We start from the raw sequence: 144,179 nt of genomic DNA, 5'->3' as shown, positions 1-144,179 counted from the left end.
TATTAATGCAACCAAATACTTAGGGTTCGTGTTATCGTGGTTACGGAACTATCGAATCGTCACTGTATTTCGATTTCCTTTTATTGTATATACTACGTAAGGGGTGCCGGAAGGGGGTGTCTGTGTAAGAACTGATTCCAATGGAATGTACATGTACTTTTATCCCTTGCCCTCCCTACAAAGGTTAGGTCAACCCGTTTTAGCAGTGTCAAATGGAGCTCGGGCTTCGAGAGTATCTTAGACCGGTTAGACTCGATGTTTTATACAGTCAGTTTTTCGGTTCAATTTCATACACCTCAGAAATTAAGAAGACAGCAATACAGACTTTCTCTCACAACTTGACTGATACACTCATGGGCAGTCTAATAATATCCATTTTTAAATAATAGAAAATGAAATCTGTCACTAAATACACAGTCTTTGCAATCCTTACATACATTTGAGTGAATTCTTTTCAAAAATTTCATGCTCTCAATGACGCAATCATTCCACATCCCTTTCTCCAGCAAGAAATACATTTCCTGAAATATGAGAAGAAACAATGATAAATGAACAGTCGAACATTTCTTAAAATCGTTTCCCATTTTCTCATTAATATGAATAATGAAACCATCGCCGCTAGTCCTGAGCCGTTGCTGTCAAAGCTAGTTAATGACGTCATATCAGTCGCTATTCGCTCACTACATACGTTCGATTTGGCGTCCCCTATTAATTACATGGTACTCTGCAACACAGCAAGGAGTCGCTACTTTCGCTATGTAGCGTTAAGTCCAAGAGTTATTTTTAAGTCAGTTATAAATGCCTTGTTTTCGAATTCTATTTCAAGCACTATCAAGAAATAGTTGAAATTATCAAATCGTTTCATCACATAATTTCTAGCTGCAAGAAGACAGTAATTCTGTGATAGGTGCCCTAATAGTACCTAGATATTATCATGGACCTATTACAAATAATAATGATAATTGTAATACGTCCATGGATATTATGAATCATTACCGAAATAATAAAAAATGCGCTTATTTCATTGATAATTACATTGTACTTTGAAATTTCGTACTGAATTATTAAAAATTCGAATATATTTAACCGCCTTTGGGTCCAATCACTTTATAGAGCTGATTTAAAGTCAAACATTTCCACATGAATCGGTGGTGTATATTAGGATCTATTCACAAAAGTGGTATTTTTAAAGGTTTCTCATATGAACAATTCCTTTTAGAAAAAGTTGAACGTATTTAACCAGGGCTATACCAGCAGAGATCTAAATGGTATAACAAGGACCATTGGTCATGATAAGGGACGACAACCCTTATAGGAAACATAACCTATTATTGATCAGCGCCTGAAGAAATCCGGGTCCGTAAGACAAGAAAAATCATTCTGATTCCGTGTATGCAATGATAATTATATAATCCTATTCCTGATTCTGTCTAAATCCGTGGATGTATTGTCTCAGTTCTCCGTATAACATCCATCATCGTAAAGTGGGTGTCATCATTTCTTCTATTTCGTACATCTTTCAAATCATCTACTCGGATTACGGTCTGTCTGGTACTCCATTTCGAAACCACATTTTCTCCAAGAAGTCTCTTTCTACCCGGATATACATGACCCCATACTACCACCTGCTGTGGGCCATGATGCGCAGACAACCAAAATATGAAATAGGGGATATAATACAAAGTCATATCAAGTTCAGGGGAGGAAAGACGAAGTTATTACGTTCACTTGTGAGTCGTACTCTCTTAGTTGGGAAGATTCAAAATTGAAATGAATAATTTAAATCGGCAAATAATAGTGGGTTTTTATTTTTTAATTGAATGGTACCTTCTTGATGAATGGGGCTTGGAAATTATTATTATCTTGGAGATAAAAGTTCAATACATGCCTATGACGAAGGAACTGAACCCCTTAACTTGCTTAATAGGCAAGTGAAAGGGGATAACTTTTTATCTGTCTCTCAAGAGTTAGAAAATTCCCCAAAGTTTTGCCGAAGTTTTGGTCACAATTCCATTTTATTACGAGTACATAATAAATGTGAATTAAATTGAAACTGTTATGATGTGGATGCCTGGATGGGAACTAAAACGTGTTTTAATATTGTTGTATCTTGCGATTTTACGCAAATTATTAAAAATGTTTATTGGTACAGAAAATCGTTTATCAAGCATGGAATAAATGAAAATTCAGGATGGAATCGTTGTTAGTACAAATTTCAGAAATCCAATCACTAAATTTGTAAGATCAAGTGTACGTGTTTCAAGGGCTCTTTTATGGAAAAATGAAAATCATTATAAGCAACCTCAAATGTAAAATTCAGATTTTCATAAAAATCAACGGATGAAAATATTTTGCGACTAGTACAACCACACTTAGGATTGTTGAATCAGGGAAGTGGGAATGGTACCCAAATATAATGAACACTTACCAAAACTGTAGTTCGGACAGGGAGTATTAAACGTGCACCCCATTTTACCCGAATACGTACATTGGTTGTACACGGAAATACTATTCAGGCACAGGTTTCCAACACGAATTCTTCACAAACATAGTACAATGTGGTATACTCGTACAGCTTTAAAAACAGGGAAACATTTACAATCCTATAACACTTACCATGCAAGAATATTCAATGTACACTTAATTATTTTGTCAGAGGCGGAAGCGAGAACGAGACAATGGCGTCATTTTCTGTTGGGTATGCGAGGGAAAAAATATTCCCGGAACTAAACTCCAATATCAATAGAGATACTCTTTCCTGTTGTATACGTTGCATTGGATGGCCCAACTCATGAAACACACGGTATTATTTATTAGGCCTTTGGAACTGTATTCGTTTCTTGAGTTTTATAATTATGCGTTTAAGTAGATAGATGATTATGTTTAGAGCTGTACTTCAACATGAACTTTGGAACGGATAAAACCAAATGCAAACGAACAGGATATAGTACATGTATCATACAATAATATTCACGAACTCTTGAGTATAGGCATGTTTGCAAATTATGATATCTAACAGATTCGAACAATCACTATAGGCTATATAGCTACCAACTGACAGGCCTATATGAATTGGGGTTTGTAAACCTTAGAAAAAGAGAAATTGTTTTTTTAGTATAGCGGTCTAATTTAGTTAGCCTACAATAGATGTATGTATATACACTCAGAAAAACAAAAACATTAAGTTGGTTAATATAACGAACCTACAGTTGGTTTATTTTAGAGAATATTGGATGTCACTCAAATTACATGTAACGGTGATTGTTCTTAACCAAAAGCAGGTATTTTCACTTCGCCTTAATGTTCAACATATCTTAATTGATACTGCCATTGCTTTTTTGATGCCCCAACCAAAATAAGTTGGTTAAACGATTCTGAAAGTATAATGGTGTTAGTGTGCGATTGCTCCTTATAATTTACAGTTGCAGTAACCAAATTAGGCCTATATAAGGTTGGTAAAAAAATAAGTTAATAATAATCATGAACGATTGAACCTATAGTGTTTATCAAATATTGGTTTAACAAGACATGACAAGTGCATATATGCGATACTGTTTCAATAGTTGGAAATTCTTTATTGAAACAAGTTAACCAACTTAATTTTACAGAGGCTCATTAATATTCATCATAATGATAAAGTCACTGTGTTGTAACTGAAACTGATCCAAATTTCATCCTAAAGTGTAGGACTATACTAGAGTTTAAGTTTTGTAAATACAGCGAATGAGATGCAGCCATAGCTCTCTCCAGTTCATGTACACCGAAACGAAAGTCCTATCCGACATCCATAAACTCAGTAGAGACTGAACAAAAGAATGAATAGCGACTGTGTATAATAGACCCACTTCGAGTTAAGTATTATACTCCAAACAATCTTTTTTACCCCAAACGGAGAGCAGGTAAAAAAGATAATGTCAATACAAACGGCGCACATTCCACAGGTTCCCATGCAGCGAGCCCCCCCCCCCCCCATGGAGTGACTCAGCGCGGTGGTAACACGTATTTTAACTGGTATGCTTGCTTTCTTGTCAAATACGATCTTCACAATACAGTATTCTGCGGATTTCTGCCACAATATAATTGATGAACAAGCTAATAAACCAATATGATAATCAAATTGCATGTTGATATACACTCGAACATGACACATGGATGGCTATGGGGCTTGGGCAAAAGGTAAAATTTATCAAATCAATTTATCATTAACAAGACTGGATCCAGTGATCAAGCAATTAAATCAGACATCAAAATTGAATTGAATTTTGAACTGAAAACATGTTCCTTACAGCTCATCATATCAATCCCAGTACATTAGCAACACGATCGAACGTCGAGATTTAGAACACGAAACGAATTCGTCATCGCGGACATCACAGTTCCCGCCTTCATATTTCTAGGCTGATGTCTTGAAAATGAACGACTGCATGAAATTTTATTTTTTAGGACATACATATAAAACACGTATGAGGCAATCATTATCGTCGTCATCACCATAATCATAATAATGATTGCAGTAATGATAACAATGATGACAATGAAAATAACAAATGAGAATAATAGCAACAATAATGATTTTATTTTTCTCTCGTCTCGAGAAGAATAAGTGGAAGAAAGGAAGTTCGAAAGGAAGTTCGAAGAAAAAGGAGGAGGGGGAGGAAGTTGAAGATTTAATCTGTTTAAATTTTCAATAGAGAATTGATAATCATGGATAAAAAAAAAATCATGAAATACGCTACAGCAAATATACATTTAAAGGAATCCTACACTAAATGTTAACATTCATGACCCCTTCCCCCCTTAGACTCTCCATCTGGAGAAAATGGAAATGTAGCTTCCCAAGGCAAGAGTGTGTCATTAATACCTGTTAACTTTGAAATATGTTGTCGCAAGCCAGACTTTCACAAATGTGATACTGGCAAGCAAAAACATAACTATTTCGATAATTGTTCAGTCCACTACTCAAGTCTCAATAACTTTTATCATACCATGGTAATACCATCCACCACTAAACGATCACCGACCACCACCACTTCATCAATTTTATTTTATCAAGATCGGCTTCCGCATTTGCGATACCAACAAAACATTCAGGCAGGAGCTCCTGAAGGATGTATGCGTATGCGTATGATTTTAATCACCTAAAAACTCACCTTCTATGAACTGTACACGAAGGTGGATGTATGTAGTAATTAAGATGATTCCTGTCCAATAATTTTTAATCTTTTCCAAATGCTAGGTTTGATCGTCTGATATAAATGTTCATGATAGTAATGTTTCCACGTCTTATCTCGCAGCTGGTTTGTGAGTGACTGAATGAATGAGTAAGCCCGCAAAAACGCAGTCACTACTACTATTAGCCAGTGGTAAACCAGACCGAGTGTGCATGAGTGTGTTCTATCGCGGATACGCAGTGACGCGGTGTGTTTCTTGCTGCACGTCTTTCGAATTGTGTGAAATGAAACCGGTCGAACGTACACGAAAGCGCACATCATAATCTTTCGCTATCATATCTGATCCAAAATTTTCATTCGCATCAATTTTTTTATAATTTTATAAAAATTGCTTTCTTTTTTAAGCAAAAGTTTTACAAAAACATATTTCACCAATGCTTTGTCTGGATTTTTATTGGACTTTCCTAAATGCGAATCACATTTCGAATATGAAACGTGCTTGAACACAGTAGACTAGCTCTGTTTTAAGAGAAACCGGAAGTACGTTCGGGGAAACACCCTATAAATAGAATGGCGTTCGTGCGTAGGTGATGACGTCAGCGTGGCATGAATATCATTATCCATGTACAAAATGCAGCGGCTATTTCGACTATCTCTTTTATCTACGAAAATTATACAAAGTGTGAGCTTTATTTTTGTATCAATACTGGATCCGCCACGACTCCACATGTGCTACAATAAACTTATACTATTAATAGGTCCAATGATATGTAGACCTCAGTGAAATAGCCAGTCATATCCAGGGAAGGTTCAAGAGTATTTTTAATTTCGTCGCCACTTAATTTTTGAATGATAACAAAGTCACATTATCATCAATTGGTAATCTAAGTCGTAGGTCGTATCTTTTATAGGCCTAATTGAGTTGTAATTATAATTATTGGGATAATCATAAAGTAGTATAGTAGTAGTATAATAGTAGTAGCAGCCAGTATTAGTAGTAGTAGTAGTAGTACCCGGGGGCACTTACATTGACGAGTGGATACCATGCGCGACCAAAAAAAACACGTAAAAAGGATGTCTTTTTCAAGATAGGGTACGTTACGTACGTAACGGGATAAGGGTGTCAAAAACACAAAAATAATGAAAAAAGGGTATCTATTTCATCAGGAAGGCTACGTGTTTAGGGTCAAATTTGCGGGGATGATATAAAACAAAATAAAAATAGTTTATAAAGGATGTCCTTTTTGCCCCAAACATTACGTGTTAAGAGACCGATTTGCGCGAGGTGTGGGGCCGTACCAAAGCAAATGATGTGTAAAAGTAAAACCGACGACGGACGGGCCCGTGACATAACAATAAATAGGCTGATCGCTGTACTTTTTTAGGGGTTCATTTTAGGGACTACTTGCCAAGAGTATCGTTTTGTTTCTAATACTTGTTAAAGGTCAAGTTCACCTCAGAAAAATGTTGATTTGAATCAATAGAGAAAAATCAGACGAGCACAATGCTGAAAATTTCATCAAAACTGGATGTAAAATAAGAAAGTTATGACATTTCAAAGTTTCGCTTATTTTTAACAAAATGATATGAACAAGCCAGTTACATCCAAATGAGAGAGTCGATGATGTCATTCACTCACTATTTCTTTTGTTTTTTATTGTTTGAATTATACAATAATTCAATTTTTACGAATTTGACGATTAGGACCTCCTTGCTTGAAGCACAAAATGTTAAAATAATGGAATTCCACGTGTTTATATAGGGAGGAAAACAAAAATATTTCATATTTCATATAATAAAATACAAAAGACATAGTGAGTGAGTGATGTCATCAGTTCCTCATTTTGAATACCGACCGAGATGTGCATATAACTGTTTTGTGAAATGAAGTGAAATTTTAAAATGCCATAACTTTCTTATTTTATATCCGATTTTGATGAAATTTTCAGTGTTATGCTTGTTGAATTTTTCTCTTTTTATTCAAATCCAATTTTGTTGGGGTGGACTTGTCCTTTAAGGGTAGGGTTTCACGCGCCAATACTTGTTAAGGGGTGCATTTTCAGAATATGGAAACGTGTTTATAAATAGGGTGCTTTTCGAGACCCCGTGGTCGCGCATGGTATACTCGTCAAAGGAAGTGCGCCCCCCCCCCCCTGGGTAGTAGTAGAAGTAGTAACAATAAAATAAGATAGCAGAAGTAGTGCTTCTTAATTCTTTTGATATAATTATTATAATAATAATAATAATAATAATAATAATAATAAAGGTATATTTACCCAGGGTAGCCACTTCAGTTCCGAAAACTGTTCTCCCAGCGGGCCCTGCTATTATTACCCGCTAAGCTAGGCTACCTTCTCGGTGCACACAGCTTTTTGAGGAATTACTTCCTGCCGGTACCCATTTACCTCACCTGGGTCGAGTGCAGCATTATCATTATCATCATCATTAATATCATTGTTTGTTTATTTATTTATTCATTTATTTTCATTATTATTATTATCATTGTTATTGTTGTTGTTGTTATAATTAAAGAGAGAGAGAGCGAGTTAGCTCAGTCGGTACTGCCTGTCGAACCAAAAGTCGTGGGTTCGAGCCCACTCCGTGTGAATGACTGACGGCTCTGGATGTGTGTCATGCAGGCTATACTGTATGTTGAAGTGGAAAACACTCCGTCCCTCGTAGTAGGTCCATGCTCGGACTATCGGTAATGACGTTAAAGGCCTGGTCACACCGTCCGAGCATTGTTGGAGCGGAGAGAAAAAAAAATCATCACCGCTCGCTACCGTTCACCATTTTCGATTTCGATTGTTGTTGTTTTTTTTTCGATTTTGTTTTCGATTTTTTTCCCCAATTTTGTGAGCGAAATTCGACCCTCTCTTCCTACCGCTCCAACGACGCTCGGGCGGTGTGACCAGGCCTTTATAGGCTCCGTGTAGAAAAGAGTCACCATCTTTGCAAGTTAAGAAAATGTTGTATCAAAATGTATAGATTAACATGAAAAACCATAACGTGAATGGATACAAGCTGACGGTGGCGGGTCCGAGATTCGCCACATGGGGCACATTGAAAATTAAATTATCGACAAGCAAGGAACAAAACATTTCACAAGAAACAGCTAAAACAACAAAAATAAGTCCAAAAGATGAGGGCCCGCTCGACTCTCTCTGAATTCACGGCAATGGAGCAGTAGGGAATAACAATTACTAGGCTGGGGCTTTCCAACATCTAAAGCATCCACGGTATTTCTTTCCATATCCCAAGGAACGTTTGATAAAGCTGCTCGTTATTGCTCACTGTTGTCGTGCGATCAATTACGATTGGCCGTTCAAAACATTTCAAGAATCGAATCGACAGCCACGACGGACTGATTACTCCAAGATTTAGACCAGTTTTTCAATCGTGGACCGGATCGTGCCAGTGTGATCTAGTGTGACATGAGATACCCCTACTTTCATTCTAGTTTTAACATAGTGACAGTGAGTTGATTTAACACTAATCTAATTTGAACAAATAATGAGGTTACTTGCTCTTCCTACGCAGTAAAACGTTAAAGGGGAAGTTCACCCTGACAAAAAGTTTATTGTAAAAATAGCAGAAAAAATAATAAAAAATATTGCCGAAGGTTTGAGAAAAATTCATCAAACAATTAAAAAGTTATTAGAATTTCAATTATTTGATTTATGACGTCATATGCGAGCAGCATTCCTACATAGCGAATGGTAAAAAATCAATGAAATGTCATTTTCTCAGAAAATTGAAAATGGTTTTCACTGTAACTTTTGCTTATCAATAGACAAATCATTTCACACCCGATCATGAAAAGAAAACGAAATTAAGTCATCAGGAACCATACCAAAATTTGAAATTCATACATTTTATATTACATAACACATGGGGCAGCTGCTCGTTTATGACGTCACAAATCCCAAATTTTGAACTCTAATAACTTTCTTACTCTTTAACAGATTTTCCTCAAACCTTCACCAATATTTTTTACTATTTTTTCTGCTATTTTTACAACAAAGTTTTCTTCAGGGTGAACTTCCCCTTTAATGTTGTACAACGGTGTTTATGAATCAACTATAGCTGTTTAACAGTTTAAACAACCGTAACGACTCGTCGGGGCTTAAAAATTAAACTTTGTTGTTAAAGATTTCCTACACTTGTTTAAACTGCTTAAACAACTACTGTAAGTTTCACGTAATAATTAATAGTGTTGTGTAAACAAATCTAAACATGGTTTTTTTACGGTGTGAATATACTAATAGGCATTTATATAGCGCCATCTATCTAGAAATATTCTATTCCGAGACGCACAAGAAAAGAAAGAATGAGAAAGTTTGGATGAGTGTCAAAGTGCCAATACTGTTAAAAAAGGTAAGACTTCAGGTTAGATTTGAAGATCTCCAGTGATGGTATAATTCTTAAATTCAACGGCAAATTATTCCAGAGAGAATGTGCTGAGGCAGAGAAAGCTCGCGCACCATAATTATGATATACGTGTCTTGGGAGTCTTAAGAAGTTGCTGGTGTGATGAAGAACACGCAACATTAATCAATCGTCCAAATTTCAATACAAAATATATGCATGTATATTGCATTAATTGCTTGGCTAGATAGGGCCTATAGGCATCGTGGGATTATTTCTCCCTACATTGTCCCGATTTCAGGTCTTAATATCAATAATTTTCAGCTCGCGCTTCGCGCTCGCACTAATTGTTTAGATTTTATGCATCATGTTGATTATTACAAAGAGTGTTTAGAATATTCAGTCATAAGGTCTTAATATTAAAAAAAACACTCGCGCTTCGCTCTCGTATTATAGGTCGACCTATTTAATGAGATACCTATCGTCGCTATCAATTCCTATAAATAGTATTTTCAAATGTTCCTTTTTAAGGTCGGAATATCAATAATTTTCAGCTCGCGCTTCGCGCTCGCACTTATTGTTTAGATTTTATGCATCATGTTGATTATTACAAAGAGTGTTTAGAATATTCAGTCATAAGGTCTTAATATTACACAAAAACACTCGCGCTTCGCCCTCGTATTAAGTCGACCTATTTAATGAGATGTACCTATCGTCGCTATCAATTCCTATAAATAGTATTTTCAAATGTTCCTTTTTAGGGTCGGAATATCATTTATTTTCAGCGCACGCACTCACTGTTTAGTTAGATAACAAAAATATAAAAAAAACATAAAATATTCTTTCTTATCGTTATAATGTTGAAAAAAATACTCACACTCGCATTAATATTATGTTTTATTTTGACTGGCCATGCGTTTAATAAGTGTAGTATGAAAGTGTCTTGATTTAGCAATTGCCCCGAATGCCGTTTATCCTAGATAGGCCACGCAATGATTTGTTTCTATATGTAATTCATGTACTAGAAAATCACTTTATCGTCCTTTTTGTTCATGAGTATCTTTCTAGTATAAGATCAGCAAGAGAATCGACCAATATTATATTTCAATCAATATTTTGGTCAGTTTTGCATAGATGGACTGAGCAACGGCGATGGAAAACGTGTTAAGAACGTTTTAACCCCGTTTCAGCTTGGTCTTTTGAACATTTAAGATAATAAAGGGGCACTTTGCATACTATATAGTTGGTCATGACCATGTATTCTCTTCAAAGTATTCGATTTTCGAACTCAATCTAGAATGTATTTGTCAGCTCCCAAGACAAAACAAAGTAAAAATCCAACACCATCAATGCTACGTTATTCACGTATAGGCAAGCCACATGGGGACAATATTTAAGAGGTATAGTATTACGAGGTGATTCTTTTATACAATTAGGTTTCGGGTACAAACGTGACATCGGTATAATTTGGCCGAATATGCATAGCTTAAAAAAGAATTATCGATTGTAGTAAAATGGCTAGCAGTAAAAGCATCAGATCTAGATTAAAATTAGAAGGATGTGATATCTGTTCTGTGGATCCATGAATTTAGATTTACTTGTCATGCCACATGATTTTGAACGATCTGCATGCATGAAAAACAGCGCAACCATTCCCCATCCCTTCCATTTGAGTGTGAAAACAAAGGAAAATATAACATAATAAACAAAATGTCAAGATTATACAGCTTCCCTTGGCCCTGTGATATAATAATGCTCATTGTTTCCATTTGGGAAGAAACATTATGTCAGAATGATAGAATGAGGGAGAAATACAAACTTAAGTACTTGGATTGAGGCTACAACTATGTTTAACTTTAAAAAAAAAATGAATATGCGTGCTAAAAATGAGGTGAGTGGAAGCCCGGAAACCTCGACCAGGTAACGCCTTGCCGGGCGGAAGAACAATGCCTCGGACATGTGGCAATGAAATATCCGAAACAAAAAGCACCAGGCCTATTTATTTTCTTTAAACAAAAAACCAAACATGATTGACACCTCTTATTTTCTCCCAAACCTTCCCACCCCCATTCACTCCCCTTCCACTCTCTCTCTTTATCTCTCTCTTCATTGGCGTACAGATCTCTTGCCCTCCCCCCCCCAAAAAAAAAAAGAGAAAAGGAAAGAGAGAAGGGTGAAATACAATATGTCGAAATCACAAAATTCGACTTAAGAACCAAAGTGTTGAAAGTTATGCTCGCTTGCTCCGCTCACTCTCAACTTGTTTTATTAATTTATCGCGATATCCCATCTAGACCACTTAATTTTTTTAAAGCTCATTTCGCCACTCTCTTTCTTCCTGTGTCCGATCCAAACTTATATGATGACCTCTACCATGTCTAACTCTCTCTTTCTATTGATCGAGGTCTCTAACTTGCCATGTTCATATTAAAGCAACGTACCCTTGATTTCTGAATGTGAAGGAATTATTTGTGACTTGAGTATCGTAATTATCATTTCGAAGAACGTTATAATATAAATATATAAATCTTTTATCGAAATATACATTTCAAAATCAAATGTAAGTTAATGGAAAAATTATTTTTAAAAATAGATATGCATCGCGCGTGATTCATGTAAATTGTTAATTTTGATGTAAATGAATAATCTAGTCTCCGTTCAAGCTATAGGAAACCCCCTCAAAATATAAATAAATAGAATAAAGAATAGAAATGAAATGATTACACCATGGCAAAGTCATTGCCAAATGTTCTTTCTAAATTTGTATATTTAATATTAATGGGCCACTGAACTCAATAATGAACACATTTCAAAGACCATTCATTCTTTCATGATTGAAACCTGACCCTTCTCTTTTTTTCTTTGCCCCCCCCCCTTTCTCTCCCTATATCTCACTCCCTGCCATGAGTGGGTGTGTTTTCTTTAATACACATTTACTCTTTTATTCCTTTATTCCCTTTTAATCACAGACTCACCTCCTCACCTGTCATTGAAATAAAACAGTGCAAAGAAATCGGATACAGACCCGACTGAAGATCTCTCTACTCTACCTTTACAATCATCAACGGCGGTTCCCCCTGGTCCAGTTTAGGTTTCCTGTACTGGCGTGGGAAATTCATGGAGAGTATTGTAAAATGCCAATTCAGGAATAATCTTGTGTATCAATGCGACAATATCGTCGATATTTAAATATGTTGTTGAAGAAATGGCGATAGAGATAAAAGGCGTAGCTTTAATCAAACTTCTCCAGACCTTTTGTGATATATTTTTTGTGAGGCCGAAAATTGTGGCTGGAATCGAACCCTGTGCCCTAGACCACAGAAATTGGTTAGTCAGTTAGTGGGAAGAACGAATCCGAACCGTCAGACCCTCAGAAAAACAATATGTATAATATATACCATAGTTATCATGTTTTCGATGTAATATTCCCTTCACGGATGTGCAGATACCCATTTTCTCCAGAATATACATGTATATTCTTTTCCGCATATCTCAATTCCGGTGGCTTGGTGGCAAAAACACGAATAATATTTTATTTGGTTCCTTATATACAGTAGATCTATCCCGGCGACTGGAATTTTATCATTAAATCAAATGCTAGACTAAGATGCAGATCGTTCAAACCTGAGATATTTTAAGTTAGTTTAACTATAACCAGACTTCATTGCGAGACGGACGCGACAAGAATTATTTCAAAATCTGAATTTCCGGACGGACGAGGGAGGAGCTTGATCCTTGGACTCATTGGTGGACAGTTGACAGGAAGCCCTGATCCTATCATCTTCCCCTCTCTCCCCCCCTCTCTCTCTCCCTCTCTCTCTCTCTCCCTCTATCTCTATCTGTCCATCTGTCTGTCTGTTTCTTCAAAAAAGACGAAAGGAAGAAAAGGGCAAAACGGATTAAAATAAAATTAAAAAAAGGAATACAAAAATAAAATGAAGGGTTAAAAAGAAGATAGAGAGAGAGCGCGAGTGAAGGTTACGAGATTTTGATGTAACCTGTGGATGTGTTGGTAGATGCAGATTGAAAACAAAATGAATTGTCGTCCGTCGGAAAAAAAAAGAGAACTAGGGGCGCCGAATTGATGTTCGACACAGAGGAGGGGGCAAGTTGATGTCTGGCCGGGGGGGGGCGGAATCGATGTTTTACTTAGGGGCGCCGAATCGATGTTCGACATATAGGGGGTGCTGAATTGATGTTCAACCTAGGGGAGGGGCGCCGAAATGATGTCCGACACAGAGGAGGGGCGAATTGATGTCTGACCTGGGGGGGGGGCGCCGAATCGATGTTTTACTTAGGGGCACCGAATCGATGTTCGACATATAGGGGGTGCTGAATTGATGTTCAACCTAGGGGAGGGGCGCCGAAATGATGTCCGACCTATAGGGGCGCCATATTGATGTTCGAAATAGCGGGACGCCGAATTAAAATTCGATATAGGGGACGCCGAATTTATGTTCAACCTCGTGGGTTGCCAATTGATGTTGGACATAGGAGTGCCCAATGTTCGAGATAGGGGGCTCTGATTGATGTTCAACCGAATTTATGTTTTACTTAGGGGCGCCCAATTGATGTTCCACATATGGGCGCCAATTTGATGTTTGTCCTGGGCGCAAAATTCATGTACAACCTAGGGAGGGGACGCCAAATTCATATTCGACCTCTGGGGCTCCAATTTGATGTTTGACCGGGAGTGCCAAATTCATGTTTCAGTTGGGGGCAACAAACTCATGTTTGCTCGCACCAATTGCTTAGTTAGATGCTCATCCTGTTCATTATTACAAAAACTGCATAGAAAGTCGAAATTTCAGGTCAGAATATCAAAAATTTACATCTCGCTCTTCGCGCTCGAATTTATTGTTTAGTAAGGTGACGATCCTGTTCATGGTTAGATATCTAAGCGCTTAGAATGTCCAACTTTGGATCGAAAGATTAACAAAAAATCAGCTGCCGCTTCGCGCTCGCATAAAATGTTTTGTTAGATACTCATCCTGTACATGATTACCAAAAATGTTTACTTGAATGTCCACATTTTAAATCAGAATATTAAAAAATTCAGCTCGCGCTTCGTGCGCTGAATTTTTTGTTTAGATAAATGCTAATTCTGTTCATGGTCACAAAATGTACGTTAGAATGACAGGGGTTGGGTCGGAATATCAAAACTTTTCAGTTCGCGCTTGGTGCTCACATCGTTTAATTAGAAGCCCATCTTGTTCATGATGACCAAGTGTTTAGAATGTCCAAATTTTAGGTCAAAATGTGTTTGTTTTTTTCAGCTCGCGCTTTGCACTAGCACAATTAATAGATACCCACCCAGTTCATGGGTACAAAAAGTGCTGAGACTGTCCAGTTTTCGGTTGGAAATTCAAAAATTGTCAGCTCGCGCTTCGCACTCGCATCCAATATTGAGTTAGAAAAGGTAACGATCCTGTTCATGGTTAGATAAAGTGCTTAGAATGCCTAACTTTAGGTCGGGATATAAAAAAATTTCAGCTCGCGCTTCGCGCTCGCATCAGTATTGTTTAGCTTTAGATAAATACTCATTTTGTTCATAGTCACAAAATTTGCTTAGAATGACAAGTTTTTTTGTAGGAATATCAAACATTTTTAGTTTGCGCTTTGTGCTCGCATCGATTGATTACATGCCCATCCTATTCATGATTACAGAAAGTGCTTAAGATGTCCAAATTTTAAGGCAGGATATCAAAATATTTCAGTTCGCGCTTCGCGCTCGCATCAATTGCCAAGCTAGATGACCATTCTGTTCATGATTATCAAAAGTGCCTATAATGTCAAAATTTAAGTCAGAATATGATTTTTTCATGGTTACAAAATGTGCTTATAATACTCAGTTTTGGGTCGGAATATCAAAAGATTTAAGCTCGCACTTCGCGCTCACATAAAATGATTTGTTAGATACCAATCTTGTTCATGATTACCAATAGTACTTAGAATGTCCACATTTTAGGTCATAATACCCAAATTTTTCAGCTCGCGCTTTGCGCTCGCATCGATTATTTCGATATACGTATACTCATCATGTTCACGGGTGCACAAAGTGCTTAGAATTTCCGTTCAGGAAACATAGAGATGAAAACATCCCCCCCCCCCTTGTGAAAGATGGATCCGCCCCTGGTAAAGAAATTACAGCTTCCGCACACATTGGATAGGGCCTACCACTCTGATGAAAAGTTAAACTAAATAGATACCCCAAAGTGCTTAAAATTCTTTGCTTTCTGGTCGCATTTGTTCTTTTTTTAAAAAAATTGGCATTACAACATCTATATATTTTTATTCATAAAGACATTAAAAAGTGTTCTCCGATTGCCCTTTTTCACGTGATTATGAAAAAAAAGACGATTTCAGGCACCTATGTCTATGACTGCCTGGCGGGAGAGGGCGTCATTTTCCGAAAAATTCACAAGGGCGCTAAAATTAGGTAGAGCCCACTGATCTATCTAGTGGAGAGATCAGTGGTAGAGCCCCCCGGGTGCAAAATTTTGATACACGCCTGTTCCCCCCCCCCCCCGACGAGGTAACCCAGGTATACGCCTCTCCTACGTAGGCCTGTTATCATTAGGTCAAGATTCTGTGAAACCTTACAATCATGGTGGATAAAACCAACTAACCATAACATATCAAGATCGTGCATTATTCCTGTTTTTCATGAACTATGAGTATGATGTATAAAAAGTCCACTGGATCTACCGCTCAACTGCTGGATACATGGGAAAAAAATCTTGAATTGACGTGGGTTCCCGTTGTTTGTATGGTCCTTAACGGGATTCCTAACCAGGCACGTACATTGTAATGTGCATGTTTATCTAAAGGCATGGGTATAAATAACATAGAAGGTATTCGAAACAACAGCCTTAAACGAAACTAAAATGATATATTGATTAACATATAGTTTGTGGGGAAATTTCGTGCACCTCCCTCCGACTGGCACCCGAAGATATTTGCCCCCTGTACTTGTTCTTCTCTGTAGATACGTCACAGTTATTTGTATTTTTTTTTATCAAACTGGATTGGATTCAAAACGGATGCCTTCATTCTGCAATACTTGAAGTAAACGATTTGCTTTTTCTTAACATGAATATTTTTTTTGTTACGCGCGTGACGCTGCGTGAACAGGCTTACGTCGTAAGAAATACTTGTCATATGCCATTTTCATTTTGAGGAAATATTTTGCATGAAGCAGGTCCCCTTACACAGAGACTTCCCAATGAAGTATGCCTGCCGTTTTGTTTTCTTATGAAAGAAAAACATATTTAACTGACCAATCATTACAAAGAGGGTCCCATGCTTATGCTACCCTTAAAACTTCACTTCATATTATCCATAACCTCAGCACTGATATCGCTGTATCAACCGCGGTCATGCTAAAGGTTACACGGGACTAAGTACAACTGGCAGGCAAAAGATATTCATTCGAGCAAACCCATTCTCATTTTTTTAATTAGATATTGCTGATTGACAAAAATGAATGAATATGACTGACAATCTAACACTGATTCTATAGGGAGGGTACCCACTGAACTTCCTTTTTTCACATTGGAAAGATATATCACTACTATTAAACTATTTTTTACTGGCGGAAGAATTAGGGCGGTTTTACTCTCTCAAGTGACGACTTTGATCCCGTCAAGTGTAGTCTCAATAAATGCCAATTTGTTTTAAAAATGAGCCGGTCGAGGTACCCTTTTCTGGTCAAATATGGAATGTCAGAATTATATTCTATCCACTGGTAGTAAACATTCAACTCTCGAATTTCCTCCTTGTTTTTCATGATTGTTAAAGTTCCACTTTAACACACGAGTCTATGGGAAATGAATTAGGCCTATGAAACCTAGAATTATTCCGATTCATGCCCCTTTAGCGTCCTATGTCGGTGATTTTATATCACTTATCCTGGATATGATAGTTATGCGGAGATGGTTTCCTGTATTTCAATCCCATTTGAGAAGTGAAACGGGAATGAAGGGGGGGGGGGGTGGTTGGAGGCCCAACTTTCTGAACGTTGAAACTTTAATTCTAAATTTGCTTCATAGGATTATGAATATTAGATTTCTATCGCATTTGTGATTTCTTATGTACTTTTTCATTTTATCTACAAAGTCTTTACATTTACCAAAGGTACATACAAATCTGCCTACGAAAGTTTCAAATTACATGAAACAAATGTAAAGGTTTTATTTAAGCAAAATGATTTGTCCTGATATAACTCTTTTCATAGGATCTGTACCGATCTTGTAGAGCTTGAGATATAAGCAGGACCCTATCCCCGACCACCCACAAACACACCCACCCACACAACCTAACCCACACACTCACACACAAACGCATACACACTTTTTATCCCTCTCGATTAACCTATTAAAAAAACTCGTGTTTTTATCTTACAAACATAATCCCAAAAGACGTTTTGCAGTTACCAGTGCGTCATCTTTACGTCAGTCAATACTTACGCCCGAGATTTTAATGTCGAGCAATATAGCCAGGAGAATTTTTCAAGATAACAAGGAGAAATTGTTTTTTCTTAAAGGTCAAGTCCACCTCAGAAAAATGTTGATTTGAATCAATAGAGAAAAATCAGACAAGCACAATGCTGAAAATTTCATCAAAATCGGATGTAAAATAAGAAAGTTTTGACATTTAAAAGTTTCGCTTATTTTTAACAAAATAGTTATATGAACGAGCCAGTTACATCCAAACATGCCAAATGAGAGAGTTGATGATGTCACTCACTCACTATTTCTTTTGTTTTTTATTGTTTGAATTATACAATATTTCAATTTTTACGAATTTGACGATTAGGACATCCTTGCCTGAAGCACAAAATGTTAAATAATGGAATTCCACGTGTTCAGGTAGGAATGAAACTTCATTTCACTTGACAATGACGAGAAAATAAAAATATTTCATATTTCAAACAATAAAAAACAAAAGAAATAGTGAGTGAATGACATCATCGACTGTCTCATTTTGATGTGGCTGGCTCGTTCATATAACTGTTTTTGTAAAATGAAGCGAAATTTTGAAATGTCATAACTTTCTTATTTTACATCCGATTTTGATGAAATTTTCAGTGTTATGCTTGTTGAATTTTTCTCTTTTGATTCAAATCAACATTTTTCTGGGGTGGACTTGACCTTTAACAACCCGACATAAATTTTTGTTCATACCTCATTTATCGTCAGTGATTTTGCAAAAGTCTGGAGAAATTGATTTTTTGGTCAAATTTCCAAAATAAAGTTTTTTGCATATTCTGAAAGCCTGTTATTAACTCTATGGAGTTACCAGAATTCCTATTGTTTAAAGGATTAGAAAATATCTAAATTTTGCACAGACCCCCTCCTTTGATTTTACAAAGCAGCCTAAACCATTCTGTCTGTACTATAAAGTCACCGGAATGGCACACAGAGTCCAATAACCTACCCTTTATGTAGATGTTGCGCATATGCAACCATTTTGTAAAACAAATTTGCGAACCCATTATAAGAAATTCATTATCCCTTCAATTTGTTACAAAATGATTACATATTTAGACTATTTAGACTCAAGCTATTTGCAATATAAATTTATTTATGTTTCATCGATTGACAGGTACCTCATGATTATCATATTCATGATGATACAGATGAAAATACTGGTGATAATGAATTTGTATCAAGCTCTTCTGGACTATGTATGAGCTTGTCTGCAAAATGACTCACTGTATTCTGAAAACTTAGGCGATGATTGTATAATGATGATGGTTATGATAAAAATAATAATGATGATAAGTAGCATGATGATAATTATGATAATGACGATGAACAAAGTAAAATAAAACTTGCCTTTGCAATATTATGCCTGTATTTCGCGCAATATTTTTGTTTATCTATTTATTATATTTATTTATTTGTAGCTTTATTTACATACAGGGTATAGCAATGTGATTTTTAGAACTGCTTCTCACAACGGCCCTGTCCGCATAACGTACAAGTTTTCATATTTGATATCATTGAATCAGTAATATTTACATAATCAATAACACATTTGCATAATCACATCTATAAAAATATGGAACAAAAAGAATGGAAAAAACAACAACTAAAGAACAAACAAAAAATATCCATTAAAATCTTAACAGTGAATCAATTGGTATCAAACGGAACCCCCCAAACAAGCGCCAAAAACGATTTTGAATAAAAAAGTATTAAAAAAATATCATATGAAGTTCTTCCTAATCCAATAATTGAAATAGAATTAATTTAAAATTATTACACATTTTTGTCAAACCAGGCTTTAAAATGACCATTTTCCTTCATGTATTTTTATTGTTTGATACGACACGAGGAAAATTTCCTTTAATTTTGATTGATTCCTGATTTAAAAGCATTTAACGACCGACCGTTTCTTTGATTTATATTGAGGTTGTTCCACCCAGCATATCCCATAAATTCATTTTTCAATTTTGCATACTCGTATATGCATCCTGTTCACGATTCATAAAAGAGCTTAAAATGTCAAATTTCGACTAAAATGATTGCTAGCGCTTCGCAATAGCACGATTTGTTTAGTAGGATCCGAATCATCGGGCCAAGTGATATCTCCATTACGCTCGCATTATTTTATTTACACTATTTGACGAGGGTTCTCTATTTGTTTTGTATTCATACAGTGTATATTTACTTTCCTGGTATAATGACAGCAAAAAGTCGTCTAAAATCATCATAAAATAATTTTAAAAAATCTTCATTAATTATGTTTATCATTAATTTGTGTTACATCGTAAGTCATATAGAGTCAGAAACATTGGTGTATAAGGTTAGAAAACGGATATTCAACCTCTTGATATCATATACGAAAACAAGATCTCCCTTCCCCCGTCTCTCCCCTCTCACACACACACACACACACACACACGCACATCCCTTTCTCCTCCACAGTCGCTCCCCAGCTCTCTCCACCCTCTATAAATAATCATATATGTCCTTTTCGGTCTCTCTCTCACCCCCTCTCTTTCTTTCAATCTCACTATCTCTTATACTTCAAACTTTTACTTATCTATTTTTTTTCTCTTCCTCATCCTCTTTTTGTTTTTGACCATTCTTAAGCCTACTCGCCCTTCACCAATGGTTCTCACATTACCATCCTATTATAAACATTTCCCTTCTCTGATTTTCCTTTGCTCCATTTTAAAGATATTTTCCTATTGATATCCATTCATTTATATCATAATGTGTCACGTTTTCGTTGTCATAAACTCTCTCCTCGTTATTTTATTACTGAACAGTTTGCACATTTACCCTTAAAATAGAACCCCATGCCCATTTTTATGCACTTATATAGCATTGTTATAAAATGAATCGTCATTAAGAGCGATATCAGATGACGTCTTTTGTGACAAAAATAAATCGCCGCCGAGCCATCAAAACATTTCCAAATAAGAGAGATCGCCCATTGAGAAATAATCTACATTGATCTTGTTTTGATGATCATACACTACTACCTCCGACCTACATTAGAACCTGTTTCACACACTGTTCTGAAAATTTTGGTTCGATCTATGTATTTAATATACTTGTACTAATACTTATCTCAATGGCGACAGCCTAAAATGACTTTTCTTTTTAAGCAGAGAGGTGGAAAAAGAGAGAAAATGATAAAGAAAAGTATAAAAAAGAGGTATATGCCGTGTGACTCAATATTCCCCTTGCGTATTCAAAAAACAACATTATTTTAGCCCCCCCCCCCTTCCCCTCTGGCTTATCTTGCAGGCTTCAAAATATAAAGAGAAAACATGAAATGCTGGTTTTAGTTGCGGAAGTATGTGATCGTTTGTGACGTTATGATTTACAAAATGTGTGAGACTTGATTGATGTAGACACTATACAAGCCTTAATAACGGCGATTTATTATACTGTTTCGCGTAAAATGAAAGACAAGCGTGTTCAATCTATACACTTTTAATAATTTCAGCGTTGACTTGACAACCGGCTAATCAGAGGGTATATCTCAATGATGTCATTATTGCAACTCTGACGCGATTCCTTTTAATAACGGGGATGGAATTATCTGTTTACACAGTTTCGACAAATGGCCTCCATTCATAGGGGAACAAAGGTATCCAGTACATTCTTGATAGACAAATTAATGTTTTAATTTTCAAAACTTTTCTAGGATAATGGATTTACCTCTGCCGCTCAGCTCAGTGTATAATTTCCCGTTATTGTAATTTTGTAAAGCATTGATTGCATTTATTTTGATACCCATCCAACAAAAACCACACAAACCCGACTCTAAAACTGAAATATGAAATCACATCTTTAAGTGGCCTGAGAAGTAACCACAGTTTAACAATATTTGAATTATACTTTTGAATATGCTTGATTCAACAAACTTGTTATTGTTGTATCTAGGGCTACAACTTTTGAATCTTTTAGTCCCCCCCCCGGGCAGGGGCCTGGGAGCGATTTTCAAAGAGGGAGGTGCTGGTTTCTTAATAGCAACATCAAAAAAAAAAGTTTTCACTCCGAAACGGAGGTGAGTTTTGTTTGGCTGGCAACCAGTCAAGAAATTACTTTTTTTGCCACAATGCCACTGCTTTTTGGATCATTTTTTTCTCTTTGAAAAGATGGATAGATAGTTTTCCTTCTTTTTTTCTGGTCTATATAATTATAATCTTTCTTTTTTTTTCTTTTCCCCCTCTTTTTTTTATTTTTGTTTTTGTTGTTTTCTTTCCTTTTTCTTTACGGTTTTCTCTTCTTTTCTTTTCTTTCTTTTTTTTTCTTTACGTGCATCTTTATTTTTCTTTTTCTTTTCCTTTCTTTTCTTTTTTGTTCTTTTCTCCCTTTCTTTCCTTTTTTTCCTTTTCCGTTTCTCTTCTTTTCTTTTCTATTATTTTCTTCTCTTTCATATTCGGTCTTACCGTTGGTATCTAAATTACTGGAAAGAGCCGTCCACAATCAGTTGTATAATTTTTGCAAAATTCAAATTCCTGTGCCCCCAGCCAGTGGCGTACCGTGGGTCACCGCATTGGGGGGGGCACAAGCAAAAATTTTGAGTCACTTAGTGAGCGCGCGAAGCGCGCCCAATTGCCAGGGATACTGACCTAATAGAGACATTTTAAGGAGGGTGCCATTAAACGGATATGTATCTCAAATAATGCGACCGCAAAACGCGAGCTTAAAATTTTTGATATTCAGACCTAGAAAGGAACACTATAATCAATCTGTTGTAATCATATTACGTACCTGTCTCGCTAAATAATGCGAGCGCGAAGCGCGAGCTGAAATTTTAGTAAATATTGACCCCCAAACAGGAAGATTTTAATTCATTAAGAGTATACACATCTAATGCAGGTGCCAATAAGCGCTTGCTGATTTTGTTAGAATTACATCTATGCACATAAAGCACTTGTAATCATGATTAACATACCCATCTCACCAATCAAATCTTGCGAGCTGAAAATGTAGGAAATTCAGACATGAAGAGGGGCATTTTAAGGCTTGTTTGTAAGAATTCACGAAGACCATAAGTTCACTAACCAAATGATGCGAGCGCGAAGTGCGAGCTGAAAATTTTTGATATTCACATCAGAAAAAGGAACATTTTAATGACTGAATCTAGAAATTCATGGAGAGCAGACACATTTCACCAATCCACTTCTGCGAACGTAAGTGCGGACAGGAAATGTTTTATATTAAGACCTTAAAATGGGGCAATCACTTTAAGTGGTCATAAAAAAGCATACTTTTGTACATAAAACAATAATAACTCGAAGTGCGAGGAAATATATTTGGCAATATTGTGTATATTGACTTGAAAACGGGAGGTTTTAGGATGACAGGATTATTTATCTCGTTAAACAGACAATGCGACCACCAGGAATAATGAAGACATAGGCCCTGAGCAAATTATGTTTGTGTAAAGATATGAAAACTGAAAAAAAAGTTTCTTATGTAATATAACATAACATAATTATGATATAATATAACATTATAATGAACAATAATGTCTTCTTTCCCACTCCGTTTCTCTTCCTTTCTCCCTCTTTTTCTCCTTTTCCCCGTTTTTTTTGTCAGCCGATGGGGGGGGCACGTGCCCCCATGCCCCCTGTAGTTACGCCACTGCCCCCAGCAGTCAGGTTTCAGGCCAAGGCACTCCACTCAATCCACCGTACTTGATGTCACTGATTTTGTATTAAGTAATATGAATGGTCTTATAGCTTAGTACAGTATTTATCGATCTCAAGAATACGTTCGACATTGTAGACCATGTGATTTGTTCCGGGGATTTGTTGAATATTAATTTTTACACAATGCGGGCGTGAGAAATGCTGAATATGAATGGTTTAATCAGCGCTTCTCAAACGGTGGGCCGCGAAGCTCTCCCTGTACGACAGCCCGAATATGTTGTTTCATCGGTCTACGTGGACATGGTGAAGCAAAGCTAAAGTATGCTTTTTGCATGTTGCAATATGCATACACATTTTATGATGGTTTCGATCTAACTTTGATGTGAACCAAGGCGCGGATCCATGGGGGGCGAGGGGGCCTTGCCCCCCCCCCCCCTTCGGCGAAAAAAAAAGAGAGGGAAAGAAAGAGAAAAAGAGGGGAAGAGGGAAAAAAGAAGAAAAAGAGGAAAGGAAGAAAAAAAGAGAGGAAAAGGGGGAAAGAAAAAAGAAAAAGAGAGAGAGGAGAGGGGAAAAGAAGAGGGGGGAGAGAGAGGAAGAGGGGGAAGGAAGAAGAGGGGAAAAAGAGAGAGGAAAGGGGGAAAGAAAAGAAGAAAAAGGGAAGAGGGGGAAGGAAGGGAAGGAAAAGAGAGAGGAAAAGGGGAAAGAAAGAGAAGGAAAAAGAGAGGGAAAGGAAAAGGAGAAAAAAAAGAGAGGGGAAGAGGGGAAAGGAAGAGAAGAAAAGGAGAGAGAGGAAAAAGAGGAAAGAAAAGGAGGAAGAGAAGAAAAGAAAGGGGGAGGGAGAGGGAGGAAAGAAGAGAAGAAAAAAAAGAGGGGAAAGAAAAGAAGAAGGGAAAGAAAAAAAAGAGAAAAAGAGGGGAAAGAAAGAGAAAAAAGAGGAAGAGGGGGAAGGAAGAGAAGAAAAAGGGAGGGGGAGGGAGAAGAAAAAAAAGAGGAAGAGGGGGAAGAGAGAGGAAAAAGAAAAAAGGAAAGAGAGGAAGAGGGAAGAAAGAAGAGGAAAAAAGAGAGAGAAGGGGGAAGAAAAGGGGAAAGGAAGAGAAGAAAAGGGAGGGGGAGAGGGGAAAAAGAGGAAGAGGGGAAGAGGGAGGAAAGAAAAAAAGAGAGGGGAAAGAAAAGAAGAAAAAGAAGAGGGGAAAGAAAGAGAAAAAAGAGGAAGAGGGGGAAGGAAGAGAAGAAAAGGGAGGGGAGGGGGAAAAAAAAGAGGAAGAGGGTGAAAAGAGAGAGGAAAAGGTGAAAAGGAGAAAGAGGAAGAGGGAAGAAAGGAGAGAAGAAAAAATAAAGAGAGAAAGGGGGAAAAAAGAGAAGAAAAGGGGAGACGAAGAGGGAAAGGACGAGAAGAAAAAAAAGAGGAAGAGGAGGAAAGAAAATGATGTTCGAACCAAAAGGGCGCTGAAATGATGTTCGAAGGAATGTCAAAATGCTGTTCGAACTGGGGGCAGAATTGATGTTTGAACGGGGGGGGGGCGAAATGGTATTCGAACTAGGGGCGCCAAATTGATGTTGGACCTACATGTAGGGGCGCCGAATCGATATTCGAACTAGGAGGGCGCCGAAATGATGTTCGAAGGGATGCCAAAATGATGTTCGAACTAGGGGCCGAAGTTATGTTCGAACGGGGGGGGGGGGGGCGAATTGATGACCGACCTACATATAGGGGCGCCAAATTGATGTTGGACCTACATGTAGGGGCGCCGAATTGATATTCGAACTAGGAGGGCGCCGAAATGATGTTCGAAGTGGGGGCGCCAAATTGATACTCGAACTAGGGAGGGGGGCCGAATCGATGTTCGAGGTAGGGGGCGCCAAATTGATACTCAAACTAGGGGGGCGAAATGATATTCGAACTAGGGAAGGCAAATTGAGTTCGAAGGAATGCCAAAATGATGTTCGAACTGGGGGCCGAATTGATGTTCGAACGGGGGGGGGGGGGCAAATTGATGATCGACCTACATGTAGGGGCGCCGAACTGATATTCGAACTAGGAGGGCGCCGAAATGATGTTCGAAGTGGGGGCGCCAAATTGATACTTGAACTAGGGAGGGGGCCGAATCGATGTTCGAGGTAGGGGGCGCCAAATTGATACTCAAACTAGGGGGCGCCGAATTGATGTTCTAACTAGGGGGGCGCAAAATTAATACTCGAGCTAGGGGGGCGAAATGATATTCGAAGGGGGGGGCCAAATTAATGATCGAACTAGGGGGGCGCAAAATTGATACTCGAGCTAGGGGGGATGATATTCGAACTAGGGAAGGCAAATTGAGTTCGAAGGGATGCCAAAATTATGTTCGAAGGGGGGGCCATTGATGATCGACCTACATGTAGGGGCGCCGAACTGATATTCGAACTGCCGCCTTGTTGTTGGCTCATTGTTCCATATATTGAAAGTTTGAAATGCTTTGGCCCTGAGGTTTTTAGGCATGGCCTTGGGATTGATGCCTTGGTCTTGGGTATTAAAGCCTTGGCCTTGGAGGTTTGCGCCTTGACTACAACACTGATAGACATATTGATAGATACTATTTACAGAAATTTTGAAGTTTACTTGCAAGCACTAAGAAATAAATGTTCAGAATTGAACCCCGAAGGGTTGATGCAAAATCAGCACCCTATGGGTTAAAAAATGGAATCCCTGATTTGGGGTTCAAAAATTGAACCCTGCGGTTGGGGTTCATTTTTGCACCCTGCGGGTTCAAAATTGGACCCCTAGGGGTTCAATTTGAAATTTAGGGGTGCAGTTTTGAACCCGCAGGGTGCAAAAATGAACCCCAACCGCAGGGTTCAATTTTTAAACCCCAAATCAGGGGTTCAATTTTTGAACCCATTGGGTGCTGATTTTGCAAGAACCTTTCGGGGTTCAATTTTGAACCTTTATTTTTTAGTGTGCAATATGTAAAAGAATAAATGATACTTTCATTGTAATGGTGAAAGTTTCGGATGCGTTTTTTATTTTTTGACGAATCGTCAAATACTCAAATAACTGAAATAACTCTATGGTTTATATCGTTCCTATATTTTTTGTTTCATGTAGTAATGCGTAAAAGACAGCTATATACAGTTGATGATACGACACCTTTTCTTTTCTAACCTACAGTGGGAAATCACGTTTTATTTTTTTAAACGAATTCCACTGAAAATATTACGTGGATTTACTCAGGCCTAAACTGCATTGCTATCATTTACATTTATTGTTACATCTTGAAATAGTTGATGTATACAAGATACATGGGACCTTGGAATTCATGTTTCACTAGTATTGTATGAAAGAGAGAGATAAGAACTTATCGTCCAAAATGATGAGAACTTAAGAGCATTGTTTTCATATTTTTAAAGACACTGACAATAGTATATTTTTACAGTAATTTATCTTTAGTATCTTATATTCTTTTTATATACACCGTTTACACGCATTTTGTTTCTTTTGAAAATCTATTTGGAGTATATAAAATTTGAGCAAGATTATAAGATGCATAACCTTTTGATACTTTATATGATTGTTACAAGAGCGGAAGAGCCAATGTTTGCTGATTAGGATTGACAAGACAACTCACTGTTTTGAATGGAATTCAAGCGAATAACAAAAGATTATATAATATATCCAAACACTTACAGATCAAAGTAGGCAGTGCACTCCCAATTAGTAAATGCTGAGTGCTGACTACTGAATCTACCTCACCTTTATAATAAAAAACATGTAAATTTATATCTTTTTCAAGAATATCTTACCCAAAATAAAATATTAATTTTCTTTCATGCAGAATATACAATTTAGTTATTGCACAACCAGTTTTCATACGCGGCGATACAGGGGCGTCATCCCCGTAAGATTTTTCAACCCCTGAAGCAAAAAGTAGAAAAGAAAAAAATAATGGGAGTACCCACAAGAACGAAGAATGCCTACAATGCAAGAGAGGTTTCTGTGAGAAGTAACTGAACTAGACATTACCCATTCGGCAATGGGAGTCAATATTTCGGAACGATTATTACTTGACTTGAAATTAGGGCCCCCTAAGAAATCCTGGATCCGCGCCTGGATCCCGCTCACATAATTCTAGCAGGGCCTATACTCTGATGAGAAGTTAAACGAATTGAAAGCATCAAATGGTTAAAATAGAAATCGCTCGAGTTTCCCGCTCGCATCGATTATTTGTTAAAGTGATATTACATTTATTCATGAACACATCATTATAAAACCATTATTCAATTGCATCTTCTTCATGCATAGGCGGATCCAGGTGGGGACCCGAGGGGCCCGGACCCCCTATTGGTAGAGCAAAAAAGGGGGGGAAGAAAGAAAAAGGAAGGAAAAGAAAAAAGAAAAGGAGGAAGACGAATGAATAAAATAAGATGAGAGGAAGACTTGGAAAAAATATTTTATGTCACTATATAAAATTTTCGCTCGCGCTTCGCGCTCGCATTGCCTGTTAAGTGATCAAAATATCTTGTTCAACACGGAGCTTGAATATCAAGTTTGGAAGTCAGTATACAAAACATATTTCTCCTTGGAAATCGAACTTTCATTAATTTTTGTGATTTACATATTGATTTTTAAAAAGTGCTCTGTAAAAATGTTAGTTTTATGGTCTGAATATTAACATTTTCCAATTGCGCTGCGCGTTCGCGAATTTGATTTATCAGGTACCTATTATTTTCATGTATTCCATAAAGTTTTCAAAATATCCCTTTTCAGGTCCGATTGTCAAAACGCATCAGCCAGCGCTGCTATGCTTGCATTTTTGATTGGCAGGTTATGTATGTCTCAATATTGATTGTATAACAAACTACTTAAAATCCCCTTTTCATAACAGTTTATCAAAAATTTCTGCTTGCGATTTGCGCTCGCATTAATGGTTAAAAATATATCAACTAATTAATGATGCATCCTATTCATGAATAAAAAGGTGCTTGAAATGTTTAGTGTTAAGGCTATAATATCATCAGATTTCGCGCCCTCATTATGCATTAATACTAAGATATCAATTTAATAATTAAATTGTCACTTTTGTTTTATCTCGTGCTTAGCAAGATGAATAGGAAGATATATAGTCATCATATTCATATGATAACATGTCTTAAGGATGTCAAGGTCCTATGTCTCAAAATTAATGTAATAATGAAACATATCAGCTCTTTATTAAGTGCGATTTATATCCACCTTACAAGTTTCCTACAAAGTGTTTGAAATATCAGATCGGAATATCAAATATTTTAAGCTCGCGCTTCGCGCTCGCTTTTATTTTCATGATAAAAGATTGTTTAGAATGCCTAGATTCTAGGTGTAAATCTGAAACACGCGCGCGCATTTTCATTCAGTTATCCAGTTTCAGATCACAATATCGAAAAATTCTGCTCGCCCTTTGTGCTCGTATTAGGAAGATCCCCTTTCTCATCCCTTTCATGATTTACAAAACACGAATAGAGTTTCCCGTTCAAGGTCGAAATCTCGATTTTTTTACGCTCGCACTTCGCGCTCGCATAATTTGATTGTGAAATATGTAATGTCTTCATGGCTAAATAAATGCAAGCAGTCCTTAAAAGGCACTTTTCGATCAGTTCAAAACGCACTTCGCGCTCGCATCAATTTTTTAGTTACATAGCTATCTTGTTCATGATTACAAAAACTGATTAAAGTTTTCCATTCTTTATGTAGAAATGTCAAAAATTTTGAGCTCGCACTTCGCGCACGTATTTATTTGATTGTGAAATATGTAATGTCTTTCATGGCAAAATGCAAGCAGTCCTTAAAAGGCACTTTTCGATCAGTTCAAAACGTGTACAAGCATTTTCTGCTTGCGCTTTGCGCTCGCATTATTAATGTAGGAAGATCCCCTCTTACTCATCTTTTTCATGATTTAGGAAACATGAATAGAGTGTCCCGTTCTAGGTCTAAATCTAGAATTTTTCCGCTCGCACTTCGCGCTCGCATCAATTGATTTGATTTGATTTATTGTTTTCTTCTGCATCCATAACATTCGTATAATACATTTTTCACAACATAAAAAACATAATATGTTAGCACTTTTGGCATGAATCATAAATAATGAGTACTACAAAAATAATTCCAGGCAAAAATGATTAACTATATGATATTCACAATTTGCAGGAGGATTGTCATCATAAGCAGATTGCTTGAAAAAATGACAATCCCAAACTTATACTAATTGAATTAATACATTAATAAAGCAGAATTGGCATATATTTTCAAATACGAAACATGAATTCATATGAAGATGAAGATGATAAAGCTAAGGGTGACGGTGATATGATGATGATGTTGATGATGATTATGATGATGATGATGATGATGGCCATGGAGATGAGGGTGGTCATGATGAAGATATTGGTAATTACTAAATCGAAGGAGGAATAAATTCACGATAAAAAGGATATGACACAAAAATTTTACTTCAAATATTCTGATAATAACATAGTTTTAACGTTTGCCATAAATGAGTGAAGAGACGAAGACTGTTTTACAGACTCTGCTGGTAGAGAGTTACACAAATCTGGACCATAGTGTCTTATGGATTTCTGCGCAATAAGCAGTTTGGGGTTGATTAAATGGAAATTTGAAGTTACGATTAGGGTATGAATGAATAGATGTATTCAGAGAATAAAAATTGTGGAATGAAGGTAGGTGGGAGCATGTTATTTAAACATAAGTAGTAAACTTTGAAGTGTATTTATGTCAAATACTACATTAGAGTCTTTAGTTTATGGAATAATGGATTTGTGTGTGATAAATATTGGGAATCAGTACAGATTCGAATTGCTTTTTCTGTAATTAAGTAAATTGTATTAAAGTTTTCCATTCTTTATGTAAAAATGTCAAAAATTTTCAGCTCGCGCTTCGCGCTCGCATTATTTGATTAATGAAATATGTAATGTCTTCATGTCTAAATGCAAGCAGTCCTTAAAAGGCACTTTTCGATCAGTTCAAAACGTATACAAACATTTTCTGCTCGCGCTTTGCACTCGCATTACTCATCTTTTTCATGATTTAGGAAACATGAATAGAGTGTCCCGTTCTAGGTCTAAAACTAGAATTTTTCCGCTCGCACTTCGCGCTCGCATCAGTTGTTTAGTTATACTGTATAGCTATCCTGTTCATGATTACAAAAACTGATTATTAATTTTTCCATTCTTTATGTAGAAATGTCAAAAATTTTCAGCTCGCGCTTCGCGCTCGCATTATTTGATTAATGAAATATGTAATGTCTTCATGTCTAAATGCAAGCAGTCCTTAAAAGGCACTTTTCGATCAGTTCAAAACGTAAACAAACATTTTCTGCTCGCGCTTTGCACTGGCATTACTCATCTTTTTCATGATTTAGGAAACATGAATAGAGTGCCCCGTTCTAGGTCTAAATATAGAATTTTTCCGCTCGCATCAATTGTTTAGTTATACTGTATAGCTATCCTGTTCATGATTACAAAAACTGATTAAAGTTTTCCATTCTTGATGTAGAAATGTCAAAAAATTTCAGCTTGCGCTTCGCGCTCGCATTATGTGATTAATGAAATATGTAATGTCTTCATGTCTAAATGCAAGCAGTCCTTAAAAGGCACTTTTCGATCAGTTCAAAACGTATACAAACATTTTCTGCTCGCGCTTTGCACTCGCATTACTCATCTTTTTCATGATTTAGGAAACATGAATAGAGTGTCCCGTTCTAGGTCTAAAACTACAATTTTTCCGCTCGCACTTCGCGCTCGCATCAATTGTTTAGTTATACTGTATAGCTATCCTGTTCATGATTACAAAAACTGATTATTAATTTTTCCATTCTTTATGTAGAAATGTCAAAAATTTTCAGCTCGCGCTTCGCGCTCGCATTATTTGATTGTTGAAATCTTTAACGTCTTCATGGCTAACTGTATGCAGTCTTTAACAGGACTGGTAGGCCTACCTTTCCAATCAGTTCAAAACGTTTATCAAAAAATTATACTCGCGCTTCGCGTTCGCAGTATTGCAGGCACATCTTTTTTCAGAATGTTCAAATTTTAGGAAAAAATACATACAATTTCCAAAAAAAAAATGCTCGCGCTTCGCACAGTCATTATAAAATGAGGATTATGATATTATACATTTATGTTGATTTAGAGAATAAAGCTAAGAGATGACTTATAGGACTACCCCTTCAAAGAAACAAACGAAAAAAAAAACATCTTCGAGCGGCCGATCGGGGAAAATGTGGCTCCTTTATTGGCGAAGGCTGAATCCGCCCTGATTCATGTGCTTATGAAATAAGATAATTCAACATGCATTTAAGGCACTTATGATTGCCTGGGGGGAGGGAGGGGCCGCCATTGGCGGCGGAAGCCAAAAAATGTAGGGGGTGTGCACTTGAATTTTTGGGATGGACACAGGTACAAAATTGGACAAGCGCCCCCCAAAAAGGTTATCAACCTAAATTTTAGGAGTTGCTAAACCAAAAAATTTTGACAAGCAAAAAAAAAAAAAAGCCATCAACCTAGGGGGGGGGGGACAACACACGTTTCAGGGGGAGTCCACGTGAATTTAGGGGGGAACCAGGAAAACAAATTGCCCAGCCAAAAAAAAAAAAAAAGTTTATCATAAACAAATTTAGGGGGGACCGTCCCCCGTCTAAAATTTAGGAGGGGACACGTCCCCCCCCCGCTTCCGCCGCCTATGGGGGCCGCCATTTTTCCGAAAAGTACACAGGGGCGCCAAAATCAGGTCGAATTTGGGCCCCCCCCCCTTCGAAATCCTGGATCCGCGCCTATGTGAACCTCATCATGTATGCATATTGTGTAGAATTAAGTTAATTGTCGCCCATTTACCGGACCTTTGCGAATGCAGTCATAGTTCTTGAACTGGTCGTTTCGAATGTGCTTCAAGGCTTTGTGTTCAAATTTCAAAATTCATGAATTATTTTCATCAAAATGGACCTTTCTAAAACGATTTAAAAATTACGAGGGAGGAAACAAATTGAAGAGTCTCTGAATGTAACTGTAAGAAAATATGACCCTGAATACATGAAATTTGGATTGACCATGCCTGGCAGTGATGCAAAGCCATATTTAAGCAATGTGTGTCGAATGTTGCAGGTATTCAGCATTCTTGTTATGTTGTAATGGTTGTATATTTTTAGAGGAGGGGCTCAAAGGCCGGGCTACTGAAATTCATACACACTTATATGCTCATTATAATCATTGTCTATCTTTGAGTCGAGACAAGTATAGTCATATCGCTTTCTTAAAATTTTGGTAGGTGGGCCTCGAAAAAAATCTGAGAGTCAAAGTGGTCCTCGAGTAAAAAAAGGTTGAGAAGCGCTAGTTTAAATCATATCTCACTAACAGGAAACAAAGGTTAATTTAGTGGATGATGAATTCGATATGGAGTCCCACAAGGCTCAATTTTAGGGCCACTGCTGTTTATAATTTACATAAATACTCTCTCTAAATCATTATCAGGTATCGAATGTAAAATCAACATGATTTGACACAGTCTTACTTTTCAAGGCCCGGTCACCTAATGAACTAGAATCAAATATGAAAGCCGGATTAGATGAAGTATGTAATTGGTTAATAACTCATAAGTTAACACTAAATACTAGTGAAATAAAATACATGATACTCGGTTCCAAAAAGCGACTCCATAATTTAAAAAATGTTAAGATTTCTATTGGAAATTGAGAGAGAATCCGATTTTAAGTATCTAGGTGTCATACTCGATGAAAATTTGTCATACGAAAGGCACATATATCACATTGCTAAAAAGATGTCAAGAAAATTTGGATGTTTACGTCGATCCGCAATGCCTTATATCCCGGATGACATTTTCAAACCACTCTGTAATGCTTTGATCATGCCCCAATTTGATTATTGTGACGTGGTTTGGTCTAATTCTCTCGGTCTCCCGTTGTTAGACTTACAAATTGCACAAAAGAACGGCAAGGGTATAATCTTAGGGGCCCATCCGCGAACTCACATTTATGATTTATTTTCCGTTCTAAAATGAAAAAGTCTCTTTTCCTGAGGGTTTTCCACCGAATGTGTGAAGTATTTAAATGTGTAAATTGTATTTCTCCCACATATTTAAGTGAACTGTTTATCAAACCCAGGGGCGTCGATACATTTTTCTGATGGAGGGGGGGGGGATAATGAATCAATATTCTAAAGGCACTCGACATGTTTGTGAACCTGAACAAGATGCGCGAATATAACTAAGTAACTTAACAGCGAGCGCGAAGCGCGAGCAGAAAAAAATTGTCACCCGACCTAAGAACTCGACATACTGGTCACTTTTGTAATCATGAACAGGATAGGTATAATTATAACTGAACAATAAATGCGAGCGCAAAGCGCGAGTAGGAAAATGTGATTTAGACCTAAAATAGGACACTTATTCATATTTTTATATCATGAATAGGATGGGTAATTGGGTATTTTCCTGCATTAATAATGAGAGCACGAAAGTGGATAATTCAAGCGAGTTTTAAATAAAGAACAAGCGCGTATAAATAAACATGCGTGCGTGCATCATAGATTTAGACCTAGAATCTGGGCATCTACATACATTAATTTAATTTTGAAAATCAAATTTGTTGACATTAAGACCTGAAAACTGGACACTTCGAGCACTTTTTCAATTATGAACAGGATGCATGGGTACTTTATTTTTAACAGAGCGGGCGCAAATCGCGAGCCGGAATTTATGATAAAACTGTCATGAAAAGGGAAAGTTTTTTATCAACTTAGAGGTATATATGAGTAAGTCACTTGGATCCGTCTATAAAAAAGTGTTTGCCATTTTCTTGTTTATTCATTGGCAAAAAAGAATGCCTATATATTGAAATTCCTGCATAAATGTACTTTAACAAAACGGTTACAATGATAGATGGAATCATTTTCCGCGCGGAGCGCGCGGAAAATCATGATTTTTTTTAAATTGTACTATGGATGTAAAACCAAATTTTATACTGTATTTGGTTAATTTGCCGATTTCTGTGTAACTTGATGGTTTTGTTTTCTTTTTGCACTTACAGAATTATTGGGGGGCCAAAACACTGTGATTGCCCCCCTGTCCCCAGTATCGATGCCTCCCTCTGAGTTTAAACCTAATTATATTATAAGATCTAAATTTAGATCAATGTCCACTGACTCCCTTCAGCTCAGGTAAACAGAGCTCCTCTAATAGTGGACAAAGGACTATTCAGTACATCGGGACCACAGAATACAATCTTAGGAAAGATCCTTGAAATACAAGAGGAGTAACATTGAGTTATTGATTTATATTCTAATTTAGCAAACATTATAATCTATACTTACTATCATTGAACACATGCAGTTACTCTGTTACCGATCATCCATCCTTTTCCCCGTTAGATCGTATTTAGCAGTTTTCAATTTTCCTTTCTTTTCTTTTCTTTCTTCTTTTATCTTTTGTTTCATTTCAATTCTTCTTCCCCCTATTTTGTCTTTTTCTTTTCTGTCCTTTTTTTCCCTTTCTTTTCTGGTCTCTGCCCCCCCCCCCGAGAGTAAACGGTTCTGACATTCTCCCCCCCCCCCAAAAAAAAAATGCGGATTCGAAATGAAATTTCCTATCCACAATCTTGAAAATTATTGTAGCTTACCAGTACTGTTGCTCGCTAGCTTGCTGCTCATGCTGTGGCTGTGGGTACCACTCATATTAGATTTTGTGAAGGCCAATCGGGAAAAATGGCGCAGTCCCTGTCGGACGATGAGTTCCAACGAATGCAGGTAATATGTCAATTTTCTATATTATTTACTGCAAATCATGTACACTGATATCTTTATTCGTATTTACAAATCTCGAATTTTCATTCTCAAAATACAATATGAAGCCAAAAATTGCATTTGAGTAAATCGAGTTTAATTATGTAACTGTTTATGTTAGACTCTTACTTATATATGATCGATGTGTAAGGCCATTACCAATACCGACGCATGCCATATTTCTGCACACACATCCAATGGGGGTAATCACGATCATGTGATACAGATATTCGAATTGAACAGGAGCTAAATCCCCGGGTATAGTTTATTACTTGTCCTTGATACAGTTTGAGCTGTGGTTGGCTTGCTTTGCTGTGCAGTCACTGTGGCTGGACAGGAATAGAGTAAAATGCCCAAATATATCGGATTCTGAATTCTGTCTTGCTCTTTAAAGTCTTCGGACACAAGCATAAATCATAATTAGCACATGATTAGACCAGAACAAAAATACAAGACATTTACAAATGTTGAATATTTAATGTTTAATGTCATAAAAATAGAATTGTAAAAAATATGGTAAACAGAAATTATTTACCTACTAGGAGGTAGTACTACCTCCTACCAGAAGCTTGTTTTTTGCTAGACCAAAAGCTTCAGTCTCTGTATTTTGGTTGTTCCGCTGAACTGCGTTGGCTCCACTCACCATACATAGACTGAAAAGCTGCGGGGTCCGTGGCTACAGACAACGTATAGTGAACTAGCGTTTTATAGATCGCGATTTAAAACTGTTTTTTGAGTGAAAATTATGACATACATTATCAGGGAAATACAAACAATTTAAGTAATTGCATACCTTGGACCGGAGATATAAAAAAAATCCACTGGATGATTGAGAAATCTGTCATCTAAGCCATTTTCTCCTGACCTGACGGTTTCTCTTACAAGTTGCCATCTTGAATGACGTCATTATCGCTAATGTCTCGATATATCGCGATTATAACTATTATCGTTTGTCTTGGTGAGTGTATCGTATGGTATTATTGCCTTGCTGGTGGAATGCAATATCGATATCACATTCGTACATTGTTGACGCCCTCTCCGTTCGTTTGTAAATATTTCATAGTTTGGCTGCCATTTCGACCTGTTTTCCTGGGTCGTACTCAACTAAACATCGGTAAAGTATCATTTTCATGCATTTTCATCTATATCGTTTAAATAATCTGAAAATAGAAGAATCAAATATTTTGCATATTTAGTTTTCACATCCTTAGATTGTAACTTCGATGTGAAATATTACACCAAAGTTTGGACTCTGGTCGGACAAAGGTGCTGGTGTTATAACGAATGGGAGCCCACACGGACACTTTACCGTCGGTAAATGGGGATTACAGTAAAATGTCAGAAATTGTTGAATAAATCCCCAGAAACGACGGTTATTCCTGTCTAGTTTTTTGCAAAATATCGGAAGCAGTTTTCAAATATCAGTAGAGGCGCACGGCCAATATTGGAGACTGTCTCCCATGAGAGAGATAATCTCCAATATCGGAGACTTTCATAAAGAATTTTGGTATCCAATTTCAGAGACAGTCTCCAGTTTTGGAGACCAATTTTCTTTGTTTACATTTGCTTAAAAAGGATTACCTTGGTGGCAAATAAAATGTGATAAGCAGATTCCTCATGAAATATCACCCCTTTTCACCGTCTACTTTAAAAATTCACCGTCTACTTTTGTTTTTATAAGGATTTTTGTTGTCATCCACACACAAAACAAATGGGCTTCTGACCTCGGTGGGACAAAAGTTTGGGTGGAAAAAATCATACTTTTGTTGGTGTTGTTTCTTTTGTTCTTTTGCAAAGCAAGTCTCCAATATGGGAGATTGTCTCCCTTATTGGAGAGAGTCTCCCATATTGGCCGTGCTCCTCTACTGAATATCAGGCACGTAAAGTTGTGCGCCGCGATCAGTATCACTTGATATTGCTTGATTGCTTGATAACTTGTATCAGCTGCGCCAATTCCTGATTTTAATTATCGCTATCAATAATTTTGATATAGAAATTGGTAAATAATAATTATGTACTCACCAAACTGACCTCTTTTGGCTCTAAATGCTGGATGTCTTCGCTTAGCTGTGGGTGACTTCGTTCTGTAAACGAGCGCGGGCGTGTCAAAAGCACGCATTTCCAATTTAATTGGCCAATATGTCTGATGTTTGGGAGAGTGCTATATTTGGAAGGGTTTGAATTTGCAGATTTTCTTGCAATAAATTGAACTTGTGCGATCTTGTCAGCAATATTTCTGGCGGAAATTACTCTCCACTTCAGATTTTTTTGGGGGGTCATCGATCTTTTGGAGTCTCTAATTAGCAAGGGTCATAAGAATCTTTGGAAATCAAAATCATGGATTTTACCCCTGGATTATTTAACCCTTGGAATATTTTTTTGAGCAGCAAGTCGCAGGTATGTTCATGTATCCCATGCATGCAAGTCCCCCACCAGTGCAGGTCCCTTTTGTTGTGGGGAGGGAGTTGAAGTCATTTTCATCTTATATGTTGAACCGTCCGATGTTTTGGGGTTTTACTCATACCATGTTTACCAGCGTCCAGGCCCATGGATCATTAATTAAAATAATTATGTCATTAATCTAGTTTAAGTACATGTATAATCAACCAAAAGTATTATGATCCCATGTCTGCGCACTTAATGTTTGTTGAATGAAGATTAGGGTAAAGTTTTAAACATGGATTGCAGTATCTTACATGTATTTCGCCATCTGCATTTCTTCTGCTGTGCCACCCACCTGTCACTGGCACTGCCTGAACCAGAATGGTTTTATAGTCATTTGTAATGTTGAAAGATGTCTTGTAGCATCTGATATCAGTCCTTAGAGTAATTCCCTGAAATGTTGCAATGTTTGGTTAAAAGATCCAGCAAAATAAAAGGAGTTTACCTCAGTCCTTTCAAAGTTTGAGTCGCACACTCTTACGATACAAATTTAATCACCATTTTTCTTGGGCGACAGTTGAGATGCCCCCACAAAGCAATCCATGTTGCTCAAGCTTTCCGCTTAAGTTGCTATATTTGGTATCAAAATAGAGATTTTAAAATTGATCACGATCATTCCATTTTGAAAGTGAGGGTGATAATTTTTATCAAAATAAAAGGGGTTGTGCGTTGATATTAGATCTTGTTTATTTGCCTGAGGGAAGCAGTAGCAGGCAAAATGGAAGATGATTTGAGAGGATTCGTGGATACTTTCCTCTCACAAAACAATATGAGTAAGATTTTTTTTGGGGGGTGACAAAATTGAAGGTTGGAGAGTGCTGATTATTGCAGATGGTGAACTAACAGGTTTGCACATTAATTTGATCTAACGCACACTAAGTTTGACATGTGCAGAGATTCTGGATTTGACCGCCAAAGTAAACTCACTTTCACAAGCCAGAATCCCAAACAAAACAAACCAAATCATTAATACACACAAACAAAAGCTCTAACACTCACCTAAGGAAAGTCGCAATCAACACTAGAATTCTGTTTAATAGTCAAATTTTGCCCTTAAACTGTGGAATCTGCACTATATTTCCAGAGTACAGTGCAGATTCAGATTCAAGAAGCAGGGTTGCCAAAAGATGTGCTAAAAAGAAAAAAAAATCTGTGGTTTTGTTCTGAGTTTATTTATGTTCTCACAAATTTAGGATTGTATCTTCAAAATGATTTAGAAAAAAAACAAAAAACAAGAAAAAGTCAACTGCATTGAAATTGTGCAGAAATAAAATCAACAGCTTGTTAGAAATGTTTCTCTTCCATATGAATATGCTGTATGTACAAGTGCAGGAGAATTAAGAATATCTTAATTTTCCAGGCACTATTTGTACATGTTTGAGTTCTGATTAAGTTTCCTCAGTTCATAATTTTGGTTGTTTAATAGTATATAGAGGTGCTAGAAAGTTAGTTAACCCTACAGCATTGCTAGAGAGTTAGTTAACCCTACAGCAAAATATGCTCAGACTTCATGCTAAGTGTTGAATGTAGACAACTACACTACAATGTCTGGCAAGCCCAGAGAAACTTTATTGAATGTAATATTTTATCTGACTTCTCAATAAAATTGGCAGAATTTGAACACTTTAAACTATGTTCATTTTCTGGTGGGGTTCACTAACTTTTAAGCACCACTTTATATATGTGTCCCAATATTGTACCAGCAAAGTTTTGTTGAATTCTAAATTTGTTTCTATGTTTTCTTTCAATTAGAATCAGTTACTGGAACTCAGAACTGCTAACTATCAGCTTAAAGATCAGTCAAGAAAGTTAGAAAATGGTAAGCACTAGCTGTAAAACAAAATCTTTTTTGGAGAAGCATTCGAAAATTGTGGCTGAATATAAATTCTAATGTTTTGTTATGCTTGAAATTTTTAATTCAAAAGATGATGATTTTGATAGAGCTGACTCAGGACGTTTAACCATCCATTGTATTTGATTTAGTTGTTAACTGATCAATGAATAATGAATATTCCTTTCTTTCTTGAGTCTGAAAAATCAATTTCAGTTGATATTACACTTCTAAGATCAATGTGTAAGTGTTGGACTTGAATGCCATATTCTTGTGAGGCAACCAAAATCTGTCCTGCTTTTTTCAACTAGAAAAGCATGTCTGAATTAGCTTAAATCAAGATGGAGTCATTAGGCAAGTCAGTGCACTTTTGCTTTTACCCACTTTTTTCTCTAGTTTATAAAATGAGTTTAACAGCGTAAGTTCAAAATCAGTGGTGTTATAACTTCTGGGATTTTTTTCCATCAACATGAAATATATTTTATATGTCTATAAAAATGTGACATTTTTGTTGACTTTACAAGTATATGGCATACATTTCCTTCATATATTAACATTGATTGTCAGTGGTCTAACCTCAACTGAAAGTAAATCTTTTAGAGTGAAGAAAGATGGAAATATTTCTCGTTTTCTGGTAGTATCCAGTTGATTCAACATTATTTTGCGGAAATAAGGGCAAAAAATGGCATTTAATGGATTTAAAGATTTGAAGTTTCAGCAACTTTTTTTTCAGCCCCGTCGACTAACCTCAATTGCCCATCTGTAAATAAATGTTCAACCTTTTTTTTTTCAAAATAAATGTAATAAACTTACTTTGATTTACTATTCTATAAAGATTTTACATTAGTGTTCAGGACTCTTATTCTAGTAAAATGTGTGTTGAGTATCATTTTTAAATGATCATTGATATTTTCATTTCTTTTAAGTTATTGTCTTCATTCATTTAAATATTTTATTAAAACTTGAAGTTAATGAGTAAATAATTCTTTTTTCAGAGTTGAGCCAATTGAAGCAAACTTCTGCTGCAAATGAGAAAGAGCTTGAAAAGGCAAACAAGGTATATATTTTTTAAAAAATCTTATAAAGTGACTTGTAGACTATTTATTTCTTTATATTTGGGGGGGGGGTTGATTTGTACATTTTTTTGTGCTTCACGTATGTTTTTATTTTTACTACATTTACTAATTTTATTCTACTCTCTCTGAATTAATAATGTTGAATATAGAGCTGAAAGGTACAGTGATCACTCTCAGGTCTGTTGAATTCTGATCATACCTGAATGAGCTGGAATGCATATTACAGGAGGACAGGGGGGGGGGCTATTCCTGTTTATAAAATGGATTTAAGGATGTACCCAATGCAAATACATTGATGCTTGAGTTCTATGCAACCCTCCAACCTTACATAATTATATAATTATGACCTTATTATGTGAACTGAATTAAAAGATAATAAATATCATTGCTATTTAATTTTGATGGGGCCTTTTGTAATGAGTGAACAATTACATGTACAGTAATAATCTTATTTTTCCAGGTTATTTCCAAGAGCAAAAAGGCAAGGGTAAGTTGAAAAAGAATGATTGATATCTTATAAACAACTTAACTGAGCATAATTTAGTCAATGATCAAGAACATACTTTTGGGGTGAAATTGATATTAATTATACATGCATATGATATACATGTAGGGGATGGAATTTTAATGATGATAGACATGCCTTGACTTTAATAGCCCTTTTTTGTCTCACCCACCAGAGGTGAAGGTGAGACTCACTTAGGGATCCAAATGTCGTCTGTCATCCGTCACAAACCTTATGACACATAACTCCACAACCGTAAGTCACTTTTCAACCAAACTTGGATGGTAGATGGACTCGGGGTTCCTGCATGTTATGCTGCAGTCGGAGGTCACATGGTAAGGTCAAAGGTCATTTTAAGGTCAAGGCTAAAGTTTACATGCAAGACTCTTATGACACCACTCCGCAAGCGTAAGTCACTTTTCAACCAAACTTGGATGTTAGATGTACTTGGGGGACCTGCATGTTTTGCTGCAGTCAAAGGTCACATGGTAAGGTCAGAGGTCATTTTCTGGTCAACATTAAAGTTTACATGCAAGTCTCTTATGACAAGTGTTATTCAATCTCAGTCATTTCACAATGAAGTTTCGATACAATTCTGTTGCATGCCCTCACAAATCACGATATTTCTGGTTATTTTCATAAGTGGGCGAGACACAAAATCGCTTTTGCCTTTTTTTTTCCTTTGTTGTTACGTTGTGGCCAATTATAGATGTATTCTAAATTTCTCAGGCTCAATGATACATGATCCATGTCATTCACAAACTTGTTTATGATGTAGTTCTCAAAAGAAACCCTACACCTTGCATGAACCTTGTTTTCTTGTGATAGGATGTTGAAGCCTTGTTTGTGGAGAATGATGGCCTTCAGCTTAAGCTCCAGAGCCAGGAAGAGGACTTTCGCCTCCAGAACTCCACTCTTATGGAAGAGCTCTCAAAGGTTAGGATGACATACAATTCCTATATCATCTTCCCTAACAATCGATTCCATTTTCCTTGATTTTCTTATCAATGGCAAGTTACTAACTGTTATAAACTCTTGAAATAATGTGTTCTTATTGGTCATGAGCATATTTGTTATTGAATGAACCTTAAAACCAGTAGTGATAGATGAAAGAATGACATGAATTGATTGAAATGAATTATGACTAGGCTTTTACACTTGGTCAAGGGGATTGGAAATGTTTCGCTCTGTAATTTTTTCCCTTTAGATCTTGGAGTAAGTTGTTGCAAAGTATAAATTCAGGAATGGCTCAACAAACTGCATTAAACATATTTTCCTCCTTGGTCATGTTACATGAGTACTTTGTAATATTAATACACAAAAATACAAGTACTCCTTAGACCATGTAACTTTGTGAGCTGACCGTGAAAGTTTTGAATTGTTTCAGCTTTGTACAGCAAATGAAGAGTTAGAGAAGGAGGTCAGTACATTAAAGAAGAGTCAAAGTGCCAATGACGTGGTCGATGGAAGCCCCTCTGCTTGCTCACAGAATGATATCAGAAGACTTCAAGCTGAAAATGCAGCTCTACAGAAAAACCTTGCCAGTAAGTGAAGAAGGGCCAAACATTGTTCATAGCATGGTTCTATTAAAGCTAACAGAAGATATGTTGGAACTTCACAATGTTAAGGACTCACTGCTCCATTTCATAAGTTTGCTTCTATTTTATGTAGGGGACTTTGTGAACAAAGAAATGTTAAAAACAATTTTCTAAATTAATTTTGCTGTTTTGTTGGTTATAATGCTGTTCAATAGATATTTGAAAAGGGGTTGCATTCTTGCTGTGTTGCAATCATGCATTATATATTTTTAATATGATTTAGTTTTTATATTTTTCATAACTTTATTATAGGTACTCAACAAAGATATAATGATGAACTTAATGGAATGAGACAAAATGTAAAGTGAGTAATGATTACACTTCTCAAATTTATTGCTTTGTTTTATCTTTTAAAACAATGTAGGAATTTTTAAAAATAATATTTCATGTGTATATGTATTCATTGAGTTTTTGTTTCACTTGCATAGCAGTGTGAGACTACATGTATAGGCGCCGCTTTTCCGAAGGCGGCATCAACATCAAATCTTAAACTAAGGTTAAGTTTTTGAAATGACAGCATAACTTAGAAAGTATATGGATCTAGTTCATGAAAGTAAGGTTGATCAAGTATTACTGAACATCCTGCCTTAGTTTCAGGTCACAGGACCAAGGTCAAAGGTCATTTAGGGTCAATGAACTTAGACCGTGTTGGGGGAATCAATATCAAAATCTTAACTGAAGTTTTGAAATTTCATCATAACTTCGAATGTATATGGATCTTATTCATATAACTTGTACTTAAGGGTAATCAAGTATCACTGAACATCCTGTGTGAGTTTCAGTTCACATGACCAAGGTCAAAGGTCATCTAAGGTCAATGAACTTTAGTCAAGTTGGGGGTATTTGTTGAATTCCATCATAACTTCGAAAAGTTAGGGGTCTGATTCATAAAACTTGGACATAAGAGTAATCAAGTATCTCTGAACATCTTGTGCAAGTTTCAAGTCACATGACCAAGGTCAAAGATCATTTAAGGTTGATGAACTTTGGCCAAGTTGGTATATTTGTTTAATTACTATCATAACTTTGAAAGTTTATGGATATAGTTAATGAAATGTGGATATAGGGGTAATCCAGTATAATTGCTCATCTTGCACAAGTCGTGGGTCACTTGCTCAAGGTCAAGTGTCATTGATGGTCAATGAACGTTATAGAATATTGTTATATGAATGGTGTTTTTTGTGAATAATTATTTAGAGCTGTTTTCAAAGTCAGCACTGCTGCTATATTGTATACAAATGATGCATGGGTTGAGTGGGTCAGTAGGAACTGTGTGCACAAGGTAACTTTGGTGTGATTTAATTGGTTTAGACCATAACGCCAAAGTTAGCACGTGCACACAGTTCCACTGACCCACGAAAGAAACCCATGCATCATCTGTTTTATGGAATGGAAAAATTCATTGAATAAACCACAAAAATTAATGATTTACCGGATGCATGATAATTTCATGCGTCCGGTAAATTGAATATACCGGACGCATGATTTTTTTTTACCAAACTCTTGATTTATTACCGGATGCATGAAAATTCCAAAATGTAATGTAGACCCTTTAATAACCCTGGACAATATAACGAGTATGCCTAACTTGATAATATGTTGGCACAAAGGCATTATTATACCCAAAATGCCAGATACAGCTTTGCATTGACTAGATCTATGAGGCAGGCTCAGACCTCCAATAGCTGTGTTTATATGCCCTGGGCCGTGCAGGGGGCCAGTGCCTACGGCTGCCTGGGCCTGCAATGGAGATTTGGCTGCGCACAGCCAGCTCAGGGCCAGGGCAGTAGATCTAACAAAGTTAACGTTATGTCGTATGTCTGGACTTCTCGTCTAAGGAGTATGCAGGCAATATTAATCCCTATGACAATTACGGTACCGTATTTGTACTTACAGATCATTTTGCATCCTTTATTTGATTCATTCTGCCTTGATCGAAAATTCAAAATTTTGACGTAAACAAGCGTAACAGTACATGCGCAATGACTTCCCAATGACCTTTTCGGGCGATAGCTTGTTTACAGTGGATATCGTTTTGATTATCGGGATATCGTTCATGCAGCCCAGCAAAAATTTTTGTATAGCTCTCAACCAATCGGCTTGCAGGGATTTCCTCATCCATTCTATAAAATCGCATAATGCAGGCGAGACTGCCAGAGGCACTCCACTTTTTTTAAAGTTATGACTTAGGTTTGTTTTGAAGGTGTCTATGGCGTTATAATTATCAAATTTCAATGGTAAATTATACCAAAGAAAGGTGCTGTGACTGAGAAAGTCATCATAGGCTACTGGTTTTTGAGAGTATACAAATAATGCTGATGTAATGATCATAGGCAATGAGTTTCTGAATAAGGAATGACAAATTACTTGGTGCCAATCAAATTGTGTACCTTATACCTGGTCCCCACTGTCATTGCGATCCGTTACAAATGCCACGATTGGCTTTTCATAGCTGATCGTGAACAAATTTGAACCATTCCAAATTTCTCTACAATCAACTCAATTGCCACAACCGATCTGATACAATCACTTTGGTTATTTCACGATTATGACCAGTTTCAATCGTGACGCAAATTGTGACAGTGGAAACAGGCTTTTATGTGTGGAAAAAAAAATCACTTAATGATCTGAAGCCATACAACTAAATTCTGCAGCATGAAGATTTTTACAGATTTTAATTAGGCTTGAATAATGTCAAACTTGTTCTTTCTTCATTCTGACGGTGTCTTATTAGTGTGAATTTGGTATTCTGCTTGATATATGATGTGAAGAAGTCCACCCCAACAAGAAGTTGATTTGAATAAAAATAGAAAAATACAAGCAAGCACAAAATCAGAAGTAAAATATAACATTTTAAAGTTTCGCTTAATTTCACACAACAGTTATATGCACAGGCATCCTGGTCTGTATGCAAATGAAGAGACTGATTATGCCATTCACCCACTATTTCTTTTTATTGTCTGAAACATGAAACATAATTTTTTCCTCAATGTCGTTTAAAACAAATTTTTATTCCTGTGGTTGGTACTTTTTGTGAAATCTGTAAAAAAATTGGAATATTGTATAAATGAAACAAAAGAAATAGTGAGGAACATCATAGTCCCTTCTCTTGTGCATGTCACTGAATTGCGCATAGGACCTTTCTTGAAAAAAAAGCAAACTTTAAGATGTTATAAATTTCTTATTTTCCATCAGATTTTAATGAAATTTTCAGCATTATGCTTGTTTGATTTTTCTCTTTTGATTCAAATAAACATTTTCCTGTCGTGGAGTTGACCTTTAATTTTCATGATCCCAAGATCTGAAATTCTTCACTAATATTTTAAAAATGAAACAAAATTATTTTCCAAACCATGTTTAATTAAATCTGAAGTAGGATTACTAAGCGTGACGTACATTACCTTTTCAGTTGACTGTCCAGAATTACTGATATCTACAATGTCTCCCACAAACGAAGCTACAATATCATGCATTATTTGTCATCGCAAAGTGCTCTTTACAGTAAAGACAAGACAAGAAAATGAAGAAAAAAATATACAGCATGATAATTTGACATCCATAGGTTAAAATAATACTGTGAGAAATGTAAAATAAAAGAAATACTGAGCATTTTACTCTCACAATAACTTTATTAGCATGAAATTTGCTGCCTGTCGTTTATCTTGTTTGAACACCAAAAAAACATTTCCGGAATATGATATCATCAAAATGTTTGTGGTGTTCCAGCAAGACATGACTCTGTCTTAATCTTACAAATTTCTTCACACCCATGTTACCTCCAGCATGTTGACCCAAGCATGTGCTGATGCTGAAGAGCGCTATACCAGGTTATTAGGGGAGCGTCCCACTCCAACAGGAGCATCAGGAGACCAGCAGGAAGGAGAACAGATGGAAGAGATACCAATATCAACACCTGATGGGACTGTATCAGATCAACAGTCTCCTGTTGAAGCAGGTGAGATGCATATTGTTTGCTTCATTGTAATATTCATTTCTCATTATATATCCTGTTCATGGTACAAATAGTAACTGTGGTTGCGGTCCTTCTGAAATGGCTTTCAATATTGAGTTAGCGCTGAATGTGTCTGATAGTTATTACAAATATTTGTTATATTTAAAACTTTATTGAAACATGTAATTGAGACTCTCTTGTTTTGCCAGTTGTTGTGATGGTTTAGTTTGTTTATTTGAAAATTGCACGAAAAGTGGTTTTGAAAAAAAGCATTTATTCTACTCATTCTATTCCCATATGTATATATGTTTCCTTTTCTTTATTTCATTTCAAAGCAGTACGTTATTTGTAAAGTTTGGTATCAAAGGCAAATGCTTTCTTTAAATGTATTAGTGTTTTGAAAGGAAAACATTGAATTCATTCAGGTGATACATTACTCTTTTCTTCAATTTCAAAGATATGTTTGATATGTGAATATTCGCAGGCAATTACTTTCTTTGTGAGCATGAAATGTACATGTCAATAGTCGTTTACATTGATATGCATGTGCTCTATTTCAGTTTGATATTTGTGTTGTGTATACAGAGTTAAACCACTTATTGAATGATGAATTTGAAGCCTTTATTGAAGACCTGAAGCTTACTGCTGTTACAAGTGACTTTGATGATGATATAGAACCAAAAGGTTTGTATGATTCTGTTCCAGCTATATTCAAGCCCATAATGCATGTTGTGCATGATAGTTTACTGAAAGTTGATAGTGGATAGTTTGCTGACAGTTGATATTGAGTTTTTATTGAGTGGTTAGTTTGCATCGTCACCTGAAATTGAGAGATTATTGTTTTTTATTCCAAATCTGAAACGGTAAATAAAAAAACCCAATATCTTTACTTCTCTTTAAGAAATTCTTTGCAAGATAGAATTATGATTTGACAATCAAGATATCTTTTAATAAACAGAGCGCTGGCAGCTGACGCACATCAAGCCAATCATAAAACAAGCTGTCACTGATGGACAGCAGAGATCTATTGTGTGCTGCTCCTACACATTATGATGTTATTCGTTTACTTTCTATAGCAGTACACACAGCAGCATACGTTCGCGCTATAAAAATCATCACGGAAACAAGAAAACGGGTGTGCATAAACATATTTTTCAATAAACATATTTTTTTTTCTAACAACCTCTCACAAAATGCATCGACATCATTGTGCAGGTCAAAATATCTACAGCAAAAAAGCAGTAAAAATTTGACCGAAAAATGCATCTTGTTAGGACAATATTGATGTCGAAATTTGCGCTTACCTCGATCAGAAGTTCATTTGCATTTGGGTGCAAAATTCCAGATTGGCGAAATTTAATTGGATTTTTTTCTGATGATCAGACGACAATTGCACAATATTGACAGCTTGAAATAATGTTTTGAAAACCGGAAATAAATTGCACATTGTATTATAGGTAATGAAGGGATTTTCCCTTATTGTAGCGATCGAACTTACATGACCGTATCTGGTCGAAAGAGGGACAGAGATTGCTCGGTGACCATCATAGGCCGAGAAGGGATTGAATAAACAATCGCCGCGGGCGCTCCTCGTAAAAACAGCATAAAGAGAAAGTTAACTAAGTGGTTGCAAATTTGACAGCTGGAAACTGGTGGTGGCCATAAAATGCTCTCGTTGAATGTCCATTTGTAGTAGGTCCATGGTTAAATTTATATTATAAGATCATACGAGTGCGGTGGTAAATCACATTCTTTTACTGTTCGATCTAGTAATATATGGAAATAGCATTAAATATCCAAAATACAATATTATGAATAAGTTCAAAAATTAATAGATGCATACACGTGGTACCAATCAGTAAGATAGAGAGAGAGGAAGATAGATTGGAATAATACATTATAATACTGTTAAATACAATAATATACAACAATGTCGTGAAATGGTCAAAATATAATAGATCCAACCAGTGGTACTGAGCAGTGGGATAGAGAGGGATATATAGAGATAGAGAAAAATAGAAGAAAAAAGAGAAGAGAGAAAGAGAGATACGAAAAAAGAAAAAAGGGAGATAGAGAGGAAGAAGGGTTATTCAACATTCACCTGAGTGCTTGTTATACTAGGATCTAGATTTTGCTCTGAGATCACTGCATATGATCTAAAAAATTGAGTGGAAATGCCCTTATTTTGCACGTACTCCAACTATTAACAATGCATTATGACATTATTACCTATGGTATGATGTCATCAGCATAACAGTGAATTTTCATCGTTACAAGTGATGATCAATGCTGAAACTACCCTTTATCATGTAACTGGCTTTTGACTTTAGCAATATTCTTAGCATACATAATTTAATCGCCTGTTTTAAATTGTCTCTATACACACATTCAACTAGTTACACTTCATTGAATAGGAGCATTCATTACATGTTTGTACCAACTTTCCTATGTTCAGACTGAGGAATATTGGTGAGGCTTACCAAATTCTTACTATTTATAAACACAGGTTATAAAGTGTTTTTATAAATTCAATTTCATATTTTAAGATAGGAGTTAAATGCTTAGCCATTGTAAGCACCAATTTTCTTCCTTTAGAACTAATGTGAATATCAAGTCAGCATTATATTGTGTGACTTACTATACTTTGACAAATCTATTTCTGTTTCTGTCCTTATCTTCCATTGTACAATATCAAAGTAATGTTTTTTTTTAGTTATAAAATGAAATGAAAGATCATGGATGTGTCCATGTACTGACAAGTTTGTGTATGAGAGTAATATGATTGGAATACTTGCATTTCTTGTTGCAGATCCTATGACAGTACTACAAGGACATGCTAAGCAACTGAAAAAGAGAGTTAGTGGTGCACTTGTTAGAAACATGGAGAGCTTTGTCAAGATGGTATCCAAAGGTAGGTACCTCTCTTTCATGGTTCAGTCAAGAGTTTGTGTGAGAATAGGAGAAACTTATAAAAAGCTAATTTTGAATATTCAAGTATTGATGGCTACGGTTGGAGTGAAGATTATTTACCCTGAAATAAGTTGCGATGTTGTATCTGTTTATGTTTTATAATTTTAATTCTAGTTCTCTTCTATAATGCTGATGGATTTATGTACTTTCTTTTATGAGGAGAAGACCTTTTTTTTAACTTTCTTGATTTGGCAAGTTGCTGTTAGGTAAACATGTCAAAACTTGCAGAGATAATGCTCTTTCAGTTACAAAAAAATAAATAAATAGACCAGAGGGTTTCTTTTTTATTATTATTCTTAAGGTTGTGAATAATTAACTTATAATGGCTGCAACAGCATTTTTATTAGCAATGATATCCTACTTTATTGTTTTATTGCATGATGCAGAAATAAGGCCTGTCATCATTAGTCAGTTTTGTGTTGCAATCTTGTAATACTTTTCTCTTTTGTTGTCTTTTATTGGTTTTATAGAAGAAGGAAGAATAAGCAGAGGAAGTTCTTTTGCAGAACCAAATGAACCAGTAAGAGCATTTTGTTTTTCTTTATTTCTTTAGCAGATACTTTGGCTTGTAAAAAGCTAAAGTAATTCAGTAGTTAAATTGAAATTAATGAAACTGGTAAATTGCTGATTGGTCTATCCCTGTTTCCCTTCTTTCTGTTTATTATTATTATTATTATCATTTATTCGACATTTCAAAAGACATGAATTATACAATACAAATTACATAAACAATAGGATACACGTGACATACTACAAAGGGCCTGGAATAGAGATGAAGGGGCTGCCGGGGTTTGGAAAAGGATAAGTAATTTTACCATTACTCACAGGTCTTCCTTCCCACACCCCTTTACCTCCATCCAGGTCAGTATAAGAATATAAAAAGAAACATCTTATCATAGATGTTCCTTTCCTAGTCCATCTACAACTAGTTTTTCTACTATGAATTTGGTCTAATTTCTATGAATCCTATTTACCATGTTGGTTAATTTCCAGTTTAATAGGCTATACCCGTTTCATCTAATATCCCATTAGTCTAACACCACTTAGTAAATATAGTTAGATGAACTTAAAAGATAATTAGTAAATGAAGTAGTAATTAGACCTACTTGGCAATAGACTGAATGATATTAGACTGAGTATGTATTAGACCAAGTGTAGCGTAGACCAACCAGCAACTAGACCAAATTGATAGGAGACCAAAAGGGTTTTAGCCCTTGTGGCATTCATGCATGACTTTTTTTGTGGATTCGCTGATTTCCACATATTTTTATATCCTTTTAAGAAGATTTTTCTGCAACTTCAATTTTGTTTGTTGGAGCAGCATGGCTACCTTCACATAGATTTTGAGAGCCTGACTCGGACCTAGTAAATTTAGAAAAATATTTGAAATTGTACCATTGTTCCGGTATATTTGACCATTTCAGTGGCACTCGCACTAGCGATCTACCATCTGTGATGGGGATGGTATAAAAATGTCAGAAAATTCTCATTAAATCCTAAGAATAGGTGATTATTCCTGTCTAAAATGTTAATCTAAAATGCATTAAACACAAAGTTTCAATACCTCCCTCAAAGTCTTGCTATAAATGATTTAATTTCTCTGTGTCTCTCTCTATCTCTCTTGCTCTTTTCAAACAGTGTGATCTGAATATGTCCAGAATAGATGATCAAACGAAAGAAATAAATGGTAGGTATTGTAAAGATTTTCATGTGTGCAGTGAATGAAAGTATTTTTAATTTGTAACCGAAGGGTTTTTGAAATTCTGTAAAAGTGTCCACTTTATTTTATTTGTTTTTGAGTGTTGCATAATTTTGAAAGATTGGGTTCCAGTTGCATAAACTCTGTCTTTGAATTAAGTATCATGGAATCATTTGATTTAGTGCTGCTTGGTCCTGGTTATCATGGTAATTGCTATTTGATAATAAAGTACCATAATGTAAGTTTTTATTCAACAAGACTCAGAAATAACTTTTCTTTTTCATGTAGCCATATTAATGTCTTCTAATTACGTGAGCATTTTTGCAGCAATAGATGTAATTTTCTAAAGTTATCACATGTATGAAACCATCCATTATGGGATACTTGCCTGGTGCAGCACCCATCAAACCATTTTAGATATACTGTTATTACTGCAAAAAAGTCCCTTCGTATTATTCATGATTCAGCTTTTCGTTCACACACTGACCCACTATTTTTTTTAGCAAATTGCTGAAGATAAATGACCTATACTTATTTCATTTAGGATAATTTATGTTTAAATTTGACAAAAATACAATTCCATGTGTATTTGATTCTATGTTTTCTCTTAATCGGTCTTTTCATAATTACCCTACTAGGCAATCCAACGAATTTCATTTACCTTGTTTTAGAACTTTATTGGCAGAGTACATTTATGTTCGATGGCCGTAGATTTTGGAACTCCCTCGACAATAACATACAAAACAGCCCTTCCATACATTCTTTTAAAAGAAAACGGAAAAACTTCTTACTTAAATCTTACCGAGGTCTTCATTACTAATTCCGCTCATTATCATCTCCTCTCAGACATCAAGTTATTTTTATCAGTCTTTATTATTTTGTTTATTCTCTATTTTCGGTTGCAATGCTTCCTGTTTCCTTTATGTTTATTTTTACTTTTGTCGTCCTGTTTTTGTTTTATTCGTTTTATTTTACTCTTTTTTTTGGTCTTTTTTTGTGGATTATCTTGTTCTTTTTAATCTATTCAGTAAATCTCCGTAGGCAAATAGCAACCATTGCATCTCTCTCTTTCTCCCTCTTTTCTCTTCCTTTAGGGAGGTTCACATTATACAAGCTATGCTTGTATAATGCCATTTCCACAGATACCTTTTTTAATCTAAATTATATATTATAATTTGTCTACAACATGCACCATATTTGCATATATCTTTCTATGTTAATTATTGATGTTTTTAATACAATTGTAATGACACTGATTGTATCATAAATATTTGTTACAATGTATGTAAATGATTTGTATCAATATTTATGTCATTTCTGTTGGAAATAAATCCGAAATCTGAATCCTTATTTACATGTGTTTTTTTTTTTTATTAGACTTACAGTTGAGAGTAGATACAGAGCAAGAAGAAAACAAAATATTGAAACAGCAACTTCAAGACAGTGAGGTATGTGTACATTTGTTATGTTTCTGTTATAGCCTGAAGCATAAATATTTTTTTGTGAAAACAATGAGATAGAAGAAGAAAGTAATGGCTTGTATTTTATTCTTAATTTTTCTTAGTCATTAGATTGTTTTTTGTTTTAAAATCTACATCGGAGTGTGCTTATTTGCTAAAGCATGTTTTGTGCAGGTAGGTAAAGGTTCAAATTAGCAATGAAACTCATTTATACAAATATGTTCTTGTGAAAAACTTAAGAACTTTTTTTTCTTTAATAAAATTCACCTATAATTTCATAATTGAGGCAAGCTGTGTTAAAAAACTGGATAACTAATTAAACATTTTTTTGTTTACAATGTTATTAAACTTGTATTTCACAGATATATTTTCTTTTATGTCTTTTTTAATCTTGGTTTACAGCTTTAATGAGAGTTTAGACCAATGAAACCATTTGATAGATGGCAAAACAATGTGTGGTCAATGCAATGAATTGTTACATAATTATATTACTTTCATCTCACTCTTTCATTTATTGTATATATTGGTATACAGTTCATATATATATATATATATAACATGTTTTTATAAATCTAATGATACTAAAGTTTTGAAATTGTGTACACATTACTTTAAAACATAAACAAAAATAAGTTCAGTAATTTTCCAGATACTTTATTTTGTACAGCAATCTTACAAGGCAGAAATTTTAACCCTGCAAGAGGAGATACAAAAATTGTCAGAAAAGACCAAAAAGAAACAAGAAAGGTAAGTTTCTTGTCATGCTATCACCTATGCTTCATGAGAAAGGCAGATATGACATACATCTGTGGGCCCAATTTATTGTTATGCAACTTGGATCATGTCTATGCTAGATATCTATGTCAAGTTTGCTCTTGGTCAGTCAATTGCAGGATTTCAGAAGCTTATAACTTTCCATAGATTACAACTCTATGAAACGTGATCCTATACCACAAGGTAAAATAAAGCAACTTTGATGATTATTGTTGTCAAAATATTTTGCCAATGAAAGAAAACATTCTTTCATTTTAACAAGTATATTGAAATATTTCAACAATTACTGGGAAAAAAAATCATTGAATCAAATCAGTTACTTGATGGTTAATGATATCTTGACTTCATATAATGTTTATACTGGATGACGATCATAGTCACATTGAAGATAATTGATTTTACTTTCCTGTAATTACATGTATAGTGCATGCATCCACCATGTTAGGTGCTCAAGGCATATGTCTTACTTCAAAATATGCTGATAACAAAAAATTCAAATGATTCTTAGGCTCTACTGCTATTATAATTTTCCAAATGATCCCCATGCTATAACTATTTAGAAAATGTCCAAGCTATTTATTATTATTTTTTTTCTATTTCATTTTAGCTTAGTGCAATTACAGAATGAAAAAGAAGAACTATATGCAAAAAACAGGTGACTTGTTACTCTTATAATAAATCTAACTTGTCTCATTTGAATCCTTTTCAATTGTAGTCCTCAAGGCCTTGGTCATGTTGTGTAAAGTTTTGTGGTTGAAATTACTAATGTTTATAGCAGATTCTTATTTGATTCTATATTTTCTGAAAATTTAGATGTATTATTTGTAATTATGATCCATAGTTTATTGATACTGATATTGTACATTGTGACCAGATTTGATTGCATCCATTGGGTTCACCTTAATAATCTGTCTCTTTTCATACATTGGATGTCATGCCTGATGCACCCATTATCTAAAATACTTAACATGTATATGTACTGCAAATTATATCGTCATGTTATAGAAGAAAAAAAACCCACATAAAATGATAGTAATAATAATAATAAAATTGCCTTAAGTACCTTTTAGAAAGGAACTCCTTTTCCTAAAATCACGCATGCAATATACCATGTGCACCAGAACAGATCTTCAGGTTTTTGTGGAGGTCTGTTCAGACCAATACAGCCATATTCCTGACTTCACAATGGTGCTAGAGTAAAGTTATAATGTATAGATGGTGATGTTTAAGTAGGGGTCATAAAGCACACCTGACCTCCTGTTATTACCCTGTCTTACATAATCTCTCTATTGAACGGTAATTTAATTGTGTTTTAATTGTCTGCTCTTTTTATAAGAATGGCGGATGTGGTTTATGGTACACCATTTATCAAGTCCAGGAGGGACTGAGATGAAAGTGGATAGAATTAGAGGTGAAATGGAAAGGCGAGAAAGTGGAAGTTGGGAAGTAGATTATTCTTTTTGACATGAGTGTAATCCTTAAAAGACTGTAAACCAGAAGGAGTAGAAAGCTGAATAGTATGCAGGGTGAGATGTTTGAGTAGGTGAGAGAAGGCTGGCTTGAGTCAGCAAATGAAGTATTAACAGTAGCAGGAGAGTAGACTTGGCGTTTCAGGCAGGTTGACTCTCTGTCTTCGGACATTCACCATTTAAACAGTGTTTTTACACTTTTTTTCTATTACAAAATCAAGTTGAAATCTAAGGGATGCAGGCCTCAAAAACATCAATTTCATTAATTTGTAACACATATTCCCTGAAATACTCAGAAATGTAATTTTTTCTGAGTGACCTCATGTGTGTATTTGTAAATTTGTTAGGTTTTGAAAACTGACTGTACTTTCTTTAAAACTTGTGAATTTATTAATTTTCTTTTTAAAATTGTACTTTTAAGAACTAAACGTGAATGTTTAAAATAATATTGAATTCGTCTAACATATTTATGAAACGTGTAGGAAAAGATTATTTTATGTCATATGGATCAATGAGACAAAGTAATGTTTTGAAAGTGTGAAAACTTGTAACTTTAGATTCACATTAGCCTTTTTTGACATGTAATATGTCTTTTTTTCAGGAAAAATGTTGAAGAGTTGCATGGATCTGTAGACAAGGAACTTGAGGTAACTATATCACTAAAGATTAGTTATTGTACAACGCCTACTTAGCTTGTTGTACGCGATCAAATGGGAGGCTGAATGTCACACATTCGTACCATTGCACACAAGACGTACCATCCAAAATGTACCATTGCACGGCCTTAGGAGGTGACGTCACAATGCGATTTCATTGAATAAGGTGACAATGCGCGTACAGCCCGCTGGCTAAATGCGCAACGCTGTCCAAGATCATGTGCGCTTGTGGGCCCGGCTTGTGGGATTTTGCTTTTCGCTTTCAATATTTTTGCTCCCTTTTCATAGATTACTGGAGGGAAAATATTTTCAATATTTTCATTTTCATATTTTCCCTAGATTCCGAGGCATACAACACAAATGGCGAATATTCTTATTTATGCAATGGTGCGAGATTTCGCATTCGGTTAACGCCTCATTGAATAGAGCATCTTTCTTTCACCTCATGCGAAATCTTGCACCATCGCACTCATGCCTATTCGCTATTTGTATAATAAATGAATGGATTAATGAATAAATGGATGGAATGAATGAATGAATGGATAATTGGATTCATAGTAAATGAACAGATAGAATGAATGAATGATTGGATTTTATTTTTAACATTTATCATCTGGAATTTTTTGTATTCTGATTTTACTCTTTAGATTTCTATTTTTGTTGATTGATGTAGCTGATGGCTTTAAATAAATTTTTAAAATTTATTTAGATTTGACACATGTGTTTGAAATATGTATGTTTTGATTTGTTCTGTATGTGTGTTTAACTTTCTTTCTCTTTTCAGTCATTGAGGAAAGAAAATAGTGACTTGAAAGCAGCTTTAAACAGGAATAAGCAGGTATGAACATATTAACAAATAGAGATTTTCAGTCAAAATTCCCTTGTTTCAAAGTTTTCTTTCTGGTTTCTCTGTGGTTTTTTTCCACTTTTCAAGGCACCTTATAAAATGTGTATAACATGTCTCACAGAATCTTCTACAATAGCTCTCCTGGTGGGTGTTTCATAAAGCTGTTTGTAAGTTAAGAGCAACTTTAAGAATGACTGGTGAACATGCTAACTATTCACCAATGAACATTTATTAGTGAATATCATTAACCACAAGATAACATCACCAGTTGTTCTTAAAGTCACTCTTAACTTATGAACAGCTATATGAAATGGCCCCCAGCTTTCTTCATTGCTTTTGAATGCTGAACTGAGAAAATATAAAATGTAAAGACACTGAATGGAATTTCCTCTGACTTGTTTGAAAACAACATGTACATGTTAATCCTCAATAGACTAGGCTATTGTCAAATGATCTCGGCCGTTGATCATGCAATCGCGACGAAAATTGGCATGTCCCTTACTCATGGCATTTTCTACAAAACTATAACATCGAATTCTGTGCAAAATCTCATTGTTAATTAATTATGCTATTAATGAATTTATGTTTAAAATCAAAAGTTTGCTCTGATTAATTAAATAATGTTCTTAAAATGCTAATTTTGGGTTCACAGAATCTTTATAGGAATCTGATCAAATGTACTTATAAAGAATTTCAACATTTCATTTATTTTCTTATGTATTACATTGTTCTCTAAATTTCTTATGTATTTCTCTGTTGTTTTTTTTACTTTTTGTTTTTCATTGTTTTTTCAATGGAAATTATCAGGTACTATATTTTGACTATAAACAAGAACATATTACTTTTAATCAGTAAAAGGAAAAATAATGATACACTTATGAATTGCGGCTAAAAGCACTATTTGCATTAGATTTGTATACAAACTCCTGCTTTTGAGCAATTTTCAGTCTGCATGCACTTGCGACACATGGCATAATTTTAAACCAGCGTACTCGGGGGTTACAATTTTGGTCTCAAAAGTTGTGCAAGACTTGAAAGTAAAAACTCAGCGAGCGATGTGGTCAAACGATTTTGCGCAGCAGATTTATTGTGAAAAATCTTGAGGTTGGGGCTGATTCAGCCCCCAGTTAATCCTTGTCATTAACAAAGTAAATTTCTGACTTAATTTTTGCATTCCATAGAATCGAATGGAGGCTCAAGAAACTTCAAAGCAGCAAATAAGACAGCTAGAGAATACCATAGAAGAATTAAAACAACAGGTAAGTTTATCCATTATTAGTATTAATGTGTACCATTGTTACAAAAATTGAAAATTATCATTCTTTAATACTCACTTGTGAACTCTTTTTTTACATTTTTGCAATTTGTATTCAAGCTTTACATCTGCCTCATAAATCAGTGAATGATTAAAGCCTTGCGAATTGAACCAATTACCGGTACTAGTAGACCGGCCAAACCTCAAAAAGTGCTCTAGATAAGGATTCGACGGCAAAATTTGTTAATGCTTGGCATCCCAGCTAATAGTCTTGCAAAAATACCCAGGAATAGCGTACGGCCGGATGCCAAGCGCAATTTTGCGTGAAAGTGTCATTTTTAGCGTAAAATCTGAAAGACTGTCGAAAATCACGCATTTTGATATTTTTTGACGGATTATCATCATATTTTTGATTATCTTTGATATGAAATTATTTTTATTCAGAATTTCAAATTATAAGTCTACTAAATATGCATTTCAAATTTGAATATTACACACACACATATGGCACAGGGAAACATAAAACAGCGATTTCCTCGAAAAAAAAGTTTGTGAAAACTATCAATAGTTTGAAGTTTTGTTACGCAACATAAATTCTTCGATTTAAATGCGTTTATCCATCGAATGTATAGTAAACGTCCTAGTGCCACAAATATTAAAAGAATTTTCAAGAAAGATGGTAGATATCTCATTTTATGTTATCCGAAAGGATACAATGTGCATTTTACCATGTGCGCATTTTGAAAAAAAAATGAAAATACCGTACATTATGTACATAATTACATGTATAAGTACATACTAAGGCGAGTTTTTATTTACATGTAAAAGTCCATAATAAAGCGAGTTTTTAATTAGATAGCACAATTTGTCAATTCCTTGCATCCCAGCTAAAAGTCTTGCGGATATACTGAGGAATAGCGTAAGGGCGGATGCCAAGTGCACTTTTGCGTGAAAGTGTCATTTTTAGCGTAAAATCTGAAAGACTGTCGAAAATCACGCATTTTACTATTTTGACTGATTATCATCATATTTTTGATTATCTTTGATATGGAATTGTTTTTATTCAGAGTTTCAAATTATTAGTCTACTAAATATGCATTTCAATTTGGAATATTACACACACATATATGGCAATATGACACAAAAAATCGTGATTTACTCGAAATAAAAGTTTGTGAACACTATCAATAGCTCTTAGTTTTTTTACAACTCAAATTCTTCGATTTAAATTGGTTCATCTATTGAATATCGTTCGTTTCTAATGTCACAAATATCAAAATAATTTTTTTAAGTAAGGTGGAAGAGATATTTTCCGAAACGGGACATGCAAAATTTATCGGGGAGGGGGGGGGGGCATTTTGAGTGTAAAATTGAAGATACTGTAAATTATAAACATAATTACATGAATAAGTACTTTAAAGGACAAGTCCACCCCAACAAAAACTTGATTTGAATAAATTCCACAATCATAAAACTGAAAAAATCATCAAAATCGGATGTAAAATAAGAAAGTTATGACATTTTAAAGTTTCGCTTTATTTCACAAAACAGTTATATGCACATCTCGGTCATTATGCAAAAGAGGGAACTGATGACATCACTCACTCATATTTCTTTTGTTTTTTATTTTATGAAATATTTTCATTTTCTCGTCATTGTCATGTGAAATGAAGTTTCATTCTTCCCTGAACCTGTGGAATTCCATTATCTTAACATTTTGTGGTTCAGGCAAGGAGGTCATAATCGTCAAAGTCGTAAAAATTGAAATATTGTATAATGTAAACAATAGAAAACAAAAGAAATAGTGAATGAGTGACATCATCAACTCTCTCATTTGGATGTATCTGGCTCGTTCATATAACTATTTTCTTAAAAATACGCGAAACTTTGAAATGTCATAACTTTCTTATTTTACATCCGATTTTGATGAAATTTTCAGCATTGTGCTTGTCTGATTTTTCTCTATTGATTCAAATCAACAATTTTTTGAGGTGGACTTGACCTTTAAAGTGTCATTAATTTTTTTTCTATACGTTCAAAGTTATAATGAAATTTTGAAAAATGTAACTTTGGTTAAGATTTCAAGGTTGATATGACGCTGTTAAATCAAAACTACCGTCACCTCCACCGGAGAAGTGGCTCCTTTAGTCCTGCTCTGCTATGCCAGCGAGACAAAAAATAGGTACTGCCGTGCAACGGCCATTTTTTTTAATATACTTTGATAATCAAATAACTGAAGTAAAATGTAGATTGACAGAGTGGTTTAAAAATGCTAATTCAATCGCTTTATTCATACATGTATGTTTTCTATGATTTTGGATATAGATATTCCTGTAAAATTAATGCTGCCATGGTAACGGCAAATTAAATATCAGACCTATTTCTGAATATCGCCACAGGTAGATTTAAGTTCAGCACCAATTCATTCGTGGAAATAGCAAGAAGATCGAGCCCTATACAAAAGCAAACATAATCCTACATAATATCATGACGAGTATCGCACTGATATAAGATATGTGCAATATCGATGTAATATTGTGCGCTGTTTATTTTTTTATCAGAAATGCGCATCTGATAAAATAATGTGCATCGTTATATTTCGCATATATAACATAAAATGATATATATCTTGCATCTTATTTCAGTATTTGTTTTCACTATATGTGACATGACAACAATCATGACAATTATTAAGTATTTATTCGGTTAGCACTAAATCTTGACGAAATTGAGATGCGGAACACAAACATTATACCATTAATAATTCTTACAAACCTCTATTTTGAGTAAATCGCGGTTTTATGTTTCCCTATGCTATATGTGTGTGTGTAATATTCAAATTTGAAATGCATATTTAGTAGACTTATAATTTGAAATTCTGAATAAAAATAATTTCATATCAAAGATAATAAGAAATATGATGATAATCCGTCAAAATATTAAAATGCGTGATTTTCGACAGTCTTTCAGATTTTACGCTAAAAATGACACTTTCACGCAAAAGTGCACTTGGCATCCGCCCGTACGCTATTCCTCAGTATTTCCGCAAGACTTTTAGCTGGGATGCAAGGAATTGACAAATTGTGCTATCTAATTAAAAACTTGCTTTATTATGGACTTTTACATGTAAATAAAAACTCGCTTTAGTATGTACTTATACATGTAATTATGTACATAATGTACGGTATTTTCCATTTTTCTTTCAAAATGCGCACATGGTAAAATGCACATTGTATCCTTTCGGATAACATAAAATGAGATATCTACCATCTTTCTTGAAAATTCTTTTAATATTTGTGGCACTAGGACATTTACTATACATTCGATGGATAAACGCATTTAAATCGAAAAATTTATGTTGCGTAAAAAAACTTCAAACTATTGATAGTTTTCACAAACTTTTTTTTCGAGGAAATCGCTGTTTTATGTTTCCCTGTGCTATATGTGTGTGTGTAATATTCAAATTTGAAATGCATATTTAGTAGACTTATAATTTGAAATTCTGAATAAAAATAATTTCATATCAAAGATAATCAAAAATATGATGATAATCCGTCAAAATATCAAAATGCGTGATTTTCGACAGTCTTTCAGATTTTACGCTAAAAATGACACTTTCACGCAAAATTGCGCTTGGCATCCGGCCGTACGCTATTCCTGGGCATTTTTGCAAAACTTTTAGCTGGGATGCCAAGCATTAGCAAGCATTAACAAATTTTGCCGTCCAAAGTATAAAAATCGTTTTGGCCGGTCTACTATACTATGTTAAGGGATGATTTACTTTGTTTCTGTTGTATCTTGTACAGTAATATATGATATTTGTCTCATTTATAGGCTGCAAACAGTGAGGAGGTTGCCAGATTAGAAGAAGATAAATCAATATTAACCAAAGAACTTGCCAATATTAGACAGGTAATATTCAAAACGTTGCAATGTAATGTTTCTGAATTTCATTTTTTCTGGGTTTTTTTTATACAAATGTATTGTTTCGTGTATTTTCTTATTTTTTTAAGAACCAACAAAAACCTATTTTCTCATGATAGTTCAGGTAGTGATTTTTAGTTTTGTTTTAATTGTGTGTATAATTGACATACGCTTGTCATATGGCTTTGAATATTCATTTAGTCTTTTTTAGTTATTCTAAGTGGAGTTGATTATCACATTTTTGTTGTGTGTGCTCCCTACTCATTGTTTGCTCATTACCATATTCCTGTATGTTTGTGAGCAGGGGGGGGGGGCTCACTTATGAATATATTATGTTTAGTATTATTGCAATCTTTATACGATATTAACTACATTATAATCTATTAAACCTTACAGGAAATATGAAGTAGATTTGAAAATTAATATGATTTCATCTTTAATATTTTACAAGGCTTATACTTCTACATCAGAAGAGGCTAATAGATTACAGGTATGTAGTACAAATATGTAATACTATGTTATAAACCGGCATGCATATATGCAATTAAAAATGTGTTGATTTTGATGATTGTGGTAAGATATGATAGGCAGTATTTGGATTGGGTTTTGGCCAAAAAAAATGAAAAGTCAATTCAGACCATCTCTGATTAGTAGAATACTTTTTGAAGGGTCACCATCAGAGAAAATACTAATTGTACCCACATTATTCAGCTTACAGGACTATTCATATTGTGTCATCCCTTTTTGTCTCATCAAATATAATCTAACAGGATACTTGCACTTCATCCTATTAGAATGTGGTCTAATTTACCACTTCAACCATTTCCTGTAATTGACAGTTATGCTTTGCCTAATTTATCTAATTACCACCAGGTCTATTTAATTAGACCTACTTGTAAGAGAACATTAACTATGAATATGACAATTAAGATTTAAGCTGAACACTAAAAAAATCTGAAATTACTTTACAAATAGTTTAATACCAAAGAATTAAATTTTCTGCACAGATAATCTTCCTTTGTATCATATTTCTAAATTATTTTTGAACACTTCACCAAAAGATTGAAAATAACCTGTACTTAAGTTAACAAAATGCACTCTATCAGAATATATACTAAGTTCACCAAGAATAAGTGAAACAGCGGTGGAAGAAAACACCATCTATTAGCACCAAAATTGTCATAGTTTAATACCCTTGTCAGTGTCACATAAAGAAGAATCTCATAAATCTTTTATAAGATTCTTGTACATGCTTTGGTTAAGTTCACCTAGTGTCATTAAACCCACAATTTAATAAAATACCATCTATTATATCTGAATTGTCTTTAGTGTAATGTTGATAAGAACCTCATGAAGCTTTTAGGACTCAAAAGTTCTCATGACATCATGCCCCTAAGTCACCCACCTTTTTAAACAAAGATTACACTAGGTGATCGTGCCTTTGTTAGTGCTGCACCCGAATTCTGGAATAGTCTCCCTTCCTCAATAAGAAATGCATTATTATCTATTACTGTCAAAACTAAACTAAAAACCTTCCTTTTTCAAGATAATAATATAATTTGTTATATAATTTGTAGAGATAGTAGGTTTCCCTTTTCTAGTAATTAGAACTTAATCATACTTTTGTGTATTTATCTTGTTAACTATTATATACAAATAAAAATTGTGTAATGTAAATGTACAATTTTTATCATTATTATTATATTTAGAATGTGTCAACCAGTGCTAAGAACCAGCTTGAATCTACCCAGCATGAGTTGGAAGAGCTTCAGCTAGCACAGAGTAAATTAAGCAGTGAAAGAGATGAACTACAGGCTCAGTTCACTGAATGCCTAGCAGCCAATGCTACGTTAGGAGACCAACTCAGTACAGCAGGGAAAGAAAGGGATACTCTTAGTAAAGAATTACAGGTAAAGAACAATCCTGTGTACACCTGATTCCAAAGTCCATGCTGTTTTATACATTAAAAGCTATGTACTTTATTAACTTGATGTTTTAAAGATTAAAGACCGTGACAAAAATCCATTACCTACATTAAAAATAAATACCTGTTGTGGTAACAATCTCAAAATTAGTTCGAGCAGAACCCAATAAAATAACCACACAAGTGTTTGTATGTATAAGTAAAAGACATGTGCCAATTGACTCTGGAAAATAATGTGTAATTGCTGAGAAATGTGCAAAGTATAAGCAAGGAATTCCTTAAAATGTTGGGTACTTTTCCAAGCAATGTTAATACACTGTCCCACATATGTCTTTTTGTATTATTGGATTTTTTTTCGTTTTTCAGCTAACATTTCATGATTTCACAAAGATGAGTTGATTTCAATGTACCCAATCTAGATCTATGATATTATGATGTTTATTAAACTTGATTTTAAAGGCTTTCTCATCAAATAATTGTTAGCTGCAGTGACTTTCTTTTACTTTAAAAAGGTATCATATGACCTTTTGAAACTAAGGGCTGAATGTTTGTAACATCTGAAAAACTTTAAATATGATTGTTAGTTATAGCAAGCTGCATTCTGAACACACAGTACCATCAAATTTGTCTCTATTGTCTTTGACTTCAAACTCTTCAAATTTCAAGATTTATTGTAACTTATTTGACATTTAAAGTATCTACCTTTTTCTCTTTTGTATTATGAATTTGAATTATGATCTGGGTTTCTTCTTTTCAAATATATGATACTATTGTTATTGTGTTTATAGGAAACTAATAAGATAGCTGATAAGAGGAAAAACATGTTAGATGAGATGGCAATTCAAACACAAACCATCAGAGAGCAACATAAGGAAGAAGTATCTAGTATGACAACTAGTCATCAGGTAGGCTCGGATATTAGTTTTGATTAACATTCAAAAGAATGGGTCAGTTGCCTATAAAGTAATTATGAAATTGACTGGAAATTTATAAATAGAGCATTAAATGACGTTACACATGTATATTGATATGTACATACAAGTCTCCTGTCTGGCATAAGAAATCAATTTTCTTTTTGCAACCAAAGCTAAACTGCCCAATTCTTCCTAAAACTTTAATACTATTTTTAGAATTATTTTCTGTCATATTTTTATCATGTTTTGTAAAATTACACATTTGTTTTTGTTGGATTTCTTTATCATTTGTAGAAAGCTCTTGATGATCTCAAACATGAACTTCAAGATGAAAAGGTAATCACTTCATCTTTCTAAGTAATATTGTTCAAAAAGTAATGATGTTATATACAATGTGAATGTACATGTATGTATGAATATTTCATTGATTTTTTTATTTGTGATACAATTGAATGTAGGAAATTTCTGTCATATGAAAAAATAAAAGTTAGATTAATTGGATGTTGACTGATATATTCTTTAGAGGGATAGTGTTTACACTATTGACAGGTAGATATACTTTTAAGAAATATATTTTTATGACAAAGTGAGATTGTTTTTAAGGTTTTTAATGTCATTGTCTTACCATTGAATTTCAGCAAAAGAGAAAAGAACTAGAGCCTTTGAAAGAGCAGATCACGCAGCGAGATGTACAAATTGAATCACTAGAAAATGCAAAGGGATGGTTTGAAAGGAGAATGAAAGAATTAGAGGTAACAAAAAAAGTACTGCCCAAATGTAAAATATCTGAACCCCCTTTCTGTCTTTATCTCTTTCTCTTCTCTCTCGCCCTCTCTCTGTCTATCTCTCTATCTTTCTCTATATCTATTCTCCCCATCTTTTTTTCTTTTTGCCTTTTTTTTTCTTCCTCTCTCACACAATTGTATATCACAACATTTTTTGCCTTCTATCTTATCAGTAAAAAAAAAACATTGCTCTTGTATCCTCTTATTTACATATTTTGACTGGTGGTTATTATATCCTTCACCCTTTTTTCAGGGGGGGGGGGAGTCATATTAAAATGCATTTCCCTTTTTTTCTCAGAGTGAATAACTTGACATTAAATTTGACCCAATATTCAGGCATACCAAAGTTATACACTGATACTAATAATCTGTGATTTCGATCATTTGTGTAGGAGGAACTAGAAGGAACAAAAGAAAAGCATATAGAAGACATCAAAGATTTAGAAGCCAAGCATCAAGAAGAAATATCAGTAAGTAGACCTTCCTTTCTGAATCTTGTTATATCTTCTTAGATTTTAATAACAAATTTTAACAAATTTTAATACCCAAGGATTCTATTTAACCCATGATTTAGAATAACATGAGTTAACCCATGGGTTAAAGTTGATCTACCTTAATGATTTTAGGCAACTATGTCAACAATCAATACCACATATGATATTGCATATGAATATGCGATATTGCTTATGATTCAATGTTTCACCTGATTGTTGTATCATAAACAAGCAATATCCACTCTCATTAATTGTGAGAAAAAGCATCTGGGGAGTGTTTTATAAAACCAATAGTTAATGATTTTTGCTGACTATTATAAGCTACTGCAATCACTTCAATCTGATTGGTTGAGAGCAAATTAGTTGATGAAAATCACTGACTATGTTTCATGAAATGCTCCCCTGTCTATTCTGTTTGTCCAATCCATATGCCATATGATTATCGTGTGAATAAACAATACACTATGGACATTGCATGAACAAGGAATACCCTATATGATTATTCTCAGAATCTGCAAGGGGAGCTATCTGAGAAGGATAAAGCTATAGAGAGTGCCAAAATTGAGATAGAGGGACATCAAGCCACCATAGGGAAATTGGAACAGGATGCCAGGGACTCTGTAGTAGATCATAAACTTGGTGAGAAGAAGAGATCTGGCATGGTGAGTACAAGATCTAGGGTTATAATCAGTGATTTACATGTTAGTCTCTTACCCAGATTGTCTAACATGAATGTGACTAATTCAATAAACCTATTTTATTGATTCCAGCTTATTGTCAGTTTAACTGGTAAAATGCTCGATTCTATTCTGTTTCGCCCCTTTGCATAATGTTCATCTGGGACTGTTTCATAAAGAGTTACAACTGTTGTAACTTTGCCATTATAGCAACATGGCTCAGCAGCCAATCAAAATCAAGGATACCATGGTAGTTGCCATAATGGCAAAGTTACAACAGTTGTAACTCTTTATGAAACAGACCCCTGGTCTCTGTCTTATCAGAGGTTATATTAGAGAAAGTTGCCATTAGATGAAATTGGCATGGCTAGACTGTTGAATGAATAAAATGATAAAGTTTGCTGGGTGTCATTTGGACTAAGTTTTATTAGTATATAAACTAGTTGTAGACAAAATTTGATTTGGTCATGTGACATTAGACAAGGTGTGAATAGACCAGGGAGAAATAAGACTAAGTGGCAGCTCATCCATTCCATCTTATTGTATAAAGACTTTTCTATTATGAAAGAAAATACTATTGGCATTCTCTATTTGAAATGGTCTTCTTACAAACCAAAATGAATCACCATTGTCTGCTTCATATGCCTCAAATCATTCTAATCGTAATAAATGACACCCTTTTAGTGATGCAATTACTAATTTTACCCACTTTAGAGAAAAGGGCCAACTTTTTTCTTTTGCTCCCTTCTTGAATTAAAGGTTGATAATGTTGTGCATTGCCAATGTCAATTTAGAACTTTTAGATGAGTATTAGCATTCAATTAAGCCTTTTCATTGATTTTGACTGAAAAATGTGCACTCAACTATTCAGGGCTCCGTAACACAAAGGTTTGCAATGAATTGCAAGTATGAAAGAACCACACTGATTGGTTCCCAGTCAGTATTTTAAATAGAGTGCGCGTGCAACGACGATCTTGATTGGTCATTGGTATTTAGCGATTGATTGTAAACCTTTGTGTTACGGAGCACGGAGCCCTGGGCTCCGTAACACAAAGGTTTGCGATGAATTGCAAATATGAGAGAAGCGCACTGATTGGTTCCTGGTCAGAATTTCAAACCAAATGCTCGTGTAACGGTTATATTGATAGGTCAGTTCATTTAGCGATTGATCGCTAATCTTACGGAGCCCAGATGTCACAATTTCAGTAGTCATTGAAAGTCACTGACGAAATAATTCATTACAGGAGGCCAAACAATTTATAATCTACAGTTAAGGTAGAGTTTGAGAAAGAAGATTCTCTTATGCACCAGAACTTGATGAACCTTGCCCATTGAAGTATGTGAGGGAATATTCTCCCCCCCAAAAAAAAAAAATTAATAAATAAATAAATGTTTGTTACCCATCTTTCGCAATATCTATCAGAAGTAATAGGATATATTATACAAAGTAAATCCATTAAATTTAATAATTTATTGATAAAAGTCTTAAAGAGAAATGCCAGTAGTTGCAGTAAACACTGATTTCATGAGAACGTCTGTAAAACCAGGCTTAATGGTCAGTATATCATCGAGGATCTAGATCTGGTACAGTCACATAAACTGAACTTTGTGAAATCTTGAAATCTATGCTGAAAAATAGTCACACTAAAGATAACAACCAACACAGATAAGCGCATGTGGGACAGTGTATTATTATTGCTTTGATTGTCGTGCCTGACGCTTGACCCAAATCCTGTGCTTATTTGCCAATTTCTCAGCAATTACACAATTTCTTCCAGAATCCTTTGGCACATGTTCTTTATTTATAGAAACAGACACTTTGGTAGTCATTTCATTGGATTCTGTACGAACTCATTTTGATATCGTTACCAAAACTGGCATTTACCTTTAAATGGAATAGTACATGATGTACATCAGCCATGAATAAACAGGTAATTTCTTTAGGGGAGCTTCTTACAAGTTTTGCGATAACCATGAATTGAAAAGAAGGAAACAACATAATGCTTACATCATTATATAACATGGTTGGGTTCAAAGAAAAATAGAGGAAAGAGAAGGATAGTTACAAGAGAGATCATATCTCAATCCAAAAATAAGTATTAAATAGTGGTAAAAATCAGAGTAACATTGTTGATTGTATCTTGTTTTGAATGATTTCATCCACAGCTGAAGGATCTTCAAAGGCAACTGAGACAGGAGAAGAAGAGATCAGTTAAATTACAGGAGAGATTACAAGAAGTCTTAACACAGAACAGTCAAGCACCACAAGGTTTAGATGCACTCTTCTCACATCATACCTATGATGATAGGTCTTCTAGACACGACACCAGGTATTCATATATTTTTGTAGCATACACATTAGACTTCTTCCAGAACTTTATCCATACTGTCAATGAAGCATTTTGTTTCTCACTATATTCCAATTTTTTTGTTGCATTTTACTGAAAAATTTGTTGGATAAAATTATACTCCAATTGAGAAATATTTTTTTTACTATCATATTCTAAAAGAAAATCAGCCTTTTAACATCTTCTGAAAAGTAATCTGACAGGCTATATTTGAAGAGGGGTAAGCAATTGATCTATATTTTTTAGTTTTTAGGAAGTATGTCTATCATTCAGTTAATTGAGATCATGGCCTAGAGTGGCCATGATGATTTACACAGGAAATACCAAAATTGTACATGTATGTATATTACAGGACATGCCAAGATAGAAATATACATCATCCAGGTGGTGTCATACCCTGATGTTGATTTCATTAGTTAGAAACTTACATGATATTTACTATGAAATATTCAATGAAGGTTTGTAAACAAGAAGGAATGTGAAATGTACAGTGTGTAATCTACAGCCAGTAGAGTGAGATGAAAAGGACCTCTTTTTAGTTTATGCTGATTTCTATCTCTTTTTGAGATTTTGTTATTTAATTCTCTATGCAAAATGCTAACATTGATATCTTTTTCTTTTTAATCTTTTAGTAGCATCTCATCTTTAAGCAATAGTGGGACTGGCAGAGACTACAGTGACTTTGCTCCTGTAAGTTTGATCTTTTCATTGATTATATTTCTATTATTTGGAATTATAAAATTGTTACTAATGTTAAAAATAAGGATGAAAATCAAATGAAAGTATTTATTGCGAAGTGATGAGTATGAATTGCATATACATTAGTTGTATTAAAAGGATTAAATGTGAGTTGCTAGGAACAGTACAGGGTAAAGTAAATTCAATGTAGTGTCTGCACTCTGAAGGTGTGCCAAGGATGTACACCAAAATGATTTTGTGACTTGTAAGGATTTCTGTAGAACATTTAGCCAAAGAGTTTTATTTTTATCTGTTTTATGACAGTCTCCCAATGATTCCATGTCTGCTGCCCTCAGTGAAGAGACAACAGAACTCATCTCCAAATTAACACAAATCCAACAAGAAAACTGGCAGCTAGAAGAAAAGGTAATGCTGATTACTGTATTCATTTAAAAAATGAAATGTTATACCCCAGTCATTCAGTGCATTGCATCCATCTTTGTCCCAAAGCATCCATTTTCCTTTGAGTTCCCATTGATCCTTCCCATCACTGAAAAATATATTCGGTAATAGACACTGATGATACAGATTGAAACAACCAGATACCTATACTTGCGGACAGTGGTACAAGTTGATACATTTGTTCCTGTGACTTGCATAATCTTCTGGATACTTATGAACAAGTGAGGGGATTAGCGGATATTTATGACAATTCAATGCAATATAGTAACATTATGTAATTAAAAGCCATGGAATAGAGAAAACAAAACTGTTAAGAATGCTGCCCCCTCCAATTGCAAACTATATAAAAAATGAAATGTATTCATAAAGTTTAAATGGCTCAGAGTATGCACTCTACTCCACTACTCTTTTCACAATTTTATACAGGTTTCTGTTTTCTCATCACATACTCTTGCAAAAAAAAAATGAATCGAATACAGTCAACTCACCATCTTAACCAAATGGTGATCCTGTTCTTTCAAAATATAGATATTTGAAGATAGAATGAAAAAAATATAAGTTCAGCAGTCAGAGTCATCTGTTGTCATTTATATGTGGATGCCACTTAAAATGTTAATTTTTAAGGGAAAATTCATACCTCAATCATGTGATTCTGCCACTTTACCATCCTGACTGTCTTATAGTATTCACATGTGCTGCAGCTTAGCAACATGGGTAATATGATTGTCTACAAGTCTTTGTTAAACTTTGTTTAAATTTTAATTGACGTTTTCACTTCACTATAATCCCAATCAATGTTATTGATTAAACAATTGACTAATCTGATTTCTAAGTTGATTGATCCATGAATGGTCGTGTGCAGTTTCAAATTATAAAATGAAATTATAGAAAGTCAGTAACCCAATAGTTTGTCAGAATAGGTACAATCCAGCATAATGTTCTTGATGATGATATGCCTCCCTGTATATGTCATTGAGTTGACCAATCAGCATACTCTTTTTTTTTTATTTACCAAGGGTCAATGTATTACCTTCTAAGTAATAAATTGTAGTATCATTTTGCTTTCCATAGTTGAGATCCTCCCTGATGATTATATTTCATGTGTTGCTAATTAGGTGCGTCACCTTGAAGAAAGCAATGCATGCATGGCAGAAGATCTCCTGAGAAAAAGTGCAATCATTGAAGCTCACGTCATGGAACGGAAAATAATTGGTGAGTTGGAAAGGGATGTTGAAATCATTCGTTTATGATGAGAAATTTTTAAAAAGAAATTGTAACTTTACCTTAATTTACAAAGGAAGTTTGATAATGCATCTGCAATCAAAAGGTATATCATCCTTTATGTATATAATTAAGAGCTTGATCATTATGAGGACTTGGTACTTTTGCAGTTGAGGCCAAACGTTTACATACACCCAGGGAATTCAGTGAAATTTGTTCACTTGCGTAACAAAATTTACTATATCTTCAGAAGTATAAATACGACCATGAAGAATTTGTTATCAAATGAAAGAGCATATTAAGCTCTGTCACATGATTGGGATGCCATTGGGATCATAGTATATTTCAGGTGGAATTTTCTTTGAAGAAAAAAGGGTATATTCATGCCAAATGTATTCTATTGTTTGTAATTATATTTTCAAACATCGTTTCATACAAATATATAAATGTCAAACTATGATTTACATTACATTTTCTACCATGATATGTCACCACTGAATAAAAAAAGTCTAATCTAAAATGTTTGTGTTGAGAAGTAATTAGCACAAATATGAAATATTTTTATAAATTTTTTGTTTTTAATTTGTCTAAAATCTGAAAATGTTTTGGGAAAATTGACACCTAAATGTTTTTCAGGTCTTGATGACAAAGCAATGTGATGAAGGGGCATGACATACTCTTGCACTTGATATCAAATTCGTCATGATAGCACAAATATTTTATAAGATACAGTACATTTTATGATGTTTGGCAAGTGTAAACTTTTCTTTGAATTTCCTGGGTGTATGTAAACTTCTGGACTCAACTGTACATGTATATATGAGTACTAAGAAGTGATGTGTGAAATATCCAGGATAATGGGGAAAAGCAAACATATGTTTTTAGAGCATTCAATTTGAATATCCAAATTCCTTATGAAATGCATAAATGTGTTGTATTTATTTTGATAAAAATAACCCTAACTTTTTAGTCTCATTTAAGATTATGAAAGACACTTTGATTTTTCTTTTAGTTATTTTTAAGAGGGGTTTTTTGGTGAAATTGTCAATCATTACTTAAGATGAGAAATAGTGAGATCTTCCAGTGATCCATAAAATCTGAACATGGATGCTACAGACTATTTTGAAATCAACTTGTGATTCAACTCATCGAAGGAGCAATCCACAGCATAAAGTTTTTTTAAAGAAAGTCAACTGAGTCGTATTTAGCTCATTCACTAAAATAATAATAAACACAGCATTTATCATGCGCCATCTATCTAGTAAACTATTCCGAGGCGCAGAAGATGTTTACAGAATATCAAAAAAAAAAAATTACTGTTCATTCTGTCCAAAGCTTTTTATTTATATTGAACTATTGTTTATTTGTTTGACAACCAGTTTTTAATCTTTATTTTAATCGCATAGATCATGAATTGATTGATCTGGGCTTCTTTTCCTTGGTCTTTGGTGTGTTTTGTATATGAAATAAAGGATTGTTCAGCAGCATTTACATATTAATCCTAAAAGGCCTGTGGGGGGGGGCATTTTCCGCCCTCTCCACATTTTTTTAGATAAATCGCTGCACGAAATTTTTCAACCACGTCGCTCGCTGACTTTTTACTTTCAAATCTCACACAACTTTTTTATACCAAACTTGCGATGCCTGGGTACGCGGACATAAAATTACGCAACATTATGTAAGCGCTTGTCGGACCCAAAACTGCTCAAAAAACTTGAATTCATGTACAAATCCAATGCAAATTTTTATAAATGTATCATTATTTTTACTTTTACTGATGAAACAAAATTAATTTTGTCTTGTTTGATATCAGAATTAAGTCTGCAGCAATTTCCATTGTAAAAACAATTTTAAATAAAAGTAAAAAACAAGAAATACATAAGAAATATAAAAACAAAATACATCAGAAAAATTTTGCGATACCAAAAGTACATTTGATCAGGATTCTACAAAGAGTCTGTGAATGAAAAATTAGCAGTTTGGGGACCGTATGATAGTTGATTAGAGCAAATTATTTATTTCATGCATGAAATAGCATAATTAATTCATTGAATGAAAAATCTTATTATCTAAAAAAAATTAACCATACAGCCTTGTAGATTTTATTGCACACTACCACTGTGCAAATTTTAGCAGCACTCGCGCGATCGAAGGCTTAGATGGGTTCAAATAATCTGACTCTTTTAGGGTGAAGTCAGTGGCAAAAGTATCGACAAAATGTTGCAAAAGCAAGGCAAAAAATACTGCAATTTTTTTGAGAATGTTTTAATTTAGAGTGCAACAATGCACATTCATTAGTAAGAGTTGCTCACTCTGTCTATGTTTGTACCATACATGTATATAAACATTTTCTAAGGGTTATTGTACTATATCTTAACAAGGCTTTGCACGATACAAATATCCACAATATCATTATAAATAACACAATTTTTTTCTGATGAAAATTACCTAGTACATAGATGATAAATATAATTAATGTTGCATTTAGACCCAGCTAAGGTCAATTCATCCCCAGCTGATGTGAAACCAGAGACTAAGGGACCATCATTACGTAAGATGAGAGAATTAATGAGGTCATCAAGGGATGTGGAGGAGGAGAGCCAGAGGGAAATGAATCAAAAATTACAAGTCATGCTTGAGGAGACCATCACTAAAAACATGCATTTACAACAGGTAAGTATCTTCTTTCCAAGGCCATGATGTTTGTCATTACTCTTTATTGGGGTTTTAAATTGCGGTGTGTTGACAGGAATCCTTTCTTATACCTGAAATCAAATTTAAAAATTATTTTATTGTAAAATTTTTAAAACTATTTGAATAAACTTGATGCAACTGTGCTCAGTCATAAGTACTTCACTTTGAAGTTAATGTTGTGGCCCAGTGGATTAGTCTTCGGACTTTGAAACAGAGGGTCTTGGGTTCGAATCCCAGCCATGGCGGAATTTCCTTCAGCAAGAAACTGATCCACAATGTGCTGCACTCAACCCAGGTGAGGTAAATGGGTACCGGTAGGAAGTAATTCCTTAAGAGGCTGTGTGCGCTATGAACGCCTAGCTTAGCCGGGTAATATAGGAGCGCCTTGAGCACTTAACAAGGTGGATATGTGCGCAATGTAAATATCCTATATTATTATTATAGGGTATCATACAAATTGTTGGCTTGATTAATTCAATTATCCTTTAGGGTTATTTTCCTATGATATAGGGTTATTTTCCTATGATATAGGGTTAGGGTCTTTTTACTGTGATATTTTATCTAAATGTCATGAAAACTATTTGAATGCCTTCACCATTTTTTCCATGTATAGGACAAGTGGACTATGACTTTAATTGAATTATGTTAGACTAAACTAAATCTGAGTCTCATTCATAGTCTTAATAATAATCCTAGCCATAATTCTTACATCCTTTATAGTAAAAATATTTGAATCCCGATTTGTTTCTCTCATTCAGGATATTGAGATGCTATCAAGTGAGGTTGTACGACTGAGTAAGTTGGTAGGATCATCTCAATCAGGTACACCATCTCCAGTAGATGATCATCAGGGTAAACTTCCTGGAGGTGCATCCTCCATGGCAACTACATCATCATCTCATCCAGTATCATCCTCATAGCAGATACCCTGTTCTACATATACACTATTGTCAATATATCGTTTCTATTTAAAAATTGCATAGTCCTGTTGGGCTATTGCACAAACTCCTTAGCTGGGATAAAGATTGCAGGTGCAAGGCAAGATTTATTTTCAAAGTGGTCTCTGGAAGTTATTTCATCTGTGATGAAATTTGATGAATCAAGAAAGTTACTAAGGTGTGAGAATTCGTAATGCTGGAAGGAAGAGAGTTGGAGTGTCCTAGGGTATGTAGAGTATGTGAAGCAGTCCTTTACTGTCAATGAATTTGTGGAGGAAATTAGTTGCACCATCTTGGAAGAGGATCATTAGGGAAGTAGCATTTATTCACAATGTTTGGGAAATATTTCTAAAAATCAATTTGTATATTACAATCAAAACAGTCACAGACAAATTTTATTTCTTGAACACTTCTCCATTATTTTTTGATAGGAAGTGTGAGGATAAACTGATTCCCAATATCTTGACATACAGGTAATGGGCTGTTTCTTCCATTCCAGACTTTGCACATATATTACTGAAAACTTATCAATAGTAAGTGTTAATCCAATCATAGCTTCATTAGAATCCTGAATTTTGATTGGCTGTTGAGCATTGTTGCCATGGTACTTGCTGTTGATGACAAAGGTTCCATGATAAATAAGTTTTATGCAACATGGTAGCACCCATTTCGTGCCACACATGATGTGTATGCCATGAAAGAAAATTATATTTCAGTCAACTATTTTATTAAGTGAAACCCATCAATGACAATTGTGTTATTCCCTTAGCTATTTGACTTGCTGTATGTTTTAGTCAGTTAAGAAGCAGGTATCAAGGCATATAAAATGTCAAGTTTTCTTTTTCTGAAAACATGCAAAAGTTTATCCTTTGTATTACAAGCAAATGTGTCATTCTTGACAATTTTGTGATGAAAAGACCATTTTTAATTATATCATAAACTCAGTATGGTTATAATTATGTTAAAGGAAAAATAATAACTTAATAAAAGAGCTACTGTATTTTTTTTTTGTGGACAGGGTGGAGGGGATATTGTTATCATTGCTTAGTGTATCATTAATTACATGTAATTCATTTATGTTGTATAGCATTCCAACATTATAATGGAGTTTCCTTTTTCCATTGCATGCAGCCTTTGCTCTACCTGGGGTGTTTCCCAAAGAGTTAAGTATGACTTCAATGCTGACCCGTACATGATATGCAACGCGCAATCTCATTGATCAATATGCAGTAGTGTGCGTCCTCTTGGTATGATCTGACCAATACAGTTGCATCTTTTATACTGCACACAAATAGGTATTTAAGTGCGACTCGGAGTCATACTTAAATCTTTGTGAAACACCTCCCTGGGGGCCGTTTCATAAAGCTGTTCATAAGTTAAGAATGACTGGTGATCCTTTCTTACGCGCTAAACTATCGCCTATAGTGTATACCATTTACCAAAAGAAAGGATCACCAGTCGTTCTTAAAGTCGTTCTTATGAACAGCTTTATGAAACACCCACCAAGTGTTATTAACCCAATTGTGTATGTATTATATAAAAGAGAATAAATTTATATTTAGATTATGTCTGGATTTCCTCTCCTTGTATTCCGAGAATACTGATATGGCAATAATGACAATTTTTCTCAACTTCAGTGACTATTCCTGGATGATAAAGTTTGCAGCTTTCCATGTGAACTCATAATTAATTGCAGTGATCACATGAGCATCAATAATACAGTGTTGTAAGGCACAATATGGAGATGTATATTTTATATGTTGATAATACTGCTCATATAATAACACATTGCTTGCCACAAGCACCATCCATTTCAAGACAGTGCATCAGGAACAAGATATTTTTTTAATTGTTCAAGTGATAAACTTATCCTCTATTGTAATGATTTTCGGCCTCATTTTTCTCTCAACGTTTCTCATTAAGTATGTATATCATGGCATCAATTCTATGGAGCTTAATAAATGGTAATTCTTGTTAAAAACAAAACAAAAATAATCACACAAGCAAGCATGAACATCTTGGTACAGAGACACACAAAAACATTTGTTTTTACACATATATATTTTTTTATGTACATATCTGAGCTTGTTTCCTTCATTTTGCACTGCCATTGAACTCACAGAATACATTTATTTTTCAGTTCTTTTCCAAATTTGTCCCTTTAACCTATTTCTTGGCTGCATAGTACAATTTGATACAGCATTCAAATTCACACCATGACCCTCCAGGGCCAATGTTGGCTTTATGCAACTTTTACTTGCACAAGAAGTAATAAGCAGAAGTGAATGTGTAATGTGCTTCCCTCACCAGTGTGATATTCAAGTGTAGAAAATATAAATGAAAAAATGAGTGAATAAACATAATCTATGTAATATCTGTCACATTTTATTGTATAAATGGTATTCATGATCTGTATATGATAGATATCTCCTATTGTGTAAAGTTATAAAGTTTATTTAAACCACCAAATATTGTCAGATTATGTATATTGTATTTTGCATTCCATACTTGAATAATTGTGGTATAAAAAAAAGTATTGGCCATAGAAGGTTGAATGGGTGTTTAATTTGACTTTTATGCATGTTTCATAACATTTGGGCTGTCTGTAGAAGAACTCATTTCATTTCACTGATGTTATAGTATTATTTCCACTAAAAACATGCATAAAAAATGTATTTGTATTTAGAATATGGTAGAACTTTAGCCAATTAATATCTATGGTAATTCAGTTTCACTTCATGATAGATATATGCTTACCGATATGCATATCAATAATTTATGTTGGAGAGAGGACATTATATACCTGTCATGAATCCTTTCTGATCAATTACAATATTTGCATATTTGTGAAAATTGCCCTTTCTTACAAGAAGCTGTAAATTCTGAAATATAGCACACAAAATTAGTACTATTTGATTCATGATAGTGATTATGTTAAAGTAAGCATGGTTCAATTTTGTTGGTTAGACTAGTAAAATAGTTGCATTATTTCTTGCCAGAGATAGATGTTCAAGTGTAGTGTTATGTTTGTTGTAAAGTATGTTATTGGTGAAATGTAAACTAGACTGCATATTTTGGATACTTATTTATTATTCATTAAATAGAGAATATGTATGACACATTGTACTATAGAGAAGCAGTACCAGTAGCAGTTGTGTATGATATCATGATTAAAAAAAAAGATATTGAACATATATGAGAGATTATCATTTTATTTCTTAATTCATACACCATATCAATAATTTGGAAATAAAGTATAATTTCCTTATCAATGCATTACATATTTTCAACGGGTCAAACTTTATAGTTTTTGTCATCGTGGTAAACATTTCATGAACTGATACATTGAGCTGATACATTGAGAACTATTTTCATAATCTAACATAGTAAAGGAAGCAGGGGACTCTAAATCTTGTAGAACATACATGTATATACAAAAGTTTATGATAAGCCTATGAAATCATGATTACATAGAATGATAATAATGACAATACTAATAATGGAAATTAAATTTATGAAGTACATATTCATAATACCCATATGAACAGTTGAAATTAAGCAACGAATCCCTCTTACATGTTTTTTTCTCTTTTACAGGATCGTTGAAAGACATAATAATCATCATAATGTTATAGTACTATTTATAGTCAGTGTTAGCTCCAGCTGTGAAGTGCTTGGTCCATTCAAGGAATTAATCCTCCCAGGTACCTGTTTACCTCATCAATAAATTTCTTGCTGACAGAAATTTCATTGAAATTCATCTTTTAACCCTAAAAAGAATGGGGGGGGGGCTGAATCAGCCCCCCCCCTCGACATTTTTCGCGATAAATCCATCACGCAAAATTTTTTGACCGCGTCACTCGCTTTTTTCTTTCAAGTCTCATGCAACTTTTGAGACCAAAATTGTGACCCTCGGGTATGTGGTTCCGAAATTACACATTTCGTAAGTGCATGCAGACCCAAAATTACTCAAAAACATGAATTTGTGTACAAATCCAATGCAAATAGTGTTTTTAGCCAAAATTCATAAATGTATCATTATTTTTCCTTTTACTGCTTAAAATCAATTAATTTTATCTTTTATGGACAAATTAAAGTCCCTGACGATTTCCATTGAAAAAAAACAATAAAAAACAAAAAGTCGAAAAACAAAGAATTACACAAGAAATTTAGAAAACAATAGAATACATAAGAAAATAAATGTTATGTTGAAATTTTTGAAAAATAAATTTGATCTGATGCCTATCTAGAGTATGTGAACCAAAAATTAGGATTTTAGGGGCATTATTTTATTAATTAGAGCAAACTTATGATTTTACGCATAAATAGCATAATTAATGAGCAATGAGATTTTTCGCATAATTTGATATTTTAGATTTGTAGATAATGCCATGGGTAACGCGCGTGCCAATTTTTGTCACGATTGCGTGATCGATGGTCGAGGTCATAAGGGGCGGGCTGAATCCCCCCCCCCCCCCCCCCCTTCTTAGGCGTCGAAATAGCCCAGTCTATTTAGGGTTAATACTTTAACAATTTCTTGACTTCATAACCACCATGTTTAGTGGGGGGGGGGCATTGTCTTTCAAAGGAAATTAAATTCTAGCTTTGAACATGTTGACCTGTCCATATAATCAATACCCAGTTTGTGTGGAAAATTATAAACTATTACAAATGATATGTGGAGCGTTGTGGCCCAGTGGATAAGTCTTCGGACTTTGAAACAGAGGGTCGTGGGTTCGAATCCCAGCCATGGCATAATTTCCTTCAGCAAGAAATTGATCCACAGTGTGCTGCACTCAACCCAGGTGAGGTAAATGGGTACCGGTAGGAAGTAATTCCTTAAAAAGCTGTGTGCGCTATGAACGACTAGCTTAGCCGGATAATATAGGAGCGCCTTGAGCACCTAACAAGGTGGATATGTGCGCAATATAAATACCCTATATTATTATATTATTTCACCCCTACTCCACATTAGTATTTTTTGTCTCATTAGTATTTTTTGTCTCGCCTGCATAGCAGAGCGAGACTATAGGCGCCGCGGTGGTGTCGTCAACATTGAAATCTTAACCAAGGTTAAGGTCACCATAGCTTAGAAAGTATATGGACCTAGTTCATGAAACTTGGATATAAGGGTAATCAAAATTACTGAACATGACCAAGGTCAAAGGTCATGTAAGGTCAACGGTCAGTTAGGGTCAATGAACTTAGACCATGTTGGGGAATCAATCAAAATCTTAACCAAGGTTAAGTTTGTGAAATGTTGTCATAACTTAAAAAGTATTTGGATCTAGTTCATGAAACTTAGACATAAGAGCAATTAAGTATCCCTAAACATCCTGTGCGAGTTTCAGGTCAGAAGGTCAAAGGTCATTTAGGGTCAACGAACTTTGATATTTTGGGGGGGGTATTTGTGGAATTTTCATCATAAATTAAAATTTTTATAGATCTAGTTCATGAAAATTAGACATAAGATTAATTATGTATCCCTGAATTTCCTGTGCGTGTTTCAGGTCACATGACCAAGATCAAAGGTCAATGAACTTTGGCCATGTTGGGGGTATTTGTTTAATTGTCATCAGAAAAATGTTATGGATCTACACATGTAGTTCATGAAACATAGATATAAGGTTAATCAAGTATAAATGATTGTTTTGCACATGTCTTAGGTCACATGATCATAGTTAAAGGTCATGTTGGGTCATTGCACATGGTATTTTATTATCATATGAGTGTTTTCGTTTGTGAATAATTATTCAATTGCTGTTTTCAAAGTCAGCACTGCTGCTAGATTGAATCCCATAATGCAGGCAAGACAGCCAGAGGCGTTCCACTTGTTTAATGATAAGGGTAATAATCAAATGAAGAAGAAATAAATCTAATGTAGTAAAATAAAAGTAATTTCACAAACGCTCATCGACCATGTTGTATTTGTGACCCTTTTGTGAATTCATTATTTTCTGTTGTGGTACATTGCATGAGAATGCCATTAAAACTACCATATTATGGTAAATACACTGATTTTTAAAAATCATTTATATGCCTCACCAGATTTTTCCATTAATCAACATTATTTTGGGGATGTGAATGAGTAATTTAGTAGTGTTAATGATGTGTGATTTGAAAAACTTATATTGATACTGCCTAAGTCTCTTAGGAATGAGTTTAGTGGCATGACTACCAGCAAATTACTCTCTTTTCTTTGCTATTTCTGTCTTCTTCAAAAAGTGCATAAGAACACATTCAGCAGTGATATGCGCTGTATAAGCATGTTGGCATTATTATCTTATATTATATAAGGGCTAAAGCGAATCTGCTGCATGTAGCTTCTATATTTATAAAACACCTCCCAGGGTCCTTAAGTAGATCTCAATTTATTTTCAACTTTATATGACCATCAATGACAAATCTCACAAGGCTCTGATAGGGGGTAATACCCTTTAAAATACATCATTTCAGATAATATTTATGTGCAGTCATGCACAGACCTCCTGGTGAGGAATCAAAATATATAGATATATGAAATGAGACAAAGTGGTGATTTCATCCAGTTAAAATTAAAACAAAAACAGGCCATGTAAATACTAGAGTTATGTATTTTACATGAACAAGTGATATATAGTAAGAGACATTTGAAAACCAATTGAGATATTACAGTGAATTACATGCTGCCACCATTCTTCCCATTAGATCATCCAAGTTTTGTCATAATATGAAGCCTGATTTTGAATTTGGCCTCAATTATGAAAAATAAGAGATGAACATTTTAAATTGGAAATTTTGGGTTTTGAACATGCAACCTTTCCATTGTAAGGATTATCCCATTTGACAAATTCCTTTAGTTGTTGCTTTTAATGTTATGAATTTTGAATCGATGTGCAATCTATGATGGAATTATCCCTCTTGTGACGCTGTTTGAACTTGTATCTGGCACCCACCTTTCATGATACTCTCCCTTCTTGAAGCATCACACTGAATAATATATCTTACAAGATGTTTTCCTCACTTTGTGACAGAACATTAATGACTTTTGCCCTTGGAGAAATATAATGAATTATCAAATTAAACAAAATAAAGTTTGTAGATGGGGAGGTGAGATATAGAAAATTAAATTATTCAGAATTACAGGAAATTAGGGTGACACACAAATACTATGATCATTGAAATCATTAAAGGGGAATCCAACCCAATTAAAAATTTTAATGGAAAAAGAAAAATCAGACCTGTTAGAACAATATCGGATAAACAATAAGAAAGTTATGAATTATTAAAAGTTGTAAAAAGTGGTAATCACTATACCCATGGAGACTTCAAATTGGCCACATGTAATGTCATAGTGATGAAAGGCAAGAACTACTCTTCCATTAACTCCAATACACAAAATAGCTACATGTAATTTTAGCACATCCGGCCCGATGAGCTTTGCCGTGGCGTGGCGTCCGTCGTCTGTCCACAATTTCAAAATGCTGCTTCTTCGCCGTTTCAAGTCCGATTCGAATTCTGTTTGCTTTATATGATAGCACTAGTTAGGGGATTCAAAATTAAATTTCTACACAGAATTTTGAAATTCATTAAATATGCCAATTTATGCGCATTTTAAAAATTCACAAAAAATGCTTCTTTATTTGTTGATGATTTAGAATCTTTTTCTTCATCTGGTAGAACTTCATGAGGTTCACCAAACTTGTACAGAGAATTTTTTTAAAAAATCAGTAGAATTTACTTAACCAGTTGCCAAATTGAAATCTACATAGTCTTAGGGATCTCAAATTTAAAGCAGCCATAACTTTCTTATTGCTTGTCCAATTTTTCTCAAACTTTCACCATTCTGTTTTAGTTATTTTTCTCCTTTCCAACACAACATTTTATAACCAAGGATGGATTTTCCCCTTTAATGATGATATTATTTATAAGGAAAACATAGCTGATTGCAAAGGGTCTTATGAAGTGTGCGGGTGGAAAGAGATCAAACAACAAAAATTATTTTAAATAGATTATGACGTCGTATTTGGACCTTGTCGGAATGGAAAGATCGCCCCATCACCAATCCAACTTGCCGAGGTTAAGCAGATATGCATAGATCGTCAATAACATAACCCAAATAAACCGTTCTCGAGCAATGAAGTTTAGGCTATACACTACACCTCACGGGGTGAAAAGGAAGCACTTATTTTCTCTTCTTCCCCCCCCCCCCCCCCACACACACACTTTTGCGCTGCAAATAGGGTGCCGTGTTAGCAGCGGTACTAAGAGTCCTCTATTTAATTCAGAGGCGGCAAGACTTAAAGGTCAAGTCCACCTCAGAAAAATGTTGATTTGAATCAATAGAGAAAAATCAGACAAGCACAATGCTGAAAATTTCATCAAAATCGGATGTAAAATAAGAAAGTTATGACATTTCAAAGTTTCGCTTATTTTTAGTAACAAAATAGTTATATGAACGAGCCAGTTACATCCAAATGAGAGAGTCGATGATGTCACTCACTCACTATTTCTTTTGTTTTTTATTGTTTGAAGTATACAATATTTCATTTTTTACGAATTTGATGATTAGGACCTCCTTGCCTGAAGCACAAAATGTTAAAATAATGGAATTCCACGTGTTCAGGGAGGAATAAAACTTCATTTCACATGACAATGACGAGAAAATCAAAATATTTCATATTTCAAACAATAAACAACAAAAGAAATAGTGAGTGAGTGACATCATCAACTCTCTCATTTGGATGTAACTGGCTCGTTCATATAACTGTTTTTGTGAAATGAAGCGAAACTTTAAAATGTCATAACTTTCTTATTTTACATCCGATTTTGATGAAATTTTTCAGTGTTATGCTTGTTGAATTTTTCTCTTTTTATTAAAATCAAGTTTTTGTTGGGGTGGACTTGTCCTTTAAAGGCTCCTTTATTTACAATATTATGACAAAATTAAGCAACTGACATTTCAGTTTCAGTCTTGTTTTTTGTTTTTTCTTTCTTCATTATTTGTTTTTTTAAAGGGAGTGTGCAGGGCTCCGTAACACAAAACTAAGTGATGCATAAAAAATATGTAAGAACATTTCTGATTGGTTCCTGGTCAGTATTTTGAAACAAATGGGCGTGTAACCTTGATCTTGAATGGTCATTCCATTTAGCGATTGATCGCTAATCTTTGTGTTACGAAGCTCAGGGCTGTCACGACACGGTACCTTTCTCCCCGTCTTCATTTCTACTTTCCCTTTTTTAATACTTTCCACTTTTTGCTGCGGGATACGCAGGCTAGGTCCCGATGATCCTTTCGCACTGGTTCATTCTTTTCCTCCTCCCCCTCTCTTTTTTTATCTTGCTATCCTTTGTGGAAAAAAAGATGAAAAGCCTAGTGAGCCCTTTCCTTTATAAGCATTATTAACCTATGCCCATATGGGCAGAGGCATTCACTTTTCTTTCTTGCCGTTTCTTTTTTCTGTCCATTTTCCCAACTTCTACACCATTTTCTCTCCCTTTCTCCTCATTTATTTTCCCTCTCGCTTCCTGCTTTCCCTTGTTCTTTTATCTTTTTTTCTCCTTCCTTTTCTTACTCTTTCCTTTGCCTTCATTTCTTTCTTTTTCCCTCCCTTTTCCTTATATCTCCCCTCCCCTTTCCTCTTTTTGTAGGATTTGAAAGGAGAGCACGGTGCAGATGTGCACCCTTTTGAACGCACCAGTCAGGGTCCTGGAAACGATTTTGTCGATGGGGGTGCCGGTGCCGAAGTACATTTGACAAGTAAAAAAAAAAGTGTTTCACTACAAAATGGAGGTCGTTTTGGTCCTAGGAAATTTGACAAGCAAAAAAAAGGGGGGGGAATACATTTTTTTCCAATGTGCAGCATTCCTGGGGGTGCTGCCTATGTAGAATTATACACGCAGCACCCACAGGCAAATCGGGGGGGGGGGTGCTTCTGCACCCTCAGCACCTCCGCTTCCCAAATTTGACAAGTAAAAAAAAGGGTTTCATAAAAAAATGTTGGTCATTTTCTTTACATTTCTCCAATTTGCTCCACCCACCATAATTCCAGGGGGTGCTGCCTATGTAGAATAATACACGCAGCACCCCCCCCCAGGTAAATCTTGAGGGTGCGTTATCATCCCCCGCTATCTAGGGCCATGCCGCCATTGTTACACCCACGTTGGGGACAAATATCGAAAGACATCTCAGACGCCATTACAACCTATATATTCAACGAAAGTTTTGACATTTGGCCGGTCTACTATCAATATATTGTCACTTATTCAAAGTGTTTCGTTTAATTGGATCCTTCTCAACATCTCTCCCTTTGTGAAGAAAATGAAAATGAACTAGTAGCCTACATTGAATGATAAAATGCATTTTTAGAATTTCAATTTAAACGGATAATATTAACTTTGTAAATTACAACTTGGCTGAAATTTATATTCGGCATTGTCTGGAATAAAAAGGAAAGAAAGGGGAAAAGAATATTCTAAAGAGGATGAAACATATTCACATATCATACTTCTCATTAATAAATTAGAATATAATAGATAATTTATAAAATTTTCCAATTCTTCAAGTAAGTATGATAGGCCTATCAATGTTGGATTAGAGGAGACATTTTTTAAAGAGGATAACGTAATTGTATCATTTTGCTTATTGAATTTATGATATACCATAAAAGGAGAATAACACATCAACCTTTGAAGAGATACAATGAAATTCATGAAAAGTTAAGAAAAATATCTAAGATCTTAATCGAGCAAAAAAAAAAAAAAACATTATTACAACACTCTAAAGTGAGTATTGACCCACACCATCATGAAGGATGAATGATGGGGTGGGTTGGCCTGGTTTGCAGAGTACACGTGCGAGGGATTGACTACTCTGCCGTGCCACTATAGACTGTCCTCTATTAATGTTCATCCTCTCTTTCATTCCTTCCTTTTTCCTCTCACTCGTCTTTTTTCTGTCTGTCTTTCTTCATTTTCTTTTTTACCTATCTGATAAACTCTTTTTTGGGGTTAGTGTTTTTTCTCTCTTGTTTTAATCTATATCTTTTACTTTCTTCCCTTTAATGTGATTGTGCGTATTTGTGGCGATGTTTTTTTTTCTCTCTCTCTCTTCTGCAGAGTCTGTTGTTTAAAGATAGGAGACCATTTTGTGATTGTATGCATTTATGATATCAATGAAATTAAAGAAAAGAACGTACCCACTTTATATTGATCTTTTAACAGTTTTGCAAGAAATTAAGAAATTTTGATTTTATGATGATAATTAATACAGTGGATATTAATGATAATCCATGATGATGATGATGATGATGATAATGATGATGATAATACTAATGATAATACTTCTTGTCTACTACAATAATAATAACAATAACATAAAAAACAACAACAGGGGCCGCGGAACGGTTTTCAAAGGGTGGGGGGGGGCTGATCATGCAAAAATCACAATCATAATTTATGGTCATTTTTACATTTTTGTATACGGTTCTGGAAAAAAAAAGTGTGCGGGGGAGGCTAAAGCCCCCCCCCACCCCCCGCTTCTGCGGCCCCTGAACAATGATAATTATAATAACAATATTAACAGTGATCATAATACATAACTTAAACTAGCATATTGATTATTTGATGATTTGAAGAAAAAAAAACGTTTCTCCTTCAAAAGTGGAGCGTTGTGGCCCAGTAGATTAGTCTTCTGACTACGAAACAGAGGGTCGTGGGTTCGATCCCAGCCTTGGCGTAATTTCCTTCAGCAAGAAACTCATCCACATTGTGCTGCACTCAACCCAGGTGAGGTGAATGAGTACCCGGTAGGAAGAACTTCCTTGAATGCTTGAGCGCCTAGGTAGCTCAGCTAAAGCCAGGGTAATAATAATAGCAGGGCCCGCTGGTAGAACAGTTTTCGAAACTGAAGTGGCTTCCCTGGGTAAATATACCTATATTGTTATTATTATATTATTATAAAAGTATATGCATCCAAAATGCATCCAACATGCAATACATTAATTGTGGAGTCCCGCAAGGCAGTCTGTTAGGCCCTTTATTATTTATCATTTATATTAATGACTTTTGTAAATCATCTGATATCCTTTCGTTCATTCTTTTTGCAGACGATTCTAATATATTTTATTCCCATAAAAATCCATATACCTTAGTAAATACTGTTAATAATGAACTTTTAAAAGTCACACAATGGATAAGATCCAACAAATTGTCTCTTAATCTACTTAAAACTAAATATATGCTATTTAGCAATTCCATTGATACACTTCCCATGGACATTGTTTTAGATGACACTAATTTAGAAAGTGTCACATTCATTAAATTTCTCGGTGTTACCGTTGATAATAAGCTTTCCTGGAAATACCACATAGATTGTATATGTAAGATTATTTCGCGAAATATTGGCATTATCAATAAACTAAAATATCATTTTTCGTCGTCATCACTTTTAATGCTATATTCTTCCCTGATCTTGCCTTACTTGAATTATGGGATACTTGCCTGGGGCAGCACCCACCAAACCATTTTAGATAGACTGTTATTACTGCAAAAGAAGTCCCTTCGTGTTATTCATAATTCAGCTTTTCGTTCACACACTGACCCACTATTTTTTGATAGCAAATTGCTGAAGATAAGCGACCTATACTTATTTCATTTAGGACAATTTATGTTTAAATTTGACAAAAACACACTTCCACTCCACGTGTATTTGATTCTATGTTTCCTCTTAATCGGTCTTTTCATAATTACCCTACTAGGCAATCTAACGAATTTCATTTACCCCGTTTTAGAACTTTATTGGCAAAGAGTACATTTATGTTCGATGGTCCTAGATTTTGGAACTCCCTCGACATTAACATAAAAAACAGCCCTTCCATACATTCTTTTAAAAGAAAACTGAAAAACTTCTTACTTCAATCCTACCGAGGTCTTCATTACTAATTCCCGCTCGTTATCATCTCCTCTCAGACTTCAAGTTTCGTTTTGGTCTTTATCATTTTGTGTTATCCTCTCTTTTCGGTCGTAATTTGTCCTGATTCTATTTTACGTTTATTCTACTTTTGTCGTCCTTTTTTGTTTTTTCTTTTTCTTTTTATTATTTCTTCATTTTGTCTTGTTCTGTGAGTTATTCTGTTCTTTTTCATCTATTCTGTAAATCTTCGTAGGCAAATAGCATCCATTGCGTCTCTCTCTCTCTCTCCTCTATTCTCTTCCTTTAGGGGGTTCACATTATACAAGCGATGCTTTTGAGTGAATCCCCCATTTCCACAGATACTTTTCTTTCCAAAGTATTATAATTTTTTCTATAAAATATTTTGTATTTTTTTATATGTTATTATCATTAATGTATTGTAAATATTTGTTAAAATGTATGAAAATGATTTGTATATTTGCTATTTCTGTTGGAAATAAAATCTGAATCTGAATCTGAATGTGTGTAGTTGTTGTGTGGGAGGTTGTGCAGGACATATCTTAAGGGGATCATTACATCAATATCTTTATCCGACAAGTTGTCAGATGTAACAACTTTCCTTGATTTTGATTAGTTAAGAAACACAGTTTATATGGTAACTGTCAGATAAAAATTGACTTTTTTGTTAAAACATCAACTTTTGGTTTAAAGTGTATAGGCCTATAAATACGCAAAATAAAATATGCGTAATACTTTTGAGGTAATACATGTAGCTGTTCAGTTGATTTATCTTCATTTCAAATGAAACGGGCTTGCAATCTCGACAGATTTTTTTATTGAAATGTATTAGTTCTTTGAAATAAACTACCAATTTTGTAACAGGAATAGGGACCTATATTTAAAATTTTGTGTGGTATCATGAGCCTATATACATGCTATAATTACGTACAAATTAAAACATACATATAATATATGACCCACGTGTATTCATGTATATTGGAAACGCATAGGTTAATGATGTTATATTTAAACTTGTGATATCTACCTCGCATCATACCCTGAAACTAACCCTTACCATTAACCACAGGCCTGATTTTGAAAAACCTTATCCCAAACATAACACTAACTCGGAAACTTTAATCTTTGCACACATACAAGTGGGTGGTGGACTATTTCACGTGCCATAAATTATACTCATATTGTATTATTTTTATTGTGATTTATCATTATTCCATGTTATTATTATGTATACATGTAACCTGCCTACAAACCCGATGGGTTGCCGGGCATGGTTCGTGTGTTATTTTGCACATATTACACTAACTTAATCCAGGGGATCTATTTCATTAAACTTGTTAGGATGACATATTTGCAATAACAGTTAAAAGCTACTGAAATTCTTCAGTCTGATTGGCTAATTGTAAATTTGTTATAAAAATTGTGCATTTGATATTATAACAATTTTTTGTGAAACAGGACCCAAATCATGATTATATTCATGATTTTGTTGTTGCTTGTGTGTGATTACTGAAAACACGAAAGTTGCAAGTAATACATTCGCAGGTTGGGGGAATATCACAATAGAGGAAGGTGTTGATGTCGATTGTTTTATATCCAGTATGTAGTGCGAGGGCGCCTCTTACCGACCGTTAGGTTTATCCGACGTACGGGATTTTGTATGTAAATGAGTCGTCGTAATTTGCATAGTAAAGGCCGGTTTTACCTTATGGATGCACACAATTCATAACACCACTTATTTTAAACAGAATGCTTAAACAAATACTGGTTCATGCCTCACATGTTCTTCCTCAGTAGAATTACAGCAAAATGCGGAGCTTTTGAGTAAAATAAGAGGAAAGTTGGTCTGGCATAAAAGGCATTTGTTACAGGTTATACAGGGGTTTTTACATTACACGCCATTTACATTGAAATCATGATCACTTTCCAATTCTCCCAAATGCATTACGGTTAACTGTTGTGTACATCGACGACAAATGAAGCCAACACCACTTTCAATCCACCGTGTGTATATGGAAAAGCTGTGCTGTAGCATTTATGGCGTCGCTATTCCGAATGCTCTTCTCGATGAAGTTACAGATTCTTGACATTTGTGGGCTTATTTGGATATAACATTTGAGTGCAATCTTCAGCTTATTTGCGATATCTCCAACTGAAGTTGCTGAAATAATCAAAAGCTGCGTTTCTTGTTGAATGACAGCTTTTTTGCCTCCGACATGGGCTTGTCGTCTGTTATTTGCTCGGGAAGTCTGGGCAGGGTAATCCTGTGGTGCGCCGCGGTTGAGAGCCGAGTATGATATTAAATTCATCCAACTTGATCGTTGCAATATGTTTGCAGGAAGCTTTGACAAAGTACCAGCTGAATCGGACAAAAAGTCTTATTATTTCCACAGGTGATTGATTCTGGTGTAAAACTGAGTTAAAATGGCTGCAGCTTGGTTGCCATTTGCTCGGGCGGCGGCTATCGGATGGGTACCGGTAGCCCCCAACCCAATGCCGGTTCTCCCCGAGCGGCGCCGCAATGAACACTTTGGACGTGTGTGTATCAATGTCAGTGGTAGGAAGTTCGAAACATGGAGGCACATGCTAGACAAATACCCTGATACATTATTGGGAAGCAGTGAAAAAGAATATTTCTATGATGAGGAATCAAACCAGTATTTCTTTGACAGGGACCCAGACCTGTTCCGCCATATCTTGACTTTCTATCGCACAGGTACTATGCATTTCCCAAGGGAAGAATGCATTGCAGCATTTGATGAGGAACTGGCATTTTTCGGACTTATGCCCGAAATTATAGGTGATTGTTGTTATGAAGATTATCGTGACAAGAAGCGTGATAATCAAGAAAGGCTAATGGACGAAAGGATCTCAGAGATGGGGGACAATGTTCCACTCACCACTTTTCGAGAAAAAATGTGGAGAGGATTTGAAAACCCCCACACCGGAACACCCGCTACTGTTTTTTATTATGTGACAGGATTTTTCATTGCCGTGTCCGTCATAGCAAACATTGTAGAGACTGTTCCATGTTCCCCTCTACCTGGTACTGTGACTACATTATCGTGTGGCGAACGATATGAACGGTCCTTCTTTTGCCTTGACACAGCCTGTGTCATGATCTTCACTGTGGAATATTTACTCAGACTTTATGCAGCTCCCAGCAGATGGAAATTTGCAAGGAGTGTGATGTCTGTTATAGATGTAGTGGCCATTCTGCCATACTACATTGGCTTGTTCTTCAAAGACGACAGCCTCAGTGGCATGTTCGTCACACTCAGAGTATTTCGTGTCTTCAGAATTTTCAAGTTCTCGCGGCATTCACAAGGATTACGCATATTGGGATACACACTAAAGAGTTGTGCTAGTGAACTAGGGTTCTTACTCTTCTCTATGTCCATGGCAATTATTATATTTGCCACAATCATGTTCTATGCTGAAAAATACACAAAGGACACCAAGTTTTACTGCATTCCTGCAGCTTTCTGGTATACTATTGTAACCATGACTACGCTAGGGTAAGTAACCTTACTTTGAACACATTCTTCTTATCTCTTATAATTGTGAAATATTGATAAGTTTAACAACAAATGAGTGTTTTTTGTAATACTTGTTTTCATGTAGTATTTCACTAATTTCTGTAGTTCCAAAGAAAATCTTTAATATTGTAATTTTAAAACATAGCTTTTTAAACCCATTAAAATATTAAACTAAATTTCATTTTGTTCTTGGTCAATCTCATATTTAGGGAAATGAAAATTAACATTTATTGAAGAAGTGTAAAAGTGACTGGTTTTGTTGTGACTTTCCTTTCATGTTGTCTATTCAGTAATATTCATTTGCATTATTTGTTAATGGGTTCTATGTTTTACTTACTAATTTATTGATTAAAATCAGTGAGATGTAATTGTTATATCCTTGATTTATTTTGTTGGCATAATAGTATTTCCCTCTTGCAACTGTCTTTACTTCATGAATTCTCTATGGTTAGGATTCAAGAGAGGTGTATGTCAGCATGTGTGTTTATAGATAATCCCACTACATCACAATGAGATCATCTAAAGTGAAGAAATATATTCTTTATAACGCACATGTACAGAATTTTTTTTTAAAAGATTACATATGTCCGTAGATATATTACATCAAGTAAAAAAATATATAGGACTAAATGTTTAGAAAATTTTATCATTGTTGCATTACACCTTATAAGACTATTTTGGAAAGAACATACAGTGTAACTATTAATTTCTAGTATTGGTGTATCCTATATGTATTTAAAAAGTTTTTATTTTAGAAAGTAATCTTATTATCACAATAACCTTTTTGCTGAAATATAAAGCATGATATGCCACATTTTGAATTTTACATAAAACATTATTTTGAGTAGAGTAATTTAATTCTAAATATATCACAATAATGTAGTGATATACAGTAATAGTAATGTAAAGTTATATGAAAAATTAAAATTAACTTTGCTTCTTGAATAAATACTAAGAATGATCTTGGGACAAAATTATTAGGAAAAAAATAGAAAATGATAACTATATAATATGTTTGCATATAATACAGTGTAAAACATAATTTTCCTTATTTCTTCTAAAATTTCTATCCATGATCTATCCAATTTGCACGGATTTTATAATGAAATTGTATTTAATCTTTGCATTATCACAACAAAAAACATTGGATTACAATCTTACATATTTGAAATAGTCATTCAATAGAACTTGAATATAGAATGTCAATAAGAATTTAGAAAAGGAAATAAACAAAATAAATGTGTTCTTTTTTAATAGTTACTCCCAAATTTCATATTTTACAGTAAATTAAGAAATTCTTGAAATATCTACAGATATTTAGTTTTTGGATGACAAATCTTAGAACAAAACTACTTTTGGAGACATATATCAACATATATGTTTACAATTTGAGTTGAGATATTATGTTTCCATTTTGGTAGTTTGAACATTGAAATTGCTTTTGTAGAGCATTTTATTGCACTTGATTATATTAAGTAGACAAAAGTAAATAGAATTACAGTAGAAATGTATCCTGAATGGTCAAATTGAAAATAAGATGAAGCTCTATGAGAGCTAAACATATCTTATTAAACAAATTAATAAATCAGACGTAAGGGTCATGTAACCTCACATAGAGTAATCCAGTTCACAATGCATCCGCCATATTGGATTTATAGATTTTTTGATGACTTTCGAACACAAGCTCATTAAAAATTCATGGCTTTCATATAAACACCACAGTTACTCTACACAGGCGGGGTAGGGCTGTGATACATGCCTAAATCAATTGTGCATGCTTAATAGAATTTTACACTTAAAATGTCACTGGGGCTATCATATATCTAAGAAAACATATGAATTTTATACAGGTATATTTCTAAAAAAAGAAGGTGCAAGGGATATAAAAAGTATTCCTTCCTTCCTGATGATGTATATAAAAGTATAACTTTTATTGTCTGATTTCTTTACTTAAAAATGCTGTCCTTTCTCAATCTCTAAGAATCCTGACCCTTCTCTGTTCATATTTTGTAATTGCCATGCTTGAAATGTTCTCTACCTTACATTATAAGAGTCTGTTGTCAACTATAGCATTAACATACATGTACATGTTTGCACCCGCGTTTTATGGGAGGGGATTATTAGATTGAAAAAAATGTACAAACTGTGGTACCTAAAAAAATCCCTTATTGAAATTTGTCAGTTTTGTTACTGCTTCTCTTGATTATTTTAATTTTCTTCAATATTTTCTTCATAAAGAAAGATATGATTTTTTTTAATTCAGTGACTTTATAATTGTCTTCCTGGTAAGAAGATACAATGCTTGTCAAATCTAATTAAGTCAGGAAAAAGTAACCACAGAAAGAAAAATATAAGCCTATATAAAAAATGATTTTGATAAGACTTGGTTTCTCTGTTTAAAAGTCTGATTATCTGTTAAGGCATTTTCCAAATTTCATGTTCCCTGCTGCAATATTTTGCTCAGATATAAACTTATCTACTATTCATTTCTTACAGCCTTGGAAAAGAATGATTGAATTCAGAATTACATGTGTGTATAAATAATAACATATCCACAAACAAAGGTGCATATTCATTTGCCTTTGTTTGTGAATGTGTGAACATAATTATGCTGACTGTTGAGTGTGGTGTGTTTTTTTATAAGGGGAGTCTTAATGAAATTGATTGTGAATGGCTTGAAAAGTCGACATGCACTAAACATGATGAAAATGTGGTCTATGAGTTGGGTAGAAGTAAAGTGCGATTGAGTTGATAACAACAATGTTAATTGGCTACCCAGATTCTCAGATAAAATAAAGGAAATGTGTCAACTAACAAACATTTAAGGTATGTCATGATTGCAGATCAGTTGCATATTAAGTATACCCCCACAGGAGCTCGGCGAGTGCATTTTGGGCTTTTACACAATTCATGGAGTCACTGCATGTGATGGGGGGTATACTCCACTTTTATAATCCAGCTTGATATAGTTTTCAAAATGTTATCTTAGTATGATCATTTGCTATAGTATTTTTTATTAGTTTGTTCAAATACTCACAAATCTTGTTTGGCCAAATGGTCAGTAGTCAGTATAGTTTAAGAATGAGCATGATGTAAATGGGGATGAGCCAAAAGTGATACTGATAATATACACACTAAACAGACTTTTTTGACAAAGCCATCTGTAATTATAAAGTTATGCCTGTTTAACAAACACAAATATTAAACTAAAAAGTTAAAACTAATTTGATCTGTATTATAGCAATAAAGTTATATATGCCACTTTTGATTTGTGAAAACAATAAGATATTCTTAAGAGAAACCAAGTTAGCATTCCCCATAAATACATGTAGTTGTTTGTAGTACAGATATATATAAAAAAATATTGTGTTTTTTTTAGCAATATTTGCATAACATGCTGATCAATAATTTAAAAGTTAAATATACTCCCAGAATACAATACAAATTATGCAATCATTTGATTGTCTTTCAGGATTTCTCTGAAATGGTTATATCATATTATCACTGAGACCCCCAGGTGGTTCATTCTAAAATCAGTAATAAATCATCTCAAGAATGTATTCTCCCAATGTATATTCATGTATATGAGGGGATTTTTTGAAATTTGGAATAGTATGGTGTTGGGTATAAAAAAGGGTAAACCACTGTTGATTACATGTACATAAGGTCAGTGATTTTACGAACTGGCACAAACTTTGGCTGGTTTCCAAAACACGATTTTGAGATAATCGCAATCAAAGAGTGGATATTTTTTCAAACAATGTTTTTTTGTTTAAATCATGCTTTGAAAGACACCAGAACAATTTATATCAATTTGAAGCACAGAATGTATTTTATTATAATGTGTAAAAATTTTGTTTGAAATTCAAATAAGTTTTTCAATATTTTAAATTACATGTAAGTGCAGGTATGCATTTCAGAAACTGCTAATTGCTAAGAAAAAACGGGGTTTGTAAAATCATGCACATAGTTTTTTAGTGTCATAAACCATGGTTTGTGCTAGTTTGTAAAATCATTCAATGAATACGTGCCGCATATGAGCAACATATACATGAAGGTCAGGTTATTGGGCTCTGTGTGCCATTCTGTGGACTTTATAGTACCGACAGAATGGTTTAGGCTACTTTTTAAAATCAAAGGAGGGGGTTGTGCCAGTCTGTGCAAAATTTAGATATTTTCTAATTCTTTAAACAATAGGAATTCTGGTAACTCCATAGAGTTAATAACGGGCTTTCAGAATATGCAAAAAACATAATTTTGGAAATTTGACCAAAAAATTGGTTTCTCCCAGTTTGCAAAATCACTGACGATAAATGAGGTATGAACAAGAATTTATGTTGGGTTGTTAATTGAACTTTATAATATCTATTGATTTACTAGCTCTGTCTCTGTGCTTATGTGTGTTTGCATGTATTAAACAAATATAGTGAGCTTGTAAAACAATAGTCCTCACACATCAAACAATATAACTTCTGAAGGTTTCCATGGCGAAGAAGAATAGTGTAGTAGGTTTAATGGTACCCATGTATCTTTCTTGGGCAAGTGTTGGTCCAACATCAAACAATGTTCCTCAGTTGTAGTTTAATTAGACATACACATAAATGTTTTTGTCAGCTTTTAGAGGAAAGTGATTATGTGTGTGAGATGTGTGTATTTGTATTTAATTGCATGCATGTTTATGGGTGATTCTTGAGCAAGTAAAAAGAAAGCGCATATAAACTCTGGTCGAAGGAATATGTACCATAATTCAAATTATTTGCAATTAAATATGAGTAAGATATGCTGAATGATTGATACAATAAACTGAATTCTGTATTTTTAAAAATCAAGTAATCTACAAAATCTGAACATTATTACAAATCTTATCCACTGAGAATGACCGATGCAGATGCATGTGTCAAGTTGCAACACTAATAATCAAGGTAAAAAAGAACTCTCTTGGATAACCCAGAAGTAAAAATTTTGATATATACCATACTTTATATTTGAATGCATCTTTAAAATCTGATTTGTATTGTTACCAGATAATGCCAATAATTCTGTAAGAATTTATAAGACATCTCTAAATTGTAGGCCTATATGTTTTAGCTGAAAATTTAAAAGAAACTTATTGTAAATCAGTTTTCGAAGCATTAATTAGCCAGTTGGGATTGAAAATTTGAAGTGTTACAAGTTAGTGTACTTTTATTTTCGTATTTGCAATGTTTTTGTCATCTTCTTTAATAAAAATAATCAACTTTATTTCAAAGAAAGAAAATAATTAGCACAACATAACAGAGTTGAAATGCACTTGTACATGTATGACAATGAACCTGGAATACATCTATGAATACAGAAGACATAGATACATGTAAGAGATGGTATGTTTACCTTTATAAGTGTTAATGATTTTCTAGAATACATCAGTGCAGTATGTAATGATATCTATTCCCATCTGTTCCTTTTCAGCATGAAAAATTATTGCTTGACCATTTGGACTGGAAATTGGCTATTGATTCTATCTCATTTATCATTTATAATAGCAAACTTTGTGTGAATACTCTGTGTATGGTGTGCAGCGATGCGAATGTGTGCAGTAGAAGGGCTTCCACTGTATGTAGTAGTGAATGACATTGCTGTACCAGAAGTCACAGGTTCATATTTCTGAAACCATTCTGTATAAAGAGTATTTAAATGTGTGTGTCCATGGTATGTGCTATCTGATGTGAATATCTGCTTTTGGAATTATAGTGTGATTTTATGCATCTGTGTTCATTACTCAACAGTTGCACTTATCAACATACAAACTGTCACATGGACTATCATGTTGTTAATTTATCTCAAGGGTATTGGTCATAATTAAGATGGAAAGTGTTATAGCATAAGTACACTCATATACATACTGGCTCAAATGGTGTAAAAATGTGTGCTTCAATAAAGTGTGGCTTATACATTGTAAACCTGAATGATAGTATACATGTTAATATCTAATTAGATTTGGGCATCTTAACATATAGGCCTATGTATATCATTTAATGTTCACATTTATATGAAAATATTTATATTTCTATCGTTAATCAGCCGCTGATCTTTCCCATGAAGTCATTTATCATAAACAATGTTGTTTTTTTTTTGGGGGGGGATATGAATAGTGACTTCAGGCAAACATTACATTTACAAATACTGATTGGAATTATGTGTATTTTTATTCACCAGTAAGCCCTTTTTGATGTATCTTGTAACTGCTATATTTGTTGTTATCACAAATTTATTACAAACTACATATTCAATAAGGCATTCTTACAATAGTTTTGTATTTCTGTATACTGTGCATTATGAAAGTCGCCAAGGTCATCTTTATGATGCGTGTTAATCCTCATTTATTCTGTCAAAGAACTGTAATTTTTTTTGCACAATGTAGGTAATGGATGGTTACATTCGATAGCAGAGGAGATATTTTATAGCCTTTTGAAGAGAAATTGAAGTAATATGGTGTTCCATATACTTTAATTCTGAGAGAAGTGTACTGTAATTTAAAAACATGTTTCCACAAAAGAGATTGTGCTTATCAAAATCCTTATGTTGACACTTATTGGTATTGTACAACGCCTACTTAGCTTGTTGTACGCGATCAAATGGGAGGCTGAATGTCACACATTCGTACCGTTGCACGCAAGACGTACCATCCAAAATTTACCGTCCAAAATGTACCATTGCACGGCTTTAGGAGGTGACGTCACAATGCGATTTCATTGAATAAGGTGACAATGCGCGTACAGCCTGCCGGCTAAATGCGCAATGCTGTCCAAGATCATGTGCGCTTGTGGGCCCGGCTTGTGGGATTTGCTTTTCGCTTTCAATATTTTTGCTCCCTTTTCATAGATTACTAGAGGGAAAAACTCTTGTTTTTTCATATTTTCGTTAGATTCCGAGGCGTTGTACAACACAAATAGCGAATATTCTTATTCGTGCAAAAAAACAAATGCTCTATTCAACGAGGCGTTAGCCGAGTTGAATAGGGCATCTTTCTTTCACCTCATGCGAAATCTCGCACCATCGCACTCATGCCTATTCGCTATTTGTATACTATTGGGTGATGTAAAACTGTACTTGTTGTACTTTAAGATCTCTTTGTTGACTTCATTTACGTTCATAGTTGATCATATCTGTATTTTCTAAAGAACTGTTGCTGCGCAAGCGCCATGAGTGTCTCTGGACTGTGTGTGCGCTCAATAAGACATCACTATTATCATTATTAGAGAAAAATGTTATTAAAAGTACATGCAACTTTATTGTCCTAGTTCAATCTAGTCTAATTAGAGTGTTAGACATGTATATATGCATAGTGGCTAGCCATGTTGCCTATAAACTCTGTAAGGAGTCATCTTAAAATGTCATCACATAGTTCATGATCATGTTTTCATATTTATGAGAAGTGAAGAGCTTGGTAATGAGTCTTTGATGGCAGCTCTACTGGCTGTTTGTATGGATCACTAATTCTTAAAGGACGAGTAGAACTTCATTCATTCAAATAATGTACATTGAGTTATTTGTTTTTGTTTCCTTGCTGAAAAGAGGTCTGATAAATATCAGTGTAGTAAAATAAGGAAAATATATTAGATATGATATCACTGATAGAATTGATTGTGTAGACTTTTTGACATAAAAAAGATTTTTGTTGATAAGATAGATTAACAGAATGTTTTCATTTCAGAATGTCTAGATTTATATGTAGAGCTTATATTAACATTTTCATTCACATTAATAATTCAAATATAATTTTTTACCCTTTTTAGTATACCTTGTCAACAATTTACAATATCTATATACCGGTATATATATATATAACTTAAAGCTAGACTAAAGCTGATTTGGTATAGGTTCAGTAATGTGAGTTAGATTTGAGTATTGCATAACATTCTTATATCTTATAAAGCGTAGCAGTCTTGTTTTTTCTTATTTTTTATTGTGGACTATGCATTTGTTTCGTTAATGTGTCAATTTCTTGCAAAATATTGAGCAATTGCCTCCTCATCCCAAGCTACCCATCAATCTTCAGTGTGTTGCAGTATGCTATGAATATTTGATTCTCATCTCAAGACTATAATTGGTATTTTGACCCTCATGTTGAAAATTGTGAATGGAGGTAAAACACTCGGTACATGTTTAACTGTTGTTCAAAATGCATGAAATTTCACACATTTTATGAATTCAGATCTATTTGTTTTATAACAACCCTCTCTTAGCATTGATCCTCATAATTCATTGGCAATTCCTGTAGAAATGAACAGACCAATCTTGTCCATGTCTACAGTATTTCCTAGCATGAAATACCTTCATCTAAATCCCCCTTCCCCCGTAGATGGGGCCCCTTGTCAGTATGCATAGATTCCTTGGCTGCAATCACCTCACATGCATCTCGATAGGCTTCTTTGACTATAGAGCTACGCATGTGGCCATCGTATTCCCTTCGCTCCAACGGCACATATGACAAGTCAATAATTGGGTAATGAACAGGGATGGACGATGTCAGTTGCGCCGGGGGTTGAAAATTTGTAACACCGACATATGAAACATATCCAATTGCAGTGGAAATATGATTATATTTATGATAGGGCGGCTCTTTTCCTCAAAGTGGTAGGTTAATTTACATTATACACCTTGACATTTTTCTCAGGGATAACATGATGGTTTCAAACTTTTACCAGCCAACTGCGTCAGTTTAATATAAATAGCCCCATTCAAGAAAACACAAATACACTGTATGATTGTTTATATGAATCATTGAGATATGGTGTATTGTCGAGATCAAAAGTCTTATCTAACTTTGCAATGCTTACTTAACTACATGTACTTGTATATCACCAAATCAGGAATAGTACAATGTATATATAAATGCAATGTTCGTAAGTTAAGAGCGACTTTAAGAACAACTGGTGATCCTTTCTTTAGCGCTAAACCATCGCCAATGAATGTCAATGAACATTTTGGTAAATAATCTTTACCACAAGAAATGATCACCAGTCGTTCTTAAAGTCGCTCTTAACTTACGAACAGCTTTATGAAACACCCACCAGGGAAACATGTTGCATCCTTGTGCATTAAAGTTAATGTTTCATCAAGGCCAGTCAGTGTATAAATATATGTATGTAATTGAACTAATCCACATTGGATATAGAATATTATTGAAATAAAACTATCACTTCTGGTAAAGTTAGAAAAAAATATGCAGTTGTTATGATAACTCATTTAGATAAACAAGTGCTGAGCATGCCCTTCCCTCTGATTTTAATCAGTCATTTACTTTAGGAGGTTAAACATGAATTGGTTACAGAAAGTGAGCAAATACTGCCAGAGATTCAATGTTTGTTAATAAATTCAAAAAGTTTCTTTTCCCTTTATTACCAAGTTGATCAAGTACCTGTTAAGTACATGTAACTATGCTGATTGATGAACAGTGTTTGCATACACCTGAACGGTTATTTACTGACTAAAATAAACATTTCTCTGCTTAATAATACACACTATTACACACTTCAGTTTGCTGGTTCAGGGCTAATGCTTGAAAAGGGCATCTTGCATAGATCTCTTTTCATATGATTGTTGTATCTTTTCTGACAATTGAGACAAAATAAAAAGATTCTTGTGTCATCTTGTATCAAAAAGTTAGTTTAGCAGTTCTAAACATTGCCTTGTAATTAGAAGTGTGTTTGAATCTCTTTGTGGCCTCATGTCTTTGGCAAGGCATTCATCTACATATTGCTTCTTTCCACCCAAGTGTTGAGTGGGTACCAGATAGGATTCCAAAGTCTATGTACAGTAGTAGGCCTATGTCTAAAAATTGAATTTGGAATCTCTTTTTGGAATGCTCCCAAAAGTTAGTAGAAAAGTGCATGTTGTGTGCAGACAGACCAGAATCTGATTGCTTACAGACATCATTCTAATGTACTGAGTTGACAAACTTGTATACATGTAGCATGCGGTCATCTAATAAACATAAGTATTTAAAAAGTATTCATGTACAGCTTCACAAAACCAAGTTGTCAAAATTATTTGCTGAAAACAAACAATGCTAGAAAAGGGCAACTTACATATACAATGTAGCTCTTAAACCAAGATTTTTATATACGGTATTCTTCTACATATAAGAAACCGTGCTTAAATGTTAGAGAAATTGTTATCTCTGTAAGGTCAACCTTACTGCATTTCTTTATTCATGAGCCGAATCTAACAGAGCTGAATTGATCTGTATGGCTAACTAGCTAGTGCGTCTAATCAGTTTTGAGGCCGAGAGTCAAGTTTATAATCACATCTTATGAGAGAGATAGGCAAGTTCATTCATTATCTCTTGCCTAAAATAGCTAATCTCACTGGGATTATTTTTCTGACCGTGCAACCTTAAGATGGGGCAGCACCTGGCACGTTAGTGAAAGGTTGCAGTGTCAAAATTAAATTCGGTTAGGTTGTTGTGCACTCATCGGAGTGAAGATGGTATATTTATGATGATGATGTTACTCTTACGATAGATCATACATGTATCTTATTCAGCGATATGTTAAGTGCCATAAAATCATTCATATCAAACTCTATACATTATAATATGCAGTTTACTTTACTAGATATATAATTACTATTGCGTACATGTATTTGTGCTATTAATCTATTTTACTCAATAATTCATTATTTAATGACAGAATCTCCATATACATAACTTTTTCTTCACTCATGCTGATGTTATCTATTGCTGATGTTAACTTAGTGGATATATATTTACTGTTGATGTAGTAGCATAGCTATATAATCCTAATTTTACATTGAAATTCATTATAACTTGTTGGATCCCTCTAAATGTAAACCATAAGTGACAATGAAGTCTTACAAATATGCAGATTCAATAGATGGTGCAGAAAGATCTGCTGAATAAGACAATACTAGTATGTCATATTTTTTTCAAAGGAAAATGTGCTTTTAGTTAAATCAACTTTATTAAACTTTGTGAATAGGGGATAAAAAATAAGTTGAGTAATAATTCACGTAGAACGATGTTATTTTAGATACAGAGCTGTTATTGGTAACATGTTAATCTACATGTAGCAAGCAATATTATTAATGCAATCATGTATTACACTGGATGAGTATGATTATTAAGAAATGTTACTTGACCAAGGCCCCTTCTCAATCAGTGAATTTCATTGGTCAATCTAGATTGTTATTCCTTTACAAGAACCAATCAGATATTCTGTATTTTAATCTATACACAGACCTTTACATTGCAAAACACAGAACCCTCTTTTATGAAATATACAATCATCAATCATCAATGTGAGTTAAACAGTTATCCTGCGTCAAGCCATGGACAACATTAGTTGCAAGGGAATAAAGTCATGCAAAAAGTTATTGGTGCAGGAAATGTTAAATTCATTCGACCAATTATTGAGATATTATATGCTATGGCAAGGATCAAGTTGAAAAGAAATTGGAATAACTTGCTTAAAAGCCTGTCATTATACATGTACATGTATTTTGGCCAGGGTTGGATAGATTCTATGAGACCTTACTCCTCAAGCCCTGCGTTAATCATGATTTCAGTGTATTTGAGCAAAGTGTTTGAAATAGAGGTCCTACAGGGGCCTACAATTTGATTATTTGCATAAATCTACAGTTGAATTCAGATCCAACCATTCTATGAGTAGTAAGGATATGAGTTGGACAAAATTTTAGAAGTTAAAAACCTCACTTAATCATATTAAATCATTTTTGTTTGCAAGTAGTCATTGATGTTAACAGAACATAGTAGTGTGTTTAGCAATAAAGGAATGTATGTAGATTTTCTGAAGAAGATACAAGTAGTTGGATGTTGCATTGTGAAAATCAGGCTTAAAACAATACAATTAATGAAGTATTATGTAACCTAATGCATGTATGAATTAATGAATACATTGTAGTTTTTGTCAGTACTATGAACTCTGGAAATACTGGGTCATTTTAACCATAGTAAGAAAAAGAGATTGGTTACAAGGTTAATCAATGATCTTTTGTAAACCATTTAAAATATTAAGCTGGTACTCATTTCTTGTAAAGAAAAAAGAATATTGTAATTTAATCAATGTACACCAAGTTCAATACTCTTCATCTATGAGTGCATAAAAGTACAGCAAGTATATGGAACAAGTTGTATTGTTATGGACATATTAAAATGCCTACTTGAAGCGCTGCCAGCAATTTGTAGCAGTCATTGAGGCTGTCCAAGTTTTCCACATTTGAACACAAACAAATGTATATTGCCATCCAACCACTAGCTAGGTCTAATCAATATTATTGATGTCTTTTTTTCTTTCTTTCCTTGCAAGAAGACTCAATTGCGTACCGGAATGTTGCGTGGATGAGAGAGTGAAAGAGAGTATCAACGCGTTCTCTCCTATTCTTATTCAAATTGACCAGGCAAACAAAAGCTCAGACATGTTATTGTGTGTGAGTGGGTGTGCATATAGGTGTGTGCGAGTGTGTATTGGTAAACTGTGGGTGTGTAAATTTCATGGTGTAATTTATCAAGTACAAGAATGTGAGTCACTACTGTGTTCAATCAGCTTTCTATTATCTAGTGCAATCAATGGGATTCTACAGGTTGAAATTCCTAGTAAGGTTTTGCCTAATATATATTGTATAAACCTGAACTTAGCTTTTACTTTTTTTGTTATCTTGGGATTTGGAAAATATGAATCAAGAATATGTAGTTATTTCATCAGTTATTTTTTGTGGTATAATACAAGCATATGTTATCAACTAGCTTTTGGAGATAAGAAATATTATATGGGTAGACTAACAATGTGAAGATGATACATAGATTATTTGCTTCTTAAGGGATTTTATCTTGAACAACACAATATACATACGTAAACCTGTATTATCTTTCTAAGACTCTTTTAGATAATGAGCGATGGGCAAATAATTGACAAAATATGCAAAGTGCTTAGTCAGTTGATGAGTTTTTCCCAAATTAATGCATGTGACTTTATGTGCCTACATAAAGTGCCAATTCGTTGGACAATATTTGACTTGCTCAAACTTTTTTTCAGATATAATGAATTATTATATAAGCTGTCCTTTTAAATTCTTTAAAAACAGGTTACTGCTTTTATTTGACATGCTCTAGGATTTTTAAAGTCCATTAATGATTTCATTTTGTTTGAAGTCTTTAAACATTCATTTGCTATTCTGTCATTTGTCATAATTTTTTTTTGCTCTCAATGCTGTCTATAGTCTTAAATATATTTGCCAGTATATTCTCAGTATATTCAAATTGCTTTATAGTTATTTCACACAGATTAAAATGCACATTTTGTTTAAATCTATGAGAGTTTTGTATATTAGTTTTCCTCGTATCATTATTTTTCAATTGATTGATATTATTTATACGGGTGGGGAAAGGGTATACATGTAAATTATCCAAACATTAACCTTTGATTGAATTGACTCAAAATTGTGAGTGTGACTTTATGTATTGACATTATTAATAGATTTTACAACATCTTGAAGCCAAGGATTTTCAGTCTACACGTACCCTATTTTCTGCTTCTTTGCCAACGTAAAATTCTCAAATCGATTTCCTGCACAGAACATTCTCAAAGAAACAGCTCCTCAAAATGCTGTGATGTAGAAGTGTGGAAATTGACATTTAATTTCCTCTTTTCCTGTAAGTCATTCCTTCGCTACCCTACTAGTGATGCCTTAGCTTGCATGCTATATACTCATATCATATTGCTCAATAGAGTGGTATCACTTAGCGTCATATTTATCACCTACGGCTAGAGGCACAGACGGGGAAATGGTACAACAGAGATGTGTTAGGACACTGCTTGAAGATAGCGAAATGCAGGGAAACAAATTGATGAGGAGGGGAGAGTGTGTGCTAAACAGACAGACAGAGAAAGTGAAAGAAAGATAGAGAGAGGGAGAGATGTGTAGCAAGGGATAGAGGAAGAGAGAATAGATTTAACAATGATATAAATCAAATAGCAAATTGCTATTGTTCAGATTTTCTTTTGGATAAGGGGTAGATACATAGCTTTGCACGTTAAATATTGAGTTAGGTAAAAGTAGATCTATGAAATAACTTTTGATTTACATATGTGATAGCACAATATATCTTACAGATGGAACATTAAAAATATAATTTTGTGTGAATCATTGTGTGTACAATACATGTGCATGTATGTCTTGAAATTTACTTTTTTCTGCTGCTTAAAATATGTAATCACTTTGCTTGGGCATTATTATTTTTTATCATTCTGCAAAACCAGTAATTGGCAAAAATGGCCTTGTCATATGATATTATGGTTGAATTTCAGAATATGATAAATTCCTAATCAAAATCATTCTATGGAAAAACCAGAATTTACTGACATTTATCTGATTCAGTTTGACTGTGCTTGTACCGACTGTTAGTTTTAGAGAAAATAATTACTTAAATTGTGTCATTATAGAATTTAAAATCTTAGGCCTATATTTTAATTCAGAAATTTCTTTTTATTCATGAATACATAACAGTCTTGTTAGATTATGAAAGACGTTAGAAGCCATTTTTCATTTTCCCCTCAATACTGTACATGATGCTTTGCATAGATCTATATGAATAGTGAAATGAAAATATGGCTAATGAGAGGAATGGTTTCTTAACATATCTATAACAGGTATCAATCTGTTAAGTGATATTACGGCCACAGGTCTGATGAATTCATCCTTGATTCCAGGGCTTTAAGTTATATGAAAATTGTAGAAGGGAGATAGGTGGATAGCATTTTGGGGGAGCTCAGATGAGTGAAGCTGTCAGACCCAATAATATTGTCTTCAATTATATGATTGTAGAACTGAAAGCAACAGAGCATTACTGCTGACGAAAATGCACTGCATGGGGTTTCCTCCCACAGTCATTCATCTTATACATTGAGTTATGTTGGACAATCCTTTATTGAGTATTAATTAAGCAGGCATTATGGGAAAGAAATGATATCTAGGATCTTACCAGTCTTATCACAGCATAACATTAAATATCAATTTTATTTGATCACACAGTTAATGCAATTCTGCATGTACATGTAATAGGCTATGATATTTTCATGAAAAATCTTTTTGTCATTAATGACAACCATTGTGATAAAATGTATACACTTATTTTGTGGTAACACATGTTAATTCTTCAGTTTTGATATGCTTTTTTGACATCATGCATAATTGCACATTCACATGATGAAATATGTCTGAATCATTATCTCTTTCTGATCATAGATCCAATCAGTATAAGTGCAGAGTGAATTGCTATCCACTTCCAAAACAAAGCTTTCTTTCATTCATACAGAATTAGATAAGATAATGCTTGAATTTCAACGAAGAGGCTTAATCAAACTGATGTTGGCAATGACATGCTCTTTGTGGAAGAGCTTGATACTTACTTGTTTGACTCAGTATACTTTTTACACAAATAGATTTTCTCATGTAATACTATGTTACCTTATATTCATGTAATTTACAGTTGTGCTCTTGTTCTATGTATCTCTGAGCTTGAATTGAAAACATTTGCCTTCTACATATTCTTTTTATGTAGTGCTACATTCCACAAAACATTACTATGAACATTGGGATATTCATTCGGAACGATGTTTAAATAAACATGAACAGCTTCTTCTCTCATCAGTTCATGCTTTGGTTGAATTTAAATCTCAGAGACTTGCCATCAATCTGTACAGAGCACTGTATGTTGGTGCTTGGCTAGAAATAGAATGTTTATGATCTGTCATGCTATGCCAATTGGACATTATTTTCTTAGTTTGTGAAAGAGATTCAAGGGGCAATAGCCATTAGCATAGTAATAAATATTACCATCCTCGATTTGAGCTTGGTAAATTGCCCAGATAATGGCATTGGCATTTACAAGAGACCAACTCTCATCTACTCTCAATAACATGAGGCCCTTTCATCCTACAATTTACAAAATTAAAGTAAACTGAAACTCCAGCAAAGAAAATATAGCACAAGTCGATCAACTCCTTCTTCCTTATTATTAATTTTTCTTCAGATTTGTTTTTGGGTCTAGATATTAAGCATTTTATTTATGAGAACATATTTGATTTTGTTTTACAATTGAATAAAAACATGTTTACGTTAAATGTTCATCAGTCAATAAATTATGATAAAACATAATCCTTTGTTGGTGTTATTTTTTAAAATATTATTTGTAGAATAAATTGTGGTGAAGGATAGAGGATAAACAGGTGAGAGTTGACTAATTCTAAATATAATCAGAAGAAGCTGTGAGTAAATTGAATTCCTCTATCATGTTTTAAAACATATGATGTGCTATCCATATGATTTTACCTTTACAAATTCTGATTTTCATACTGGTGAACTGAATATGTTCTTCTGGTGTTCAGAAGAAAAAATGTATTAAATAAGACAATAAGCATGATGAGTAAACTAGGGAGTACAATTTGTGATAGAATGCATCTTCACTTAGAGAATTTGTTCTTAACCAACCAGATTAGATGAAAGATTTTGTAAAACTAAGAAGGGTTGTCATTGAAAATCCCTGAATAATTTTTTGTTAAAAATGCTCTTTATGTCTGAAAAGGAATCATAAACCACTGACTACCTTTCTGATGATCCTATGCATTTACTTTTGAGCAGTGAATTAATTCTGTCCTATTTTCTATTATTTTACCTTTACAGATATGGTGATATTGTTCCACAGACCATCATAGGTAAAATTGTAGGTGGAGTTTGCGCACTGTCCGGAGTTCTTGTCATAGCGTTGCCAGTTCCTGTTATCGTCTCCAATTTTAGCCGAATCTACCATCAAAGTCAAAGAGCAGATAAAAGGAAAGCCCAAAGAGTAAGTATTTAACTCCCTCCCCATATTAACAACGGTACACTGGAGGACGGGGCTCTGCTTCATTAAAGTATTATGTTAACTATGATCAGATAGATGGTAACTACATTTACTAGCTCAAGAGCTAATCCAAAGCAAAGATTCTGTGAAAGTTACAATTTGGTTTGGAAAATTACGATTGAAATTCACAAGTTACCAGAATAATATTTTTATGCAACCAAGCCCTGGGGAGTGTTTTACGAAGCAAAGAGTCAGTAATTATCACCACGTTGTTTGTTCTGAGCCAATCAGATGATATCATTTCAGTAGCTGCCAACAGATTCAGTGAAAATCACTATTTGTTTAATGGAAGGCTCCCCTGATCTTACTCTCAATCAATCTAGCCAAGACTCCAGTGATTATTCAGCTGCATCAGTCAACACAATTCATGAGACTTACAAATTACCTGTACTTTCACCAAGAAGTTAAATCTTTGAAACCCTGTGGGCTACTTCTATAGAAAAAAATTCTTCATTCTTCATGACTATAGGAAATATTGTAAAGATGTTTTGTGATGGAGGCGTCTCTGAGACGTACTGGAAACTGAAAGATACTTTCAAACATTTTGTATTTTTGGGTATTGTATTTCACAGAGACGTCTTTGTAGTCATGAGCTAATTTTCATACCAGTAAGTTATCTATGAGTAACAAAATCTTCCAACTATATCTGCACTGTAAATGTATATCCTGATACTACTCCTCCTAATGAGCACCCAATGTCATGTCTAAAATTATCTAGAATACTTCTTTACTGATCATTCTCAGATGGATTTGAATAGTTTTATATAGTAATGCTGGAGAAGTAAACCATCTACTGTCACCTTTGTTCACTTATAGTGAGACCAATGATGTGCACCATAGATGTATATTGTGTGGGCCACAAGTGTCCATCCAAGCAATGAGTTTTTTATCACTCGTAATAATATCAAAGAATATTGAGCGAGGTTGAACTGGTCGTCTTTCTTGCTTGAAGGCACAAGAATCAGAAATCAGTACACGTAGACCTATGATCTTAGGAACATTGAGGCCTCCTTAGTGTGGCATAAATCTGTCAAATAATTACAAGAATCACACTTAAATATTGAATCTTTATGAAACTGCAAACATGTGATGGATTAGACAAATGATCAGACATACATTTTATACAGTTTATAAGAAGAAGAAAATAATTACAAATTATAAAGGTTTTAAGTATGGTTATACAAGGAAATTCATAATAGATTTAAAAATTCAAATGACAATTTTCCCCTAATTTACTATGCAACCATTTGCATGAGCTGTTGACCTGTGAAATGTAATAGTGCACCTCAAGCTCCAGGAAGAAGTCAGAATAAAACCTTGGAACGTATTTGCATTAAGTATAGTTCCCTTAATATTAGAAGAGCTGATGTAATGCTTTGACATTTTCATGATGGTTGTCGGTGTTTCGAATTATCCAATATCATAACTCTCTACACAATTCAACAATTACAATTCAACATATTTTTTTTCATTCATCACTTTGAGATTGATATGTACATGTACATTTGACATTAAGAAATGTACATTTCATACATTAATATCATGCATTCTGGTTTCTATGAATTTTTGATTAAAAACTGTTTCTTTTTAATTGAAAAGATTAGATCATACATGAGTGACAATGCCATTGGTCTTGTGCAGATATATTTGTATTTGGCAGACAGGGTAGACATGAGTGGATGTATGTCGTCGGTTGGTTCTTAGCAGCAGGGGGGGGGGTTGGTTTGAGTGACAGTGAGAACCAAAGAGAGTGTGTATGTCCATATCTATGTATTACTCTCCTTTCTCTGTTTATTTAGACTGACATGGATATGAAAGTTATGCTTAAGGGATCATCTTCAAATTACAGGAGGAAAAAATACTGTCTGGTTGCCACTAGCAAAAGAAACTTGCAACCATTGCCTTGGACTTGTGTATGACCGTGTGCTTCAAGTTTTTGATGGAGTGCTGGTATTAATGTGATTGAGTGTTGGCTTGAAATGTGGTTGTAATTCCAGCTTGAATCCAAATGAGGTAAACCTCATCCATTCCACCAGGCTACCCATTAATCTGGCAAAAGACTAACCATTTCTGAGTGAGGTAGTAAAATAATATCCATTTTCTCTTGGTTTTGGTCAAGTTTTGATCTTGACAGAATTACAAAATGTAAAGACTTCGTAACTTATAAAAGCCCATTCATATTGTAGCTTTACATGGCATATTGAGGTATATCCCAAATCTTGTTATATTACCCACTTGTCATGTATAATCTCATCAATCACACTGAACTATTTTGGTTCAACTAGATATTTGCTTTGCCAATATTATCATAGTCATGTTCAGTACCTTGACCCAGAATTGTTTGAAATAGACCAAACTGAATTTATTGGATAATTGACCGTATTGATCATGGCTAATTCTATATTTGCTTGAACTTGAGCTTTCATTCATATGAATTATTAAATGGCACATATCATGGCATCACAGGTAATACAAATCAATGTGATATGACAGTAGAGTTTGTTTGTCTTTCATCATAGAATGACTATAAATGATTCATTTGGGTGAGATTAGTAAACAAATATATTGAATATCTTTGCAAAAACTATCATTATTTTGATATATAATTAAGAATTGCCAAGTAGTGGGTGGATTGTGCATACATTGAAGAAAAAGAATGAGCTGATACATTCAACCTCTACTGTGAGAGATTTATGTAACAACTGGCTTTCCATAGTTAAACCACAACTTAAAACCAGAGTTATAAATTCAACCCGACTTCAGAATACAGGACATTATGTTTACCTATCTGCAATACCGACTCCAATATGAAATGAATAAAATTCAGTTGGTATTAGTGTGTCTCAAAATACAAAAAATGTTATACTGAATGTAATCTTGTTCGATTCAGTCTGTTTTATAAAAAGTTGTAATTTTCTATTCAACTAAGAACCATTTCATTCGCAAAAACTAATACCATTATTAGTCATAACTTATTCATTTCATCAACTGTTGAATTATTTTATTATTAAATTGAAATATGACTTAAACATTCATTCGTTTCTCAGATTGGTAAGGAAATACTTTATCATGTTGACAAGTATCATTTCAGTCTCACCATTAATGTTCAAAACATCATTTAAGAGCCATGAATCATGCCGTAATGTCTGTAATATCTGATTTAATTGCCCCAAGTAAGAAAAATTGTTCTACAATGCAGGCAAGATCTTCGATCCTCTCCAACTAAGGGGACCATAACTCCCTTTCTTTTAATTACACCAGCTATTGCATCAATTCCATTAAAAGGTGTCACCTTTATTTAGCACTCATTAAGCATCTTCCTTTAGGATGGCTTGGATTAGCTACCCTGTAATTACGGTTTGTATCAAGATGCTTTATAAGACAAGGGTTAGGGTTTCACAAGGCTTCTCATAATTAAACGCCCCCATGTTGGGAGCGTACGTTCTTGAGGTGTTGACCTTTGGTATTCTGAATGTTGCATATGTGGATGTTCGGTTTTCATGTGTGTAAATGGAAATTCCTTTGAGATTATGGTGCAAGGTATAATCAGTCCGTTGTTTGTGTTTTAATGTGATGCCGCAGACACATGCCAAGATCTTCTGATAAAGCTGACTGCTGTATCAAGTTTCCCTGTCCAATAGTTGGATCAAAATTTAATGATCATTCTTTTTATGAGGATGATTAATTACCTTAAACCTTGAACTATGTTAAAGAAGAAAAAAAGTCTGTTTTGTAGGTACTTTTAAACAGATTCAAAGAAAATGACTTAATAGCTCTACTCCCTTCTACTGAAGATATGAAATCATCAAATTTTCAAAATTCCATAATGATGGAAAAAATCTTTTACAGGAAGTTCAGCATAATGTACTCATTTTTTGCCATTGAGAGATGTCTGAAAGACTATTGGTTGTGCTAAAATGAAAACGAAAAAACCTGTTGTTCTTGATGACAAAAAATAAGTAACCTCTTCTCCAACACGTCTGGTCCCTGTGAGATATATGTTTCATACACAGGTATGCTTGCAGTATAACAACACTCTGCGCACACACACAGTACACACTGTACATGGATGACTCTGGTAATGGAATTCAGCAATAAAACGTAATGCAGCGTAGAGTGTCTTTGGCCTGTAGCTATGCAGCTGGTCCCCAGAGACGTGCATGTATGATCACGCGGGAATCCAACCAAGTCTTGGGGCCCCCTTCAGTGTAGCAGGTGTATGGAGGGGGCACCAGGACTAGGAAACTGCATGAGCCTATCAAGGGACAATTAGACAGGATCAGATAAAGGGGGAGAAATGGGGGTACATTGTAAGAGATGAGATGAAAAAGAAAGAGGGGAAGGGGCAGTGGAGGAGAAGAGATGGAAAAGAGTTATTGAGAGGGTGTAAAGCAAAGGGGAAAGGGAGGGGAAGAAGAGGGAGGAGAGGGGGATGGATAGCAAAAGGTGCATTAGAAAGAGGGTATAAGGACAGAGAGAGTTAGAGGGGGAGGGGTGATTAACAGGCCAATATGAACTAAAGGCAAAAGATAAAAATCTATTGTGGGAAAAGAAGTTGCATGTTTAGGTAAATAAATCAGAGTAATTGCTGGAGGTGTTGATTTCTAACCCAATCTCTGTTGCATATTTCACTGCATAGATGATTTTATTTCTCTGACAATGCTTGCCTGCACAAGGGAGAGAAAGAGAGAGAAAAAGAGGGTAAGAATGCAAGAATGAGAGAAGAGGATGGATGAGGTAAACCACCCAGAAATGAGATCGTCTGGATAGCCTGGCTGTGTTGCAAAGCTACCATATGGTGATTTAGAATATCTCTAGCATTGGAATATAGGAAAAGCTTCAGGTGGGATGTATCATACATGTACCTTCTTACACAACATGAGTAAATCAAACATAGACACTTCGTCAAGAATATTAAAAAAGCAATGAATCTAATTTCAGAATTGTGATAAACAGTATATGTAGTCAACTCTTATTTCCTTTTACTGCTAAAGACATACACATTTTCTGTATTCAGTGAAAAAAAAAAAATTTGGGGGGGTGGAGAAAGTTTGTTTCTTAATGAAATTCATATTAAAATCACTGACTTGATAAACTTGTCATACAAATTTGAAAAATAAATCACAAGTCTTCAGAACTAAATAAAGTGTTGCAGCTAAGATTATTCTTTTTGGGTCATGAAAAAAATAACTTGACTGAATGTAACAATGCAAAGTCATGTTTGAAATGATGAATAATAGAAAAGTTATACAATTGTTTTAGGATGACAAAATCAGAGATGCAAGGAAACCTTTGTCAACAACTGAAATTATGGTTGATCATTAAAGTCTTTAATGGGCTGAACACTTTGAAGGTTTGCTGACTTTTATTTAAGTATGCAATTATCTAGAAATTGTTGCTATTAGATGACTCCTCCATGTTTGGAGGGAATTCGATATTAAAGGTCGAGTCCACCCCAGAAATATGTTGATTTGAATAAATAGCGAAAAATCAAACTAGTATAACGCTGAAAATTTCATCAAAATCGGATGTAAAATAAGAAAGTTATGACATTTTAAAGTTTCGCTTATTTTTCACAAAACTGATATGCACAACTCAGTGACATGCAAATGAGACATTCGATGATGACCCTCACAATGTCTTTTGTTTTTATTGTTTGGATTATAAATATTTCATTTTTTTTACAGATTTGACAATAAAGGCCAACTTGACTGAACCATATAGTATCATACAATGCTAATTCCACATATCCAGGGAGGAATGAATCATTGTTTCACTTGACAGTGAGGAGAAAATTAGAATATGTTATAAAACAAAATTCAAAAGAAATAGTGAGTGAATTATGTCGTCAGTATCCAGGATGTGCATATGACTGTTTTGTGAAATTAAGCAAAACTTTAAAATGTCATAAATTTCTTATTTTACATCCAATTTTGATGAAATATTCAGTGTTATGCTTGTTAAATTTTTTCTCTATTTATTTAAATCAACTCTTTGTTGAGGTGGACTTGTCCTTTAAAGAATCTAGTTGTATGGTATATGTACATTTGTCAGATACATCAGTCGCTGTCTTTTCTTTAAATTCGCATCTCCTTTCACCCCAAAATAGATTGCTTATGCCAGATAAAACGTGTTGGTCTTGAAATTTATTCCCTTAGATAGAAACAAATGTAGCATAATGCATTTTATTGATTGCATGATGCATACAGATATCAAAATCAGCTCAAAATATTTGAGTCATTAAGTTCTTTATTAAAAAGCAATCTATAGCATTCAAATCATGTATTTATTCATCCATGCTTTTTTCCATCCTGTTGATAGAAATGCCATTTTCTGATAGAATTTTCATTTATTACTTGAGTATTTTTCATCACCATGAATAACGTAATGAAAAGACTAAAGAGAAATATTAAGTTGATATCTTCTTTTCCTTTAAAGAAATGCATTGGTATTTATAAAGATCATTACAATTATAATATGATTGCTTGGCTAGGTGCCATATTCATCCCTAAACAGTGGGTGAGCTCAATAAGTATGCATTTTTATCTTACTTGGTAATATTATTATCATTATCATTAGAAGTAGGATTATATTTATTAGTATCAGACATAGTAGTAGTCTTAGTAGTAGTGGTGGTAATAGCTGTAGTAGCAGTAGTGGTGGTAGTGGTAATAGTAGTAGATGTAGTAGTAGTAGTAGTAGTAGTAGTAGTAGTAGTAGTAGTAGTACAGCAGCAGCAGTATCAACAGTAGCATTAGAGGTTTCAACAATTATTTTGAAATTTGTTTACTGATTTTACATGTACAGTGTGAATCTGAAAAAAATACTTCTCTCTTATACATGTACATGTATGTCCTGAAAGAGTATCTTCTCCAGAATAATTTGAAACCATCATTTGGTATATGTTTACACTTGGATAATCAGAAGGTATTCTTTGTTGTGATGTAACATTCAATTTGTGATGACTTTCTAAATGCAATGAATGATTTCAGATGACCGTGAAGTGATAATCCTATGAGAGTTGCTGTAAATGTCTTTGGGAAACATTAGAATTAGGTTAACAGGGAAAGGTATTTATAACTTCAGGATTCATTGATTTCATTCATGCCTTACTTTGTTGCAAATCAAATTGTACATCACAACAAAGAATACCTCCAAATTATTAAAGCATAAACATATACCACATAAAAATGGTATCAAATTGTTATGGAGAAGATGATAGTTTTGAATTTTTTCCACGTTTTTTCATTAAATTGAGAGAGTTTTAAGTGTAGATTGTTTTTCAGATTTGCACTGTACATTTGACTGCAGTAATATTGGATTTTTTCCAACATTTTTTGTCTCGCCTCCATAGCGGAGCAAGACTATAGGGGCCGCTCTTCTGATGGCGAAGGTAGCGTCAATCTTAACTAAGGTTAAGTTTTTGAAATGTCATCATAACTTAGAAAGTATATGGACCTAGTTCATGAAACTTTGGCACAAGGGTAATCAAGTATTACGAAGCATCCTGCTTGAGTTTCAGGGCACATGATTAAGGTCAAAGGTCATTTAGGGTTAATGAATTTAGACCATGTTGGGGGAATCAATATTGAAATCTTAATTAAGGTTAAGTTTAAAACTTTTTTCTCTTTTTTCTGTTGGGTCCCGATGCGTGAGAAAAATGGGTGCCATGCGTGAGAAAAATGGGTGCCATGCGTGAGACGGACCCAGAATGCGTGAGTCTCACGCACAATGCGTGAGACTTGGTAGCTCTGAGTTTTTGAAAATCATCTTAACATAAAAAAGTATATGGACCTAGTTCATGAAACTCAGACATAAGGGTTATAGTGTTAAAGATCACATGGCCAAGGTCAAATGTCACTTAGAGTCAACAAATTTTGACCATGATGGGGGTATTTGTGGAGTTGTCAGCATAACTTTAAAAGTTTATGGATGTAGTTCATGAAACTGGGACATAACAGTAACCATGTATCCCTGAATATCCTATGTGCATTTTAGGTCACATGACCAAGATCAAAGGTCATTTAAAGGTCAATGAACTTTGGACGTGTTGGGGTATTCATTGGATTGGCATAACTTCAAAAATTCATGGATCTACACAATGTAGTTCATGAAACATAGACCTAAGGGTTATCAAGTATGTTTTGCACATGTCTGAGGGCACATGATTATTGTCAAAGGTCTTGTATGGTAAATGGACTTAGTATTATTAAAATATGAGTGTTTTCTTTTGTGAATAATTATTTTTAAAGTCAGCACTGTTGCTATATTGAATCGCGTAATGCAGATGAGACTGCCATAGGTGTTCCACATTTTTTATAACTAAATTGAACCAACTGAAGTGCTTTAATAAAAAGTTTTTGTTTAAAATTAAAAAATTTATTCAGTTAAAGACATTTTCGTTTCATATCCTTCACATCATATCTGTATCAGGGCATACATATTTGTATAATCTAGTACTGAATATGAATTGTGACATGCACTCTGAGGGGATTTTACAAATTACAAAGTAGGCTTTTAACTTTGTAAATTCTTCTGAATTAATGTTACTGTGATGAAGGAATCAAAATAGATGAAATCAATAGGCATATTCAAGAGGGGGTCACAAATAGAGACCTACATGTAGACACAAATATGTTAATTATTTTGGAGGCATTCAGATACAATAGCACAGCTACACTTTGCTGTATCCTTGCATAGAATATCAGCCTTCCTACTGAAAGGTCACTATGGTTAAAATGGCTATGGATAAGGATGTAGCAGAGCCAGTAAGTTTATTAATGACACCGTTAGACCTATTTGCAAATAGAGAGAGAATCCATTTAGATGGTGGTGTTGATTACTGCAAATGCATCCGGACAATGAGTAGGCTACACTAATCAAAATCAAATTCTCTCTTCAAGCTGAGATTAAAGGGCATTTTCCCCTGCATTGGTTTGCTCCATATTCATGTAGTTGGGGGGAAAACCCCTGATTTTACCCCCTTCCCCTCAAAAAATTGATGAAAATTGAGAGACTAGTGATGCTTAAACTCTTTGCATTTGTTCCGCCTGCTTTTTTTTTTACACAATGATGTTCTAAGTCATTTTTAATAATTTTGGGGGTCTTCTGAATTTTTCTGTCAAAATTTAAGTTACTTGTTAACATTTTCTAAAACCGCAGTTGGCTTTTTGAGGATATCATAAACACAGGATATATTTAAATCGATATGAAATTGTTATTTTGGTCTATAGGGAATATTATACAAATATCAGGGAGGAAGTATAGTAGGAATTACTTATCCAAGGTTGGTCTGGCAATTAATATTTTCTCTGAGGAGAAAAGTCGTTACATTGCCAGACCAACAAAGGATTGATAATTCCTGCAATGCTTTCAAAGGAAACGCCTGATATATTTGTTTTATATCCCTCTTTAACTTGTAGACCTAGTCCTTGCTGTTGTATAACCAATCTAGACCAATTCTAACGTTGCCGGACCTAGGCCTGTTGAGCTAATGCTAATCAGTTCCTGGGTAGGCTGCACGTGGCTCCTACTTGGCTCCAGTTAATGAGAGGTCTGCAGTGCTTTGCAGGCGGCTGCAGGTTCATTCGAGGTTTAACAAATGATTACTTTTTGGACTCTATAGTATCGGATCTTGACTCACCTTGTAAGTTATGCTTAGTCATAATTCATTAATCCTGTATGAAGGGCCATTGTGGAATTGTATTTTCTGTAAGGTAACCAATTCCACACTGACTTTTGAGATTGTCGGTAAGTTATTTGAGCGAGAGCTTGTCTTGTTTTAGTTATTTATTTGCGCAAATAATGGTACAGATCTCTTTATATGATCAAGTCAGGGAGCATTCGCAGTTCAATGTTAAGAGAACGTATCGAGCATGAGCATGCGCAGTTCTCCCCATGAAAGTATATTGAAAAATAAATGGAGCTAAATAATCTAAACGGGGCTATTTGCAGTGATGTGTTTCCTTTTGAAATTATACTTTGTCACATGATCACGAAATTGACCAATCGTTTATCTAGAATAGTCATGAATATTCATAAGAAGGATGTAAAAGCTAATATAATTTGAAAATATAAGTATTTTTAAGACAGTTGGTTATCTTAACAGCCACTTCAAAGTCCTTTTTAGAATGTATCTGTGGCAATCCAAATTGTTATCATACCTTATAAATTTAATCCACTATATTATTTTGTATGTGTTTGATTTGAGAACAAGCTCCTATGGGTGCATTTATGCACCACTTTTAGTTTGAAAGTCAAAAATGAAAATAAACGTCTTTCAAATCAGAAACATGAAACACGGAAAAAGGGGCGTTTCAAAAGACATATCTGTAGAATCACGAACTGAAAAGGTGGTATAAATCCAATCATGATTTGAATCATGACTCTATAATGTCACTGTGTTTGGGCTTCTTCCAGCTTAAATTTTGCCAAGCTCAAGGCATGCGATATATGTGCTATGCATGCATTTCTTGTCACGTGCATTCGAGTTTTGTGTTGGTCATCACATCCTCCACTGCAATTAATTTTGCTTTTCATTTTTTGGCATGGCTTCAACTTCAACTAGACAGACAATGATCTCAGTTGCTGTTGAATTATCAGTGTCAATATCAAATTTGATCTACGCTGAAATTTACTTCTGAACACCATTTTCGATAAACCGACAATGTGAATAGCATTAAACAAAATGAGGTATAATAGACTGAATTCTGGAAGCAAGAGATTCATTTTTTGAGAGCCGAAACATGCACGAAAATACTTTGGGTGTCAAACTGTGCACTGTGTTGTGCACTGGATTGGCCCGAATCTGGGGAGAAACAGCATTAGAATGAAAGTTGTCTAAACCCTAATTCTGTGATTTTATGTTTTGAATCATGATTTAAATCATGATTCTGGCCTGAGGTCGCATAAATGCAGCATATAAACTACAGTGTCACCATGAATAATCAGACACTGAAAAAATCAATACATTTTTCCTGCGAATTGAGCTACATATTTTCTCTGGAGAATATGTTGGCATTTGTGTAGAGTATGGATCTGAAATAAATTATTTACTCTCATCTGAACATGATTGTTTTCTCACTATGATTAATTTTGTCAACTTTTTAAAGTGGTATTTTCTATCCTCATCCCACTCGGAAATCTTTAGAGTCTGGACTAGACTTTCTGTTACCATGAGCTTGTAATCTGTTGTAAGATATACAAGCTTTATAAAGCTGGTAAATATATAAAAAAGAGTTATGGTTCTTCATCTGTTTGCAAATGTTGTAACCCACACCTTCTGACGATGATTGTTGTACAATGTGAGGAATGTATTCAAGAGACAACAACATATTGGGGGAATAAAAAAGCTTTTTATAAATGTCAATGCAGCTGGTATCTCCTGATTTTAAATCTATTATCAGATTTCAAAATACATACTATATAATCATGTCTGCCATTATATTTGTTCATTCTCTTCCACTTCTTACAATTTATTCTCCAACACATTGGAATTTGAGTGAACAACAATGATTTGCAAGGTTGTCCAAACACAAGGAAATTCGCTTGCCTGCTCAAATTAAGCTTTTGCAAGTGTAACAAAGGTTTCTTGCACAGGGGTGTATTTTACTAAGAGAGGAAAAATGAATCAAAGATGCATTGTAAATAATGTTATTTATTTCTTAGAGTACTGTACATTTTAACCACCTTGTGCAGTTTCATCGTCTGTATAGTCTGGTGTCATTTAATTTATTCATCTTGCTTTTGTTCTGTAAGATTAAATGTCATGAAACAAAACAAAAATCTTTCAAACTAGACGTGTGAATGAATATCATATTTATATATTTTGAATCGTATTTTGAATTAACACTTGCTAATTACGGTAAGTTCATTTTTATCATTATTGATATGATTTCATAAATCAGTATTGCAAAAATGGTTGATTGTTCCTCATTGCAATCTGCTTCAGGGTGGAAATATTCGCAGTATTATATTTGCCTGATTTTTAGATATATCATTAACTTTCTATTAAAAAGATATCAGGAATTTTTGCAGATGCTGTAGTGCTAAATTGGATTTCAGCTTAGCAAAATATTCAGCATATAAAGTGTTCATGTGTTCTGCATAGCATTAAAGTTCCCAAAGCCATCCAGAAGTTGGCCTCAAGTAAAGAAAGATTAATTCCTGTATAAAAATACATTACTATATCATCTGAAGGTACATGTAGCCTATACTTGATAACATCATAAGGTCCTTATGGGTACATGTACATGTCCTTTAGCCTTCTACAAAACTAGGAAACAAAATTAATCCCTGTACAAAACAGCATGAATATTTGACAGAGCTGCCTATAAATAGGTCATTGATAGCAAAGTAATGATCAGGCCATCCATTCTTTGTGCATGTCTGGCTGGGTTTATGTACTGTACTGCGATCTTGTATCAATGTCGTATTGTAGAAAGTAGACCTTGGCCTGCCATGCAGTATACAAGTTTGCATTTAAAAGGGAAATGTAATGCATATTATTGTCATAAATACTGACAGGGTGATTGGGCAAGATGAAAAATAACAGCTACAGAGAGAAGCATCATGTCTTCCATTATTCCTATAACATTCATAAGTTTACGCCTTTGATTTTAAATTTAAGTTATACGTGCATGTATTTTAAAATGCATTAGACTTTTAGGGTCCTTTTCCAGGTTTGAGGCTAGCAGTGACAAAAGGCAAAACTAAATACTAGAAACACATGTATCAAATTTGATATATTGTATAATTGATAAGTTGATTGCATTTATTTCTGCATTCAGACACATTTAAATGATGAGTATACAATATAACTTACAAAGGTAATACATAAGGACAAAAAACATTAATAGAATATTTGTAATATAAGCAATGAAAATTAATATCAACACACTGTATTATCAAACAGAATTATATTAAAGGGATGTGGGAGACTGCCATCATGCATAATTAAGCATTGTAATAATTGATTAACATTAATAAAGCTTAATGCTCCATATTATTGAGAATGTGATATATTCTCTGTATGATGTAAGTGAGCATCCTGTGCTTGAATTACATTAATTCAAATACATATCATACTCCACTTATAAACTGCTTACTTGTATCTTTTGTATTTTTCATATGATTTATTCCTTTCATGTAGTCATCCCCCCAAAAATAAAATCTGTTTGTACTATTAAGGCTAACTGTGACATTAAAAAAGACTAATATGTATCTATTGTTTAATATGATAAGTTACTAGCAACCCTAAACCATTGAATACTGAAGTTTAATGTCATTTTCCAAATCACATTAGAAATGATGTAGTACATTGTGGATGGCACTGCATGGGTATGTATCTTGGTATTCAGTTAGAGTTGAGCTACTACCACCCTCTGGAGCAAATGCCTATTTTTCTATATGCTCTTTAATTTAGTAACTAAAACTTCAAAAAGAATTATGTTAATAGTGAAGTTGGTAGTATGATTGATAAGATTTCTTTGAATTTGCTTTTTCACCTTTTTACTGATCCAAAAGCCTAAAAAAATGTTGGCTAATTATATGCTGTATTTAAAAAGCGAATTTGATGTACTTTAGAACATATTCAATATTCCTTAACGAGTTATCCAATCCGACAGCTATGCAGAAGTATTTCTTTTAAGTTTGATGTGACCTGGCATACCTTCCCAATTTTCGCTCATGATATCTTGACCAGCCGAAATCTATCTATGACATACTTGAGTGTTTTAGGTTACCCAGATTTGGGCCAGCTAAAAGCTCACTTTCCAAGACCCATCGCAATTGGGCACACATGCATTGATGCTCTATCTTGGGACTTAATGTAGGCCAGTCAAAAGCTTTATTTTCTTTTGCAACTGAAATTAGGTCACCCGGGTCAGATCTGAAACACCCAATTGTCTGGTCCAAACTTTCACATCTGAATTTTTACTGGTCAAAAGGCTCTAGATGGGTACAGAGGTATTAGTTCAGTTTAGAGAAGCATCTCTATCAGCTGATTGAAAGCTTTTGAAAGGTGCCTTCAGTGTGTATGGTTTCTTGTTGGTCATATTTCATGTTGATAAGACCTTACAGATGATTAAGAATAGCCAGAGGATATTGGGTAACTAGATCCTGATACTAGTGAAGGGTTCATCAGCATAGGCTCTGTGGGACTATTAAATGTTTACTGGCTCTGATTTGTAACCTGACATAGGAATCAACAAGCCAATTTAACGGCCATCTGAGTTTGTATCCCTGCTCTGCCAGCATTCAAACAAGCTCAGCTATCGACATGCTGAGCATGCAACTCTTGTTACATTGAGCTTCATACAGTATTCTGATCTGCACACTACGAGACAGTACACACACTTTCACTGTACCATAAACATGTAAAATAATAGAATATTGTCAAAATATTGCTTGGAATTTGGAGAATGAATTAATTATTTTCTATTTGGGCAAGAAAATTTAAGTTACAAAAATTTGCTTTTCAAAATTTGGTATATGATGACTGATTTTAGGGTGATTTTTATTACTGGCTTAGATATGTATGTGATATTGTTTGAAAATGCAATTTGGTGTATCATATTTGTATTCATGTAAATGACCAAGCTTGAGAGTTAATTATTAAAAAATTGCATTTTTTTGCACAAAACATTGAAATGTCTTCGGTTTTAAAGATTTTCAGTATTTTCGTTATTTAGGTAATTAGTAATCTGTCATGATTTTAGAAAGCTCTTGAACATTATTGACGTTAAGTGTTATACCCTGAGTCATGCCAATATTTATTTAGAATGATGTTAAAACTTCTCTCAACCTTGATGCAACCCTCTGAAGAAGATCATTCCCAAATTGGTTGGTTAAGGTCCTTGATAAAGACATACAATTTTGAGTCACTGGATCCGCTGTCAAGGCACTAGGTCCACATCTGATACTGATAATCTCTCTCAACGCTGGGCTCCTTGACTAAATTAGCTGTCTGCATAATGCATCGTGTGTAAACACATGCAGTGTTGACCTTGTCTGCTGTGTCTATAGAAACACAGAATGAAGTATGTGGGACTACATAGATTGGCTCATTTGGCTCTTAATTGGTGATGGATTTATCCCTATCTATCCTTGTAGTTTTACTGGAGTAACTGAACTCCTCCTCCTTTCCACTAGAGTAAAGTTCAATATAATAAATCTGCCTTGGAGCTGCTCAAAAAAGGTATTTTCATAGTGATAATAGTAATAAATAAAGCTTAAGTTTTAAAGCGCTTTACTTGAATGATAGTATTCAGGGTATGTTGTCATATTCCTTATCCAAACAGCCACTTTATTTTGCATTCATGAATCATGTTGTGTAGTATTGCTATTGACCCTCCCCTGTAAGCTTAATGTGCATTCATTCATTATTTTCTGTAAGAACAAAATATGTTTATGAGAGCATAATATATCATATCTGTGAGTGCATGATATTTTTGTACCATCAAGCCTGTAATAAAAAATATATACCTCAAATCCTAGGGATATATTTTTTTCGAAATCATTCATATGTATTTTATATAAAAATTCCTACCCTTTAGTTTTTTATTTTCTTAAAAAGTTACCCTTTTTTGTTCATTTGATCTTTTTTAAATGTATGAAACCATGTCATGAATGTAGTCTAAAAGCTTTTGTTTTCATTTTTTTTCTCTGCAGAAAGCAAGACTTGCAAGGATAAGATTAGCCAAAAATGCGAGTGGAAATGCCTTTGTATCGAGGAAGAAAGAGGCGGATAGGCTAGCTCAGGTACGTAAGAAACCCATTACCTTGTTTGGAGGATTGTCGTAAAACTAATGATATTTATTTAGAAGAAGAAGGTGATCGGTGAAAGGAGGAATAATTTTTTTTATGTTTTCAATAGATGTATGATGATGGAAATAATTATCTTGATGTTGATCATTAAGATGACCATTGCCAGAATGATGGCAAAGATAGTGATTATGACCGTGGTGATTATATTAGGATGATGATGATGATAATAGTAATGCTGATATTAACCCGTTCGCGACGGCATAGTAGAATAGGTTCTAACACCCCAAACGAGATTAATCAGCCGGCCATGTCAAGTTCGAACAGCTCCATTGTTCCGTGCGTGCGAGCTGGATCGTTGATTACAAAAGCATGTGTGCGATCCACGATGAGTGAATTGATCGATCGATAGTTTTCGCTCATGCGTAGTTCATTTCCTGTTTTGGCTGCACGGAGTTCAGAGCTCACCTGTCGCTCCAGTGCTATAATTATGTCCGTACAGAGTGACTTCTTTGAGAATGTATTGTTGGTGATGTGGGTTTTGAAGTTCTTCTTTGACTTCTTCTTTTTCGATATTGCTATTATCATAATATTCTCATAATGTTACTATTATCATAATATTCTCCCTTCCTTTCTTCTTCCTTTTCTTCTTTTTCGATCTTCTTATTATTATCAAAATTATTCTCATTTCTTTTCTTCTCATATTCTTCTTTTTCGATATTCTTCTTATCTTATCATCCTCATTTCCTTTCTTCTTTTGTTCGATCTCTGTGTCATCTTTTTGTTCTTATACTTCCTATTTATAGACCCCCCCCTTCTCCCTTGATATAGTCTTGCTTTGTTTCCTCTTGCAAATGAAATCCTCCTTGTTTTTTCTTCCTTTTTATAATGCTCCCTTTTCATTTTCTTCTCCTTCTTCTTCACTGATAATTGTGTAATCCTACACCTCCTCCATCTCCTAAGTTTTCTCTTTCTATTTCCCTTCTATTTATTCTTGTTATGAATTTGCTTGTGCTTCTTTTTTCGCCTTTTTTCTTCGTCGTCTTATCTTCTCTTTATACCTATTCTCATTCTTTTACTCCCGTCGTCCTATTTTGCTTAATTTTGTTCTCTCTGTTTTTCTCTTCATGCAAAATGAAAAAAAATGAAGAATATGATATTTTCTTTTAAAAGTATGCCCCCCCAAACATGAATCTTCAAAATATCTATATATGCATACAGGTAATACTTCCTGAACAAGAAGTCATAATCTTCTCGATTAAAATTTGCAAGGTGGTATACAATTATTATGAAGATTATTTATCATTTATCATCCAATTACTTAAGTTAGCCCACCCCATCCCCCATGATCACCATTATCTTCTCCCTTCATCTTTTTTTCTGTTTCGTCTGCTTTTTTATTTTATCTTTTTCTTTGTCTTATCATTATTATATTCATAATCTTAACCATTGTTGTTATTATTATCAATATTATTATTATTTTTTTTATTATCCGATTGTTATATTTTCTTTTATTATTTGTTATTATCATTGTTAGTGTTGATAGTAATGTTTATATTTGTTATCATTGATATTATGTAAACATTTGAATATTTTACATGTAAAGAATAAAAGGAATTAGTTTAATTCGATTGAAAAATATTATTGTTATTGTCATGAATGCCATCCCCTCTACTCTCTCTAATCCCCTTACCTCTAGTCAACCTCTACTTATATTCTCTCTCTCCTCTATTTTCCCTTCTATTCAATCAGTAGCTTACGCAGGGGGGGGGGAGAGGGTTCAATTTCATACGAGGCGCTTTTAATCGAAAAAAATGTACTACAACACTGCGCAGACAAGTGGGTTATGCTCTCTCTCTCTCTTCTTCATCTCCCGTTCCGTGCCCCCGGCCCTCTCTCTATTTTTTCCCTTCTGAGTATATTCTCGTCATCACAGAAATATGTCCAAACCCGGCCCTCCAAGCCCAACCCATACTAAAAAATAGAACCTACATTAGGATAGGTGCCCGGCATATTCGGCCCATAATCAATTTCAAATGATTTCTAGATTTTATACGTCGTCGAGAAATGTTCAACAAAAACCTCCAAATTATTTCCTTAATTCAAAATCCAACGGAGACGTTGCCATGTATTTGTGTAAAAAATGAATATTATGTATCAAATGATTCTAGTAATTAAAATCGTATTAAAAACAAGACATTCTGCCTTTCTTTCATTATCCAAGAATATACAATAAGTCCCTGCAAACCGTTTTATTTAGGCTTACTCAATTCTCAGTTTATTTCACTAGTTTAGAACGTGTGTGGTTATTTTCTTGACATTTATGTGCAAAGGATTTAATGATCAACAAATGATTAGTAATTCATGGAAAATGGAAGAAAAAATAACTTAAGTATATGTTGGACAATTTAAAATGGAAAAAAATGAGTGTGACCAGAAAGACATTTTCGGTTTTGCTGGTAATCTAGTTGTCAGAGATCGGCGGTGAACCAAGGAATTCTTGGTGGAGGGGACTATAAATGCGCTACTTTTTCTTTACTTTTTTCTGACAAGCAAAGGGGGGGGGAGAAATAGAGGTCAGCAATGAAATCGCAACCCAAGTTACACCATTACTATATTTTATACCCTTTTTTTTTTTATTCTAGTGCATATAATTTATATTCCATCATTTACCCCCCCCCCCCATTTGTTTCGCCACACTCACTGTCAAATTTTCGGACAATATATGATTTGATTAACATTTTAGGAACTTTCCGTTCGAAAATTATTTCCTGCGTTCAGTTTGTTTTAATATCCAATTTCGTCAAGATGAAAAAGGACTCTGAAAATAATAACCTGCATTGCCAAAGTATAATTCTAAAATGTCGTAAGTGTATATAATTTCTCACCCGGTACATTCACCTTTACAGAATTTCGATGTATTAAAATAATTCTTATGTTTTATTTATCCACTTCCTTTTTCCTTGTAGCCAACAATCCATAAGAGCTCCGATGAAAATACAAATATAACGAGTTAATTAGAGAACTGTAAGAGGAAGAGCGTGCTTCAAAAGAGATACATAGAAAGGCCATTCTCGCCTGCCTAAATATCATATTCCAGCTCATATTAAGTGATATATATTATCTCTAATTAATTAATTAATTGTCTTTATTAATCAATTCATGTACTGATTGCTTTATCTCATATTTATCTTTATCAAAGTTGAACGTCTGTTATATTCTATGGAGTACGGCCAAAAATGAAACAAATAACTGAATGGACGTATATGGAATCACAATATGCTTTATGCCGTTTTTCTCGCACCCTTCTAACAAGCAATTAAAAAATTAAACGAGCCGCATGATTATAATGATTAATAATTCATATAATATCCACTAAACATTGTGATCAAGGCGCTCTACTTATTCATTACTCGGCTTACATCATTTGTTCCGTGACAAGCATTATAGGCCTGTTTGCAGACATAAACATAAATATTTTATTTTAAAATAATCTGCTTTTCATTCCCTCTATCTTCTCGAATAATATATCCATGGAATGCATATTTACTCCATGCTCTGGATTCCTATCGCATCACATTTTTTTTTATATGCAGGTCAAACCAAACCACGATAACATACTCAATCAGAATAAAATCAATTGGGGAAACCTTAGATTTTTTTTCGAAAATTCATATGAGATTACTGATATGGATAAAACATGCTTCATATACTTTGTACATCGTAAATAACACATATTAGTCTTCATTAGCATGATTATGCCTATGTCACGGCGTTTATCACTCTTTGGTGTTAAACCAAACTGACAAAGTGTGAATTCATCCGTACATCCTTCCCTTTCAAGTCACTCTTTTACATTGTTAGTAAGTGGCAACTTTATTGACCTTCGCTGGATGCCCTTTTGTGATTTTCAAAGGAAAGGGGGCCATGCCTCCATCAATTACCACATCCGTATCGTTAGAACAAAATAGAGTGTACGTACGATCCGAGGTATTCTCAATAGCCAGCTTATACACTTTTTGTTTAGGATTATAGAAATCGATATCAACTTAAAGTCGTGTACTCTCTTCTAGTTTGATCTAGCTTGATCAGTTCATGAAGTTGAATATTATGACAGCCATTTTCAAGAGGCAAAATAATGCACCTAAATGAAAGAAGAAAACAAAAATCGATGTGTTATAAACTGAAACCATGATTTTTCTTCTTCCTATATTTTATCAACGGCGCCATTTTTTTAAAAAGAAGTGCACACCTAGTTAGCAGTAATGCATGTAGCATTTCCATTTATTTGAAAGCAGGATAAAAGAGCATTGTAGATTAAATGCCTTGCTCATGGGCATAGGTGCCGCGGCCGGGATCGAACCCCGGACTTTTTGAAACCTCACAAGCAATCTTATAAAGTATCGATCGTTTTCGATATATCGTTGATCATATCAGCGCACGCACGCAGCTCTGCGTGCGTTTTGGGTTGTATTTCGCTGCTCCCATTGTTTTCCCTCACTTTTATTGATTACGGTATATACGTGGTTCTGCGAAACTGAAAATTGTTGAAATCAAGCTTCCATCGCGGCAATGCCCACTGTACGCCAATATTGGACTCTCTTCGAAGCATAACTCGTTTTATAATGCTTTATAAACTATAGAAACAAAAGGTAAAAACGTATGACTTTCTGGAATGTGTAGTTTAATTAATGGACATTGTAGTTATAACACAGAAAAGGCAGAAACATAGTATGAAATTGTATTTTTAAAGCCTGCAAATGGATGCGAGTAATAGCCTTTGGGGAACCGACTATATACGGCTCCCGTACATGAATAAGTTTTAGGGAACCGTATATATCCGGCTCCCGTTGGCAACGGGTTAATAGTGATAATGTTGAGGACATTGAGGACTTAGCTGGTGGTGATAGTTATTTTTGGTAATGTTGTTGATGACCTCAGTTACAATGATGCTAATGATGATATTTCTTCTGGTGTAGATAATGATGATATCAAATATATTGATAGTGATGATGTTGGTGAAGATGATGATGACTTGACGGATCCTGTTCAAAGCTGATGATGATGAATCGAACATATTTCACCGTGTTGTCCCTACTCTCGAGGGTCCGCAGAGCAAACATGTCGGGGGGAAAGCTTGACGTATGACCAGCAATGTTTTGGAGAACAAACTCCTCCCTTCTGTTTACCCAAGTGAAATACTCCCCCATGACTCCCGAATCCCCATCCAACACTTCAGCATCAGCTGTATATATTTATTCCTCATCACGTTTACACATTAACCCAAGATCTAGTTTGCATCTCTCTTTCTCCCCAAAGTAACCAACACCCATGAAATCACTGGATAATATACCTGTTTCATGTTTTTATTTCAACATTCAACATGAAGTACGACACATGTTTTTATGGATGTAAATGGAACTTGATATATATGCAGTAGAGGATTATTCATGTCACCAAACTCAGAATACAGTTGTGTGCATTTGTTTTCTAAGGTTTGGCAAGTCCCTTAGCCTGCATATCTATGAGAATCTTGTGTACTGTTGGTGTGTTTGACTCAGGCTACATTATCTGGTTTCCTACCCACCCACGCACTTATGTACATATCCCTTTCTCCATGGAGAGAACAGCTCTGCATGTGTTATTCTCATATCAGGACATCTGTCTCTTCAAATAGTCTCTTTTCCCCTCTGCTTTTTATCTCATTTTATTTTTGCACCAGAGATGCCTGCAAATTCATTTGATTGGTACATTACGCCTGGAGTCATTCATACTGTGTATGCATCATAGAATTAGGCAATATCTAAGAAATTCTGGATTTTCTTAGTATAAAAGTTACAACTATTGCAGTGAAAACTTTGACATTATTCTAAAAAAGCACTTGAATTCATATACTATCTTCATGAATTGAATCCCAATTTTTATATCTTTTAAAAAACAGAATTAATGAATTATGATATACTTACATTGGTTGGTCACTGAACAAAGCCTTTGGGAATTATATAATTCCTGATGCTTGGAGTTATTTATGGAATAATTAAATGACATTTGAAGGATTTTATGAAAATTTTATATTATTTGGGGAGTGGGTGAAATTTTGTTTACTCACATATTTGTTATTCATTTCCCATCTTCAAGTTGAATTTAAGTTCATTGCCAAATAAGAAATAAGTGAATACAACTTAACTAAACTCTGATTTCTACAAATCAAGCACCTAATTTTTGGCCGAGTTAGCACACATATCTCGCGTGAAAGCTACAAAAATGCTTTTATAAAGGTAGCATTTTTAAGATTGGAGGAAAACTGCCATTAAAGATCAATCTCACTAATGTTTCATTTGCCCTGTAGTTAGTGGTCCTTCCTCTCAAGTTCTCATCAGCTAATCCATGTTGACTGTGAAAGGATCTTGTATGATTGGCAGCTATCCTCATCACCAAATTTCTCATTGACATTTTAGCCAAGCAATCCCTGCAAACCCCCCATAACAGTTTTTGCTCCAGAAGTGATGCGTTGGTCTCGGAGGATCATACTTCATAGCCGCTAGCCCTAACTTCCTTTTTCCTCCTCACAGCTGTGCTAAAGATCGCTTATATATCTCCCCCTTCCTGATGGATCCTTCCTGGCGCGACAGCGGGCATTAATAATTTCAGGATCTATGCCTATCAATTATAGATGCTGCATACTGAGCTTGCTCTTTTCAGGATCATGAATGTCGGGGAAAATATGGATTGCCAGATGAAAAGATGTCTTTGCACCAAAGTTAATAGTCAGTTTTACATACAAACAGACATAATTCACATACACACTATTGTTAACTTTTCTTAACTGCAAGCTGAATATTACCTCTCTTTGTTTTATTGCCTTCTGTTGAATGTATTTTAATATGGCACCATAAATATGTTATAAATCAGCTGTATGTTGACAGGTTGTGGCGATATGTTTATAATGTGTAAACACTACTAATGATGATGCTTCTGCACTGAAGTCATTCACAAGAAAACTGTGATAAACACAGTCTCCTGTCAGATCTTTTTTTTAGAAGATATATTTGACATGATGTTATTTTTTTATCAGAAATTCTATTACCACATTGGAAGGAAAGGTTTATTTTTAATTTTAATTGTTCAAAAGACATTGATATGGATAATTCAATGGATGATAAGGTTAAGATACATATTAACACTTCTTATTTTCATTTTACTTTGAATGCATTAAGAATAACAATGGATAAATAAATAAAGAGATTGAAGACTGGTTGTTATTTTGGTTACACTTCGTAATTCCGAAGCTTCTTTATTCCGAAGGTTCGTAATTCCGAAACACATAAATTGCCTATACCTCGATGTTCGTTAATCCGAAAACGAAAAAGGGTTCGTTAATCTGAACATTTGTGGCGTTATTCCGACGGTTTGTTATTCCAAAGGTTCGATAATCCGAAAACGAAATAAGGTTCGTTGTTCCGAAGGTTCGATAATCCGAAAACGAAATAGGGTTCGTTGTTCCGAAGGTTCGTTAATCCGAAAACGAAATAAGGTTTGTTTTTCCGAAGGTTTGTTAATCCGAAAACGAAATAAGGTTCGTTAATCCGAAAACGAAATAAGGTTCGTTAATCCGAAAACAAAATAAGGTTTGTTAATCCGAAAAGAAAATAAGGTTCGTTAATCCGAAAATTGAAAACCGGGGAGGCAGAGGCAAGGGGGGGGGTGGTGGACACTTGCCGTTCAATTGTTATGAGGATGGGAAGGCAAACGAATTTTCGTTTGGGGGGGTAAAGCCAAAAAATGAAACTCATACGTCAAAATGGGCACTTTGGTGATATTTTCACCTTACGATTATCAAAAAAACTTTTTTGAAATGACTTCTTATTATGGCAAAATGTATATCAAGCCTTTATTTTTCAGGAGAGAGTATAATGAGCAAGCGGCTTGGTGAAAAAATCAAAGGTGAAGTTATTAAACTCATTTTGGGGGTCAATTATTCTTTAATTGGCTTTATTGCGAGGTGTTGCGACCGTGAATCACAAGCTAAAACTTTAGGTAATTTCAATCAAAATGGAAATAAGTTTTTAAAAATCCGAGCAGATTTTTGCTGTCACTAAAAAGATGTACATCTAACTAAAGAATTAACACAAGCGCAAAACGCGAGCTTAAACATACTGACCAGAAAAGGAATCTTAAAGAAAGAATTTAGTGACCTCTTTAGGATACATATTTCACCAATCGAATAACTGAGAGTGCGAAGCGCAAGCTGAAAATTTGCAATATTCCAGCCTGAAAACTTTACTTTAAAAAAAGTATTTTATTTCGAAAACATGAAAAACAGCATATTTATTTTTGAAAAAGGATCTTTCCCATTTTGGGAAAAATATGCATTTCCCTGTTTTTTTATTTCATTTTTGGGGTGCAAGTGCGCCCTGCCTCCCTCCCGGCGGATCCAACTTTTGTCTTATGGGGGGGGGCAATTTTTTTTCAGCCATATTTTCTAGATCAGCAGCTTAAAGTTGATTTTTGTTTGTTTTTTTGAAAGGGTAGTCCTAACAGTCAATCATTAGCTTTATACTTATAAAATAAAGTAAATATGTAATAACATGATAAACCCTTTTTAAATAATGCGAGCGCGAGCTATATTTTTTTTTAAATGATGGGCAATATGTTTGTGATCTTCAAAACGAGATGCCTATGTAACTATATAATAACTGCGAGCAAGAAGCGCGAACAGAAATTTTAAATATAAGCTCTGACCTGATTTAAAGGGGACATTTTAAGAACCTTTTGCAGTAAGCCATGAAGACGATGCGTGTTTCAACCAGTGGCGGCGGAACGTATTTTCCTTTGGGGGAGCCAAAAAAGGGGCCAATAGGGGCATTTTGGTGCAAACGGATATTTTCGCCATAAGATTATCATCTGTGTAAAGAGGTTGTGTGTTTTGTAGTAATTAAGTTGAGCAAAAATTTTTAAGTGATCTCTGATTGGTAAGTTATATATTTACATTTCATTTCTGCGAACGTAGCGAGCAGGCGGTTTGGGGGAAAATGTAAAATTCGCCTATTTGGTCAATTACTGTTAAAAGGGCATCTTTGTGAGATGTTGCCAGCGAATCACGTGCTCAAACTTTTGGAAATTTCATGTAGGCCTAAAATTATATTATTGACCCAGGGAAGCCACTTCAGTTCTGAAAACTGTTCTCCCAGCTATTATTATTATTATCCGTGTTTGTTACCAAAATGAATAATTTTCATTTTCGGAAATACGAACCTTATTCAATTTTCGGATTAACGAACCTTATTTCGTTTTCGGATTAACGAACCTTCAGAATTACGAACCTTCAGAAATACGAACCTTCGGAAATACGAACCTTCGGAATAACCGAACCTTCAGAATTATGAAGCTTCGGAATTACGAATGTATGCAGTTATTTTAATGCTAACCATAATCAGTATTCAGATTTTTCACTCAGATTGGTTATTTACAAAGACAGAAAGTAGATGGGATTTCCTGTTTAAATGTTATTTCATTAAGAACATTTGCAGGTGTGATTAAAACATGGACCTGGCCACTGAGGATTATTCTATCATTACTGGGGGTGCTGTTACAAAGGGTCCTCTCATGTTCATAGATGTAAATGACAATTAAGTAAGTGACAATGCCCAGTAACAATAGATAATCCTCCGTCCCCAGGTCCAAGGATTAAAAAGGATATTTCCAAAGCCTTAGCAGGTAATTATATTTCTTAATTCAAATCACTTACTTGATCATTTTACTTAAAATTATGTGGCAATAATGTATGTTTGATATATGAACAGAAACATATTACATTGATATTTTTCCCAGGGTCATAATCTGCTTAATAGTCACCAAAATAGTCACAAAAAGCACCAAAAGCAAGGAAACTTACATGTAGTACCAGAAATTCACTATCTTAAGCCACATTTGTTGTTGATATTGTAACTAATCACCGTATGGAGCAGGACTGTCATAGTAACATTGTTCATGTTCTAATAACATGAATGCTATTTGATACCGTTGAAAGTCTCTGAAAGATGAGTCACAATATGAACCTCTCTTTGAAAAAAAACTTTACGATGTATTTTTATATATCTTGATGTGATTACTTACATGATCATGGTAATATCGTTTCCAGTAAAAGAAAATCACAAAATGGTATGGATTTTAGTGTTCTTAAATTGTCATGCTATGAAATATTTTCCAGAATATCCAAGCTAAACACCTGACATGCGCTAGTAATCTCAAATAGTCTTGTTACATCATGACAAACAAGTCATGTAATGCATTAATTCATCAGCATTCAGTGGCAGCAGCGCACATAAAATGCTAATGGAAGGCTATTGCCTGTCATGGTAGAAAGAGAAAAACGAGCCTGTGAGATGTTTGAATGAGCATTGATGTGATGTCTCAGATAGCGAAAATAGCTTCTGTGTCGTAAAGTATGCTAATTGAGCCATGTCCATGAGTTTGCTTCTTGTAATTTGCAGTGAAGTTTCCCAGCTGATGATGATGATAAAAACAGGAGCTGTTGTGCATACTTGTTGTCATTGTTCCTGATTTACGGTGATAGTTGCTGTCGCAACAATTGCTCCTACCAAAAATCTACACATTGAGCCAAACACAAGCTTAAAAAACTAGAAAAATCTTAATAAAAAATTCTTTGCAATTTGAACTGAAAATCCTATGATAAGCCTTGTCTAAAAATCTTTAGAGAAATTAATGGACCAAATGTCACATAATCCAGTTTAGGAAGTTCCTTGACATTTTCTCCAGAAAAATGACTGTCAATAAAAATTGACCAGTAGTGACCATTCTTACACTCATACCCTTTTTACACAGGATTTTCTTAGCCCCGGACTTTCGCTAACCCCGTACTATCCTTAACCCCGTCCTATTTTATTTCCTTTTCACACATGCCAAATTGTTATTGCTAACACCGCATGAGGAATGCTTGCTTTTCACACACGAAACTCGCTAACCCCGGACTAGTGGTAGCTCATGCTTTAAATACATGTGTCGATCATTCGTAATACAAGTACTTCACTCGTACACTATTTACACACGCTAAAATTTCCTTAACCCCGTACTATAGGTGGGGCTAAATTGCCATTTAGCCCCACCTATAGTACGGGGTTAAGGTTAGCCCACTTTAGTTTTACACTAGCGATCTTAACCCCGTACTATCGCTCTTAGCACCGCAATTGCTGGGATAACCCTGCTTTTTTGCAGGGCCAAATAATCCTGTACTAAAGGTGGTGTTAGCCCACTTCGCAAAAATGCTGTGTAAAAAGAAAGTGGGCTAAGCTTAACCCCATACTATAGGTGGGGCTAAATGGCAATTTAGCCCCACCTATAGTACGGGGTTAAGGGAATTTTAGCGTGTGTAAAAAGGGTATCACATAATTCTGAACCGAAATTCCTTTGACAGCCCATATACCCATATCCTATGTCTCTACATGACAAACTTAAGTTGGGGATAGGATGGTCTCAAGGGTATTTTCCCCCTACCCCATATTCTAGTTCTGTACCAGGGGGATACATTCTTTTTGGGAAAAATAGTTCAGAACCTTGTTTCCTAATTAGCCCCCTGTTACCATAAAAGTTCTAAAAGAACACATCCTTGATAAAAAATGGTACTTGCGCTTTTCGATCTAGACTGCACCTACATGCATTCTATTTGTGTGTAGTACTAACAGTGACATAACACTGTGATTTGTGTGTTATGTGCTCTTTATTAATTAAGAGAGACATATTCAGATAATGGTTTTAAAAATCTTCTTGTCAATTTACAGAGTGGAGTTAGCAGTGATGACATGAATCTTAAGTATAGTCCATATGAAGCCCAACACCATCACTTACTCAGTTGTCTGGAGCGAACAACGGTAAGTTTCATCTCTATAATGCTAATTGAATACAAAATGAATAAATAATGAAACATCATATGTGGTTATCGACTCTTATAGTTGTTTAATACTATCCCATTTACAGATATAAAGCTAGACTTAAATAACAGGTGTTGTACAATTATGTATGAGTGCATTAATGTAAAATATACATGTGTGTGTCAGAGACTGTCAGTAATTCAGGTAAGCTCATCAAATATTACCCAACAGAAATAGAATCATTTACACAATGACATAACCCATAATTGAATCTTCACTAACTGCTACATCACACATAAATTGCTTGCAGGCTGGCTTATCAATGTAATATTCAAAGATAGACTTTGGTACTGAACACATGGATACATCTAAATCTGCTTCAGTAACCATCATTTCTTGCAATCACATGTCTATAAAGGACACACTTCTTGTCTTTGTTTATAATTGTGCTTTACGTTAATATACATGGGTTTACTTGATATTCTGTTTTGGCTTATTCTGCCAATAATCAGTAAGTATTTCTGTGCTTTGTCCGTGATGTTCATCTTGTTCTTATCATGGCTTTCCTAATCACAACATTTTATTTAAAAGATGAATTTTATTATAGGCTGGTGTTTACCATGGTAGTCCATGTCTAGCGGGCATAGGGTACCTGTTCAGACACAGAGAAACCTATGAAAATTCACTAAGCATATTCAAAACATTTTTATAAAGGTCGATGTGAATAATCATGCACTGGGGATCATAAAATCTATATACCCAAATACTGTTTGAATAATATGCATTTTTATATAAGTAATATATGCTTGAATAATGACAGTTTGCCAAACATCATGATATATCAACAATACATGAAGACCATCTTCATTTACATCTTTGAACATGAGAGGACCCTTTTTATTAATTTTTAACTATTCTACTATATCTTATTATTAAACTCATGCTGCCAAATCAATAATGAAATTTTTTTGTCATTTTTGCAAAATGTGTATAGAGTTTTTTTTTGTGGTAGTCTGAATTACTAGTATATGTATGCAATGGGATTTCTGAAGTGATGTATGTAGAAAGAAAAGATGATTATAAACCAGCAGCTGTGTGGAGAGATTAAAATGACTAGAGGCTATAGATTCCACTGATTGCAAATCAGATCCCACATCACAGACTACATATATCATCTTGTGATTGAAATCCGTTTCTGAGGAGGGAAAGAGAGTGTATCTGCAATGTATGCAGTATGTGTAAGGGTGTGTTTGTGTGTGTGAGAGAGATCTATAATCCACCTTTCATTCTTAAAAATGCAAACAAGCAACATGTAAATTTAAATCCAAACATTTTTCTATTTATTTTTATTGAATAGTCTGAATTAAGATTATTTACCATCAAATTAAATGACTGAGTATGCAAAGTGATTTTTTTTAATTATCTTCATCATTGAGTAATATTATCCTTCAAAGGACAAGTCATGTGAAATTAATGAAGATTATCTGATTGATGGATGATAACAATAAGTGAATATTAGACTAAGGTATCAAAGGTTCAATTAGTCTTTTTTTTTAATCCATTAAAATTCATAAAGAATAATAAGTATTTTAAAGCAATAGGTCTTCAAATTCGATCTTTATTCTCCAAAATTATATTTAAAAATACAAAATTTAAATGATACATAGAATGCCATAATACATAACAAAAAAATAGCACAAAATTGAACTAAGAAAAAAAAATGTTTTGCCTACAAAATAGAGAAAAATGGTAATAGTAATTACCACCTGGTATATTGAATACATAGTTCTTAATACTTAATTTAACTTTGCTTTAAACTCTATTATTTTCAAGAAATTGTTTTAAAACTTTGATACAAATTGATGAATAATTGATAACAAGGGATATAACCCAAATTGACTGGACACATTGACTCCAGAATGAATTAAATGAGAAGTCCCTTTGATTATCAAGTGATTTGATTTCAAGACCATGTGCATCATACAGATTCTAATGTCTAGGGTATGATATCATATCATATATGGCACAAAATTTATTTATCATACTGAAATCTTTCAATGTCCAGTGATTGAGTCAGTCATTAAGAATGCATTAAGGATATCAATTAAAGCATTGTGCTTTGATATTCCATTTATTTTCAAGCCTGCTCTGGTGGATTCATGCAAAATGCAGAAGTGAGCCTTTTACCATAAGAGACTCCGGAATTGATGAAGGTCAACAAATTGAGTGATTCTTTGATGTAATATGATTTGATGTATTGATTTAGTTTGTAAAGGTACATTGGTCTTTGGTATATTTGATGTACAGTGTAAGGCTGTGAAGGAGAATGAAAGTTTATTCATAGTTGAAGGGAAAAGATAGTCTGATGCAAGATTTGGAAAAAAATATGCCATTTTGTCCAGACATGCTCATGCAAAAGAGCAAAAGGGATGTTGATGGAAATGTTGGTAAAGAAAGGAAAAGGGAGAAGTTAAAAGACAAAATAGAAACAGGAAATTGAAAATGAGCTAAAATGAAATAGAAGGATTATTTTGTCTCCATTCACCTATAATTTGCATTGTCACCGCTCAATGTGATCAAAGCTACATGTAACTAGGGATATCTGTCTCCAAATTGAAAAATATAATGATGCCTAGGGTAGTGTATACTACTTTTCAAAAGAACTTTGATAGAAAATATAATGTTCTCATGTATCTCACATTCCAGATTAATACCTTTTTTTTTCAGGACCGATCGAAGATAGTTAGCTATATTCATATCCACTCCATTTTGAAGAAAAATGTTTGTGTTTTTAAATGCATGTCTTTCCTTATCCACACATTAATTTATTGAAAAATTTTCAGTATAAATTTTAAGGGAGATAGATTAGTAAGCAAATACACCAAGCAAAAAAAATTTGTCCAAGCATGCTGGTCCCTAACATTAGTGTGACTCCATTATCTAAACATGTATTTTGAAAGATTTGGATGAGAGAGATAGGTCGAGGGAAAATGGAAGAAGACAGAGAAACAGGATTAGAGAGAAGAAGAGAGGGAGAGCAAGAAAAGGGAAGAGGGAGTAGAAAAACAAGAATGCACCAAGAGAATATTGTATAATCTCACTGTGAGATGGATTGATATGAGTAGTGACTTGGCATATAGGGATGACCTTTTATCAATCTACTGTATCTCCTTCTCTGATCTGACTTTGAATAAGTCCTTTCTATTAATATCATGTTAATACCTTTCCACATTCAGCATGATAACTATCTATTCAAAGACATGTTTTCTATAAAATCTTATGCATTTGAAAAAAAGGAAAATTTGTTACTTTTGAATACAATGTTTTATCAGGAATCATAACAATATGATTTTATGTAAGTAATTCTATTTTTTTATATATAATTTTTTCTACAAAGAGTGTGTGGTATATTCATCTTTTTTCAAACTTTAAAATCTGTGCTTCTCATCTTTTGAATATACAATCATTTTTGTATGAATTCAATTGAATTTCAAATATTTATCGATTTAATTTTCATTTTATATAATGAATATTGTTATGAACCACTTTTAATTGTTGAAAAAGTGAGAATATAGAATGAATGGAGTTTTTATGACGTGCATATAAATATGCAGATTTACTACTGAGAGTTTTAAATGATTTTATTTTTGTAAAAGTTACTGTATGAATGCACATGTATTAATACATAATGTACATTGTTTGCAGAATACATGCAGAACACATTATGTGTTTAATTTTTAATGGAGAAAAGTTGAGCATTTGAAAACCGAGAATCTTTGCCCGATACTTAATGTGTGTTACAAAAATAGATTTGAGATATTATGGATAAGCTTACGAAAATGGCTCTTAAGGGGGTTTGAGCAGCTCGGCATCTCCATCTCAAATTGCGGTGTTTTAATACATGTGGAACCGAAGGAAGAGCAGCAATATCGCTGTCAGGGGTGATTTCATCACCAACCTAACGTGCCTGGGATATTCAATGAATTCTCAAAAGTACCCCTGGAGAGAAAAATGGGGAAAATAGGGGGAAATGGCTTATTTCATGCTTGCATATTCCTATTATAGAAACAATTAAACAGTTAAGCATATAGAGTATCAGTATAAACATAGAGAATGTATTGCTACCACTAGGTACAGGAGAATCCAAGTAACACAAGCAATACACAAGCTGTAGAAACAGTTTTAGACTAATTATGATACGAAGTAAAAAATTCTCCAATCAGCAAATATTAAATCAATTATGCTTCCTTTTATAGATGAAGGAAGAAAATTTAGATATTAGGTTGAAACATGGTAGAATATTTGAAGGATGGGAGACTGGTTTTGTGGTTTGGTGGCCACTCTACCCTGGTAACCAGCAATGTCTCGGAGTTGTAGCAAGGGAACCAGAGATTCACATAAGTTGTTGATTGCTTCATGAGTTAGGATGGGCTCGTTGTGTATTTATCTCAATTTGTATTAGAAAATTGATAAGGAAGTCCTGTTCAAGACAGAAATGGAATTGAAAAAGTCTTGTCTTTTGACATTCTGCTAATTTAAGAGTTTATAATAGTCTGAGATGATAAATGAGATATAGAAGCACATGATGAACATTGTGAGAGCTCAAGCTCATGATTAGTGATGATTATATGAAATTGACATTCTTGACTTCAGATTTGCAAATACAAAGCTAAAGACATTTTAATTTACTAATGGATAATTCCCATTTCGGTTTATGATAAGGTTTCTCCAATATTCCTTAGATTTAACTATTTCGTTTAACTTGCGCAAGTGAAAGTGATGTTATTAGTCAAGTGGTTATTTATAGGGAGCTTTCTACAATTAAGCCCAAACTAGGTTGTCTTTACAGCTTTGTTGTAAGAACCGCAACCCTGTTACATGCTAAGCAAATCTGAATGATTGGAATAGCTCAGATTGCATTTTGACACAGCTCTTTAGTGTCTGCTGTCTTGAAAATGAGTACCATTAGATGACCTGACTAATCTGGGGTTCACATCAACAGGGGTTCACCTGTACAATAACATTAGTGTTGAGATAAAAAGACAAGATTGTGATGTTTAGAGGTCACAAGGTTTCTTGGAGCTTATCTACCTTTAATAGACCAGCATTGTGATAATTGAATTCATTTTTAAAGAAGTTAGTTTGCACAATTTCAGAAGTGTAATCATTTTAAAGATCTCTCTCAATTTAATTTGATACAGAGGTTCTTGTTTTTTTTATACCTTTTTAAATCTCTGTCATTCTTGTGTCAAATAATCATATGGAGTTCACAATTTTATAAAATACACATTTTTGAAAGAAACATAAAAATGGAAATGATTTGAAAATACAATATGAGAGTAGAATGTCAATGATCATGTTAAACTGCATCGATTGTGGTCCCTGTAAATGCCAATAATTCATACAATTTTGTATTAATGTTTTTTTATATGATTTTTTTTCATGAAAATCAACATTTATGAAAAAAAGAACATTAATTCACTCGTTGTCGCATCACATTTTCAAAAAGAGTTCCAATCATCTAATGATACCATCTGTTGGGCTTCATCAAGGCCCATTGAAATCAATACTAAAACACTCTCAACTCCCATCCTATTAGATCTAACTCTTAGATTAAACCTTTGCACTCAATGTTGCCATCTGCTTTGCAAAGAAAACTATTGTCTTAGCCCTGATTAATGCTATATGAGTAGGAATGTTGATTATATAAACTGAGTCTTGATTACCTGCACATTGTCTTTTACTGTATTACATCCCACCGCTGCCACCTTATTCACTTCCCTACATTTTTAATGTATAACAATCAATGTTCAACAGATCAGAAAATCCCATATTCAATTAAAATGCATTTTAACATTGTGTGCTATTAATTTTTTTTTTTACAAGTGAACAATGCAAATTTCAAGTTCTTTGATAATTTTGTCTAATACCTTAAACTTAATAACATTTTGAAATCTGAAAGATTGGTTGTATTTCATTTAGGAGAGGGGGAACATGTCAGACATTGTGGAATAACCTCAATGAAAACATCAACAGAGTTGACATTCAGTTATTTTTTTAAAGACAACATTAGTTTAGATTTTTCAAATATGATGATTATGTTATGTCACTTTCAAAAAAATTTGGTTTTAAAAGGGTATCAGACTTTTCTTTGAAAAGGTTTGTGATGTATTGATCTTATTCCTCTTTACAAGTATCCTTTGTTGCAGTGGAACCACTTTATTTGAAATATAATTCAGCTATTTGTATGCTTCTACTCCGTATGGTAATTTCTTTGAAAGCACCTGTTCATTTATTTCATGACTAAGAAGTGATGTGTAAGCCCTATATATGTTTTTTTTTATAGATAATTTAGATCTGATATTTTGTAGAGGAGAATGATATTATATTAACATTAATTGAACTTTTCAGAAAAAAAACTACTCACAGTCTTGTACACACATATTCACATTTTTGACAGAGGGAAAATTAAATTTTGCTCTATGCTTCAAACTGAGATATAGTCAGCTTGTATAGGAACTGTTATCCTTTGATTTCCTGAAACTACGCCTGGTAGAATGGTTAGAATTGATTGTTGTGTGATATTTCCATAGGTACATGACATGTAGTGGGTGAATGCTTTGATAGACAGTACAGCTTCCCCTGATAATCTGACCTTTAAAGTACATATCATCCCAGTGACCTATGCTTGCAGTTAAAATGTTAATTGGAAGAGAGTGGGTGCACTTGGTCAGCTTTCTTCAGTTCTCAACTTATTTTTATTTTCTCCTAATGTATATCTTAATCCTTGTCTCACTCCATCAATCTATCTCTCATTCTTACACTTTCCCTTTTCTTTACTTTTATTATCTCCCGAGATTCCTCTCTCTTCAATTGTACAATCTGGAAGCTTTACATATTCATCATCAATTATTACATCACTATTGCCAACGAGTTTTTGCCATTGCTCATCTTTACTTACTATGATTGTCATAATCTACTAATATTTTATATATCAGATTTTCTCATTTACTTTTCTTCCTCTATATTTGTTATAATTCATTTATTAATTTTCCAATTCATTATATTTTATGTCTTTCATTCCTTACCGTTCCTAGCACTTCTTCTGATGCTCTCATCCTCTCTTTGGATTTAAAGCTGACCAACAATGTCTAACCTAAGTTCTCTGAAAGATTTGATGCCACCTCCCAAATTAAATTTGTGCTCCCCAGAGGAGAAGGCCCTGTTTGTTGATTTTGATTTCTATGTGATATATGCTGGTCACTACCCCCAGAGGGTTGAACAAACTAAATGAGAGTGAATGAGACAGCGATAGAGAATGATAAAGAGAGAGAGGGGGTAAAGAGGTATAAAGAGGGAGAGAGAGAGAGGGAGAGAAAGTGGGGGGTAAGGGATTGATACATGTAGGCGGCAATGAAATTGTTTTTAAAAGCAAGCACCGCCGGTTGAGCAAACTATGATATCTCCAAAAAGAGATATGGCTATACAGGATTTATATTTATAAATATATATATTGGAATGTGATGAGTAAATGATTTATGTAATTTGTCAATTCAGTTTGCAAATGGACAAGAGAATGGAAAGGTGAAGAAAAGTAAAGTGATGGATCTTACATGATAGTGATCAGGTTTAAATGAAAAAAATAATTGCCATTTAGATGTCATAGTAATGTTAGATTTTATACAATTAAATTGGTTTACATATCAGTAGGTGGATACATATTACCTGTTTAGAACTAAATTCTTTAATTTCCATAGATTATGTGCAGTGACCAAAATCTTTATGTTCAAAGGGGGAAAAAAGTAAAAAAAGTCTTAGTTCTATGTCAAGTTCATATATAATTAATAGAGACTTCTTTGCATGTAGGAAATATTTATAATGCAAAATAATATGTACAATCAGATCAATAAAATCCTAGATACTGGAAATCATCTAAAAAATGAAAGGATCATACATTCCATGAGTGGCCTGGTTTGGCTGGCTCCTAGCTCAATTGCATGCAGGGAAAATTAGTAATGTATCAAATGTCTGTTGCCCTTTGAATAAAATTAGATAAAGGCAGAGGCAGAAGAAGGATCAGTAAAGTGC

The 144,179-nt window shown here is 34.3% G+C and overlaps 3 protein-coding genes across 7 annotated transcripts in view; 2 read left to right on the top strand and 1 right to left on the bottom strand.

Annotated features, from left to right (window-relative positions):
* LOC121410589 (ETS domain-containing protein Elk-3-like) overlaps window positions 1-5,454 on the bottom strand; it is a 21,875-nt gene extending 16,421 nt beyond the window's left edge. Inside the window, exon 1 of one of the 2 annotated variants that reach the window (XM_041602776.1) lies at window positions 5,151-5,454. The gene's annotated coding sequence lies outside the window, so the exon portion shown is untranslated. The remainder of the gene's footprint in view (window positions 1-5,150) is intronic. The other variant, XM_041602775.1, reaches the window with a different exon arrangement.
* A 29,861-nt stretch (window positions 5,455-35,315) lies between these two features.
* On the top strand, window positions 35,316-76,075 carry LOC121410588 (GRIP1-associated protein 1-like). Of its 4 annotated transcripts, XM_041602770.1 has the most exons (32): window positions 35,321-35,442; window positions 39,673-39,739; window positions 40,747-40,808; window positions 41,288-41,314; window positions 42,161-42,268; window positions 42,720-42,876; window positions 43,183-43,234; window positions 46,713-46,885; window positions 47,468-47,566; window positions 49,692-49,793; window positions 50,323-50,372; window positions 51,491-51,539; window positions 52,929-52,999; window positions 53,679-53,758; window positions 54,393-54,440; window positions 55,856-55,901; window positions 56,695-56,748; window positions 57,939-58,016; window positions 61,847-61,924; window positions 62,388-62,426; window positions 63,646-63,846; window positions 64,649-64,765; window positions 65,069-65,110; window positions 65,413-65,526; window positions 65,952-66,029; window positions 66,563-66,715; window positions 68,897-69,060; window positions 69,711-69,768; window positions 70,081-70,182; window positions 71,334-71,430; window positions 73,928-74,112; window positions 74,892-76,075. In XM_041602770.1, exons 1-32 carry the CDS (start codon window positions 35,401-35,403, stop codon window positions 75,051-75,053), a joined length of 2,955 nt encoding a protein of 984 aa, XP_041458704.1. In that variant the 5' UTR covers window positions 35,321-35,400; the 3' UTR covers window positions 75,054-76,075. The 4 variants fall into 4 exon arrangements, with proteins under 4 accessions (XP_041458708.1, XP_041458704.1, XP_041458707.1 ...); XM_041602774.1 differs by lacking the exon at window positions 47,468-47,566 and having other exon boundaries at window positions 35,316-35,442; XM_041602773.1 differs by lacking the exon at window positions 54,393-54,440.
* A 13,847-nt stretch (window positions 76,076-89,922) lies between these two features.
* LOC121410587 (potassium voltage-gated channel protein Shal-like) lies at window positions 89,923-143,886 on the top strand. Its single transcript, XM_041602769.1, has 4 exons — window positions 89,923-91,499; window positions 108,222-108,384; window positions 124,111-124,200; window positions 136,002-143,886. Exons 1-4 carry the CDS (start codon window positions 90,406-90,408, stop codon window positions 136,137-136,139), a joined length of 1,485 nt encoding a protein of 494 aa, XP_041458703.1. The 5' UTR covers window positions 89,923-90,405; the 3' UTR covers window positions 136,140-143,886.
* Window positions 143,887-144,179: the final 293 nt, after the last annotated feature.

The sequence above is a fragment of the Lytechinus variegatus genome, chromosome 3 (assembly GCF_018143015.1).
Source record: "Lytechinus variegatus isolate NC3 chromosome 3, Lvar_3.0, whole genome shotgun sequence".
Classification (NCBI taxonomy): Eukaryota; Metazoa; Echinodermata; class Echinoidea; order Temnopleuroida; family Toxopneustidae; genus Lytechinus; species Lytechinus variegatus.
This window is presented reverse-complemented; position numbering and strand designations above follow the sequence as displayed.

Excerpts from the sequence above, each read along its gene's own strand:
- LOC121410588 (XM_041602770.1), top strand. The coding sequence starts at position 35,401 with ATGGCGCAGTCCCTGTCGGACGATGAGTTCCAACGAATGCAG. Across the intron at positions 49,794-50,322 it reads TGTCAAGATGGTATCCAAAG|AAGAAGGAAGAATAAGCAGA; the intron begins GTAGGTACCTCT and ends TTGGTTTTATAG. Across the intron at positions 65,111-65,412 it reads ATGAACTTCAAGATGAAAAG|CAAAAGAGAAAAGAACTAGA; the intron begins GTAATCACTTCA and ends ATTGAATTTCAG.
- LOC121410587 (XM_041602769.1), top strand. The coding sequence starts at position 90,406 with ATGGCTGCAGCTTGGTTGCCATTTGCTCGGGCGGCGGCTATCGGATGG. Across the intron at positions 91,500-108,221 it reads GTAACCATGACTACGCTAGG|ATATGGTGATATTGTTCCAC; the intron begins GTAAGTAACCTT and ends TTACCTTTACAG. Across the intron at positions 124,201-136,001 it reads AGGCGGATAGGCTAGCTCAG|AGTGGAGTTAGCAGTGATGA; the intron begins GTACGTAAGAAA and ends GTCAATTTACAG.